Source organism: Podarcis pityusensis (genome assembly GCF_964106645.2).
Source record: "Podarcis pityusensis genome assembly, chromosome: 10".
Taxonomy (NCBI): Eukaryota; Metazoa; Chordata; class Lepidosauria; order Squamata; family Lacertidae; genus Podarcis; species Podarcis pityusensis.
Genome location: NC_138035.1, coordinates 62,043,249 through 62,166,237, shown reverse-complemented (window position 1 = coordinate 62,166,237; position 122,989 = coordinate 62,043,249). Strand labels below are relative to the sequence as shown.

At 42.8% G+C, this 122,989-nt stretch overlaps 4 protein-coding genes and 1 pseudogene across 9 annotated transcripts; 3 read left to right on the top strand and 2 right to left on the bottom strand.

The window, feature by feature from the left end:
- Window positions 1-18,595: 18,595 nt before the first annotated feature.
- Window positions 18,596-22,103, bottom strand: LOC308486118 (tetraspanin-7 pseudogene; annotated as a pseudogene). Its single transcript has one exon. The product of its transcript is annotated as a tetraspanin-7 pseudogene (transcript).
- Window positions 22,104-27,668: 5,565 nt separating this feature from the next.
- Window positions 27,669-60,734, top strand: TRABD (TraB domain containing). 2 transcript variants are annotated; one of them, XM_081023793.1, is made up of 10 exons: window positions 27,669-27,889; window positions 38,459-38,521; window positions 39,897-39,975; window positions 42,539-42,705; window positions 43,406-43,546; window positions 45,949-46,059; window positions 48,003-48,142; window positions 53,129-53,301; window positions 55,481-55,607; window positions 57,639-57,777. In XM_081023793.1, the coding sequence occupies exons 2-9, from the start codon at window positions 38,498-38,500 to the stop codon at window positions 55,594-55,596; spliced, it is 951 nt and encodes a 316-aa protein (XP_080879919.1). In that variant the 5' UTR covers window positions 27,669-27,889; window positions 38,459-38,497; the 3' UTR covers window positions 55,597-55,607; window positions 57,639-57,777. The 2 variants fall into 2 exon arrangements, with proteins under 2 accessions (XP_080879919.1, XP_080879918.1); XM_081023792.1 differs by having other exon boundaries at window positions 27,670-27,889; window positions 55,481-55,592; window positions 57,639-60,734.
- Window positions 60,735-64,174: 3,440 nt separating this feature from the next.
- SELENOO (selenoprotein O) lies at window positions 64,175-77,193 on the top strand. Its single transcript, XM_081023655.1, has 9 exons — window positions 64,175-64,762; window positions 67,490-67,693; window positions 68,347-68,527; window positions 68,888-69,018; window positions 69,728-70,008; window positions 70,197-70,347; window positions 74,333-74,518; window positions 74,937-75,093; window positions 75,384-77,193. Exons 1-9 carry the CDS (start codon window positions 64,218-64,220, stop codon window positions 75,570-75,572), a joined length of 2,025 nt encoding a protein of 674 aa, XP_080879781.1. The 5' UTR covers window positions 64,175-64,217; the 3' UTR covers window positions 75,573-77,193.
- A 39-nt stretch (window positions 77,194-77,232) lies between these two features.
- On the top strand, window positions 77,233-88,703 carry LOC308486677 (angiopoietin-related protein 5-like; the record flags this gene model as incomplete). Of its 3 annotated transcripts, XM_081023819.1 has the most annotated exons (8): window positions 77,233-77,467; window positions 80,421-80,503; window positions 81,525-81,549; window positions 83,406-83,497; window positions 84,383-84,515; window positions 85,260-85,445; window positions 87,248-87,472; window positions 88,544-88,703. In XM_081023819.1, the coding sequence occupies 8 exons, from the start codon at window positions 77,233-77,235 to the stop codon at window positions 88,576-88,578; spliced, it is 1,014 nt and encodes a 337-aa protein (XP_080879945.1). In that variant the 3' UTR covers window positions 88,579-88,703. The 3 variants fall into 3 exon arrangements, with proteins under 3 accessions (XP_080879945.1, XP_080879944.1, XP_080879946.1); XM_081023818.1 differs by lacking the exon at window positions 88,544-88,703 and having other exon boundaries at window positions 87,248-87,647; XM_081023820.1 differs by lacking the exon at window positions 88,544-88,703 and having other exon boundaries at window positions 77,296-78,032; window positions 87,248-87,647.
- A 21-nt stretch (window positions 88,704-88,724) lies between these two features.
- TUBGCP6 (tubulin gamma complex component 6) lies at window positions 88,725-122,205 on the bottom strand. Of its 2 annotated transcripts, none has more exons than XM_081023426.1 (26): window positions 121,958-122,205; window positions 119,705-120,539; window positions 118,732-118,895; window positions 117,214-117,424; window positions 116,255-116,428; window positions 113,730-113,851; window positions 111,479-111,548; window positions 110,888-110,997; window positions 109,759-109,850; window positions 107,156-107,295; window positions 105,565-105,714; window positions 104,432-104,513; window positions 104,246-104,334; window positions 103,990-104,105; window positions 102,609-102,747; window positions 102,385-102,498; window positions 99,538-100,777; window positions 98,562-98,617; window positions 97,745-97,937; window positions 96,306-96,474; window positions 94,809-94,950; window positions 94,324-94,518; window positions 93,979-94,111; window positions 92,306-92,519; window positions 90,706-90,905; window positions 88,725-89,184 (listed from the first exon to the last, which is right to left on the bottom strand). In XM_081023426.1, exons 2-26 carry the CDS (start codon window positions 120,449-120,451, stop codon window positions 89,093-89,095), a joined length of 5,154 nt encoding a protein of 1,717 aa, XP_080879552.1. In that variant the 5' UTR covers window positions 120,452-120,539; window positions 121,958-122,205; the 3' UTR covers window positions 88,725-89,092. The 2 variants fall into 2 exon arrangements, with proteins under 2 accessions (XP_080879552.1, XP_080879551.1); XM_081023425.1 differs by having other exon boundaries at window positions 119,705-120,536.
- Between the last annotated feature and the right edge of the window lie 784 nt (window positions 122,206-122,989).

The following is a 122,989-nucleotide window of genomic DNA, read 5'->3' as shown; positions in this document are numbered from 1 at the left end:
TCTGCCTGATCAGCATATAAATAAACATGTGTCATGGCTGTCTCATGTCTCAAATGTACACAACTCAGTTTAACTGTGGCATACGTTTTCAAGTTGGATGGAAGCGGGTGTGAATGAAAAAACACCATAAAGCAGTGTTTCTCAAGAAACTACAGGATACCTGTGGTTTGTGGCTCGCATCATGTAAACGGCATTTCTGTGCACTCTGGTTGTTCCGTTGTGCCAGAAGCAGTTTAGCTGTCTGTGGACAAATGTCGGCTCCCTTGGGCTTGCCGATCAGAAAGTTGGCGGTTCAAATCTGCACAACGGGGTGAGCTCCCGTTGCTTTGTCCCAGCTCCTGCCTACCCAGCAGTTCAAAATCACACCAGTGCAAGTAGATAAATAGGTACCACTGTGGCGAGAAGGTAAAGGGCATTCCCTTGCGTTCTGGTTTCTGTCATGGTGTCCCGTTGTGCCAGAAGTGGTTTAGTCCTGCTGGCCACATGACCCGGAAAGCTGTCTGTGGACAAACACCGGCTCCCTTGGCCTGAAAGCGAGATGAGCGCCGCAACCCCATAGTCACCTTTGACCGGATTTAACCGTCCAGGGGTCCTTTCCCTTTTTACCTTTTTTACCTACATCGTGTGTACTCCAAACACCAGTGTTGAAAGTGCATTGATGCCTGAGATTGCATGCGCAAGCCTGAGAACTTGGATTTTATGCGACTTGAGTAGCCCGTGGTCAGCAGTCAGCTTTGCGGCTATGGGAGGATTTGAACCTGAGCTCCAGCTCTCATGTTAAACCTTTAGCAAAATCTACTTGAAATTAAAAGAGGGTTTGTGATTCCTAGAACAGAGCAGCGCAAGGCAGGGCAGAAAAACTATGAAGGCATGTCCGTAAGCGTCAGGTACAAATGATCTGTAAGGCAAGAGAAGCGGGAAAGAAAGTAATGCAATAGCTTCATGAATGATGAACAACACGCCGGCTGGCTGTATTTTGCCAGTTCTGCAATCTTATAATTAAAAGTGCAGGGAAAGCAGCGTGACGGTAATAAAATTTAAGATAAGTTGCAAGCAAGGCAGTCGTCATCTGAAAATAAATAAATAGGCACGTTCGTCAGCAGAGCAGTTTGCATGATAAAATGAAGCTGCTGCTGTTAAGATTGATGAAAAAAATTGAAATATAAAATGAGGAGCAAGTGAAACATTGCAAAGAACAAGGGAAAGCAAAGCCCTTTTCCCAAGAGGGGAATTTGCTGGAAAGGTTTAGAGAAACAACGGTTTAAGGAAACAAAGACCAGTGTTTTACCTTCGCTGGTTTTAGCTATATGCGGGTGGCCACAGAGCCTAGGACTTGCCAATCAGAAGGTCGGCGGTTCGAATCCCCACGACGGGGTGAGCTCCCGTTGTTTGGTCCCAGCTCCTGCCCACCTAGCAGTTCAAAAGCACATCAAGTAGATAAATAGGTACCGCTCCGGCGGGAAGGTAAACTGCGTTTCTGTGCACTGCTCTGGTTTGCCAGAAGCAGCTTAGTCATGCTGGCCACATGACGTGGAAGCTGTCTGCGGACAAACGCCGACTCCCTTGGCCTATAGAGCGAAATGAGCGCGCAACCCCAGAGTCATCTGCGACTGGACCTAACATTTAGGGGTACCTTTACCTTTTTAAAAAGGAAAGGAAAGAAAGAGCATGATATGGTGGTCGTGTATTGTGGTGCTTAATGGGAAGTTACATTGTCTGATGGAAAAAGCACCTGCTCTTGTTGGGAGCACAGAAAAGCTGCAGGGTCTCTGATTTCCTTGAGTGGTGGAAGCCCAAGAATTATTCTGTAAGGGCCTTTCTGCACTTACCTTAAAGCGGTATAGTTACTGTATTTTTCCAGATTTTTTGCGCATGCTTCCACACAATGCCATCAACATTCCGTTGTTATTCCAGAATAACAAGCCTTTTCTTCAACCACACACACAAAAAACAGACATTTGTGAAAGACCCAGAATGGGCCTTTAGTAATTTATTTGGTGTGAAATGTAGCGCATCATCCTACTGTTCTGTGTGGAGGGTGTGAGGGTGGATGGGTGTCTCTGTCACACACCACTTCCTTCGGACCAATGAGAGTTTTCAGCGTGGGCTGGGCACTATTCTGAGAAATATTCTTCAGCCTTTATATTCTGGGGGCAGACCAGAGTGAAGGCTGCTCCACACCTGTCCACTTCCAAGCCCCGCCCACAGTTGGATTGGCCCAGGATTCAAATCTTCCAAGGGCAGGAAAGTCCGCCAATCAGAGTGGCCGGTCAGGGAATTCCCAGTTGATGGGCACCTGGCCCCAGCACTGCTCCCGGGAGATCCAAGCAGCCATTTTCAGTTTCGAATGGGCGCTATTCTGAGAAAACAGCAGAGAGCAATGGGAGTTCAAGGTGCAGAGGTGGATTTTAAGGCAGCAAAACCGGTTCTATCACACTGGGCGCTGAGCCTAGGGGGTGCCGCAGAATGGAAGACGAGAGGTGGTGGGTGCCAACTTTTGGGCTCTGAAATTTGAAAGACCAAAGTCCCACCTGCATGGCGGCACATGTCTCTCTTCTCATGACTCCTCTTCTAATCTTCTATACGCCCACAAGGTTAGAATTCTTTTTTAAAAACAAAAACGGTGAAAGATCTTATGTCTGCATGCTCTTAACTCCACTGTTTCCTGGCTGGAGGACCATGAAAGGTGCATAAGAGGATATTGATAAGAATGACCAGAAACTGTTTTTATACACAACAGCGGCGAGGTTACTGCTGCCCCAGGTGTGGAAACAGCAACAATTGCCTACAGTAGAAGAGTGGCAGGACAAGGTTATGGAGTACTCAGAAACAGCCAAATTAACTGCAAAAATTCGAGATCAGGGAGATGAAACATATCAAAACATATCAGAGTGAGCCAGTGTGGTGTAGTGGTTAAGAGCGGTAGTCTCATAATCTGGGGAACCGGGTTTGCGTCTCTGCTCCTCCACATGCAGCTGCTGGGTGACCTTGGGCTAGTCACACTTCTTTGAAGTCTCTCAGCCCCACTCACCTCACAGAGTGTTTGTTGTGGGGGAAGAAGGGAAAGGAGAATGTTAGCCGCTTTGAGACTCCTTAAAGGGAGTGAAAGGCGGGATATCAAATCCAAACTCTTCTTCTTCATCATCAAAAAGAATGGGGGAAATTTATGTTATACATAGAGAAGATGATGTGAAATAGGGAAACCAGCAGAAATGAAATAAACCTCATAACAGCAAAATACAAAGAAATTTATCAGACAATAATATCAAACTGAACTAAAAATGTATATTATGACCATTGTTGAACGGTATTTGTAAATGAATATAGACAGACAACAAGAACTGTACATATAGAAAGATTAATTTTTTTACAGACATTTCATGGACAAAAATTGAAGAACAATCATGTATAAAATGGATAAAGACAATGCGAAAAGTTAAAGACGACATAAAGAAGCCAGAAGAAGGAAGAAAGGAGGGAAGTCAGCTCAGGAGATCAAGAACAAATGTAAAATACAATGTAATATGTGTGTGTATAGTATGTAATTTAAAAAATCAATAAAGATCATCCGAAAGAAAGAAAGAAAGAAAGAAAGAAAGAAAGAAAGAAAGAGATGCGACCTTAGCCACAGACGTTTTCTTAATTTGGACACAACTCACCATTAGTGTGGAAGGGGAGAACCACACTCACTCTCCTATAACAGCAACATGACCAAAGGTGCGGACAGTCAGCTCCAAAATCACTCCCTGTGCATTTAAAGCAGTATCGTACCATCTGCCTATCAGCAGCTGCGTTTATATGGATTGGGGAAGACCCAATCTCCTTCCCCCTGTGCTCACTATATGGGACTCTGTCATTGGGAAAGGGCCAATTGCTTTCTAACAATTAGTTCTTCCTTTGTTGGTGTTCCTGCAGAGTAAAACAAACTTAATTGCTCGATGTGGTTGAAGATGATTTTATGTAATGGATTTAAATAGTTTCGAAACAGCTGGCTTCGGATAGTCAGATGTTAATATAGGTTTGACTTTATTTGTGGTTGTTGGGTTTTTTATATAAAAAAAACTGGTAAACATGGATTTCTTCTAGAAATAAACTGGAAGTGGGGGCAGGATTGGCTCCCTCTGTTTGTCAGCAAACATTTTTCATGCATGCATGGTTACTAGAATTAAGTATTCTTTTAAGATGAAGGCTCTGCGAGTGAATTAACTTCTGCTTCTACTCTGGACTCAGCTACACAGCTGCAAATGAAACATTTAAAATGTGTTGTGAAGTGCAATATGCAAATGTGACGGTAGATGGCGACAGCGAGCTATGCAAAATTCAATGTATTTTTCAAAACTTTTTCTAAAAGCATTTTCACAGCATTTTTTAATTTGTGTGTAGATTCCGCCTCTGTTAGCAAATCACCTAAAGGCTTCAGGTATAGCTGTACTCAAAAGTCTCAAAATCAGTTAACCCAAGATGGCATCTGGAAATTTTTATTTAAAAGGAAATAACTGTACATCAGCTAAATTGGACGTTTTTATTTTTATTTTGCTAAATAATGTACTTTATTTAACTAATATTTGCACTACAGGTCAACACATTTTGGTTACCTACTCTTCATTCTGATGTTCCTGTTACGGTGTCCAACATGGCCAGTGCAAGACTTTGCCATGGTTTTAAAAGCCTTCTAACAGCTAATTTCCGTCACTGTCCAACAGATCTCCCTCCCTTACCATTCCTGCTTTCCCTCCCTTGTGCTTCAACCACAATCCGGTTGTGGTGTGTTAACTGGGAAATTATAATTTTAGCATTTTCTGCAAACAACATCTGGAGGGCCGCTTAAATTCTTGTGCAGAAAGGAAGGAGGTCATTGTTGTTAGGCAGCAGAAAGTAATTCTGAGAGAGCGGGAATGAATTAAGCCTCCATTTAATTTACAGATCATTATTCAATATGTTGCCTGGCCTGACTTTACCTTCCAAGTTAGATATATGGACCTGAACGCTTGTCGGCATAGCAAGAAAGGCGACGCCGGGACTGTGAACTTTTGCAAGCATTGTGCTGGCAGAATCGACAGTTTGATAGACTGCCTTAGAAAGGTCATGAGGGAAACAGAGAACCTCCACTGGGAAACAAAGAGTTTATAGCTGTGTCTGTTTATTTGTCTGAATATCCATTAGCGAGTGGGGAGAGACTCTAAAGCAGGGGTAGGCAACCTAAGGCCCGGGGGCCGGATCCAGCCCAATCGCCTTCTCAATCCGGCCCGCAGACGGTCCGGGAATCAGTGTGTTTTTTACATGAGTAGAATGTGTCCTTTTATTTAAAATGCATCTCTGGGTTATTTGTGGGGCATAGGAATTCGTTCATATTTTTTTCCCAAAATATAGTCCGGCTCACCACATGGCTTGAGGGACGGTGGACAGGACCACGGCTGAAAAAGTTTGCTGACCCCTGCTCTAAAGGGTCTTTAATCTTAGCAGGCAAAAGTATCACAAGAGACTGTGGCTGGAAATGTATACCGGATTTAAATTCAAAGAGGATGGGAAACCCAAGCATGACATTTTAAGTCCTGAGGTGTGCCTAACTGGCGCAACACTTCTCATCTTCAAGTCGAAGAACCATCTGCACTGAGCAGAGTGGATAAAATCAATGATTAAAAATAATAATCCAAAAACTCAGATTTTTTTTATTTAAATCAGTTTTTTTTATATAAAAAAATTAAATTGGATTTTTTAAATAAAATGCTTTCGGAGGAAAAATCTTTCTAAAGATAGTTTTCTTTTTTTTAAAGTAATATTTATTGATAATTTCAAAATTACAAGAAAAATAAAAAATAGCAAACAACACTACAATACACAAAAAGAAAAAAGAAAAAGAAGACAATAAAAAAAGAGAAAGCACAAAATGTAAAAACCAATATAACAATACAGCAATAAAAAAAGAAAAAAGAAGAAAAAAGAGAAAAAAACCACAAATCCCAAATTGCATATCCATAATTTCCATTTGCTTGTTTCATTGAACTCCTCACACCTCCATTTTTGTATTCTAGTTTAGTAATTATTTCAGCAAATTCTTTCCATCTTTCTCAATTTTTGTTATAAAATTTGTCTTAACAATTTAACCTAATAATTAACTCAATAAATCCTTACCATCTTTCCCCATCTTCTATTATTCAGATTACCTTAATTTATTTAACCTTATCTTACCCCTAAGTGCCTTAAAGCTTAAATCTTAAATTTCAGATATACATAACTCCTAATATCATTTCTGCTAGAGTCGTATAGTTTCATTCCCACATTTTCCCTGATATTCATTAGCTGATTCTAAAATAAAAAAGTTTCCATTATAAATTCTCTTCCAATCATCATTCAGCATCTCTTCTTCCTGGTCTCGGGTCATGTCAGTCCTTATTGTCCTTATTGTCCATTCCATCTAGTCCATCAACCAGGAAGCCTTATGTCCGAGGCCCTTAAATCTCTTCCATGTCCCTTCTGCAATTCTTCTTCATCTTGTTTGTGTTTGCCCTTTTCCTTGTCTCTTGTTGGTCTCTGTCTTAGTTTTTTTCCTTTCTCATTGAGGAGTAGGTCTCTAGGGGATTCCAACCCAAAATTGTCTCCATCACCCTTCATCCAGCTCACCCATTCCCCACAGTCCCACTCCCCACAGTCCTAGATATAATCCAAAATGAGTTTAAAATCAAATTTCAGAGTCTCTCCAAAGCTAGAAGTCTCCTCATCTCCAGACTCCCCTTGGCCCACTCCAGCTTCAATCTTTAATAACAGTGGCTTATGCTCCTGTAGGGCCTCGGGTCTCTCCATTTGTACTATTTGAGGTGCAGCCACATCCTCCTCCATTGTCAACTGCACTTGCCCAGTCGGTACAGATTGATAGGTTGGTTCTTGGATGATTTCTGTATCTACAGTGGTGCCTCGCAAGACGAAATTAATCCGTTCCGCGAGTGTCTTCGTCTAGCGGTTTTTTCGTCTTGCGAAGCAACCCTATTAGCGGCTTAACGGATTAGCGCTATTAGCGGTTTAGCGGCTATTAAAGGCTTATCGGCTTAACGGATTAGCTGCTAAAAGGCTATTAAAGGCTTAGCGGCTTAGATAAAGGGGGGGGGAAAGCAAAAAAAAAATCTCAAGACTCGCAAGACATTTTCGTCTTGCGAAGCAAGCCCATAGGGAAATTCGTCCTGCGAAGCAACTCAAAAACGGAAAACCCTTTCGTCTAGCGGGTTTTCCATCTTGCGAGGCATTCGTCTTGCGGGGCACCACTGTATGTTATTAACCACAACAGTCAAATCCATTTTCTCATTCATCAAGTCCATCTTTTCATGCATCTGCTCCAGCAAAGCATTTGTCTTGCGTAGAGCGAGCAACCAGTCTTTATCCCAGCTCATCTTTATTCAAGGTCGGAAAAGTCTGTTCCCACAGTCTTAATCACACAGATGTTGGGCACAGGGGAAACAACAGGAACAACAGGAGAGAATAAGCAACGTTGTTCACAACCACACACAAAACACTTTAACCACTATAAATGGTGCAGCAGCCTGTCTATACGAAATCCCTTCGAACCAAATAAAATTTTAACAGGAAGAAATCCCCCTCAAACCATTTTACCAAATCCCCTCAAACCAACTACAATTTTAACAGGAAGAGAGAGGCTGGTGGTTTTGAACGCACAGAGCCGGCCAGCGATGGAGGAAGAGGAGCAAGTCAACAAAGGGTCAGTGTACGGGACGAAGACACGCAGCTAGCCACAAAATAAAGAGAATGCTCTCCCCCACACAATACTATGCAAACAGCAAAAGGAGAGGCTTGTGGTTTAAACGCCCAGAGCCGGCCAGCAGAGGGGGAGTGAAGACAATTTAACAACAGGGGGAGCAGACAAGCACGTGGAGAGCTGGGCTAATGGCTACAGTATCACAGAGCAGCAGAACACGTACGACAAACTGGAGTGGAAAATAACTATTTCTAGAAGTATGATCCTTAAAAGGATTCCCCCCCCCCCCAAAAAAAGGAACAAACGCAGCTGCTCTCAGTATAATTAACCAACACAAACCGCAGCCGTCCCCAAGATTATCCCCCAGCTCAAAAGACCCCAGCTGCCAGGCAGGAAACCGCGGGGGGGGGGCGGGGAGAATTTAGAGCCCTTGCCAAGCAGGGAAGACGCACTGGCAAGGAAGACAGGGAGAACACACAAAGGCAAGGAAAAGGAGACAGCAAGCCCAGTGACTTTCCAAAACTTACACACACACTCAGCACACACTCCACACTCCGCTCACACACAATGGCAAATCAAAGTTCGCTTTGCTAGCGCTGCTGCAGAAGAGCGCGGGGAAGAACACACACTCTCCGCTTGCACACAGTGGCGAAAACAAAGTCGAGGCAGAGAGAAACAAAAAAGAAATGATCGGCACAAGACAAAAAGGGGGGGGGTGTAGCGACTAAAGCCAGTACTCCGATAACAATGCAATAAGCTCACATGAAAGCTAGCCAGTAAGCTACACCAATACGCGACTCAGGCACGCTACCCCCAAACCCAACCCTCGCAAAATACTTCCCTGGCTCCTGCAGCTGAGACGATGGTCCTGTTGACTCGCGACGAGAGGACGGAGAAGAATGAGGCCGAGGAGAGGCTGGCACCGCCGCAAAAGGCTGCTGAACACGCCCCCTCGAAGGCACCTGGTTGGATGCCTGCCGAGGGGGCGTGGGCACCAGCCAGGTGAGAGGAGGAGGCAGGGGGCTAATGCCCCCTGCTAGGGGCGGTGCTCGGGCTCCCGCCCACAACCACTCCCCTCTCTTCCAGGGAGGAGAGTCTGTCTCAAATATGCTGCAACAACAATTTAGCAAGCTCCCTCTAGAGGAGGCAATCTACTTGTAGCCATTTTTTTTTTAAAGACAAAGGAAAGTTACTTTCATTTTTCAGATATTTCAAACGTTTTTCAGATATTTTGTTTCTTTAAGATGCGAAAGGCAACATTAGAATCAACTTGTTTCTCTTCATTAGCTATCTGTCAAAGTGTTACGTTCACCGTCAGTGAACCTCAGCAACAGTTTCTGTCTCTGACACCCCGTTCCCAGGTTAGAGACGATGGAAACTTATCCTTCTTCACTCCCTCTCCTGCTAGGGTTAAACAGAGTCCCCCCCCCCCTTTTCTCCTGCTTCCAAGGGGGGTTTCAGTGATTCTAAATGAAGGAAATTTAGTCCTTTTTTGACAGCTTCCCGGCTTTAGCTTGCAAAATTTTTGCTTTAGTCTATGTACAAAGAAACGGAAGGCGGACTTCCTGTTTACACCTTCCCGCTTCGTTACCAAATTAAAACAATTTCTTGATCCAATTTTCCATTTCTACTCACGGGTACTTGTTTTAAGTCCAATTGTCCACAGGAAAAAGTCAGCGCTCTCTGGCAATGGCTGTGCGGCTTCACTCCGTGAAAGTAGCAGTCAGTTCGTAGCACCGCGCTTCTCACCCCACTTCACTCCGGAGCCCCTGGATGGGATTCCCCGCGAGTAGGGGGGCGCTTCTGGTGCCCTGCCAAACCCCACGTTCCCAGGCTTCCTCCGCCTGGGATTTCTAGCGGGTCCCCACCTTCGCCGCGGCGGGAAGACCCAGTTTTCACGGAGCCCGTTCCTCCGGTCGGAGGAACTCCGCCATTCACCAATGGCGCTGACCCGGAAGTCTAAAGCTAGTTTTCTATTTAAGTGACATTATAGTCCAAAGGCTATTCATCAGGAAATAAGGATTTGTTTTAAGTTTTTCATGTGTGCTAAAGTTTTTTTGGTTTTTTTTAACCGTTTAACCACATCAGTTAACAAACATGCTATAATGTTACTGTTTTAGTTAAATAAATTGTTTAAACTGTTATTAAGGAAATGATTATTTTTCTCCTTCCAATAAAGTACAGCAGAAAAGTTGTCCAAATATAAAGAGTTAACTTATTAAACCTCACAATAATTTCATAATTATCTGTCTGTGTATTTCTAATAGTATAACCAAATCAGTAATTTTTGATATAACTGTAAATACTACTCTGAAAAATTTATTATTCCTAAAATGAAACCTTCATCTGGTTGTAAAGATTAAGATTATACCAGCAAGAATGAGTCTTTCTGTAAAAAAAATAAAAATGACTTAAATCAATTCTTACTCACTAGCGATTTAAATCAAGTCTTACTGACTAGTGATTTAAATCAATTTGATTTAAATCAAATCCACCCTGGCACTAAGGGACCGTCACATGCTACGAGGAAGCAAAAGGCGAAGAGGAATGATGTACAGGAAGAACAGGAAGATGCATTCTCCTTGGACTAATAGTGCCACTGTATTCTGCTCTGGTCAGACCTCACCTGGAGTACTGTGTCCAGTTCTGGGCACCACAGTTCAAGAAGGACACTGACAAACTGGAACGTGTCCAGAGGAGGGCAACCAAAATGGTCAAAGGCCTGGAAACGATGCCTTATGAGGAACGGCTAAGGGAGCTGGGCATGTTTAGCCTGGAGAAGAGGAGGTTAAGGGGTGATATGATAGCCATGTTCAAATATATAAAAGGATGTCACATAGAGGAGGGAGAAAGGTTGTTTTCTGCTGCTCCAGAGAAGCGGACACGGAGCAATGGATCCAAACTACAAGAAAGAAGATTCCACCTAAACATTAGGAAGAACTTCCTGACAGTATGAGCTGTTCGACAGTGGAATTTGCTGCCAAGGCGTGTGGTGGAGTCTCCTTCTTTGGAGGTCTTTAAGCAGAGGCTTGACAACCATATGTCAGGAGTGCTCTGATGGTGTTTCCTGCTTGGCAGGGGGTTGGACTCGATGGCCCTTGTGGTCTCTTCCAACTCTATGATTCTATGATTCTATGACTATTAGGTCCTGAACTGCCCAAGAAAGATGTAAAGGTATTTTTGTATGCCACAACTGCTGCACGAATTTTAATAGCTAAAAAATGGAAAACACAAGAATTACCAACTGTGGAAGAATGGCAGATGAAGATGATGGACTTTATGGAGCTGGCTGATCTCACTGGGAGAATCCGCGACCAGAAAGAAGAGGAATACCAAGAAAATTGGAAGAAATTTAAAGACTATTTGAATAAATATTGTAATATTAAAGAGTAGTAGTTACTTGAAAGTACTAAATAGGCCTAGGATTAAATTAGGATTTAAATAATTAAAGGAGACATAGAATGTTAAGAAAAGTTAAGAAATTTGATTGTAGTCGGAATATTTTTTATTTTTTTTTAATAATGATATTGGAAAACTGCTACATTTAGTTACAAGGAAATTCAGATGGAAGAGATTAGAAAAAGTCAAGCAATATGTTTATAAGGTGGAAGTTTAACTAATTAATTAACGTTTATTGTCTATGTGTATGTGGTTATATTTTTGGTTATTATTTGCCATATTTGTTTTAATTCTTTTTTCTTTTTCTTTTCTTTTTGTTTCATTGGTTTTATAGTATGTGTTGTATTTGTATGAAACTTAATAAATATTATTGGGGGGGGGGGGAGGGAAGAACAGGAAGATCCAGAACAAGTGGCAGGGAAGTTGGAACTCCCTGGGACTTGACACTGGGCCACTTCCATCTCAACGCTGCACTAAATGCCAACTGTGGCACTTGGGGCCGTCTGCAGTCAAAGCCACCCCTCATCCATATTCCTTGTTGTAGAGAAGTGGCTGAGGACAAAGGCAACATTTCTCCTCTTCTCAGTCCTCCTCACCCTATGACTGCTCTCCTGCTGTTCTGCTAGGTCCGCGGTCGGAAAGAAAACAAGGTTCAGTTCTGGCACGGATGAAATGCAATAAAATCCTGTGTAGATGGTCTTTCTCCCCATTAACATAAAAACATATTTATAGTAATACCAGCTGCAAAGTGGCAGAGAGGCTCTGAGGCGTTAGGAACATTTTACCATATGCTTTGGATGAAAATGTTTTCAGAATGTAGTAAAATAATTGGCAAGCATTTGTGTTGTATTCCTCCTATTTGCGTTCCTGCCTTTCTTTGCTGAAATGAAATGTTGTTGTATAAGGAATTGTTCGTATTCACGATGATGGCAGCAGCCAGGGAAAAAATCATACAGAAAAACTGGGGGTTTTGTACTTAGCTGTCAACGTTTCCCTTTTTTAAAGGGAAATTCCCTTATTCCAAATAGGATTCCTCGCAAGGAAAGGGAAAAGTTGACAGCTGTGGTTTCGTATCGAACGGGGCCAGCCCAAGACATTTTGGCGCCTGAGGCGAACCACAAAATGGCGCCCGCTCCACCAGGGAAAAAGCGGGGAAATAAAGATCTACATCACAAAGAAGCGGGGAATAAAGATCTACATTGGGAATAAAGGGACGGGAATCAAATGGACCTTTCCTGTCAGTTGAAGTGGGAATCTCAGGTTGTCTTGGGAAGGAAACAGGCCTGGTCTGAACCCCAGGGGACCCCAGAGGGTAGCCCTTGCCATTTACTTCCTAGGGGTACCAGGAGGCCAGCAGGGCTTCTTATTCGCTAAGACGCCACTGTAGAGGCGGCATTTGTGGGGGGCTGCTGAGGAGGCGGCAGATCTGGCCTCCAAGGGGTATGCCACAGTATACTTGCCGCAGTGGCAACAGTGGCAGATGGAAGAAGAAGAAGAGTTTGGATTTGATATCCCGCTTTATCACTACCCTAATGTGTCTCAAAGCGGCTCACAATCTCCTTTTCCCTTCCTCCCCCACAACAAACACTCTGTGAGGTGAGTGGGGCTGAGAGACTTCAGAGAAGTGTGACTAGCCCAAGGTCACCCAGCAGCTGCATGTGGAGGAGCGGGGAAGTGAACCCGGTTCACCAGATTACGAGTCCACCACTCCGAACCACTACACCACACTGGCTCTCACACTGGTACATTCTTTGGAGGCCAGATCTGTGCCCCTGTGGATCATGCCACCTGAAGGTCACCTTGCCTTGTGAGTCCCTGGTATCCAACAAAAAGGTACAAGGTAAAGGACCCCTGGATGGTTAAGTCCAGTCAAAGGTGACTCTAGGGTTGCTGCGCTCATCTCGCTTTCAGGCCGAGGGAGCCAGCGTTGGTCCACAGATACTTTTCCGGGTCAGAAAGTTTTCCACTTCTGACGCATGGAGGACCGTGACGAGTGCCAGAGCGCACGGAAACACTGTTTACCTTCCCACTGCAGTGGTACCTATTTATCTACTTGTGGTGGCGTGCTTTCAAACTGCTAGGTTGGCAGGAGCTGGGACAGAGCAACGGGAGCTCACCCCGTTGCGGTGATTCGAACCGCCAACCTTCCAATCAGCCCAAGCCCCAAAGTAGTCCCATTTGTGCAAGGCGTTCCTGTGTGCCTCCGTCTCCCAGAACTGCTCCAGACATTTGAGGTTCCTCTGGATGTATTATCTTATTTTCCTCTTTGTGGAAGCTCTAGGAGCCTAGAACCTTGGTGTTCACAGTAACTTTTGCCAAGCAATACAAAGTCAAGTAAACTGGACAGATGACATTTGTGATTTCAAAGCTTTATTGGCTCATATACCAGGAAGACTGTGGTGACAAACTTAGCATACAAAGTTTCAAAATGTGTAGATATTTACTAGTTATCAATAAGAAATATTGCAATAGATATCACCCAAGCAACAGTTATGTGTGTACTCCACAGTGAAACATGTGATTAGTGCACAGTTCTGTATAAAGTTGTGGATGAACGTACAAGGCTCACCAATGCAATGTCTGGGAAGAACAAAATATTTGTGGCTCATTTAGTCATTTATAAATAGGCAGTGGAACATGGCCCCTAGCATGTATTTTCCATGCACAAAGACATCTTCACATGTGCAACGTATTTCCTTGATGCAGCCATTTATTTATTTATTTTTTTAAGAATGTGCATTTGATTATTTGCTGCGTTTGAAGACAAAGTATCCAAAGACAGAGAGATAGAAATGTCAATGCAGTTTTCCTTTGAAAAGTAGTCATTCCAAAGTCCTATATACCATCACTTTGACTCATGCCTATGTTACATACATTTTAAATATAGATATATATATTTGTGATGTTGACAGTCAGAAGTTATATTTGAACTTTTGTTGCATAATCATATGTAATATAGATCCAAACCACAAAAAAATAACTCAGCTTCTTCAGGATAACTATGTATTTTACCGTATAATCTATAGTTGGCAATGCTGGCCTGGAGTAAATGAGAGATGTACATAGTCCAACAATTTTTAGAGGGCACTGGTTTGAGGAAGTCTGTTCCTTCAGAGAACACTTGGGTTTTTAAAATGTTGCAGCCTGTCTTGAGTGCTCGGGATAAAACAGGACACGAAATAAATTAAAATTAAAATACTGTATATAGATCTGCTTCTGTGTTCCTGTTGTACTCTGGGCTGCATTTTCCTCACCCTCTTTATCATACTTTGTAAATTAAAAAGTAAAAACATTATTATCTCAGTCATTTAAATCGTTACGATTTAAAAATAGTAATATTCCTCATATTCAACAGAGGTGCACTTAAATACATTCGTACATTACGGTCATAATGGCATTGCACGTTGTATCGGAATTTACAAATTGTCAGCTAATAGCTAGTTACCCTAAAACTATGAACGCAAACTAGTGATGTCTAGTTAACTAATAACCCTCTGATTAATGAGCAGAAGTACAGGATGGTTCTTTGCTCTCTGAATATTGCACCGTTTGGAAAATTACACTAGTCAGACACAGAATATCAGCTTTTCCAAGAAAATATTTCCAATTGACCACATCCTACAATTTTATAATATTTTAAGAAAAACAGTACCTCTAAGTAACGAAATATGCACCAATAAAAAGCCCCCTTCTCCTTTCCCCTAAATATCAAGGTCTTATTCAAATGTTATGTTTTCAGCTAGGATATTCACCCTGTGACTTTTTCTCTACAGATTACATGCTCCGCGATGCTGAGGACTTTCCCATGATCATCTCTGGAATGATCCCATAATCAGCTATGGAAAAGGAAAGACCAATCTTTGCAAATGGCTCCCTCCCGCACACAGGTTTATCTTTTGTGATTCAGCTACGGAGAATTTGTATACTTGAAGTCTTTGAGATGGCAGCCAAGAACGTCAAATTGGCTCCTAGAGAGCTTCCATGAGACAAATTACTATACAGTAATGGGTACTTCATCACAGGGAACATGGAGGACAGCAAAAGTGTTATTGGGCTCTGATGGGCTCAGAAGACATAATAGGGAACACTCTGAGAACAGAAAACTGACAGGAAGACAGATCTTTTTATTCTAGTACAGTAAGTGGACTTTTAAATCCTAAATTTGTCTATGGAAACTGTGATAATGTCTGCTCCTGTCCGGCGTGCTAATAGATAAAATATTAGACGTCACACAAGAAAGAATAGGGACAAATTATTTGCAAAGTGCTTACACATGTGAATTACATTTTGAAATAATGTACGGTATGTAAGAGCAATAGGAATTTGAAGAAGGAATAGTTGCTGCATTAGTGCTAATAATTCAATAATTTTTCAGGTTCAACTGGCGTATAGGGCTTGCTCAGGTCGTAATCCTGTGTGCACTTATCCGGAAATAAGTCCCATAAACTCCAAAGACAGCATGCATAGGACTGCATTGTCAGAAAAACATTTAAGTTATAACCTGAGATATAATTTAGGTAGAAAATGGGCATTTTATGGAGAGAAAGCAATTGAAATGACTTCTTTGGTCTATTTCTAGAGCAATGTGATTCCCCTACAAGCTCCTTAGCAAAGCATTATTTGGGAATGATGACATATCTCACGTATCATATTATAGAGTTGTATCTGACTATGTCATACTCAGAGTAAACCCAGTAAATAAAGTCAGCCATGACTAACTTTAAGCCCATTGATGTCAGTGAGTCTATTGGGTATGCCTTAGCCAGACACAACACATAATCATTTATATGTAGGGATTTATCATTTTTTTAAAAAGGGCGTTTAATCGTTCAGTCAGAACTGTCTCCGAAAATATTTCTTCTCCAGGGCAAGGTGAGGGTCCATTGCTATGAGTTTCATCGTACAGTTTCAAAGTGAAACTGGTGAAGTAGATACATCAATTTATTCAAATTTCCCGTAGATGCATCAGTTTATTGAAATGACAATTTATTTAATCGTCAGTTATCAAAACCGACAAATGGCATTATTCAAATTTCCCGTAGATGCATCAATTTATTCAAAGAACAGCTTACTCAGTTGTCAGTTATCAAAGCTGGCAATTGGCATTAGACAGTCTGAATTATTTTCCTGCTACTTTTAAATTGCCCCAGGGAACTGAAAGGCTACAGATCCCTATTCCTGATTGGACTTAGCACATTTCATTCCAGCAATGCACAAACTGCAGTATTCTGCGCACTACAATCCTGTACGTGCCTACTCAAAAAACCCTGGGACTTAGGCTGCATACATACCATACATTTGAAGTACATAGCTTTCCCCAAGGAATCCCGAGAACTGTAGTTTGCCCCTCGCTGAGCTACAATTCCCAGCACCCTTAACAATCTGCACTTAAGCATGTTGCCTGAACCTTTATCAAATGCCATTGGCTTGTGTGGCTTGGCTCCTTTGCACAACTGGATATCTTTTTTCCCTTTCCTAAAGCTCCCCCTTCAAGCTCAAGTCGATTAACCTCTTGTCCAGGGGTCCCCAAACTAAGGCCCGTGGGCTGGATAAGGCCCGAGGGACTCGTTTATCCGGCCCGCGATGACCCCCACCACCCGCTGCCGCCTCCCACTCTTACCGGCGCTGCATGGCTGCCCACTTCCGGGTCGGAGGAGCACCGGAAATAGCTTATGCACATGCACAAGTGTTATTTGCACATGTGCAAGCATTATTTCCGGTGCACATCCGGGTCATAGGAGGCCCGTGCACATGCGCACAAACTATTTCTGGTGCTCCTCTGACCCAGAAGTGCGCTGGAAATAGCGTGTGCGTACGCTTATGGGCATGCGCTCCTCCACCCTCCGGCCCACCGTGTGATTGGCGCTGGAGACACCGGCCCGAGGCGCGGTAAGTTTGCTGACCCCTGCTCTTTTCAATCCAAGAGTACTGGCTTGCTGAACAGGCAGAAAGGGTTTTGTTTTAGTTTACATGTGAAGAGTCTAAGACAGGGATGTCCAAAGTCTGTTTCAGGGGCCTAATCTGGGTGGCCGCCAGTCTGTTTAATCCGGCCCTTGTGGCAGTTTATTTCCTGGGGTAAAATTTTTCAATCTTAAAAAAAGCTCAACAACTTCAATTCTAAAAAAGGTTAACAACTTTGGTCAGCCCTCACGGCCCTTCACTTCATCAAATCTGGCCCTCTTTGAAAAAAGTTTGGACACCATTGGTCTAAGACCTGCCAAAGGGCTTTGACGCTTAAACCGTTTATCCAAGCATCCCATGGAAAACCTCTTCTCTGGTCCCCCAGGCTTATCAAATAGAAAGATGAGCATGCAGCTATTGACTCTCGTACACTATTTCAGCCAACAAAACTATAAATATGCTAATAGCACCACTTCTTTCTTCCAGCCTGCAGATTTTATATGATAGCTCATCTGATGGAAAAGTGGCTGCGTAATAGTAGATTAAATGATAAGATTAACGGGGGGGACATCCAAATCTCTCATGGTTAGAAATTCTGAAGTATCTTCTACGTAGCATTCCCATCTCCCAGCCAGCCAACTTTAAAAAATCTTGTTTTATGGATTTGATTTACAAAAAGTCACTCTTCATTTTTTCCAGATTAAAATCAACAGCATTTTTCTCATTGGGCTGAAATACAATTCAACTTAAAACAATGTTTTGTTACCATTGGATGATTATCAAGCACACCTATGGACAAAAATTGTTTTTAAAAAATCGGTATATCTGCAACTGTGCGTCATTCTGATGATGACTCTATGGTTTTCACTAGAACAACACAAAGATGCAGAACACTACAGGTGTGTGTGGAGGGGGCATCATATACAAAAACAACACAACACAAAGGTTTAGAAAGGTTTCCATTCAAGGCAAGTTTTCCTGGCTGCAGTTTGGAGAGAAACACAGCCCATTGGCCACCGGGATTGGCATGTATTTTGCCAGGAATTAACTTTTCTATCATATTAGGAATACACAAAGGGCCCTTTGAGATTATTTTCACCTTCTGAAAATTGGACTTGACTATTATTTTTCTAAGATAAGCCCCTTTCAGAAAACATCAACACCATTTTACATTGCAAAGAAATGCATCTCACCTCATCCGGTCTTGCATGATTAAATAACAGAGAGCTCAAAGTTCTGCCCTTTCCGCCTCTTCGTTCTCAAGAGTTTTCTTCCTTTCTGACCTTCAATTTTCCTTGGCCCTCCCAAAGGAAAGTAACAAAGGCCATTCTCCTGCTTTCTTCCCGTCAGTAACTGTTCAGATCTCTGTCTTCCCCTCAATGTTTGATCCATTCCCTCCCATTTTCCTTCCATGACTCAAAACACGGTGAAACTTTATGGCAAATGTCTTGGGACAAGGAAAATTTATGAGTTTGCTTTTCTTCCCACCATTGTATATAAAGAAGCACCAAAGCTGAGAGCAGATTTGTAGGTGGAGGGGATGATTGACACAAACACACATACACCCGCTGCTGTCAGTAAAGTGGGCAAAATAAAGTTGGGCAGAATGAAAGCAGTTGCTGCCATTCGTGTCTTCTGAAGGCATTGAAGGGGTTCAGTGTGGGTGGATGGAAAAATATATCAGGAACAAAATTAGGAATTGGTCCATCTTGCAGAAAAAGAGAGAGATGAAATGGGGAGATTTAGCCAGGTTTCCTGGCACAGTGTCACTGATGGTAGGTAGAAGGAGAATTAGGAAGGGGTTACAGGGGGAACCAAATGCAAAGATAATGAGGTGCCGTGCCAGAAAGATGGTTAATTTGTTTATGTATGCAACCACAGCAGCTAGGATCCTTTATGCTCAGAAATGGGAAAACAAAGAAGTTCCCACTAAAGAAGAATGGATAAGCAAAGTTAGGGACCACGTCGATCCAGCAAAGCTAACAGCTAAAATAAGAGAATTTAATGATGCTTGTCTTTTTTGAAGAATGGAAGCCCTTTTCGGATTATTTGAAGAAATATGAAAATATGAAGAATCCGTGAGCAGGATTAAGATGATGAGCAACAGAAAGAATTAGAGACTCGTGTTATGATTATAAAAAAAGGAGGGAGACAGGATGCAGCAAAGCAGGGGGTACAAGGAAAACATCATGGACAATGGGATGGGAAGTCAATAATATAGAAGTTGGGGTTTTTTAATGTACAGTCATACCTCATGTTACGTTTGCTTCATGATACATTTTTTCAGGTTGCGTCCCGCGGCGACCCGGAAGTACTGGAAAGGGTTACTTCCGGGTTTCACCGCTCGCGCATGCTCAGAAGTGCTAAATCGTACCGCGCACCTGCGCAGATACGGCGCTTCACAATCAGAGGTACCACTGTATTGGAATCGTATGTGGGATTTCTGGAAATTTAATCAAATAAATTGGGGGGGGAAGATCACTGAGGTGCCATGGCAATGCATGCAGAGAGTGTGGTTGGAGGGTTTGTGGTGGGGCTACAGTACCTTCCACAGTCTCAGTGCTGCGTCCGAGTGAGCTACGATCCATATTCAGTGTGGGATGGTGCCTCCGGGTGGCTGAGCATGGGGCGGGACCCGAGCAGCCAGCAGGCAAGCCAGGATGATGCCCACCACCTGCATGAGTGCCAGCCCAAGGGCCGCCGTGGCAATGTAGAACATGTTGCTGCTGACAAAATTGTAGACCTTGCTGTAGCACCCGTCGCGGTAAATTCCCCGGGCGCTGAAAGGGAGAGGGCTGTGCAGGCACCTTTTGCGTGCCTTGCAGCAGCTCGCGGGCACAGAGCCATTGGGTGGCTGTTGCTCCATAGACCACGGTGAGGAAAACCAGTCGCGGTAACTTTCCACCCCGCAGCAGTCGAGGGTGCGCTGGACAGAATCCAGAGCCTCGGCCTTCTCCTCGTCCTCTGCGTAGGAGCGTATGGCTTCGCGGAGGCCGTTCTGGAAGCCTTCGGCAATATCCTTGCGGTAGAACAAGCTGGAGAGGCCCGCCGCTAAGCCGGCGGCCAGCACCGCCAACTGAAAGCTCCCATAAGTGCGCAGCAGGCATCGGTGTTCGGTGGCGGCGCTGAAGCAGCCCAGGAAGCCCCACACGATGACAGCCGCGCCGGTCGCCAACAAAATGAAGGAGGTGTTTGGGTATTGGTTGGTGGAGAGCACCAAGTACGTGCCCAGGGAAATCTTGGCCCAAATGCCAAGGGTAACCATGGTGAGCCCCGCTGCCCAGAAGACAAAGCTGAAAGCCATGAGGAAAAGCTTGAGCACAGCCATGGTACCTTTCTGGCGACGGTTGATGAAATCTCCTAGGTGCTTATAACCGGTATGGAGGAAGGAAGTGGCACCTGGTCCTGCCGACTGATGCTCCTTGAAGCTGACTGATGCTCTGTGATGCCACCTTTAGATGATATTTCCTTGAAGTTTTGGTTAATCGCCTCCACCTTGCAAGCTGGGCAATGGTGAACACCTTCACTCGGGACCCCAAGTATGAAATGCTCTTGCCAGACGATGGAACTGGGATGGTGTTGTTTTGGGGTTTGGCAGCTCCACAACCAGTACTGGGATGGTGTTCTTTGGGGTTCAGCAGCTCCACAACCAGCGGACGTTGTTGCAGAGATCCTAGAGCAGCTCTCACAGAGAGAAATGTTCGGAAATCTCTGCCTCCTTCACCTGGTCAGAACTCAGGATTCCAGTCTCTTTCTCCCTATTCCGCAGAATGCAAAGAAGACTGCACAGCACAAACCAGTTGGACAGGCTCTCCGGTCAAATTGCTGTCCTGGTTGTAGTAAAAGCAGCTTTTGACACCCCAGAAGAGAGAAGGACTGCCTCCTGCCAGAACTGTCTCTCAATCACTCCAGACACTCCTGTCCTTGCCTCTCCAGTTGCACGCTCCGCCTTGGTATGTCAGCTGCTAATTTGTCCGTCATGGGCTCTGGTTCCCCAATTCACGCAAGCTTTTGTAGCTCAGAGATTGCTTTTCATTCAGCTGCCACAGAGGAAAATCAGCCTCAGCAACGGGGAGCTCGTTTTCCTGCAAAACGGGCAGGTAGCTCTTCAACTTTGATCCTTCCCCTCTCAAGAGATAACATATAAATGTTACACACCTCCTTTTTAGCCAAAGCTGAAGATCGCAAGATTTCCCGGTGCATCCCAACCGGTGGTGAAACACTCATGTTAACAGATTTCCCCATTCCTGAAAGGGGGAATGTTGCATCTTGCCATAGACTGTGCTGATAACTTTCAGACGTAGGTAAAGACTGTCAGAGTGAAATGTAAATAAAGAAGAAGGAAGAATATTGTACAGCTGTTTTGCTCCGTAATGTAAATTCCATGGAGCTACCGTATACTTACGGATACAGAACATCTGGTGACTCCTGTGCTGTATTATGGAGATGAATGAGAGTCTTGCAACCAGCCATTCCCAGAGTCTACACTATTTCACACATTAATCTAAGGGGGGGATAGGTACGTCAGAAAAATCAGGTTACTGCACTGAGATAACAAGGATCCCTGATCTAAGCACCCACCTTTCTTCGCCGCTCTGCCACCATTCATGCATAGCAAGTAGTACGGCTTTCCAGGAGGGTGAAATAAATAGACTGTTTAGCTTTCCCTTTGATAGATTTATGGCGTGGTGAGTACAGGGCTGTATAACAGATCTATCACTTGCTCTTTTCTTGGGAGTTGCAAGCTATAAAATGAAAGGGTTTTGCAGCTGCCAGGGCAAGATTAGTCCTGGACGCAAGATGTCGGCGTCCCAGATTGCATTCACCAAAACAGCAAATGTTTCCTGGTCACCATTTATGTATCAGCATACAGAGATGGGCACCGGAGAGTAGTTTTAAGAACCTTCACAAAAAAAGGAATCATTTATTTCATTCCACAGCTGTTATCCAATACCTGTTGAGTTTCCCTCCAGAAAATATACTCATGACTACGCAGTTGCCCTGGAGCTCAAGGAAAAAACATGATTTGCTTTTATTTGTTTCTTCAGAGAGGCTGCAAAAAAAGGAAAAGGGGGAAAAAAGCATGCTAATTGGAACATTAGGCCCAACAAAGAAAGAGCATATGAGACCACCACCTTGCTGAACCTCAGCAGGTCTGGGTCTGGTCAGTGCAGACCCTCCAAGTGTCCCTATTTTACGGGGACAGTCCCGGACTTACAGAAGCTGTCCCGGTTTCTGATTTGATCCTGTAATTTCCTGCTTTTCCTTAGAAAGGTAAAGGGACCCCTGACCATTAGGTCCAGTTGCGGATGACTCTGGGGTTGCAGCACTCATCTCGCTTTACTGGCCAAGGGAGCCGGCGTACAGCTTCCAGGTCATGTGGCCAGCATGACTAAGCCGCTTCCGGCAAACCAGAGCAGTGCACGGAAACGCCGTTTACCTTCCTGCTGGAGTGATACCTATTTATCTACTTGCACTTTGATGTGCTTTCGAACTGCTAGGTTGGCAGGAGCAGGGACCGAGCAACGGGAGCTCACCCCATTGCGGGGATTCAAACTGCCGACCTTCTGATCAGCAAGTCCTAGGCTCTGTGGTTTAACCCACAGCGCCACCCGTGTCTCTGCTTTTCCTTAGGAGGTCCCTATTTTCATCAGAGAAATATAGGAGGGTATGGAGTTATGTGGCCCCTGAGCCAAGGAGATTATTATTATTGAATAAAAGGTAAAGGGACCCCTGACCATTAGGTCCAGTTGCGGATGACTCTGGGGTTGCGGCGCTCATCTCGCTTTATTGGCCGAGGGAGCCGGCGTACAGCTTCCGGGTCATGTGGCCAGCATGACTAAGCCGCTTCTGGTGAACCAGAGCAGTGCATGGAAATAATAGATCCATCTATTATAGTAAAGGCAAAGGGACCCCTGACCATTAGGACCAGTTGTGGCCAACTCTGGGGTTGCGGCGCTCATCTATTATCCATCTATTATATCTGACCATAAATGTTACGTACTGAAGTCTTCACATGGCAACACTGCCATCATGGCATGGCTTTTCCCAAAAAGGAGAAGGCTCTTCTATCTTCATTTCAGTACAAAGTCCATGGGGCTAGCTCAGTGCTTTTTCCCTAATGTAGACTGCTCTGTGCTATTTGGCATCCCTATGTTCTATTTGCGTTTTTCTGATAATAAAACAACTCTCCGGTGCTCATGAAAACTACATCAGACCTTGTAATGCTTCCTGTGGAACACCACAGCTTGGAATACATTTTATTTGGGGGGTTAAAGCAACGATTACCTGTAAATCATTAAGCCACACACATTTCTTGCCTTCACTATGAATAGTACAAACTGCTGATCTCAAATACTGATTGCTGAGTTTTTTCCAGGGAGCTTTGAAAAAAGTACAGGTATTTCTTTTTCTTTTTTTAGTACTACCAGTGGTGCGATGGGGGGGGGGGATACAGATTATTGTACATTTAAAGACTGTTGGGGGAAAGGGCCACTGGATCTGATACTTGTTGGATTCCCCCTGGGAAATATTATAATATTCCAGTTAGCATGCAAATGGCACTCTATTATTACAGAAATGTGTGGTGCAGCAATCTGAGATGAACTGGATCTAATCCAAAACAAATTCTCCCACTTGGGAGTCCTATATAGTATACCAGACACATTGCTTAGAATTGAAGTAGGTGTTGCTTTCCTCAAAACACACTTTAATAAATCCATGATTCCATACTGGAGACAAACCATTATTTTTTTAGGCTTGCAGAATGGGGAAGGCTGGGCACAATGTTGTATTATCTACCTGCAGCGTACGTTGCTAAGGATGATATGGTTCTCTGGAGGCCTTGGTGAAGATAATAATGATATATGGAAGCATTTTAGGCTGCTAGCTCACAGGATTAAATGTATTCAGGTACGCTATGTCTGCGTATCACTAAAAAGGAGATGTAAGCTCCCTCTAGTGACTCATTTAAGATAAACCATTTGCCTCTCAAAGCCAGCCTGTAGTTTCAGCGTGCCTGTCTATGAAATGGAAATAAGTAAATATAGTTTCTGTTTGGGTTTTGTGTCTCTCCTGTGACGGGTTTTCCTGATACTGGATGCAAAATTTCAGGTTATTAAAGTTTTAAATGTAAAATCATAAGGACGTTAAAATGGTCTGCATCACACCTGGAAAGGAGAAAACAGATGTGCTGTTTCATCTATGGAAAAGCTGAAATTAATCCACTAAACAATTAGAGACTCTTTAATTGCATTTTGGGCAGCTAGGCCTCTCCGTGTGGCTACTAGCAGAACCCTGGGGAAAATCTCTTCCCCCTTATTTATTTTTCAAAGTATTTATAACCCGCACTTTCATAAAAATATAACAAGGCAGAATACAGCATGCAAAGTTTTGTATACTCCAAAAGCTCCCCAGTCTCCAACTGACTGTGATGCTATCCAGAAGATAGCATTAAAAAGAGTATGTCCTGCATTAACGGCCAACTGGAATTTCAAAAAAACGGACAATTTTGGCCTTGCTGGACTACACAGAAGCCTTAAAAGCTCAGCCCAGAATTGCGATATTTCAAAAGTAAAAATACCAATCTCTTCAGAACTTCATGGGCTTTAATATGATATGGCAGTGTGGTGTAGTGGTTAAGAGCGGTAGACTTGTAATCTGGTGAACCGCGTTCGCTTCCCCGCTCCTCCACATGCAGCTGCTGGGTGACCTTGGGCTAGTCACACTTCTCTGAAGTCTCTCAGCCCCACTCACCTCACAGAGTGTTTGTTGTGGGGGAGGAAGGGAAAGGAGAATGTTAGCCGCTTTGAGACTCCCTAGGGTAGTGATAAAACGGGATATCAAATCCAAACTCTATGAAATATGAGGGACTTACCTTAAAATTTAAAGTTACAATTTTTTACATTTTAAAAAGTGATTTAAAAAGTCAATATGATTGAAAATCCCCCCCCAAAAAAAGTATTGATCAGTTCATATTTCTAACAGCTTCCTGCAGAATTTCATCACATTCTTTTTTTTAAAAAAAGTATGTACATGTCTGCCTTATTGGGTGCTATTTAGGATAAATGGGTCTTCTTGGGAGTAAATCATGCCCTAGACAGCTTAGAGGACAGAGTTCTCCTGGATGAGTTAGGAGAGGCAGTATAGGTTCTGAACCAATGGATGTAGACCAATGAACTGAAGCCAAATCCAGATAAACGGAGGTTCTGTGGACAGTGAGTTTTCAAATCAGGAAATTGGTAGGACATTCTGTTCTCCATGGTATGGAAATCTTGATAAGAGCAGGTTTGTTGTTTGGAGGTACTGCTGGTGTCAACATTGTCAGTGGAGGCTCAGTGGGATGTGGGTGGCACCGTGGTCTAAACCACTGAGCCTCTTGGGCTTGCCAATCGGAAGGTCAGTGGTTCGAATCCCCACAACGGAGTGAGCTCCCGTTGCTCTGTCCCAGCTCCTGCCAACCTAGCAGTTTGGAAGCACGCCAGTGCAAGTAGATTAATAGGTACCACTGCGGTGGGAAGGTAAACGGTGTTTCAGTGCGCTCTGATTTCCGTCACGGTGTTTCCGTTGCACCAGAAGTGGTTTAGTCCTCCTGGCCACATGACCCGGAAAGCTGTCTGGGGACAAACGCCAGCTCCTTCGGCCTAAAAGTGAGATGAGTGCCGCACCCCATAGTTGCCTTTGACTGGACTTCACCATCCAGGGATCCTTTATCTTTTACCAACGTTGCCGATGAAGGCTCAGTGGTCAGTAGTTGTAGCTCATCAACTACAGCTGTTCCTGGATACTGCACCCACATTTTGGTAACTTCCAGATTGGACTATAGTAATGTACTCTACATGGGGCTACCCCTGAAAAGAGTTTGGAAATGACAACTGGTACAACAGCCTAGGTGTTAAGAAGAACTACAGGCTGATCTCCTGTAACATCAGTTTTTAAAGAATTGTACTAGTTGCCACTTGCCTTTCAAGTCCTATTCAAGGTGTTTCAGGTGACACAGAAAGCTCCAAATGATTTAGGGTCCAACTATTTGAAAGAATCTCCTTGTACTGTATCAACCTGAGCAAGTATTGAGATCAGCAAAGGACACCCTTCTTATAGTCTCAACACCAAGTGAGGTCCGGGGTGGAGTGTGAGAAGGGTCTTCTCTGTGGTGGCCCTACGCCTATGGAATGACTTCCCTCCTGAGGTTCATTGTGGACCAATGTTGCTGCCATTCTGACAGGTAGCCTTAAAAACCATACCTATTTAAAGGCTGAAGCCTTAAAACACAAACACCCCTCACCCTGCAACTTTCCCTCTCTTGCCATCTTGCTGCCTGATGACTGAAAGCCTCAATCCAACCTGTGCTTACTCAGGAGCAAGCTCTGCTGGAATTACAGGACGCAAAGGATCAGACTGGAACAGGTTTGTGGGGCACTGGGGGATTTTTGCAAATTTCTTCAGCGAGGGATGTTAAAAATATGTTTTTGGGTGTGAGGAATTCAAACCTGCTATTATTTTTAATGTTTAAAATTTAAAGTTTTTAAAGTTTTATTATGTTTTTGTATATTTTTGTATATGTTGGAAGCTGCCCAGAGGGGGCAACCCATTTAGATGGATGGGGTTACAAATAGTGGAATTATTCTTACTGCTATTAGTGACTGGACAACTTTTAGCTTTGTAAGTTTACGTTTGATCGAGAAGCACATAAACTGCTTTCGGAAAACCAATGGATTTTAATTTTACCTTCTGAAAATGTCAGAAAATGCTAAATAATAACAATAATAACTGCAAGTACTTGGCAATCATTTTTTAATGATTTCTATGCAGTCTTACACACATTTTACTTCCCAAGCAAAACTAAGTCCCATTAATTTAACCGAAGCACCTTTCAAGTGCCCAAGCCACGTGACAACTTTCCAGCACCCCTTGTTTTTGTTGCGATTCGGAAAGCTCTAGGGCAACTTTGCACAAACGGTTGTGGAAGCTCCCGGCTGAGTTTATAATCATCCTTACCCTGACTCCTCTACTTATATTTATTTATTTATTTATTTATTTATTTATTTGAAATCATTTTTATTTGATTTCACAAATATAAATTTATTTATTCATTCATTTTTTGAAATCATTTTTATTTGATTTTACAGATATAAATTTATAATAATCCAAATGCATAGCCGTACGTATGCCTCTGTATCTCGACACTCCTCCCCACCATCCCCTCCACGGGTCCTAGTGTCAACATTTACAACTGCGCATTATCCCATAATCTATATTTGGCATATTATCCATAGTGTTTGTTACGCCGCAAGTGAGATTAAAATCCTGCCAATGTTTTCATCTGTTTACAGTGGTCATTCTTTCCCCATTCTTTTTAAAAAGTTTTTGCCCTCTTGGTTCCTGTACTTATTTATTTGTTCGACAGGGGAAACAGAGGCACATCTATCTATCTATCTATCTATCTATCTATCTATCTATCTATCTAAAAAAGTACCCCTCCCCATTCAGCCCAAGACAGGCAAGGCACGTGCGCTTCCCGCTGCGCACTTTGGGAGATGTAGTCGCCTCTCCTTCCCTCCGCCCTTGGCCTCCTCGGGGCCGGGGGCAGGAAGCGAGGCCGAACTACAGCTCCCAGAATGCACCGCGGAAGTGTCTCCACCCCCCCACCCCACTCCCTCCCTCTCCGCCTTCCTCCCCTCCCTCTATGAATGACTAATACCAACATGTTGTCAGGCTAATGTGGCCGCGAGTACCTGGAGGGCTCGCCTCCCTTTCGGGTCTCCTTGGAGCGAGTTGGGGTGCTCTCCAAGCGCCGCCGCCGACGCCAAGCTCGGGCTGGTAGCTTCTTTCCCCCCCCCCACCGAAAGTACCCTGCACGGAGAGGGGGGGGGCTCGGCTTGCCAAGTAAGTCTGGGGGGCGAAGTGTGGGGTGAGGAGGGAGAGAGAGCTTTGGCGTTTCCTGCGCTGGGTGGGCGCGCGCAGGGAAGGAGACCCGGCTGCCTCGCCGCGCCTTGCGCGCCCAGGAGCGCGCGCCTCATTGTCGCTGTGCCACCGCGACACAAGTCCTGCTGCGAGGGGGGGTCAGGCGACAACAACAGCAGCGACAGCAACAGCAACAACATTCCTTCTCTTTTCCTCCCTTTCCCTTCTTCAAAATGGCCAGGAATCAAGAGGGGAAGGGTAGGAGTTTGCAAGAGGAACTCCTACTTCTTGGGAGTTTCCTAGCAAATGGGATTTTGTGTGTGTGTTTGCATTTTTCATTTTGGGGTGGGAGTTGGAAATGCTGTCCGTTTTTTAAACTTTTTTTTTCTTTTGCCCCACCCCACCCCCAGCTTAGCAAGTGTTGCCTCGTGAGGCTGTTTTGAAAGGTTGCAGATTCGCCCCAAAGGTTTAAGTTTTCGCTGGCTTGGAAAGCGCGCAAACTTTCCTGGGTGGGCCTGCTTTTTGGTGCGAGCGAAGGCAGAAGCTGTAACAATGCTGCTTTGAAAAGTATGTGTCATACTTGTGGCGAGAGCAGAGAAAATGCGGCCTCATCCGATGGATATGTGTCTTCAACCACCACTTCCCTTCCTCTGCCACCTCCGATTTTTTTATTTTATTTTTAAATTATTTTTCCAGGGACTTAGGAGGGTGGTTTGTCATGCCCGAGGAACTTAATTAACTGGGGACACAGTGTTTCTGGACTTTTATTTTAGAACAATGTGCATGGTTTGATTAGATCGCAGGTCGTCCTGTACTAACTATTCTTCTAGTGAGCAAAGCATATTTCTCGGCCACGTGTGTTACTTGGTGATGACGCTGCCTTGCAAATGCAGTTGATTTTGAACAAAAACCGGAGAGATTGTTTCAGCCACTTGGATTGAAAACGTCAATTTCCCTTCGTGTCATAACCAATGTTGTGTTACAGAGAACATCTGGCCTCATACAGGCAGTGTGGACAGCTTGTCTCGGAAATAAATTTATACTGGAATTGTGGAGTAGCCCCGCCATTGTCATGATACAGCCTTGACTCATCTAAAACTACCTGGTTTATTGGAGGAATAGAATGAGGAAATTTTGTGCGATCTCTTGGTGGGTTTTTTGTAAGAGCAAACATTGAGGCATTTACGATAGTAGTACAGTGGTACCTTGGTTCACAAACTTAATCTGTTCCGGAAGTCCGTTCTTAAACCAAAGCGTTCTTAAACCAAGGCGCGCTTTCCCATAGCAGCGGGGGACTTAATTTACACTCAACAGGAAGCGGAACATGTTCTGCTTCCAAGGCAAAGTTCACAAACCAAAACACCTACTTCCGGGTTTGCAGCGTTCTTAATCCAAGTTGTTCATAAACTAAGCTGTTCTTAAACCAAGCTACCACTGTATTATCTTAGCAGTAAGGTAACTCAGAATTGTTGCAGAAATTTAAGCAAAACTCAAAATGGCTCACTGGATCAGTCTTCCTGACATGTTTTGAACCCCAACTCCTACCAGCCCCAGCCAGCATGACCAATGGTCAGGGGTGATGGAAGTCCAAAACATCTGGAGGGCACCAGGTTGGGGAAGCCTATGTTGGATTGAAGGCAATTCCATGTGTTCTTAAGTTTTGACTTAGTTGTACTGTGTAATGCCTAAAAGCTTGCTTATACCTTGCAGTCAGCAAAAGTTGTTACCATATGGTTGGGTACAGAGTTTGGCTAACACTTCACTGTGTGAGGGGGTGGTCCCTGCTACTTTGAAAGAGGCAGTGGTACAACCACTTCTAAAGAAACCAGCTCTGGACCCTTTGAATCGGGACAACTATTGGCCAGTTATCAATACCCCGTTTGGGGAAGGCAGTGGAGAGGACCGTGGTGGGGCAGCTACAGGTGTTCTTGGAGGTCACAGATTATTTAGATCCATTCCAGGGTTCAGGCCTGTCCATGGAACTGAGTCACCCTTGGTCACCCTGATGGATGAGAGCAGGACAGAAGGAGTGCAACCTTGCTCCTGCTTCTTGACCTCTCGGCGGCGTTTGGTACCATTGACCATGGCATCCTCCTGGACCAGCTGAGGGCATTGTATTATAGTGGTTCCAATCCTACCTTCAGGACCGAGTCCAGAGAGTAGTGCTTTATCTTCAGTACTATTTAATATCTACATGAAACCGTCATTAGGAGTTTGAGGGCGAGGTGCTGTCAGTATACTGATGACACTCAGCTTGATTTCTCCATAACATCTGAATCGGGAGAGGCTGTACAATCGCTGGGCCATTGCCTGGACGCAGGGGGAAAATGGAGGAGAAAAACAAGCTGAGCTACAGTCCTGGCAAGAAGGAGGCACTGTGGGTGAGTAGCTGCTGTGTCTGAGAAATTGGTCCTTTGCCTACCCTGGATGGGGTTGCACTCCCCCTGAAGGAACAAGTTTGCAGTTTGGGAGGGGGGTTGCTTCTGTCACTGGAGGCTCAGGTAGCCTCAGTGGCTAGAAGTGCCTTTGACCAACTGTGACTGGTTCAACAGTAGCACATGCATTGGTTGCTTCAGGGCTGGATTACTGCAATGCACTCTGCATGGGGCATCCCTCGCGCTTGATGCGGAAGCTGCAGTTATTGCAGAATGCTGCTGCGCAATTGCTGATAGGAGGGAGTCAGCATTTAACACATGTGGTCAGAGTTTGCACTGGTTGCGAATTTCTTCCTGGGCCAAGTTCAAGGTGTTATTGTCAGTATATAAGGCCTTAACAATTTGGGACCAGTTTACCTACAAGTTTGCCTTACCCTACGCATGCCAGTCTCTTTAAGATTTGCAGAACTTGCGCTACTGCACGTGCCACATAATACCCACCCCACATTTGTAAGAACTTGATCGTTTAGTGTGGACTACAACTGACTGGGGCTGATGGGAGTTGTAGTCCAAAACATTTGGAGAGTGCCGGGTTGGCAAAGGCTTCAGGGTGCTTTCAGGTGACCATGCCAACTGTAGTGAAACTGACCTAGATGTCAGCTTTGGTGTGCTAAATAGTCTAGAAGAGGGTTTCACAAACTTGGGTCTCCAGCTGTTTTTAGACTACAACTCCCATCATCCCTAGCTAGTGGTCAGGGATGATGGGAACTGTAGTCCAAATTTGGGGGAACCCTGTTCTAGAAGCCGCTCTTTATCGCCTCACCCAAAGGCAAGGTGCAGGTCAGCCCAGTTTAGGAGACGGTTGAGCTTGCAAAAATTCAGCCTCCCAACATATGTAGCTTCTGAATAGTCAGTTGGGTTAGTCTGCCAGCTGAGACCTGGCAAGCTGTTGTGTTGAAACACGCCCAGCTGTTCCACCCCCCGGAGAATACTCAATGCCTCAAGTTCCAAGGAGCCAACATAAAGTTATTGGGTGAAAGGCATCTAAAGCGAATGTTTAAAATTCTTAAGGGTTGTGAAAAGTGTAAATTCTATTTTGTTCATTTTCCTAACCTTCCAGGAAGTGGTATTAGGCTCTGTGTGACATGCAGGCCACATGGAGGTCACTCATGATATACTGCAGTGAATTATCCGGGCCTTTTAACTAACATGTTGCATATGAGCAGGTAAAGTACATGTACAGTGGTACCTCTGGATGTGAACGGAATCCGTCCCGGGGGGCCCCGTTTGCATCCTGAGTAGAACGTAACACGCGACTGCGCGGGGCGCGTTTTGCCACTTCCGCGCATATGTGTGATGTCATTTTGAGCATATGTGCGAGCGGCGAAACCCGGAAGTAACGCACTCAGTTACTTCCGGGTCGCCGCGGAGCGCAACCTGAAAATGCTTAACCTGAAGCTACTTCAACCCGAGGTATGACTGTACTCTATAATACTCAAGGCAGATGCATGAGGAAACACACCTTTATCTGCTTCTAGCACACACTGTACTCCAATGTCCTCAAGATGAGATAAATGCCAATATTCTCCTTGCACCATCATGCAGAACGCCAGATGTTTATCTGATGTGTGCGCTACAAATTAGCAGAGCAATTCAAAGCCTGGCAGGGCATGAAGGATTGGTATATCCACATCCCTAGCCCCATTGCTTGTTCCTTCAACTGCTATAGTGCTCAGGCCTTACGCCATCAAATAATGACAGTACACCATGTTCCATTTCAGGGCTTCCAAGTTCCTGCCAGCAATATTTCCACTCCCCTGCACTTTTGGTGGGTAGAACGGGGGAGCTTTGCACCAGCAGAGTGGTGGTACCATCAGACAGCTGTGGTGGAACTGTTCTGGACTGGGCCTTCCAATCCTCCCCCCCTGCGTGGTGGATTAGTGGCATGTATTTTATCCTTAAGTAGCTTTTGCTTCTCCTCCCCTTAAATATGACCTTGGTCTACTTTAGCAGGTTTCACAAGGACTGGAAAGCACATAAAATGATAATCTTGAGCTGGGAAGACAAGCTGGTTTGATGGGAGACGACCTCATCAGGATGATCGTTCCACTGTCTTAATTATGTCTTGGCTTGCATTAGTGAACGTCAAGTATTTTGAAGAACTTCCATTGGTTCAAAACCAGTGTGACTGGTCTGACGATGAAATCTCATTTCTTGCTCTGGTTGATTTAATGCGTAAGGGAAAAAAATTATTTAGGAACCGAATATTCATTCTCAACAAAGTTGGAAAAGTACTTTTACTATTATCTATCCAATAGGTTCTGTATTAAGATAAAAGAGAGCATACACTGGTATTTCTCAGAAAACAGCAAGACAAATGTGTAATCAGTTGCCCTAGCCTGGTCGATCCCAGGGTTGCAATTTTTGTATAAGAGCAAAAAAATCAAGTTTCAGGGTTGGGTGGCAAGGCAGATTTAAAAATTTGTTTGCTGTAGAGATTTCTTTTATCTGTTATATTCAACCAGTTGATGTTGAATGTCATTGAAACCTAAATGTAGCACAGTCTGCCATGGGTTTTAATAGTGGTAAGAGAGAGTGGATCCCTTTTCTGAAGTTATACTCAGGTGTAAGACCAAGATCAGTGTGTGAATGGAAAGCAGGCAATACAAACTTCAAGTCTCCCTGGTGTTGTGCATGTTGTCTAGCACTCCTAGTGTCCATAGGTTTAGTGTGCAAAGGTGTTTGTACAACTGTACATACAAAGGCAGCTGTCTTGCAGATATTCATGCAGAGGCAGAGTGTGTGTTGATCTCACACATCAGTTGTTGGCATCCATCCCATCTCCAGTTGGTTACAACAATGTGCTGGTTGCACCAAGGTTCGATCCCTATAAGAAACAGCTGCATATTCGTGCATTGCAAGGTGTTAGACTAGATGATCCCTTCCAGTTCTATAATTCTATAATCTCATGGAAGAGCGCTGCTTCGGGGACAAACAGCTGGAGAGTTACAGCGCTTGCTGTGGCTGTAGAGATTGATATGGAAGAGACAAGTTTTGTTGCAGCTGGGGCAGAAGAGGCGTCTGGTTTTGCTTTGCCAGATGCACCATGGCGTTTCTTCTCTTTGCTCTCCTCCCAGCAGCCATTCCTCCTCTCCTTACTGCTGTGGATACACACACGTCACTTTAACTTCAGAATAGGGCGTAAGGAGAACCCAAAGCACATGGTCTGTAAAGAAGTGTTGCCTACAAAATATTAGGCATGGAACTGCACGAAGGACATACCGTATTTATTGCTCTATAAGACTCACTTTTTCCCTCCTAAAAAGTAAGGGGAAGTGTGTGTGCGTCTTATGGGGCAAATGCAGACTGCGCAGCTATCCCAGAAGCCAGAACAGCAAGAGGGATTGCTGCTTTCACTGCGCAGCAATCCCTCTTGCTGTTCTGGCTTCTGAGATTCAGAATATTTTTTTCTTGTTTTCCTCCTCCGAAAACTAGGTGCGTCTTGTGGTCTGGTGCATCTTATAGAGCAAAAAATACAGTAATTTATTTCAGAACAACTATAAACAGTGGTGCTTCAGGTTACATACGCTTCAGGTTACATACGCTTCAGGTTACAGACTCCGCTAACCCAGATAGTGCTTCAGGTTAAGAACTTTGCTTCAGGATGAGAACAAAAATCGTGCTCCGGCGGTGCGGCAGCAGCAGGAGGCCCCATTAGCTAAAGTGGTGCTTCAGGTTAAGAACAGTTTCAGGTTAAGTACGGACCTCCGAAACGAATTAAGTACTTAACCTGAGGTACCACTGTACCTGTATAATGATTTCGTTGCTTTCATTTGCTGTGTGTGTGTGTGTGTGTGTTGTTTTTTTTTACTGTCCTCCTGCAAAGTGCTGCGGCCAGAAATTGCCTACCCTTCCTCACCTTTTATCCCCTCTACAAGCGAACCAGTGTGGCGTAATGGTTAGAGGGTTGGGCTAGGACCTCGAAGAGCTGGGTTCGAATCCGCACTTAGCCATGAAGCTCATTGAATGTGGCTCCATCATTCCCATCAACATGGTGTGATGTTTCAGTGCAATTCCTAATCTTGTTTGGTCCATTTCCAGCAAAGGAAGGGCGAAGCTGCAGTTGTTCTGCTTCCGAGAAGCTTCCTCTGATTCACCCAGTACTCACCACCCCCTTGGCCAGATACCCCTCTGATGTAGCTCATTGCGGCAGTTCTTATCTTCATTATCTGTCTAGATCTAGATGATCCTGATGTGTGCGTCTGCAAGAGACTGGTGCAGCAGGTGCTGCTATGCAAAGCCATAAGACCAAGGACCAAACTACACATTGCATTAAATACACAGTTTTCCTTTCCATTGTTTGCACTTAAGATAGCATCCTTCTGCATGGGAGTAGTAGTCGTAAGTGCTGACTACTGAAAGCTTCTGAGAATATCCCTGCCGTTCAGGAAAACTGAACCAAAACTTCGATTTTCTGCCTTTGCCACGGCTGAAAAATCCATTAAAATTATGGGCACTAGATGTAGTTGACAAAGCAAAGTACAGTGGTGCCTCGCAAGACGAAAAGAATCCGTTCCGCGAGTCTCTTCGTCTTGCGGTTTTTTCGTCTTGCGAAGCAAGCCCATTAGCGGTTTAGCGGATTAGCGCTATTAGCGGCTTAGCGGATCAGCTGTTAAGCGGCTTAGTGGCTTAGCAGATAAGCTGATAAGCGGCTTAGCGGCTTGGGAAAAAGGGGGGGAGAGGAAAAAACCCCCGCAGGAACTCGCAAGACATTTTCGTCTTGCGAAGCAAGCCCATAGGAAATTCGTTTTGCGAAGCACCTCCAAAACAGAAAACCCTTTCATCTAGCGGGTTTTCCGTCTTGCGAGGCATTCGTCTTGCGGGGCACCACTGTATCTTCCTTGTGTACAAGTCTTAACTTCTATAATTAGGGTAAAGTGTTGCCTTCTTAGAAGACATATCCCCTCACACATCACTCCCAAAAGTAAGTAGCATTAAAAATGAGCCATTGTGAACATGGGGAACAGAATTAGTGATTTTTAGGACAGCGGTTCCCAACCTTTTTGGTATGATGATGAACAAGTCCGCATTTACCTGGTGTGGTGACCCATTGATTTGTTGTCACATAAATTTTGGACCTTAGGTTAGAATCGTAGAGTTGCAAGGGACTTCAAGGGTCTCCTAATCCAGCTGCCTGCAGTGCACGGATCCTGCCCACAGCTGTTCCCGGGTAGACTTGGACCAGGTCTTCAGCAGCTGTTGGTTTCATGCATTTGAACTGCATGTTTGGCTGTTTTATAACCATTATCTGAGGCATCCTAAGCAGAGATGTATGTAATGCCCTGGTTTATGCGGAATTCATTGAAATATTAATGTTAGTTATACAAGTTATTCAGAGGGTGGCATTCAACTAGTGCAGTTTGGGACCAGTGCAGACAGATTTCCCTCTTCTGCCCTCCCACTTCCCCAAATCTCCTCTGGAGGGGGAACCCAGAACTGACTGAGAGGAGTGCCAAGCCTGCCCTTCCCAGCTGAGAGAGCCCCAACCCCACTCCTGCTTGCACGAGAGTAGGAGTGGGATCAGGGCTGCGGCCTTGCATGGCTACTGTCCAGCTGCCTTCCTCTGGGAGGGTATCTTATGCCTTTCCTCCCAGTGGAAGGCAGGCAAGTGGTGTAGGGACTCTTTGATGCTGCTGCTGGCCCAGCGCTCTCCAGCAGCCCCTCTCCACAAGGTGTGGATGGGGTGATCTTTGCACCCCACGCCTTGCAGACTTCGCTTGGGAGGGTGGGCTGCGTCCTTCCTCCTGGGGTGAACGAGGAAAGAGACCTGCACAGGTGAAGGCAGTCAAACACACAGAGCCTGACAGGTTCTGTGCGCTTGGCTATTGCCGCTTGGTCCATCTTTGGGGAGTGGGGGCCAAGCGGACAAGGTAGATCGCCCACCCCGAAGGCAGAGGCAGCCTGGCCAAGAAGCCCTGAGGCCCCTGCTGGTTGCACACAAGCGGCAGGGGCCTCAGGGCTCACTCAGCTGGGGACAGGAGCCTTTCCGCCCTCCAACTGAGCAACAGGCTGGGACCAGCTGTATTGGCCGCAGCCCAAGAGGCACTATGGTGAAGGCACCTCAACTGCCTTCAGCAGTTTCACCTGGCTAGGGCCAGTGCAGCTTTTTTCAACATCTCAGCTTATTGCCAAGCGACAATGTTTGGCTGACGAAACACCGCCATGTTGAAAGCCCAACATCGCCCAGCCCTAAAGTGTATGGTTGCACAAGCCATGTAAGTTATAACAAACCCACGAGTATTTTTCTTTTCATGTTAAAGGCCATTATGGCACATATCCATGGGATGGCTGAGCTTACGTATTGCAGGGTATGTCAAACGTAGTCTCGTTATTGATAACATAGCCTGCTTTTCTGTTTCACCTTCATAGCAGTCACTGCTGAAAAACCTGTCTTGCAAAGTTACGCACTGCCCAAATGATCGCAACACAGATACGGCTTCGTTGGCAAGCTCAGGATATTCAGTGGTAACGGGAAACCAAAATTTGGATAACCTTGCTTTTGAAAAATTTGCCTGTGAGGGCCCTACCACATGGCAGTTCAATGAGTTGCTCTTTTTGCGCAAAGACAACTTTGCGACGTTGGCTGCAAGCGGGTTTTGTGCTTGTTCAAAGTTCTCTAGTAATGCAAAGACTTCAAATCACCCTGGGCTTAACTGCTGGTCACAGATTGCCACAAGGTGCTCATACGAGGTGCTTTGAGTGACTGTTACAGCTCACCCCTGATGAGCGAGTGTGTGTGCAAAAAGAAGGGGTTAAAAATGGGTGTGCCGTTGTACTGTAAGCTAAAGTACATGTGCAGTACTTGGACGAACTTTTGCCTGCTGCCTACTATGTCAGAGAACTAGGAGTAGAACTGCATAGACAAGACAGGTAGTAATATAACTCTTCTTGCTCCAATCCAAGAATACTACACATTCTAGGAATGACACATGTGCCACAAGCTTACCATTAAGGCTGGGTGATAGCTAGTTTTCAACATCGTGATATACCACCAGCTAAGCATTGTGATATACTGATATATCACGATACCTGAAATAAGAATGGAGCTATATAGAGGCATTGGCTAGCTTCATGGTTTTTGCATAACACACCCACCCACCCACCATGTTTGCAATATATTGCAAGGTTAAAAATTATGAAACTGATATAATGAATTGAAAAAAATGTTTAAATTGACATTTGTAAAAAAACCTAGAAGCATTTTTGTTAGGGATTATAGGACAAGACCTGCCATGAAAAATAAAGAACTTCTTTATGTATGCTACAACGGTGGCTAGAATCTTGATAGCACAAGGATGGAAGAATGAGGAAATCCCAACGAAAGAGCAGTGGCAAGAAAAATTGATGAGTTAAGCAGAACTGGCCAAATTAACATATAAACTGTGTGAAAAGGACACCTGTGACTTCAAGGAAGAATAGGAACTTTTTACAAACTATCTAAAAAGACAGCAAAATGAACTGGACTCTTTGGCAGGTTTTGAATAAACATTCACAAATTTATTAGTTGAACATATGATAGATAAAGCAAGGACATGTACTGTACAGTTTTGTAACATGCAGAAAACAATCAGGGAGGGGAACTAAGGGAAGTCCTTTGTGTAGGGAGAGGGAGGGTTGAGGGGGGAATAATGTAATTGATTATGAGGATTGACAAATTGTTATGTTGAAATTGGTTAATAAAAATATGTTCTAAAAAAATTATGAAACTGATATCACAATATGGACTTCAAACCGGTTTTGGATGATGTATCGATATATCTCCCAGCCCTACATACCACCCAGTCTGCTGGTGAAAGTTTTGGCTTTAAAGAAGTTGTTCTGATGCGCCTTTTATATCTATTTTAAAAACCAACAACTTTGAACTCTTGACAACTTTCGGAAAGCTTGCTGGGTTAGTCAGGCTTCCGTATATATTTATCTTTCCACCTTTTTGAATGAATCAAAAATAGCCAGGTTGGCAACAGAGACAATCGATACGTCGCGTATTCAATAACAACATTTGTGCAAATCTATACTGCCAAACACTAGCCAATCGTTAAATCTTTTTAAATGCATACTTCGCACCTTGCTGATTATTACCCCTGAACTTCTCTACCCCTCTTTTAATGTTTTGCAGGTCTGATCTGGCTGGTGGAATTTAGAGAACATTCTCGCGATGGAGGGAGAACAGCAGCAGGAGGTAAATTTTGGGAACAGCAACATCCTGTGTGGAGAGCGGAAAACGCTTCACTGGGCATTTTGGTTGAACAAAATTTCTGAGAGGCTGCTGTGCTTGAGCTGCGGAAGCAGAAAACCAAAGCACCCTGAGATCTTTAGAGAGAGAAGCATGAGTTACTGTGGCATGTATTACTTGTAAGCAGGAACTAACCCAATAAGAAGTTTAACGTATTGTGTTGCTCTGCAGCCTTCTGCCTTATCCAGGGTAGAAAGGGCAAACCTATGTCCCTGCAGATGTTAAATTCCAGCTCCCACCAGCCTCAGCCAGCATGGCCAACGGTCAGGGATGATGGGAGCCAGTCCTTCTTTTGGAGATAGATAAACGGCGCTGGTTCTCATATCACTATAAAATAACCCCTAGTGCATAGCCGTCAAGCGTCCCTTATTTGGCGGGACAGTCCCTTATCCCAGCGCCATGTCCCGCTGCTGTCCCTTATTGATGATATCCCTTAAATAACCTACTGAAGGTAATAGGGCCCTTTCTATGGCCAGCTGTCCTTTGTCAACAACAAATTGTTGCTGTTTTTTTGTGTTGAATATATGCTATATGGTAATTTATGGACCTAATAGGTATCTAAAGCCATTTGCATGCAACAAAATATGTATTTTATCAAAGTAATTGTTGATCCCTTATTTTGGCTGCTGATCTCTTATTTTCGAGGCTGCTGGTCCCTTATTTTCAAATCTGTAAGTTCACAGGCTCCCATTTCTGCCTTATGTAATTTGTGAATCTATGGGTGTGTTGCATTATGGGGAATTTTATTTATTTATTTTTATTTAAAAACCCAACATGTCTCATGACTACTTTGTATCTGAAGGCAGCCCTGTTTAGGGAAGTTTCTAATGTTTGCTGTTTTATCATGGTATTAATATTTTGTTGGGAAACCCAGTCTGATGGGGTATAAATAATAAAATTATTATTGTTATTATTATTATTATTATTATTATTATTAACACCACTAATACACCCCAATGAGCAAATGTGTGCACTCACCCATTGTCTTCTATGGAGAAAGCAGTATGGGTTTATTTTATGCCAGCAAGATAGCAGAGCTAGTGTGCTTGTTTTGCTGAGCCCTCACACAAACCCTACAGATGTATTTTGAGCTGTTAGTGACTTGAAATCACAGCCACATCATTCTAGCACAGATCTCCACAAAGTGAAGTAATTGTGCTACAAGATGCAAAACAAACTTGCCTTGTAGCCCAGACTGTGTTTTAAGTTTATCAGCTTCTAGCATTTGTTAGAATTGTCGATTTATCCCTGCACAGAACATGCTTTATTCAAGCTCTTCTTTCCACTCGCACAATTCACCCCTTTTCTTAATCCAACACAGATGGCTGCAGAACCAGCACCTTCACCTGAGGCACAAGGAGATGGGCCGAAAGAAGCTGCGGGCATTGCGTCAAATATTTGTATGTAATAGTTGTGGATAGCAAAACCATTTTGCCTCCCACGTCTTGCCTTGGTTTAAAGCAGTTAATGGCTAGAGTTTGGGATGGGGGAGGGTTAAGTCTGGTCTACCTATGCAGTGGCAGAGCTTGGTAGAATGGACTGTACCACTTTAGAATGGACTGCACCATTCCAGTATGTGGAGTGATGATAGTCGTGTTTTGAGCGCTTGTCTCTAGAGGACCAGGGGCAACCAGGAAAGTGGACAGCTGGGACCTTTTCCCTTGATGTTTTTGTTTTTACTTGTCAGGGAGGCATTCAGAAATGAACCTTCAGTGGTACAGTCCAGGCTGCCATCTTGTTGTAATGCATGTGAGGGCGAGATCCTAAGGCACATAGGAAAACTTAACTAGCATGGGCACAAGGTCTAAGCCTGAAATCCTAAACACACTTTCTAGGTAGTAAAAAAGGTAAAGGACCCCTGGGCGGTTAAGTCCAGTCAAAGGCGACTATGGGGTTGCAGCGTTCATCTCGCTTTCAGGCCAAGGGAGCTGGTGCTTGTCCACAGACAGCTTTCCAGGTCATGTGGCCAGCATGACTTCTGACACAATGGGACACTGTGACGGAAACCAAAGCGTACGGAAACGCCATTTACCTTTTTGCCGCAGTGGTACCTATTTATCTACTTGCACTGGCATGCTTTCGGACTGCTAGGTTGGCAGGAGCTGGGACAGAGCAATGGGAGCTCACCCCGTTGCAGGGATTCAAACCGCCAACCTTCTGATTGGCAAGCCCAAGAGGCTCAGTGGTTTAGACCACAGCACCAGCTGCATAAGCCCCATTGAGAACCCTGGAAATTGCTTTGGAGAAAGCATGCATAGGATTGTGCTTTAAGTTAATGAGGAGGTGGGGGAATGTGGGCACCACATCTTTGGGGTATTATCGCCAGCAATGTGTCTGGACCCTGTTTTAATTAGATGACTAGCTGAAATATTTTTGCCCTGCCTTTCGATACAGAATTTCACGGTGTACTTAAAACAGTTGAGCAGAGTTCTGTAAAGCAGTATTTTCAGCACCAATGGAATCATCAAGCTGCTTATGGAGAACCCAGTATGCTGGGAAGAGAATTACTCTCTTGATGGGATGTTGCTGATTCTGGGCACTTAGGTACCAAGGATGCTAACCGCCTGATTTGAGGCCAGCCAGCATTTCTGAGCTAAACTTATTTCACAGGGTTGTTGTGAGGACAAAATAGGTCTTTGGAGGGAAGGCAGTTATAAATTAATGTGATAAAACAGCTACAGTTGATCCATATATTTATTTCAGACATTTGTGTTCTGCCTTTTAGGGCCGTACAGTCCTCTGAAGGCAGTTTACATTCCCCTACCCCCCCAAAAATAAAAGTATAATGCCATATTTATAATAGCATTAATGTTATCCTGTGTAGAGATCTTGTAAGAAAACAGACTGTTCCTAAAACAAAGGTTAATGCTGTATAACACATGAATTATAAACTGTCGGCACCAAAGCAGGAAGTATTTTGTGAAAAAATTGCCTCTGCAAAGTTCACCTCCACCCCCTATACCATCCCCAGTTTGATCATGGAGAACAGGCTGAGAATTATCTTGACAATGCCCTCCTATTCAGAGTCAAGGAAGCAAGCCTCGCAGTCCCTCTGGTATGGCTTGGCGACTTCATGCAGCCAGATCTGATTAGCACTGTGACGGTATTGCTTCTATGAGAAGCTCCTGCTCTGTTTTTGTTTTTAATTGGCACCAGCTCTGGATTGGGGCCAGGCAGGGGGGAACATTGCTGCAAACATGAAGTGAGCAGGGCACAAAAAGGGCAAGGAAGGTGGTGGTTTGGGGATATTTTTCAAACACACACACACACACACACTTATCCTGAAACCCTCCCATTTGTCACCAGAATGTTTATGGTCAAAACTTTGACCTGGCCCCATTTAAACATTGTACAGTCATACTTTGGTTCTCGAACGCCTTGTGACTTGAACGTTTTGGCTCCATTTAAACATTATACAGTCGTACCTTGGTACCTTGGTTCTCAAATGCCTTGTGACTCGAACATTTTGGCTCCATTTAAACATTATACAGTCGTACTTTGGTTCTCAAACACCTTGTGACTTGAACGTTTTGGCTCCATTTAAACATCATACAGTCGTACCTTGGTTCTCGAACGCCTTGTGACTCAGATGTTTTGGCTCCATTTAAACATTATACAGTTGTACCTTGGTTCTCAAACGCCTTGTGACTCGGACGTTTTGGCTCCCGAATGCCGCAAACCCGGAAGTGAGCGTTCCGGTTTGCGAACGTTTTTTTGGAAGCCAAACGTCCGACTGCTGCTTCCACAGCTTCCAATTGAGTACGGGAAGCTCCTGCAGCCCATCAAAAGCCGCGCCTTGGTTTTCAAATGTTTTTGGAAGTCAGACAGGGTTCTGGAACGGATCTCGTTGGAGAACCCAAGGTACGACTGTGGTCGATTCATATCCTTTTCATAGGTATTGCGGCAAAGTGGGAGATGAATACGCAAACTAAACATGAATTTGTTTATTCAAATTATATGCAGCTGATGCAGATGCTTTAAAAATACTTTTGGAGATGAAGATGAAGAGAAGAAAGCAAAAGCCCAGCCTCCCAAGCACCGTGACGGAACTTTCCACTGAGGAGGGCTCCAAAGTATATGTTGTTGGCACTGCTCACTTCAGTGATAGCAGCAAAAGAGATGTAGTGAAGGTAAATCTTTTTTTAAGAAAATAATTGGGGCCTTAAAAGCTTTCCCCCCACCCCTCTTGGGGCCGGAAGTTCACCTTTGAAACCTTGACTATTTTTGTAACACGGAAAAGGATTACATTTTGGGTTGGGAATGTAGCTGCGGTCGTGGATAACTTTATATAGAACCAATTTGTGCAGAGGTTCTATCATGTATACTGTAGTCTTCTCCCATATTATTCATCCTGATTATAAACCTGTGAGGAGATAATCTTATCATCCATGTTTCAAACAAAGCTGCAGAGGCCAGGAGTTGGATAGAATTTATGCAGAGGTGGAGAAATTTTGGGGAACGAGGAGGTCAGTTTCCTGTTTTCTCTGCAGAGAGCTGATATGGGTAATTTGGCAGGAGGAGGGCACTGAAAAATCTCTTGAATTTGTTTGTTTTTACTGTTTGGCAATATTCTTTCTTTTTCCTGAAATATTTTGAAGTCCTTGAGCTGGTAACAGCAAAATACAAAAATGTGTAATTAATAAATAAACACATTCTTTCCTGAGAGTTTTTCTCTTTTTAGATGAGAAACCTTATATTCTCCTCATAAATGAAAAACAATTTTATTTAAAAAATAGTTTGTGGACTGGGACTCTGCTACTATATGCTTGGGAGATTGCTCCCAGGAAAACATCAGTACTGCAAGCATGCAACTGAATCCGTATTTTTCAGACAATACAAGAAGTACAGCCTGACGTGGTCGTGGTTGAGCTGTGCCAATACAGAGTTTCTATGTTAAAAATGGATGAAAAGACATTGCTAAAGGAAGCCAAAGAAATCAATCTGGAGAAACTTCAGCAAGCTATAAAACAGGTAGGAGTTCTTCAGTGACAAAATCATCTGTCCGTTTGTATGCAAAATTAAAATACTGCTTTCCTAACTTTAATCTGGCGCAGTCAAGGCTTGTATGAACATGCAGTTAATTGCACAGCCAATCCCATTCAGGGCTTTGTTCTATATAGGGAGTGTTAAAAAAGCAGGAGTATGCAGGGACTAGGTTTTCAGTGGAGCAGAGCTCTACTGTACGTTTATGTAAAACCAAATAACAGGATTAAAGTCCAGTAAGATACCCATGCAAAAATTCCATGCAGGTAAACAGCTAGAGGGGGAGGCTAAAGGAGGATGGTGCAACAAAATATGGTCCTTTGCAACAGCAGAAAATCTTCTCTTAATCAAAAGTCAAATAAAGAGACTCTCCCCTGTGGCAAGAAATGGCTAGACTTTTATTTGTTTTATACATTCTGAAAGCAAGACTCTAGTCCAGCACGGTACACTGGTATCTGGAACTTCTTGCTGCCTCTTCAATAAGCTTTTCCAAGATGTAAAAATACATCCCTGAACTGCCACTAATTTCCTGTAGAGGATATGCAAGTGATAATATCACAATTGCCATTCTAGTTAGTCAGTTTATATATTCTGTTGCTTTATTTCAGATAATCTCTGTTTCTATTAGAAAATTTGTTTATTTATGTCTAATTTTGCTGCAGGATAACACTTTTCTTTTTAAAATGTCATAACATTAAAAAAACAGTTATTATTTATTTCATTTCTATACTGCTTTAAATTTTTAAGAAAAATCTCACAGCATATTAAAACATCAATAAAGCAATTCAGAATCAAGCATTTCTGAAGAAAGTCAAACATAGAGTATACAGTCAAAGCAACATAATTAACAGAAAACTAAAATGTTATTTTAAAGATTTCAAAATAAAACATTACAAAGGAGGTCAACTTAGAAATAAAAAAAACACATTTAGGTGACTAATTTAGTGAATGCTTTAGTTTGTAAAGGGTGCTGAGAGTTCTTGGGAGACACAGAGCTGCAATTCACAGAGTGGTTAACAATCAGTCCCTCTTCCCAGGGAACTCTGCGTACAACTGAGAGACATTTAGATGGCCAAAGCAAGCCATCGCGTTCTGTTTTTAGCAAAGGGTTATGGCTTATGTACAGTAGTTTTCAGAAATCAGATGGATTTGGACAGTCAGGAAAGCTGTAAAATTACAACTGATGTGTGTTGCACATCTTCGACACGATGAAGTTTCCTCAGTGCCCTTGGCAAGCAAGACTTCACCTTGCAAATGTTTCTAACTGTCCCGGGAACGTCCATTGCTTGAGAGCAGATCTGTTGGCATTTGGAAAGCTGTCCGCCTAACAGAAAACTACTGCCTAAGTTGGAGCGAGGAGAATGGTTAGCCATTGACTTGTGACTCGGCACGAAAGCAACAGTTTCTCCTTCCTGGATCATTTTTCACAGCATTGCGACATAAACTCTGCCACACAAAAGGAAGGAACACAGGAGCTTCTAGTTTTTCTCTAGGGGTGAGCTAGAATTGTTTTCCAGCATATTTCTCAGTGTGAACCTAAAAGATACGGTACTTTGTCCAATGCTTTTATCCAATACAGTCACCTGCTTAATATTCAAAAACACCCTTCACACTCCTTGTGTAAAGGTAGATAATAGATATCTGGCAAAAAGGTCATCTGTAAATATCAAACTGAAACCAAATGTACATTTTTGGCAACTAAGTAAGTAGGTTGGTACTTGTGAGGGAAGGCTGTTTAGTTGCAGGAGTAACAGGAGCTAATTGGTGACATGAGATTTTCCTGCGTCTATATACTTCCTCGACTAGCTGAGTTGACAGGTTTAAAAATAATTTTTAAAACCCTCAACTCTGAAACTATTACGTACATGCTTTAAGTATTTTCTACACTTTCAGTGTAAAGCTTTGTTTGTACTGTGTGTGCGTGCTTCTAAATTGTGCAAATGTTGCAATCCCCCCCCCCTTTTTATGCAATAGGTAAATAAGTCTATGCCAATCTGTTTTAATTGCAAACCTATGCAAGGAATTACCCTTGCTATTTGCATACTTAAGTCACTTTCTTCTCTCGGGCAGAGGTGGGTGGGTAGAAATAATAATTATTACGCCACCAGACAGGTTAATTTAGTGCTATTTTCTACTCTGTTCCTCCACAAGGAAACAAATTAGCAGATGTCTAAAAGGCTTCTTAGCAACGATGCTGTATATATATACATGTTGAAATAAGGGGGTTTGTGTTCAGCAATAATGTGTTCAGCTCCCAGAGGCGGACTTGGTGTTTTACTCCTTCGCCAGCTGTGTTTCATCACAGCTCTTAATGGCACCGTGCATCTTGTCTTTTCTAGTAATCTGTAAAAGGTTAACTCGTTCTTTTTTAATGGTTCTTCTTATGATAGAATGGAGTCATGTCTGGGTTGATGCAAATGCTGCTACTGAAAGTCTCTGCACATATCACAGAACAGCTGGGAATGGCTCCCGGAGGAGAGTTCAGGGAGGCTTTCAAAGAGGTGAGACTTTTCTTTCTTCCTTCTTTTAAGTGTGTGATTTTGTGTGCAATTTCACCCCTGAGCTAAAAACGCTGAGTGAATTGTGGGAGGCTGGCAACGGCAGAAACCGGTGTGGGTTTCACTTGGGCCAAATTCTTTGTGCTGTATTCTGTCTCTTAAAAACAAATCAAAATCTGGAAAATAATAATAATTACCGGTTCAAAGAACATCTGGTTTTTAATATCTGGGCCTCCCATCTACCGTTTTCAGTCTGATTGTCTAACGCTGGCAAAACATAATGAAAGCTGTAATATGAATGGTATCCTTTGCGGCTGCCGAGGGAACTTTAAACATATCAGAAAATTGAGTGTGTGATTCATTTTGTCCCATGTCTCGGCTGCTAGGCTAATAGATTTTTGGGTAGCAATTAAGCCAGATACATCTCTCTTTAAGAACAAAAACAAAAAAAAGGTGGGAGTGGGAGAAAGTTTGTGTTTTCATAAGGGGAAAACTGGGGGAGGAATTCAACATTGCACTATTTTGATTGTTTCAATCCCCCCTCTCCTCTTCCTATGATGCTGTTCTGAACCTCCAAATTTGGGGGGTGCCATGGGGGGTGGGAAGGGAAGGAACCCCCCTTAAACTAACAGCTACCCTTCCTCTGGCTTCCATCCTGGAGCCTTTAAATATTTTCAAGTTGGGTGAGCATCTGTGAACAATTCTGTTGTACGTAACAAATTTTGTCTGATTCCCCCTGTCAATAATCGCGCAAATCATCTCATAAATTTGAATTTATTTTTCTTGAGAGAGGTGTTAGAACTATTACCATAATCCTTGGCCAATATTAAAGCATTTTTTTCTCACTGCATATTAAAACATTTTTCTCAATGGGTATTGCAGTTGATAATTTTGTTTGTTGGCTCATCTTTATGGATTTATGATCTGTATTGTTTATTGGTACTGCTTCTGCGGGTTTGTCATGGCCTTTAGCTAGAACAATAAACTTATATCCGATCAGCTTTGGTAATTTGTAATTATTCAGTATAGCTGTAAATGCTGCCATGATAAGTTTCAACCCGTAACCACTTATTTATTATTTCTACCACACTTTTTGATGTAAAATGCTGTTAATGACAGTTAGCAATGAAATACATAGCAAAATGGGGACCAGTCAATAAAGTATAAGCAGTAATTAGTGTAAATGATAAGTAACGAGCAAAGAATCATCAAATTAGAGAAGATGAAAATTAGACAACAGCTGTCGACTAGTTAGACAAGTTGAGTGGTATTCAACTAAGTTTTACCCAGGGTAGAACCATTGAAATCCATTAGTTCGTTAATTTCGGTTCAAACTTAGTAAGATACCACTCACTACGATTAAAATGCAAAACAAGACAAATCCACTCAGTAATCTGAACATCTCTTAAGATACAACGGTTTTACCTGCCAACATCAACAAAGTTTGGGTGCAGCCACTGAGAAGGCCCTGTCTTGAATTCTTGCCCAAACGCTCATCTTCCATTGGCAGGACAAGATCTCAGCTGGGATTGCAGAGGAAAGGTAGTCTCCTTGAGGTAGCCTGCCCCCAAGCCTTCTAGGCTATAACCAGCACTTTGAATTGTGCCCAGAAATGGACAGTGAAACTGTTGCATCTCAGAGAGGTCTGAAGACTTTGCTACTGCTACTCGTGTCCCTTTTTCCCCCTGCTTTCAACAATTTCTCTAAGAGAAACCAAACCATTTCTGAAAACCAGCTTAATAGCCTGATGTAAGCTATGAAACCCTGAAAGAACCTTTCTGCAAGAAGCCTGCATTGACCGATAGCTAAACTGAAAATGATATTATTATTATTATTATTATTATTATTATTATTATTATTATTTTATTTACACACCCTGTGTAGTGCCTTAGCCTCCTGTTGTATGTAATGCTGACTAATCACTAATGTGCATATTCATCTTGCAGGCTAGTAAAGTACCTTTCTGCAAATTTCATCTTGGGGACAGGCCAATCCCGGTGACCTTCAAGAGGGCCATTGCTGCACTTTCTTTCTGGCAAAAGGTCAAGCTTGCTTGGGGCCTCTGCTTCCTTTCTGACCCAATCAGGTAGGAATGAGTGTGGCAACTCGTGGTTGGGTGCTCAGACTTGAGGCAGCCCTGGGGTATATCTTCTGATGGCGCTGGCAAATATTTCTGGTGCCAGTAACAACAAAAGAAAGGGCAACTGTTGGAACAGGAGACTAGAGGCTCTCTGGGTATTGTTGGGATTGCAGCTCCTGTCAACACCAAACTCCCCGTCCAACCCCTTTACACCCAACTGTAGGGACGCAGGTGACGCTGTGGTCTAAATCACTGAGCCTCTTGGGCTTGCCAATTGGAAGGTTGGCGGTTCGAATCCCTGCGACAGGGTGAGCTCCCTTTGCTCTGTCCCAGCTCCTGCCAACCTAGCAGTTTGAAAGCATGCCAGGGCAAGTAGATAAATATTTACCGCTGTGTCGGGAAGGTAAACGGCATTTCCGTACGCTCTGGCACTCATCACGGTGTTCCGTTGTGCCAGAAGCAGTTTAGCCATGCTGGCCACATGACCCGGAAAGCTGTCTTTGGACAAACGCTGGCTCCCTTGGCCTGAAAGCGAGATGAGTGCCGTAACCCCATAGTCGCCTTTGACTGGACTTAACCATCTAGGGGTCCTTTACCTTTTTACCTTTTACTTTTAGACCCAACTGGTCACTGTGCCCTTCAGGTGAGGGTTGCCTGCACATACCTTATTTGGAGGTCTGCAGGCTTTTCCCATGGGATTCAATTACAGTGGTACCTCGGTTACAAACACCTCGGGTTACAAACGCTTCAGGTTACAGACTCCGCTAACCCGGAAGTAGTACCTCAGGTTAAGAACTTTACCTCAGGATGAGAACAGAAATCACTCGGCGGCAGAGGGAGGCCCCATTAGCTAAAGTGGTACCTCAGGTTAAGAACGGTTTCAGGTTAAGAACGGACCTTCGGAACGAATTAAGTTCATAACCAGAGGTACCACTGTATATGCAATTTCGCCGACGCGTGGAGTGCCTTGGAATGTAACACACACCACATAAATGGGGATGCCTGTTTAAAGACGCCTCATAAAAGGACAAGATCCTACAAGCTGCTCTTTATTTAAGTGCTCTTAAGATATGCCAAATAGCCCTTAGGGTCAGTGAGTGTTCGGTGCCCTCTGTAAAACATGTGTTTTACTCGCACGTCGAACAATTGTGTGGTGGATAGGGGTGCACTTTGAGCCCCGCCCCTGATTCTTTCCTGTAATCATTGTTCTGTTGTCTGTAAGAAGTTCACGTGTAAAGGGGCAATGTGATCAGGATGCCTGGTTGTGTGGATGCCCCAATTTCACAGCGCTCACACATGTGACTGAGCTATAGCTACGGGGTCGGGGGGTGTACTAGTTGGGATTTTTGTCCCAGGTGAAGTTTCCAGAGGGGTGCCATTGAGACTCCCAGCCTGTGTGTGTGTGTGTACGCAAACACATGTGGGGAGTGAATTAAAGCCTAGTTTTGACCCAGGTGAATTAAAGCCTAGTTTTGCCCCTGCGTATGAGCAAGAGTTCATATGTTGAGTTGTCTTTACAGCTAGCTGTACACAATGCACAGTCCTAAACGGCCTCAGTCCAATATACCTGATGGAGCGTGTCCACCTCCATCGTTCTTCCCGGACACTTAGGTCCAGCGCCGAGGGCCTTCTGGCAGTTCCCTCGCTGCGAGAAGTCAAGTTACAGGGAACCAGGCAGAGGGCCTTCTCGGTAGTGGCACCCGCCCTGTGGAACGCCCTCCCACCAGTTGTCAAAGAGAAAAATAACTACCAAACTTTTAGAAGACATCTAAAGGCAGCCCTGTTTAGGGAAGCTTTTAATGTTTAATAGGTTATTGTATTTTAGTGTTTTGTTGGAAGCCGCCCAGAGTGGCTGGGGGGACCCAGCCAGATGGGTGGGGTATAAATAATAAAAAATTATTATTATTATTATTATTATTGGAAGTGAACGCAATTGGTGGGGCTGAAAGCACAGGCCCACTCCCCAGTCATCATGCCGTCGCCCTACGAGGGAGTAGCATGTAACTAGGGCTTTGTTTACGCTGTGTTGGTAGTCAGCGAATTATTTTATACATTCATACATGGCTATAGAGCTTTTTCTAGTTCAAGTGCTTCTATCGTGGCAGTTTTCAGGTTATTTTTATCCATCACAGCAACAGCAGTGAGATGTTCCTTTACCATAAGCAGTTCTTTGCATGTTTACATTTCGGTGTGATGTAGATGCTTCAGTGTCTCGCAGCGCTATTTTTCTGCTGCCGTGTATGGAAAATTGCATTATATGCAGCAGTAGGTTTCTACCATTTGCAACCGCCGTACGCCCAAGAGGATCTCGTTGTCTGCAATAGAATGAGCAATGTGTTTGGTAAGAAGGGCTGTTTGAGAAATATCAGGCACTACAGAGCTGTGAAAAAAAGAAAAGACTGAGAGAGAAAAGGAGCTGTAGTCGCGTTGCATATTTAAACTGCGTGTATTAGCATCATTTATATGCAAGAACATTGCAAGGGTTCTGTAGCTCAGTATAAGACAACTTCATATGTCTTGCAGGTACCAGAATACATCAGGTGCACAAAATGGAAGAGAGAATCCTGGGATGGGTTTTCCTCCCACTAGGAAGGACTGTGCAAATTAAGTGGCTTTTACCTCAGTGCTGGGGGTTGACCCCCCCCCCCAGTTCCTTCTCGCCTAGCTTCCCTCCTGCACAAATGGGGGCTGCCTTTGGTTTATGCTAGGAAAGCCCTTCAGTTCTTAAGTTGTGGCCTGCAGGGAGATTGACGGAGAGAATGCACTATTTCCACAATACAGGCAGCAACCGTTTTAGCTGTGTCCAGTTGACACGCGATCGCTGGTGCATGGGTCCTTTTGCACCCAGAAGAGGGCGTAATAGGGCTGTGCATGTTTATACACACCCCGCCAACATGGGGGGGGGATGGAGCCCCCACAAGAAATTGCCTCCGCTTGTAATATAGTTGCGCTGCTTTTCCTCCCCTACATTTGAAGGCAATTGCGTACCTGTTTCAGGCTGTGGCTGGAGCAAACAAGGTAGCTTTGTGTCCTTCAGAAACGTTGCATTTAGAGAAAATAAACACATCCAAAAAGAGACTGCAGTCCGAAAGATATTCCATAAGGGCTTACCAGGAGCCTAATAAGAACAGAAGGAGTTGGAATACTCCCCAAGTGGGAGATACCGTAGCTGCTTCTGGAACTGCGTAGCTGTAAATTACTAACACAAGTCGTATTGTTTTACATCTACTAGGCAGGGAAGGCCAGGGTTGGTCAACTTGTGGCCCATTATTGTACGTTTTGACCTTCGTATACAGTTTACAAGTGGTGCTTCACTTTAAGATACTTTGCATGGACAGTTAGTAGTCAGAAATACAGATGGAGTTTGTGTCTTAACAGTTGGCCAGTTGAGAGCAATGGGTAGTGGGTGGGAATAAACAATACTGCAGTTCTTTTATCTCTCAGTGGAAAGTAAACCTCACTGAACTCATTGGGACTTACGTCCGAGTAGAAATGCATAGGGTTGCATTGCAAAATATGTTGTTTAGGTAAGCTAACCCAAAACTTGCAGTAAACTGTTAATGCTGAATACAAGAAGAGACTGCTTACATAATAAATAATCCTGACCACCACTAGGTTCGCCTGATTCTGCTCTGAACCTCAGAGCACATATTTAAGAATATTTAAGAATATTTAAAATAGGGGGCATGGTTGCCTTTCTATCCGCTATGTGGGTAGCCCGAGTAATAATGTTACAGCTGCGTACCTTTGGATCTTATCCAAAAATATAAAACATTCAAAATAGCAAGATCTTGCAGAAAATATTTCCCCTGTCTTGAACACAGAAAATGCATCATGGTGAGAATTTTGCTCGAAGAAGTGCAGAACAGAAGTTCTGTCTCTGGGTGTTTTATACACTTAGGGTCAATTCACACATTCATGTTCATCGCCTAAGGGTGCAAGTGTCTGTCTCATTTCTGGCTGCAGATTTAATTATTATTTATTGTACTGGTTACCCCACCCACTCCACCAGAATTTTCCAGGATTGGGTTACTCCTAGGAAAAGTGAATACAACAAAACAGATAAAAAAAACCCACACGCCACAATACTATACAATATGGATCAAATAAACCAGATGGGGTTTTTTTGGTGGGGGGTGACTAACAGTAATCAAACTGGGAATATGCTTAGAAGCTGTCCCCTAGTACTAAGTTGGACTAAGCTGATGCTGGAACAATTATTATCAAGCGAAGTCTAATTGACAAGCTAAAAGGTGCATTTTGTGCTCCTGCTGTTGTGTTTCGGCAGCATCAAGGCAGAAGCGCAACACAGTTATAACATCAGAACAAGGCTGAAGCTCTCTCTCTCTCTCTCCCCCCAAGGAATTAACATGTTATAATTAGAATGAGGTTTATATGCTTTTACACATCCATACCTCCCACTCACTACTTGAGTGTGAAAGGGGTAACAACCAGTTTGATTTTCCTTTCCACTGCACTTGCAGCGCAGATGCCTGACAATTTGTTTTTGTTTGTTTTTTTAAGAAATGAAAATTGATTCCTTGGGAAGAAAGAGTTCTGTGCCAAATTCTAAACTGAATTTTTTATGCAGTGCTTTTTAATTGTGTGTGTGTTGCTGCTGCTGCTGCTGCTGCTGCTGTATCTCCTTGTGAGCTGTCTTTCAGCAAGGCTTGCAATAAACCCAGGAAATCCAACTTGCTGAAACGCTAGTAGCTATACCAGACTGTACCCTTACCTTCTACATTAGTAGCTAGCCTGTTGAGACAGGCAGTAATAACAGGTTACACTTTCGGCTTCTTCTGTAAGAAATAGTAAGTTGAAAGAGGGAAGAAATCCCTCCTTGTGCTTGCCTTTATCCATCCGGATTTCTTAAAAAACAATTTTTGGCATTATTGAGGCTCGAAGGGCATCGGTTTGGTTTATTCTTCTTTCTCCTTTTGCTTTCGTTCATCACTGAGAGCATAATGTAGACGTTGAAACTGTTTGTTTCAGTAAAGATGATGTGGAGAAGTGTAAACAAAAGGATCTGCTGGAGCAAATGATGGCCGAGATGATTGGCGAGTTTCCTGATCTTCATCGGACAATCGTCTCAGAAAGAGATATTTACTTGACTTACATGTTGAAGCAAGCTGCAAAGCGAACAGAACTACCTCGTGCATCCGAAGGTAAGTTAACATTTATGACTAAGAATTGCACTCCTCCAGCGGTGTGGTTCTTCAACTATGCTGCCTCTCAGGAAATCTAGACACATATTTGTAGATTAATGTGCAACATAGGGATTAGTTCTGTTAGCCAACTAGCCAAGAGAGTGTTGCCACTGCCTGCTTGCTAAGTTTCTTCCTCACTGAGGTAGCAAATGGTCTACAGTGGTACCTCGGGTTACATACGCTTCAGGTTACAGACTCCGCTAACCCAGAAATAGTACCTCAGGTTAAGAACTTTGCTTCAGGATGAGAACAGAAATCGTGGGGTGGCGGCGGGAGGCCCCATTAGCTAAAGTGGTGCTTCAGGTTAAGAACAATTTCAGGTTAAGAACGGACCTCCGGAACGAATTATGTACGTAACCAGAGGTACCACTGTAATTGGCTGTGAAGATTTGAGGGAATTTTCCTCTGTATGCTTCATTTCCCTGCTATGTTCAAGGCTTGAACTAAGACAAAAGCTCCCTGTTCCTTTCCCCTCAAATTATGCACTGTTTTGTTCAGTTTCCTGAGCCAAGACTTTTCTCTCTGAACTCTGTCTTCATAATTTAAGTGACTTTGCCAACATAGCAAGACATGTGAATTGGCCCAATATTGCAGCCCATCTGCAAAATGGGAATTAAAAGTATTCTGATTTGCAGGATTATTGAAATGAGAGAGGTGACACTATCCATTTAGGAATTCTATGTACCTTTTATAAAGGGGTCATATGTTTTTAGATAATGTTCCTGTTAGAAGAACTGGCCAAATTAGTATTCAGCTTTTTTCAGATCCAAGCCCAAACATGGCATATGGGGACCCACTTCTGAATTTTGTACCACGTGTTTGTATTATGATAGGGCTACTGTGGGACCTGTCAGTCAGAAGTGGGTTCCGACTTACCAGCTAATTGATGCATTAAACCAGGCATAGCCAAACTTGGCCCTCCAGATGTTTTGGGACTACAACTCCCATCATCCCTAGCTAACAGGACCAGTGGTCAGGGATGATGGGAATTGTAGTCCCAAAACATCTGGGGGGCCAAGTTTGGCCATGCTTGCATTAAATTAATAATCAAACCACCATTGGCAGTCACTTGTTGATTAGATAGTTGTTTTTACCTTGCAAGTGAGGGAGATGAAGAAATAACCCCTAGTTATGAGAACAACAGATTTTTATTTTCAAATGATTCCATTGAACTCTCAGGGAACCTCGCAACTTATCCTAAAGCAATATTATAATGTGGAAGAGCAGAGTGTGTTCTATGCATACAGAGCCTCTTGAGGTTAATTCTCAGCACCTCCAGTTAGGGCTGGGAATTATCCTTTTCAGGGAAGTCTCTGTTGGTGTAGGCCAGGATGGGAATTCTATGGCCTGCCAGATATTGTTGGACCACAACTCCCATTCCCTATAGCAATTGGGAGTGCCAGCTGGGACTGATAGAAGCTGAAATCCAATAACATCTGGAGGGCAATATGTTCCCCATCCCTGGTGTAGACAAAAATGCTGTATGGACCAATGGTCTGACTCTGTATAAGGCAGCTTCCTGTTTTTTTTTTTTTTAAACTAACTTAGGCATTCAATAAACTGGGGTTTTCTCTCTCTTAATTCCTGAAGTAACTTCTTGAATAGCAAGTCACCTGGCAGGTTTCATTTTTAACCATTCTGGAATTGTAGGAATATGTTGAGTTATTTTATTTTATTCATTGTGTAGCAATAATACATTCAAGCACTCTCTCAATTTGCTTATCCTCTGTAAATGCTTAGGTTATGTTTTTACACAGGCTTTAACAGCCTGCTGTGGTTTGGTTTGTAGTTCACTGTACCTTGGATCCCAAACGCCTTGCGAGTCAAAGGTTTTGGCTCCCGAATGCCGCAAACCCAGAAGTGAGTGTTCCAGTTTGCGAACATTCTTTGGAACCCAAACGTCTGACGCGGCTTCCAATTGGCTGCAGGAGCTTCCTGCAGCCATACCTTGGTTTCCGAACATTTTGGAAGTCGAACGGACTTCCGGAATGGATTCCGTTTGACTTCCGAGGTACCACTGTATCCCTTTGTTTCTGTTTGAGAGCTGTGGCTGAAGAGAATCCGAAAAATAGTGGTAGTAAATATAATAAACACATTGAACATGAACTTTTTGTTTATGTTTCTTCTGCTGTCTCAGCTGAACCCCGAAGATGCGTCCCGTCCATTGTAGTTGGGGTGGTTGGAATGGGTCACGTGCCTGGGATTGAAAAGAACTGGAATACAGACTTGAACATCCAGGAAATAATGAGGTAATTCTCTCTCTGGTAGGTTTGGACATTTTCCTTATATGTTATGATATCTGCAGTTAGCCTGGGGGCAGGAGGTAAATAAAAGACAGTGAATAGGTATAGTGGCAGACTGCTAATGACACTAAAGGTGGAACAGGATGAACTCCCAGAGATTTGGGCAATTCTAAAATGTCCTTGGTTAGGCAGGAAGTATCTTCTGAGAAATGAGTATTTGGGAGAAAGCTTGTTGTGCAGTTTTCCCTACAGAACAAATGACTGAAAACAAAGATTAAGTAGCTATGCATTTTGGGTTTCTGTTTTATCTACGCAGGACCGAGGCCTGAGATACAGATTGTTTCCTGTGATCTAAAGGTTGAGATTTGATGCTCTGTATAAATAAAATGGGGAAAGAGAGCACCCAATTTTTTTTAAGGGTCTCTGGGGTGAATATTTCAATGAAAATAATTAAAAGTGCATCATAAAAATTAATGTTCCTGTTACAGAACTATAAACCTGGAAACTACCACAAGTAGATATAATGGTGGCATTCAGACATTATGCTGAGTCACCATTGAGAGTAATGGGAAGAAGCCAAACAAACCGCAAGCTGTAACCAAGATTACATCTTGACTTGTCACTTGTGGTTCATTTGGGGGAGACGAACAACAAGACTCAGTTCATATGTAACCATAAGCCAAACCACGGATTAGCTACCAGTAGCACAGCAGGAGCAAAGCAGAGAAGTTTTTACTCTATGCACCAGCCTGCTTGCCCATTCATACTTAACCATCGTTTGGCTTGGAGTTGCATGTGAACGAGGCCATTTTGGCGTCGAATAAAGGCTTCCATTTCCGTTTTTCCTTAAACGCAGTTTGTCATATTATCGGAACCCCTAAATTGTAGCTTAACATTAGCCATGCTTTGTTTGAAACAAACCAACTTCAAGTCATGAATTATGTTGTAAGAACATAATAAAGGTAAAGGGCAACGGAAACGCCTTCCCGCTGGAGCGGTACCTATTTATCTACTTGCACTTTGACATGCTTTCGAACTGCTAGGTTGGCAGGAGCAGGGACCAAGCAACGGGAGCTCACCCCGTTGTGGGGATTCGAACCGTCAACCTTCTGATTGGCAAGTCCTAGGCTCTATGGTTTAACCCACAGCGCCACCCGTGTCCCATAAGAACATAATAAGATCAGCCAAAACACTTCCCTCGCCCAGCATCCTGTATTTCACTGTGGCCAACCAGGTGCCTCTAGGAAGCTCACAATCTGAATGTAAGTTCAATATCATACTCTTGCTCCTATTAATAAGTTGGGAATTAAGAGTTTGAATGGAAAGCTAAACTGTGGTTAATGGAAAGCAGAAGTGAAAGCTTTCGAACCCCCAACCTGCGTCAGCTGCCACACCTAAGAATGATGGGGTGGAATGCAAAGCCTGAAGTTATCTGCAGCTCATTCTCATCATGCTAAATACAGTTTTGACATGGCATGTGAATGTAGCCAATAAATGCCCATTTAGATGAAGGTAGCTGTGCAAGAAAAATCCATCTGTGATTTCCTCTCCAAGATGCATGAATCAATTAATTTTACGGAATCGTTTTTATATATTTGAAGACTCATTGTAAAATGAAAAGAATTTCAAAAATCAAATCCATAATAGTATAAATAAATCGTAAGATGTATGTAACAAATACTGCTGATATGGAGTGTTAGCTCATGGCCTGATCCATGAAAGATTATTTTCATTTAAAGCAATTGATAATGTTTGAACTGTATCGTGTATGCTGCTACCCAAAAGATAAGTGGTCAGAATAGGGCAAAATGGCCCTGTTCTGGTGGTGGTGGTGGTGGTGGTGTGTGTGTGTGTGTGTGTAAGCTCATTAGCTATTACATTGGCAAAATTAAACAATACACACATATTGCTGCATGATGCATACTAGATTCCCACCCAAGTAATAAAGGTAACGGCAGACATTTTAGTGTTATAGGCAAGTAGTGTTAAGTATTAAGTATTTGAACATAGGTGGATGGTAAGTCTCTCCTCCCCCCCTTCTCCTTTTTCCAGTGTGCCGCCTCCATCAACCTCAAGTAAAATCCTCAAGTTTGCTCTAAAGGCCACAGTATTTGGACTAGTGGGCTACGGCTGCTATAGGATGGGACAAAGGACAGTTCGGTTTATTCTCTCCATGCCCGTTGCACAGAACTATCTTCAGAAACTGGCAGATGTCAAGCCTCAGCACTGAATTGGAAGAAGATCCTGCAAGTAGCTGGGGCAAGATCTAACATACGTAAAACTAGGTTGGAAAGGAGTGACTTGTCAAATTTAACCAAATTCTGTCCAGAGGTCTCATTTGATGCTGAGCTGGAGCATAACCAGTGGATCAGTACTAAACGCCACACCAGCTGCGACCTAAGCATTTGCCCACAACCCTGGTGAAATGGGGAGCATAAAATGACATGCCAGTATAGGGTACCTAAAGTATGTACACATATATATCATACTATTATGTGTATATAGTGCATTTATAAAGATGGTGATATAATGGATCAACAACATAGAATCTAATATCCTTGGACACAATTCACTGGAAACTTCCGTTATGCAAGCACCTTTGAAACGAATGAGACTGTACAAAGATGCAGCTGTTCATTTAACTGAAGCTGGCACAGGAGAACTTGCTGGTGCATTGTGTCCCATGATCTGTTTTCTCCCCCAGAGGAACAGAACAAACCATAGGCTAGTTGTGTTCCTATTAGAAAGCACAGTGGCCCATTAAGTATGTGTGCGTTCGGTACAGGTAAATAAATACCAGGCTATCCTTCCTGGTGCCAAGCACCTATAAGATGACTTAGAAGGACCTCTTATTACTGGAAAACTTTTATACTTAGTGGCTTTTTTAAAAAGAAGACAAACTGCTAAAAGCTTTTGAAATATCAGAAACGTGCTGGCTGCTATCGATGAAACCTCTACATATCTTTTACAAGCCTTACTTTTTTTAAAAGAAAAAGTTGCCTTCAGCATTGTATCCCGCCAAAATGGATCACTTTAAAACCCCAACTCTTATTAATGGAAAGCTCACAAGTTCCATTCAAGACTCCTTATGTTTGGTTAGCCCAACCTGACACCCTCAAGATGTCTTTAAATTCAGAATCATCTGGGGAAAGTTGGGGAAGGACATGCAAGATCGTGCTTTGTCGTTTGGGGGCTTTCCCAAGGTTTTCTCTGTCTCAAATGAAACATTGCAATATGTCTGCTTTTCTCTCTCTCCTTAAGTTGTTGTTGGGTAACTTCCTATGTTTACAGGGCACACAGTTCCTCCTAGGTTAGATTAATGTCACTGATAATTAGTAAACCAAATCCTTGTCAGGATAAATTTCAGTACTGCAAAATTATTGAGACACTTATCCCTCCTACTAATGACGTTTCACTTCTCCTTTTGGGGGAAAACAAATCTGGAACTGTTGTGTATGTCGTATTTACCCTCCCTCGGATGCCATGTAAGCTATTTATCACAATTCCAGTGGAATGTAATAAAATGCTGATTTAAAAGAAAAAATCAGTGGAATGTTGTTTTAACAGATTTCAATCAGTATTTTTTGAAACTGCCTAGGTTTTGTTTGTGTAGCTTTTATGCGTCCTTTTCAACAATTCTACTTTTTTAACATGCACATTTTTTTAAAGAAACATTTTGTCATGTACGTTTTGTAGACATTTATATGCCCTTAAGATTGCCTTGGAGTGCATATTGCTTGTTGCCATCTCAACAGAATATTAATCGTAAAAATGCGGTTGTTAATCTATCCCGTGGAAAGCCTTTTGCCTTTTATGCAATTGTCCATTGGCTGGAGTAAAGACAATTTCTGACTTTAGTCTTCCCTGCTCCCTCTTCTTTAGAGAAGGTGGCATTTGAGGAGCAGAAACTAAACGCTGACATAGTCCACAACCTGACTGCATATTTAGCAAAGCAAACGTTTCCAGATTAATACCGTTACAGCCTGTCTTTCAAAATGCTCTTTTGCAAGTTTCCATTAACTGGACATAATGCAGCACAGATAAGTGCACTTAGGTCCAGTTGCGGGCAAGGGGAGATAAACAGGAAATATGCACAATTAGCTGGGTAATGATTGTGCCTGGGTTTAGTTCTTGGTTCTTACCAAAAGGAGGCTATAGTCTTCTTCTTCTTTGGTATTTTTGCTGATGATATGATGCTGGTGGGGAATTCTACATCTTTTGATGGGACTTATGATGGATTCCAAAGTTTTATTTAACTAAATTCAAGTGATAGATTTACAGGGCCTAACAGATTGTATACCCCAACATCAATGAAAACAAATATCCCTAAATGAAATTTGATGCTGCTTTTTCTGTTTTTGCATCATGTATTGCAATTATATCTTGCAAAAAAATTAAAATGGTGGTGCTTGCCTGTTAATAGCACTTGAGACAATTTGCTCTGGAACTGCAACAGTTAAGTATATTGATACAATTAATTGGTTTGAGTTGGGATACTCTTCCACACACCCTCCATAGGCAAACCTCTTGGAATACCTTATACGGAAGAAAATGGAAATTTGTTAAATGATGGGAGGAAGGTGCACAGGTTGATTTTTACAGGTACAGCTCAACACAAGATGCAAGAGAGAAAGGTTTGTGTCATTGGTCTTTGCCACTTATACTGCTTTCCTGACAACTGTTTGGAAGAAAAAGGGAGTGAGCTGGAAAGTACCATGTTATAAGCAACTTTTCAACAATTGGAATGATTATTTTCATTTTGATGGTTTCTCCTTTACCTTTTAAAAGGTTTCCAATGATTTTTTTTGTTAGTTATCATACCTCTTGGGAATATGTTAGATAATCAGCTGAATGAGCTATTAAATTACCTTTTACATCTTACCAAATATGTTGGCTCTCTTTATTGTGTTCCTCCAGTCCCATTTTGTAGGTTAACTGTATTATGTTTACTTTAAAGTATTCATACTCAGGTAAATTTCACAAAAGTTACAAAAAACAAGATGAATGGCAAGAGTCAGCCTTAAGCTTGAATGGACTAATGTTAAACGATGGACTTGAGGCATGCTGTATTCTATGTATTTCCATATGCCAAAAAGAGAGAAATAGAATAAAAGGTCTACCCATCAGCTAGCATTTCATATTTACCAATTCAGTGTGTGTGTGTGTGTGTGTGTGTGTGTGTGTTCTTTCAAGAGTGTATGAAATGAGAATATGCTATTCCATGTCCCAAAGACATCTGCACAATGCAGCTGAATGGGGCTACCAGTATTTGATATATATTGAATGCCTCTTAGTGCGTGACCTAACTGAAATTGCCTGATTTAAATATGCCCCATGGATGCTGAATAAAGATGATTCATAGAATTTTTTTTACTTCCTGAAAAATGCAAAACCAACTTGTAATAAAAAGTGAATTATCAAGTCCCTTGTTTTTTACTGTGGTGATACAGCATATTCTATAAGCCTATTTCAAACATAGCTCTAGTGTAATGCAGGGGTTGCCAACTTTTTTGGGCTAGTGGGCACATTTTGAATTTTGAGAGTGCTGAGCGTGCCCATCACAAAATAGCTGCGCTGTGGGGTGGGGTATAACAAAAGTTAGAGAGGCACCTGCCTGCAGCAACCTTACACTGAACCATGAGAAGTCAGTGGTGTGCTGCTGCTGAAGATCACAATATTGATTTTACAGACACCGAGATGCTGTTGCCGTCCAATAGCAAAAGGAGGCATTCATCATGTACGAAGTGGCCACATCATACTCATTTCACAGAAATTGCACAGAAGGATCTTGCGCTTTGCACCATAATTCTCTTTCTAGGAAGGCTAGGAAGATGATTTTAAAAAATGAAAATTTGGAGTCTGGGACACCTGCCCAGAGACACCAGTGAGAGCCTTTGTAGATAACGGGTAACCAACTCCTAGGTTAATGCTATCAGACTAGAGGAAAACAAACCCTTCACTTTCTTAGGGTTAGCCTTAACCAGTATGGCATCCTAGGCAAAAGATTGAAAATGTTCTTCTTCTGCATTGGCACCTGAAGTTTTACAGTCTTGTCAACATTGTTCCCAAGTAAATGTGGGAACTGGTTTTGTTTAGATGCATCCAGTTATTGACACAGCTGCCCATCTTCCTTTATACAAGTTGGGTTTAGGTCAGGTATAGGCAAACTTGGCCCTCCAGATGTTTTGGGACTACAACTCCCATCATTGCTTGCTAACAGGACCAGTGGTCAGGATGATGGGAGTTGTAGTCCCAAAACATCTGGAGTTTGCCTATGCCTGGTTTAGGTTCATAACTTTTTTCCCCCAAAAAATTTTTATTGGTTTTTACAATATTATAGACAAGCACACAAAATAAACAAACATAACAAACATAACCTTATTAAAAATAACAGGTATTAACTTTGTAGAGTGACTTCCTCGTTTCCCCTTGGTTGAATTTCATTGCATGTCCTTATAACGGTTTTCCAAATCCCAATTTTTATAAAATTTAACTTAAACATTAACATCTTTAAATCTTCTCCTTATAGTATTAAACATATTATTTTATCACTTAACATAAATACAACCTATTTATAAATATAAATATAGCCCATTAAATATCTGGAAACTATTTCCGGCTAGTTTAACTTAACAAATTTAGCTAAATAATCATTAAATTTATTCCATTCTTCCTGATATTCCTCCTCCTCCTGGTCGCGGACTCTTCCGGTTAGGTCGGCTAGCTCCAAAAAATCCATCATCTTCATCTGCCATTCTTCTACTGTTGGTAGTTTTTGCGTTTTCCACTTTTTAGCTAACAAAATACGAGCCGCAGTTGTGGCATTTAACATCTTTCTTGGGCAGGTTTAGGTTCATAACTTTTGGGAGGCAAGACTTACACTGATTTCAGGCAACTACAGTACTGTAAACAAAAGAAATATGCATATTTGAAGTCTGTCCTTGTGTTGAAATTGGTGTGAGATTAACTTGAGTAAACATGGGCTTCTGTGGACATTCCCTCCATCATTCATGACATGACAGTTGCCCAACCCAAATTCTGGTTTTATAAAAATGGAAGGTCTTACTGTAGCTGTGACCAGGCTGATGTCCCCTTAATCTAGCAAAGTATCACCAAATCTAGTTAAGATTTCATATTTTAATTCGGGTCCTGCCTCATGTGAAAGAGAAGTAAATCCCTTTCAGTTTGAAGGGGTTTACTACCAAGTAAGTGGGAGCCCAACTGCAGCATTAAGTGTGTTGGTGGTTTTTAAGCATTAAAACAAAAGGTATGAAAAGGCAATGCTACTGAAAGGTGTATTCTGTGCCATGTTTTTTACTGGGGGGGGGGGGGTTGAAAATCATAAACTGCACTCTCCCACATTTAAGCTGCTGGAACGTGTGCAGAGGAGGGCAACAAAGGTGATTGAGGGTCTGGAAACCAAGCCTTATGAAGAACAGTTGAAGGAGCTGGGTATGTTTAGCCTGGAAAAGAGGAGATATGATAGCCATCTTCAAATATCTCTAGGGCTGTCCCATGGAAGAGGGGAACAAGCTTGTTTTCTCCTGCTCTGGAGGGTAGGACTAGCCAATGGCTTCAAGAAAGGAGATTCAGACTAAATATCAGGAAGAAATAAAAAAATTCCTTCCTGTAGCACCTTAAAGACCAACTAAGTTAGTTCTTGGTATAAGCTTTCGTGTGCATGCACACTTCTTCAGATACACTTTTCAGTGTATCTGAAGAAGTGTGCATGCACACGAAAGCTTATACCAAGAACTAACTTAGTTGGTCTTTAAGGTGCTACAGGAAGGAATTTTTTTATTTCGACTATGGCAGACCAACACGGCTACCCATCTGTATCAGGAAGAACTTTCTGATGGTAAGAACTCTTCTTCAACAGTGGAATGGGAGGTTGTGGACTCTCCTTCCTCGGAGGTTTTTAAGCAGAAGTTGGACGGCCATCTGTCATGGATGTCTGTAGCTGACCTCCTTTGTAATGTTTTATTTTGAAATCTTTTAAGGTAATATTTTAGTTTTTTGTTATGTTGCTTTGACTGTATACTCTATATTTGACTGTTGCTTTGACTGTATATTCTGTATTTGACTTTCTTCAGATTGTTTTATTGATTTAATATGCTGTAAACCGCTTTGAGGTTTTTCTTAAAAATATAAAGTGGTATAGAAATTTAAATAAATAAACAAATGCTTCAGCTGAGATATCTGCATTGCAGTGGGTTTGGACTACATGACCCTAGGGGTCCCTCCCAATTCTATGAAATTTAAATTTGCAGGGACTGGCAGACCTATCATAAGCCACACGATATTATGGGTCGATATTAGCAGAGTGATTCCCCCCGCACCCTTATAAATACTTCTGTTCAAATAACGGTTCCCACGGTGCTGAGGCAGCTGCGCCTGCGCAACGGCGTCACTCCCAAGCGGAGGCGAAAGGCGGTTAATAGCTCTCCCCCTCGTCCCATTGGCCAGTTCCTTGGAGCCCCGTCTCTGATTGGTGGAAATCAGGAGGCTCGCGCCCAGGGGCGAGCTGGGATAGGCTAGAGAGAGGGTGGGCGGTTATAGGTGGGACTCGGAAGGCGGTTATGGGCGGGACCGACGTGGCGAACGGTGGCCGAGAAGGCCGGAGAAAAGCGAATGGCAACGGCGCTGCTGCGTAGTAACAGTCGGCGCCTCAGCCGTTTGTTGCCGGTGCCTGTTTCTCGCCCTTTCGGCAGTATGGAGGCCGCTGCTGCTGCTTCTTCTCCCTCAGGCCCGGCCGCCGAGGCTGGTCTGTGGCTGGGGGCGCTTCGCTTCGACAACCGGGCGCTGCGGGCCCTGCCTCTGGACCCGAGCGAGGAGAACGTGCCGCGGCCCGTGTCGGGCGCCTGCTTCTCGCGGGTGCGGCCTACCCCGGTGCGCGGGCCTCGCCTGGTAGCCGCGTCCGCGCCGGCGCTGGAGCTGCTGGGCCTGAGGGAGCCTCGCGCGGCCGACGAGGAAGCCGAGGCGGCGCTCTACTTCAGCGGGAACCGGCTGCCTCCCGGCGCGGAGCCCGCCGCCCATTGCTACTGCGGCCACCAGTTCGGCAGCTTCGCCGGGCAGCTGGGCGACGGCGCGGCCGTCTACCTGGGCGAGGTGCTGAACCTGCGCGGAGAGCGCTGGGAGATCCAGCTCAAGGGAGCCGGCCTCACCCCTTTCTCCCGGTAAACCGCGAAGGCGCACGCCCAGCGACACACGCGTTGTTTTCGGGAGAGGGGAGTGGCAGAGACCGGCTCCCTTCTCTTAATCCAGGAAGGGCCGGATTTACGTAAACGCTAAACAAGCTATAGTTTAGGGCCCCCGCTCTCTTGCCCCCCCCCCCAATTTAAAAGTATTTCACTATTAATATACTTCTTCAAAATTGTATTTCAGTTCAACAATTACTTTGATAAAAGACATACAGTGGTACGCTTCAGGTTACATACGCTTCAGGTTACAGCCTCCGCTAACCCAGAAATAGTGCTTCAGGTTAAGAACTTTGCTTCAGGATGAGAACAGAAATCGCATGATGGCGGCGCGGCAGCAGCAGGAGGCCCCATTAGCTAAAGTGGTCCTTCAGGTTAAGAACAATTTCAGGTTAAGAACAATTTCAGGTTAAGAACAGACCTCCGGAACGAATTAAGTCCTTAATCCGTGGTACCACTGTATATGGTTATGTGCAAATGGCTTTAGATACCTGGTAAAGGTAAAGGGACTCCTGACCATTAGGTCCAGTTGTGACCGACTCTGGGGTTGCGGCGCTCATCTCGCTTTATTGGCCGAGGGAGCCGGCGTACAGCTTTCGGGTCATGTGGCCAGCATGACTAAGCCGCTTCTGAACTGTGCTTTTGAACTGCTAGGTTGGCAGGAGCAGGGACCGAGCAACAGGGACCCCGTCGCAGGGATTTGAACTGCCAACCTTCTGATCGGCGAGTCCTAGGCTCTGTGGTTTAACCCACAGCGCCACCCGCATCCCTTTAGATACCTGTTAGGTTATAGCATATATTCAACACAAAAAACCAGCGATAGTTTGTTGTTGACAAAGGACAGCTGGACATATAAAGGGCCCCAGTACCTTCAGTAGCCAACCTAGCAGTTCGAAAGCACGTTAAAGTGCAAGTAGACAAATAGGTACCGCTCTGGCAGGAAGGTAAACGGCGTTTCCGTGTGCTGCTCTGGTTCGCCTGAAGCGGCTTAGTCATGCTGGCCACATGACCCGGAAGCTGTACGCCGGCTCCCTCGGCCAATAAAGCGAGATGAGCGCCGCAACCCTAGAGTCGGTCACGACTGGACCTAATGGTCAGGGTCCCTTTACCTTTACCTTCAGTAGCTTAGGGCCTCATCAAACCTAAATCCGGCCCTAAGAAGGCCATAGCGCACCATACAGTCTGCAGGTCTTTGTATTGGGCAGTGTGATTAAAAAATACAAAAAACCCAGTTTGGTTTAGTTGGGCTTACTCTTGAGTCAATGTGTATTGGGTCGGGCCTGTTAATGTCCTTGGACATGGGTGGAGGTGGGGGCAGCCCCCCCCCCAACAAGTAAATAAATAGAAATATTCTAGTTCGGAACTGTCCAGGCTACTCATGGAAGCCAGAGATTAAAAGTGCTGGTTCCAGAATTTTGTGCAACTAAAATAAAATGATAAATAAATAAAACTACTCAAAAGTAAAAAATGTAGAAAGGTTTTTTTCTGAGCACTTGGGGTCAAAAGAAAGTAATTTAAAAGAAACTTCTTGTCAAGAAATTTCATTCCAGATCTGCATGACAAAGCCAGACGGGATGATGGCAGGTGGGTGCCCTGCCCCACCTAACATAAATGCTGGCTACCTGCCGCTCCTAACGTAAATCCTGCCTATGCCCATGTCACTGGCTCATGCAGCCTTTCATTTTCTCCCTTCCTTGACAACTTGAATCAAGGTACAGATTCATATCTCGTCTTTATTAAAATCACACAATTGTCGGAGTAGGAAGAGACCCCGAGGATCATCTAGTCCACCCCCCTGCAATGCAGGAATCTTTTGCACAACGTGACCTTGAGATTAAGATTCTCATGCTCTACTAACTGAGCTATTAGCTAGCTATTGTCAAGGATGCAGAGCATACCATGAATAACAAAGTATGAGCAGAATTCATGCCTCAGCCCCAGTTGCTAAAGGCTGGGTCATGTATATCCACTTGGTGCTGCATCATTTAGTGGCCTGCAGAAGAACATATGAAAAGTTTCCCCTAAACAAAGTACAGTTAGTCCGCAACATACACACATTTAACTTGTACCCATTCAGCTTTATGTTCATTGGAAAAAAATTGTTTAAAAAAGTGGGGCAGAGTTTTGCGTGGAAAGACTGGCAATCTCTCATGCCATTGCACCCAATGTGTTTTGGCTATACACTCTGTGATTTTGGCTTTAGGTGTGATCCCCTGAGGACTTACTTGAGCTGTCATAAAACACCTATATTGAGATGATAACATATTTATTATGTGCAGACACACTAAGGCAGGGTTTCCCAAACTTGGATCTCCAACTGTTTGGGGACTACAATTCCCTTCATCCCTGACCACTGGTTAGGGATGATGGGAGTTGTAGTCCAAAAACAGCTGGAGACCAGGTTTGGGAAACCCTGCACTAAGGCTATAATCTTATACACACTTCACTGAGAATAAGTAATTGGGACTTTTGAGTAGACATGTCTAGAATTGAGCTATAAAGTGAGCAGAAATAGTTTACTCCCTGCTTCATTTTTTACTACAGAGCAAGTATACTTCTTTGTTCTGAAATAAAATGCTGTTTAAAGGCCTAATTCTTGATACTGAATGAATTTGACCATTCTCATCTGTAAATTATGCTTTTAAAATATTTTTTAATATTATTTTTAAAAAAACTTATTCTAGTTTCTTATTAATTTAATTTCAGACAAGCAGATGGTCGTAAAGTTCTGCGATCAAGCATAAGAGAATTCCTGTGCAGCGAAGCAATGTTTCACCTAGGAATACCTACAACCAGAGCTGGAACATGCGTAACATCTGATTCAGAAGTTATTCGGGACATTTTTTACGATGGGAATCCAAAAAAAGAAAGGTGCACAATTGTCCTGAGAATAGCACCCACGTTTATTAGGTAAGTATCCTGCTTTGGGTTTTATATTAAAACAGGTATTATATACAGTTTGGATGTGTTCTAGATAAACTGTCTGTAATATAGACATTTCAGGTACCTGTGATTTTTGCCTACTAAAATTGTAAATATTGATTGCTAATATTTGGTTCTGAAGACTAAAATATTGGCCTTCAGCAAGTGATTAGACACCCAATACTGAGTTGCAATTGCAGCCCTAGTTATTATGTAAAAAAAAATTAAGAAGTAGTTCTCCAAATGCTTGTTTGGGGCAGAGGTGAGCTTCATATCTCATAAAATTGTAGAAATAAATTGGAAGGGATCCCAAGTCTAGTCCAGCCCCCTGCAATGGCAATTCCATCCTTGAAACACAATTCAGTCACTTGTCTCTAATAGCCAAGAAAGCTATGAGGTTTCAAAATACTTATAAAGCACATCTTTCAGAATTGGGGCTTACTAATTAAATATTCCGTTTCTCTAGTAAAACTATACCATAGCATTTCCTGTTGCTGCAGTACATGGAACTAAATGGCATTTTTTTTACTTTTTGTTACTTTAAAATATATATAAACAAACTATACGGGGGGGGGGACCCTCAATGAAATATATTTATATCCTGGTGATATAGCTCAATAATTGACAATCCTTTTATTTAGGTTTGGATCATTTGAAATTTTTAAAGCTACTGATGAATATACAGGACGTAAAGGTCCCAGTGTTGATAGAAATGATATTCGAATACAAATGCTTGATTATGTAATCAGCACTTTCTACCCAGAGATTCTACAAGCACACTCAGAGAATAATGTCCAGAGGAATGCTGCTTTCTTTCGGGAGGTAATAATTAATTCTTACTATTTTTATAAAAAATATGTTTGCATTCCACTCCTTGGAATGCTAATTTTTTCCAAATTATATGGTCTGCAGTGGGCTGATTTTTCACCCTTTGATACTCATTGACATCCTATTAACATAGACAAGACAATTTTCATTCACATAGGGTTGGCAAATATTAGTCTTTTATTCTCCATAGGAACCCTTAAGGATCTGTGGAGAATGGCATACATGGATGGAAAATGTTCAACACACATTTGCAACTGTCTGTTTTTAAAATATTACTTTATTTAATATGCAGTGTGTATGCAAGCATAAAGTTCATAGATGAAAAGAGACTGAAAATCAGGTTGTGTTTTTAAGGTAACAAGGCGGACAGCAAGGATGGTTGCCGAATGGCAGTGTGTTGGATTTTGTCATGGTGTGCTCAATACGGATAACATGAGTATTGTTGGACTTACAATTGACTATGGACCCTTTGGATTTATGGACAGGTCAGTGTATTTCAATAACTTCAAAACATAGATATGTTATAGTGACTGGATCAAATGGCACCAGGATCTCTTTTTATTGCTTTCATTTTTGAAAAATTATTTCTAGTGAACTGTGGAAGAAATTTAAATGTATGGTAATATGTTTTCAGATGAACTGGCAAAACCCTTGTACTCACTCATACTTGTTAGTGTTAATGGAATTAATCCAGGATAATTTTGCTGTATATTGCAGCAACAGTGTGATCACCCTTGTTAGATCTATAGCTGTTGAAGGTTTATATTGGCTACCTTGTAGTTTATCCCTGTTCAGTAATTTACTAAGTAATTTGAGTAAGATTAAATTAGGGAAGAGGGAAACAAAGTATTTGTTTGACATGGTGATACACAATAATTCTTAAAGATGTAGAGTTGTATCCAATTGGTGTGCACTGACAAAAGGCTGTTTGATTTAGCAGAGCTTCCCGCCAGCAAAATGGGGATTGAGGTTCTTTTCAGAAATTGCCTGTCCCCCTGAGGCTTCCCACAACCCCCTCTCTCCCCCCAAAAAACTGCTCTAGCGGGTTGAGGGGGAACCCTTTAGGAAATGCTGTGAAAGACTACAAGGGGGGGAGGAAGCAGTCAGCATTGTATTTGTACATTATCTAGTTACTGCAATATTACTATTCATTCATATAAACTAAATATTAAACCAAATACTACTGTTTTGCAGATACGATCCTGAACATATTTGCAATGGTTCTGATAACGCAGGGCGCTATGCTTATAATAAGCAACCAGAGATTTGTAAGTGGAACCTAGGCAAGCTTGCTGAAGCCTTAGTCCCAGAACTTCCATTGGAAATCAGTTTACCCATCCTGGAAGAAGAATATGAAGCAGAATTTGAGAGGCATTATTTGCAAACAATGAGAAAAAAGCTAGGATTAATTCAGCTCCGGTTGGATGATGATAGTAAATTGGTTTCTGATTTATTGGAAACTATGCGGGTCACAGGTTAGTGTGCATTGTATATTAAAATTTAAAATAACAAAGTATAATTCATGTGATGTTCCGCATAAAATAATTCAAATCATCTACATTAATACTCTGAAATTAAAGACATAATGCCAATACATGATAAAACAGTTTGAACTGAATTATATAAACAGCTGAATAAAATTCCCATTACATCTGTTTCGTAGGTGCAGATTTTACAAATACTTTCCGCTTGCTGAGCTCTTTCCCAGCAGATTCTGATCCTTTAAAACTGGAAGAGTTCTTAGATAAGATTTCAAAGGAGTGTGCATCCTTAGAAGAACTGAAAGTTGCATACAAGCCTCAAATGGACCCCAGGTATACTGAGCTGTGATATTGTGCAAAGTTCCTGTGTGTTTTAGGATTAGAGGAAATAATAGATTGGCAGGTTATATGTTTGACAGATTGCATGTGGACAGTAACAGATATTTATTTTTTATTTTCTGCAAGTTTCTAGTTCCAGATTAATGTGCTAGTTCTAATCTGGAAAACTGGAGATTTGTATTTTAACTTCTGGATACATTTCTTAGTTAAGTGACAGACATGCTTTTAATATGTTTTGGGTATGTTTAGTTCTATGCCATAGTGTACTTCATTCTAAAAACTAAAAAACAACAGGATGAAAGAATGCTTTTGAGAATCAGACTGCAGCCAATTAAATGCTGGAAATTGATTGTATTTGTTGGGTATCATCCTATTATATTACATTTGAGATCTAGAAATACAGCACTGATGTGTAGCTGCAATATTTGGATCTAAAATGGCCACTAATTTAGCTTTTGTCATGTTCCTGTTTTCGTTTTCTTTTTTAATGAATATTTCCATAACATTAAATAATAGTATAAAATACAGCAATACAATACCAAGCACTCATGTAGTTCCTGTCAATCTGTTGCATATTTCATTGTTTATTTTCCTGTTTTCAGACACAGGCAACTTTTTACATTTGGAGTTTAAGGGAAACGGTTTCTCTTTCCCTGCTCTCATGATGGTTTTTGCTCATGGTCCTTCTGTCAAGAACTAACATAAATAATGGTTGCTTTAGTAATATGCACATATGGAAGTTTATGTGGCATGCAAAACATTCCATGTATAATTAGATTTTTAAAAACTTACTTTACAAACAGAATATAGGAATCTATCAATAATGTTTAGTACACACAATGTTTAGTACACACAATCCGCCTGAACAAAGCTGTTCATGACATTGTTACTATGAAACAATTTAGCAGTAGCAAGTTTGTGCTAGGAGACAGATCTATTGAGACAAAATCTCTGAAGTCCATGTTGTTAATAACCAAGGGATGTGTTCCCTCCTGATTATGGTGCACTCACAATGTTTCTGGGCTGGGTTTTCAATGTTCATCCAACATTATCCAGATTGCACATGAATCCTATACTTTGTTATAAAATACAGTGGTACCTCGAGTTAAGTACTTCATTCGTTCCGGAGGTCCGTTCTTAACCTGAAACTGTTCTTAACCTGAAGCACCACTTTAGCTAATGGGGCCTCCTGCTGCCGCCGCGCCGCCAGAGCCCAATTTCTGTTCTTATCCTGAAGCAAAGTTCTTAACCTGAAGCACTATTTCTGGGTTAGCGGAGTCTGTAACCTGAAGCGTATGTAACCTGAAGCATATGTAACCCGAGGTACCACTGTACTATTGTTTGATGCATGATTTCTCAAGCCAGCTTCACACCAGTTGGAGTCTTGAAGCCTTTCCTAATTCATATACAGGCAAGGTATTTCACTGTTTTCTACAAACGATATCATAACATTGGTATTATGAGGAGTTCCAATAGTGCAGGGGTGCCCAAACTTTTTTCAAAGAGGGCCAGATTTGATGAAGTGAATATGTGTGAGGGCCAGCCAAAATTGTTGAGCTTTTCTTAGGATTTAGGATTTCCCCCCAGGACATATAGTGCCACGGGGGCCAGATTAAATTGACCAGCGGCCCATATTAGGCCCCTGAGACAGACTTTGGAAATGCCTGCAGTAGTGCATGGTGATTTACTGATTACATAGTGGAGGGCAATTCTGGTGTTGCATTTCCATGAGTTTCTCCGATTTTTTTTCCGAATGGGCTGACGCAACATAGAGAAGCCACCAATTCCTAAACAATTAAGACAAAGTTGTAATCTGACAAAACCTGCTTTATTAGCTGCATTTTTTAATGTCTTTATATTTTGCCAGTAATGAGAGAGATGTTTTGCACCACTCTTCAGAAAAGTGAAGAATTTTTCATTTTTTTCATTCATTATATTTGTATACCGCTTTTCTACCCCCCTCCCAAAAAAATGGTGATCAAAGCAGCTTCCAACATAGAAACAGGGATGCATTTCAAACAAACACTGCAAATACAATTTCATAAAAACATAGCAAAACATGGCAACAATTTCATCAGAATATAGCAAAACGAAAACATAATAACATACAAAAATAACACATTTCAGTACTATATATATAAAACACAAGATTATATAAACAACATAACAGCAGCATCCAGTAGCAAAAATAACAAGGGAGCTTCACAGTTTCACCATAGTCCTAGAAACCCCCTCACATGATGTTGCTCTCCTGCAGCAGCTCTCCTCCTCCTTCCAAGGCCAAAGGGTAGGGTAGCTGGAAACAGCCTTCCCATGAAGCACTCCAGTGGCACTCTGCACATGTTGTTGTTCAGTCTGATATTTATGCCATCTAGCAAGTCTCCAAAGGTTGCTACTGCTTCATTGTTGCTTCTGAGTTGCATTGTATTGGTGCCTGTCCACCTTTAATTAAGGTTGCGTTAGTGCCAAGTAGAAATAAGGGACAATCAACATTTCAAGTTGGTGTGTCTGGTAATAGGCTTTGTGTCTTGAATTCTGTTCATTTTTACTAGGACAATGGTGTGTTGCATCACTGAGTTCCATCTGTTACCCAGTTAAGAATGTTACTGTCCTTTTAACTGCAGACAATGATCTGAATGTCAAGGCATTGTTCGCCATTGTGTCACAGAACCCGATGCTATCGTTGTTCGTTCTTTTTGCAAAGCCTTGTTTTGACAAAGACATTTAATGGTTGTTGTCTTAAAATCTTAGTACGCAGAAGTGAGTTCAGAACAACTAACGCAACTAAAAGTTTATTTCCATTTGTCCTGCGGAGTAGCTGGAGTGAAATCGGAGACTCTTTGCTGTAGGTCCCACCTTCTCATAGTTAGTTGTGGTGATGCCAGTGAGACTTGCTGTTTTGCCAACAGCATTTCAACCATATTTGACTGTCAGGATCCAATTTACACTGAGACTTCTTGACTAGAAAATTACCCTTTCTGATGTCCTCTTTAATTTCATCCAGTACCTGGCAAATGTCACAGGTGTATGGTTCTCCAGCATGAAAAGTAATATGATAAAATAATAAGTAATAATAAATGATGCATAAGTAATATGATAAAAAGAAGGGTGACATTGCTTGGAAAGAATCGAGACATTAAGTTCCTCCTTGTGCTTGTTCATATATGCCCACCATAACAGAAAAATTAAAAAGACATTGTCCATTATGAAAGAATGTATTGTCCTTTAAGTCTGGATCACTAGCTAGATATGAGATTAAACTGTTCACATCACCACATGCAACTATTTTAGCCTTTAATCTGTGTTGTTTTTTTAAATTTAAAAATGCCGTAAAATGACTACACACAAATTCAATACAGCAGACAATACAGCACAAAGCAATACATAGTGTAACTTTTAGTCTTTAATCATCAAGTTAAATGAAGTTCCACAACTGGAACATTACTGTCAACATATTTTGGAATGTGTACTTGTTCACCCTCACACCTCCGGCATACCATTTGCCTAATACTTATTATTAAATTTGCACTACAGTGAGAACCATATAAACTAGCCATCAAAAATAGCATTGAGCTGAAAGTTAAAGGATAATATGTGGGGGAGTTCACGTTTTAAAAAACATTTTCTGTTGCTTTCTATTACTTAGCTTTTAATTGATTTCCAGCATTATTCTCTTTGTTGACTGCTTTACTGTTTCATTCTTAGTGGAAACATGCTGCCCTTGTGCATGTTTAGCGATTTCAGGCAGTAAAGACAGAAATTCACCCTGGCATTCAGCAGAGTTGCGCAGCTGAAATGTATGACAAAACATGTCTGCTAATTTTTTTCCAAAATTCCCCTTAGAAGTCAAATATTTTGTCTGTACCCTTATAATTCATAATTTAAGGAATTGTATGTTTTTTAAGAATAACTTAACACACAACTCACAGTAACTGATTTCTGATAGTCTTCCATTTCCCCCCCTTCCCCTTTTTTCTAGACAGCTTTCAATGATGCTGATGTTAGCCCAGTCTAACCCACAACTTTTTGCCTTAATTGGGACAAAATCTAACATAAATAAAGAACTGGAACGCATAGAGCAATTTTCTAAGCTACAGCAGTTATCAGCATCTGAACTGGTTAGTAGAAATAAAGGACACTGGAAAGATTGGCTTCAGAACTACAGGTGAGACTAATGGTTATGTACCAAATATATTTCTATTTCTGTATATTTCTATATGCTATTAATACATATGTGCATAAATGTTTGTGGTAAAGGATTTGGCTATGAGTGCATGGAAGCACCCTAAGGGTTTCATATTGCAGCATTTGTTATCAGTATATATTCCAAATAAGATCTTTAAAATTGTCTTCTTGAAATGAATTGTTTGTATTGGCTGTGTAGCATACAATGCTCAAATAAGTTTTCAGGATGAACTCTCAGCATTGTGCTCTGGATGTCCTATCCGAGTGCCTTTTTAGACCTGTCCTCTTAAATGATTCTTTGTTGTATGTTCCTGAGTCTCAGGATTGTGACAGAAGCAGTGTGTTTGTTAGTTTGTTTAAAACTCACCCATTATGCGAAGCTTTCTGTGTCCTTTCAGAGTTCGGCTAGAAAAAGAAATGGAGCAATTTGGCAATTCTGATAACTGGAATGCTGAGCATGTGAAAATTATGAACTCAAATAACCCAAAATACATATTGAGAAATTACATTGCTCAAAATGCTATAGAAGCAGCAGAAAGTGGAGACTTCATGGAGGTAAGCAGTATTGCTAAATCAGGCATCCCCAAACTCGGCCCTCCAGATGTTTTTTGGGACTACAACTCCCATCATCCCTAGCTAACAGGACCAGTGGTCAGGGATGATGGGAATTGTGGTCCCAAAACATATGGAGGGCCGAGTGTGGGGATGCCTGAGCTAAACGTTGCAAAATAAAGAGAGGTATTCACCAGATATGGAATCCCCAAACTTTGGCTTTCCCCTGGGGACAAAAATAATAAAAATACAGTTGAGGTTTGGTGGTAATAATTGTACTCCTCCTTTTCCAGGTAAGGAAAGTTTTGAGGCTCCTAGAAAAGCCATATGAAGACGACTTGGAATGCTACAATGAGGCAACTGAGGATCCTGAAGTAGAAGAAGTTGGGGCTGCCGCTGCTGAGTGCAGTTCAGCATCCAGGAGAAGAGTTCCCTATAGCAGTAAACCTCCACTCTGGGCTTCAGAGCTCTGTGTTACATGATCTTCTTAACTGCCTTGTTTGTATTTTCCACAAAGGGATAGTGATCTTCCCGGGTGGAGAGTGCAGCAAGGTGTATAGAAGTGCTATTAAGTCTCAAACAGATGGGTCGGATGTCTTCACAGTCTCACTTGAGCCATATTCATTTTACTACTTGCGACCATCACAACTGTCCACGCACACTGTTGAAAGACAGACCAAAGTTTTATTCATCGCAAAGTGCAGTTATATTTTTTCCGCGCTGATCTGTGAACATCCAAGTGAAATCTGTGTTTGTGAAGACAAAAATAGCAATCCAGATGCTGGAATTATTTTTGTCTGAAAATGAACTAATAGTACTTGCTGGCAATATATTTGTAACGTTTTTTATTATTATGCAGGGATATCTCTCAATGGGGAGTGGGTATAAGCTTATCAGTGCTTATTCTAAGCTATGTTTCATTTAATAGCGTAGTTCATTTATTGTGAACCTTTGTGCTTAAATCAGGTTTTTAGAGAAATTATTTTTGGGTCATTGGGAAAAGATGATGGTGTATATGTAAAAAAATGGAATGAAGAAGAAAACTAGTTTCAGTGTAAATGATTTACATATAGTGGCTTGATTTCAGTTAGGGTCATAACCATACTAAAGCATATGGTTCAAGACTCTATTCTGGGTCTGTGCGTTCAGCACCAATTGTTGGAATAGTGGGGCAACAACTCCCCTCTGCCTCCTGTTCAGCATTGGCAGTAGAGAGCATGAGTCAACAGGTTAATTTCTGCCAAAATGTATAATGTATAAATTGCTTTGTATTTGAACAATGCCTTCAAATGATGTATGCTTTCACTCTTGCATTTCAGATAACCTATTTATTTCCTATGTAAACAACTTTGCTACCTCATGGAAAGTCTTCCATTCTCGCGCATTTTGCCTTTTGTGCAATTGAGTTATATTTTAACTTTAGCTTATTTCAGCTTCAGCGAAACAGCTGCATGAAAACATGGCTGTTCTTCAGAGGTGTGTTAAAAGAGGTGTTGCTCCAATACATCCTGATGGCTGTGACTGTAGTCCTAAGGACTGTTCTTTATAGTCAGTATCCCTTTAAAATCATAGGAATGTACTGGAGTGTCAACGCACCTCTGAGATATTGTGATCTTTCTGCCTTATAATGTAAACGTAGACTGGCAGTTGGAAAATAAAAATATGTTGATGTGAGTTATTGACAAATGGCAGGCACAGGAAATTTTGCAAACAACTGCTATACTTTTCTTGCTTTTAATTTAGAGTTCTGTACACACGAATGAATAGGGCTATTATTAATTGGTCTTGCTGTTAGCAGATCTTAACTGTGGCTTCTGAGGGTCTTATGTAGAGTTTTAAATTAAAAAAAACAGTGCTCAGGTCACCTGTTGTGAATGGAATACCTATTGCCCACAATCAAAATTACTTACTTTTTATGCAGTTTTAGCAATAAAAACATGCCACGTGAATGTTTTTATGATACTTTTAAGTATTGCACTCTATACCTTTTGAAGGATGTTGTGGACATTTACTCATTCTGCAAATAATATCAAAAATCTGAAATTTATTACCCTGAGCTGTGTTCATTGAAAATAAATTATTTTAACCATGCTTATATTAAAAGTTTGTACCGTGTTATTTTTAGACTAAGAAATCCAAGAAATGATTAAAATGTTCACTACTCACAGTCATGATATTTCTGAAAAATCCAATGCTGAAGTTTCTGGATCTTTGTTAATTACTTATTTACTGTATTTCACCCCACTTTTCAGAGGATTGTCTCCCAAAAAAGGCTTGTGTCGTTTTTTTAGAGAGAGAAAGATAGGCACTGACAATCAGGCTCACAATGACATGCAGGAAAAAGAGAGAAGATGGGAAGAGAGCATTTCTATAGGTGGTGAGTTATGAATGGGTGTTTATATGCAGTTGGGGTCAGGCTGATCTTCCCTTGTTGGCATTTTTGCCAGCATAGCAGTTGGCTCTTTTCTTTTCCCCAATGGAGGCCCTTTCCCCTTTGCTTCTGCAGTCCCAGATGCAATGAAATACAACTGGACATCAGCATTAAAATATCAGTAATTATTTACACATTTGTACCTTTGCCTTGCAACAAATGGTCCCGCCCCATTATTCATAAAGAGACATTTATCAGAAATGGCACATAAGTAGAAACTTAGTATTTTCCAATTAGCCATATTTCCTTTCGTTCTAGCCATATATTGCCATAAATACATTGTATATGAAGAACAGTCATTGCATTTTGGGTCTCATTTGCACACATCTGTACCATATCTAGGAGCTGCTTGTCTCAGAAAGAGATCTATTGTCATCTACTGGGGGAAATAACAACAGAGATTTGTGGAACTACCTGGAAGACTGTTTGGATCCAGATTTAGGCACTGAGTAGACCCACTGAAACCAATGGGATTGAAGTTAGTTGTAACTATTCGGCTCTATTAATTCCAGTACGTTTACTCTAAGCTTGACTAAGTTTGGGTCCAAGTTTAATGATTTACTTAAGGCATTTGTTTTTGTACAGATATGTTGCTAGGCTAAACTGGCAGGTCTATACAGATGCTTTGGGAGAGAGGTAGAGGTTGTAAACAATGAGATTAGCGGAAACCAGAAAAAGTACAGCCTGTGACAATTACATTAAGTGTAATTGTCACAGTCTGTACTTTTTGTGCTTACCTGTAACCTCACTTTTTGTGTTTGCCTTTAACCTCACTATAACCTCAATTCCTTCTCCGCTCCTCCCCCTGCTGCCCACCCAGCCAATTTATCTGCTAATTTAGGATAATGCATCTGCTGAAGTGGGCTCTGGTCCACAAAAGCTTATGCCATAATGCATTTGTTAGTCTTTAAGTTGCCGTTAGACATTCTGTTGGGTTTGTAGCAGCAAAGTAACACAGCCTTCCCCTTCTGGAAATCCTACTGGAAAGGTGATCAAGTGTGCTTGGGTGTGGACCTGAGACAAAGGTTTCACTAACAAGGTTGTGTGTGGGGTTTTTTTTTGGGGGGGGGGGTTGTTCAAAAATCTTGTTCTGCTAATGTGAATCTGGAGGGATTTTATGCATAGTGGAGAGTATTTGCTGTCTGTCGTTTTTCCTGTTTAATAGCCATTCTTAGTCTTAGCATTGGGGAGAAGGAACTTCATAGCACCATCCTGTACATACCTACTCTGAAGTAAGTCCCATTGTGTTCAGTCTAGTTTACTTCCAGGTAAGTGGGAAGTGGATTACATGTTTGCAGAGAAATACATAGGATCTGGTCTCTTATTTCCTCCTCTCCCCGTTTAGTTCTTGACGCAGTGTAACTCGCATTGTCTGTGCCAAATCGGTGACCAGACAGGCATACACAGACACTCATCACACCAGCAAATTTATAACTGTAAAATGTTATAAGAGCAGTCATGACTGTTATTTGCCTCTGTTGTTGGATGATCCATGACCAGTCTTACATTTCAGAGACAAAATGAGGTTAACGCTTCTGTATGATCCTAGATTTGCTAGTTGCAGCATCCCTCTGATTCTTTTTATAAACATGTAATTCTGGTAATTAATGGAGATGTCCTGCCCCTCTTTATTCACTTGCCATTAATGTCCCCTAATGACTCTCCTTCTGTTTCCTTGACAGAATTCTTCCTTGTGGATATAGTATTGTGAATCTGGGGTTTTTACCATAGGGCTAATTTAAATGTGATGTGGGAGTTTGTGAGCAGCATTTACCACATTTAAAATGTACCATCAGGCCCTGGACTGCCCTCTATACTCACTGTTGAATTCACCTGAACTGGAAGGATTGTAAGAGAACTTCCTGTTCTACCTGAGCTTTGCTTGAGCAGCAAGGTCTCTGGCTTGCTCCTTAACCCCACTTCCAGGTTGATCCTCTGCCTCTGACTTCAGTCTAAGCTTGATCCTTGACTCTTGCCACCTAGCTTCCCCTACAATTATGACTTCTCCTTGGTCCTGACTGGCTTGCTGGCCTCATGGCTCCTGGTTCCTAGCTGCTGGCTCGCCTTAGACCCACCTGGCACTGTTGTTGTTGTTTAGTCGTTTAGTCGTGTCCGACTCTTCGTGACCCCATGGACCAGAGCACGCCAGGCACTCCTGTCTTCCACTGCCTCCCACAGTTTGGTCAAACTCATGCTGGTAGCTTTGAGAACACTGTCCAACCATCTCGTCCTCTGTCGTCCCCTTCTCCTTGTGCCCTCCATCTTTCCCAACATCAGGGTCTTTTCCAGGGATTCTTCTCTTCTCATGAGGTGGCCAAAATATTGGAGTCTCAGCTTCAGGATCTGTCCTTCCAGTGAGCACTCGGGGCTGATTTCCTTCAGAATAGAGGTTTGATCTTCTTGCAGTCCATGGGACTCTCAAGAGTCTCCTCCAGCACCATAATTCAAAAGCATCAATTCTTCAGCGATCAGCCTTCTTTATGGTCCAGCTCTCACTGGACCAGCCTGGACTCTCACTGGACCAGCTCTCTATCCTGGCACTAGGAAGGCGAAATTAGAGCTCCCCCCAATGTTGTCCCCGTCCCCCAGATTAAAACTGTGTATGTTTGCCATAAGGAGCAAGACATTCAGGTACCCGTATTTTGATAACCAAGTTTCCTCCGACAACTGTCAACCCTGTTCTTAGGGAACTGCCATAGTAAATTAGCCAAAAGCTACCACAGAGATATCAGCATTTTCAAAAGGGGTCCATGGCTTGGCTTTTGAAAAACAAGGGGCCTGCAGTAGTTAGCTAACTGGGAACCACAAGTATGTGCTGTAGTGATTCTATGGTTTCTAAAATATAAGCTGAACTTTGCTATGGAAAGCAATAGCTATACTGTATTATTATTTATTTCAGTTACGAGAATGAACCTGTGTTTCCAGATCAAGAGCATTGCAGGGTTTTTATTAATTCTGGATTTTCAGCAAGCCGGGACAAAGGTAGTAAACAAATACATTGTCACTTTTGTTGAAGCCCAAGGGCAGGGAATTTTTTGTCCATTTGAGGGTCACGTTGTGGGGGACCTTCTGGGACTGGAGCCAGATGCAAAAGCAGGTAGAGCAAAGGATGTGGCTCTTCGCCAGGTAAGCAGGAGGCATTACCATGGTTCAGGGACACATTCCAGCAAGGTGGAGGCACTTGAGGAGGGTGTGGAACAGGCCTGGGGAAGGGGGTGGTCTGGGAAGAGGGGATGTGTCTTAGGGAGGGTGAGATAGAGTGGGATAGAGAGGCCTGGAGGACCACAGCTGATCCCCGATCCAGAGATTCCCCACCCCAGGTTGAAGCAGAAAAACCAAATATTGACGCTTTACTTCTTTGACTGGGCCTCCCTTTTACTGTCTGGCTGCGATGCCTCTGGCAGTATGGAAACAGCAGAGAATGGATCAGAGGAAATGTGGCAGAAGGAGTTTATTCTGAATGCCAGTCTTCGATAAAGAAGACTGCCTCACAAGTTACCTAACTGGAGTGGAAATAACTTCTTTTCATCTGGAAATACCCCTTTAAAAACTCAGTTTGCCGGCTGTCCTCCAGGTGAAACTGCTAGAGCAACAATCCCTAGCCTGATCCCCTCCAGCTGTTGAACTACAGCTTCCTGGCCATTGGCTGTGCTGCTGAAAATTTGAGTCCAACATCACCTGGAGGGCCACAGATTGGGGAAGGCTGAGCTGAGAGAGAGAGAGAGAGAGAGGAAGAGGAAGGAGAGCAGTCCTGTGGCAAAAAGGTGCAAGGGAGTTGCAGATTTCCACCTTTTTGCAAAATGAAAGACAGCACTGGTGTAAGGTCTGCTTATCTCAAATATAAACTTTTGTACAGCAGTCGGGGGGGTTGGAGGGGGAGATGTTTTTGCATGAAGACACAGGAATGGTTTTTAACTTTGTACATAAGTAAAATTAGAAAATTCCGTTTTTACAACAGTAGTGTTTCCAGCGGTCTAATATAAACATAATTTGATCTCTGCAGGCACAACCACGACGGGCAGTTCAAGGTAGGTGTTTTGTTGTTGTTGTTGTTCATATTTTAATGATCATTAACCTTATTTTCATACAATGTGGGGGCACATCCCTGTTTGATAAAGTGTGTGACTGGGGCCTTGATTCACAATAGCTAATAATAATAATAAATTTATTATTTATACCCCAGCCACTCTGGGTGGCTTCCAATCGAGTGTTAAAAACAATACAGCATTAAATATCAAAAACTTCCCTAAACAGGGCTGCCTTCAGATGTCTTATAAAAGAAACTGAATGGAGAGTCATATAATTGTTTGTAGAGTTGGGAAGGGACCCCAGGGGTCATCTAGCCTAACCCCTGCAATGCAGAGCCTCTTTATTTCCTGTAACCAGTTTTAAGAGGAAGCTAAGTGGTGAAAACACAGGAGACTTTGGTTATTGCGAAAAACAGGGCAAGACGTGATATAGTGGGGGGCAGGATTGTTTGTTTTTTAATTAAGTCTTATATAGTGTTTTGGTGGTTTTGATGGCCTTTGCAAGCATTGGCTGCTAGAGATCTTATTCCTTGATGTACACTTCAGTCAGAAAAGCGGCTGATAGCAGAGGTAATAAGGAAGGAAAAGAGCTGGAGAATGATTTCTTACTCTTCTCTCCATGTACTGCTGCAGATGAGTCACATTTCATTAACAGCACTTAATGGAAGCTATTCCTATGTGCTGCATCACTCTGAAATTAAGTGCCGCTGTTTGATCCTTCAAGGACCAGGGAGGAAATTCACACAGGCTGTGTCAGGGTCTAAGACAAAATATGGCCAATTCACAAAATTCCTGGTTCAGATTTTTGCTTAAGTATCGTCAGCCTTAAGAAAACAAGATGGATCGTTTGGGCCTGTGATCTTATCCGAGCTAGATACAGTTACAGCTGAAAAACTAGGAGCAAGAGGAGGCTACGAAACTGGTCTCTCACACTTTAAATCTTATTTGGGTGTTCACTGGAAAACCCATGGAGGAAGAATTGGGCCCACACATGCTATCTCAGCCTCCAGTGTCTCCATCTCTGCCAGCTTCATCCCTAAACTTTGCATCTTTAACAGGAAGGTCTGGCAGGAGATTCTGCACACATTGGCTGAATATATTTCTAACTAAGAAACCTACACTATCGGGGAAGAGTTTTTGGAAGTTCAGTTGAATGCATGAATTCCCAAGTTTCTGAAACAAATCATGCTTGGCTCATAATATCCCAGAATATACCAGAATAGGTAATTATATATTTGGATGCAATTAGTAATTACTTTTTGCCATTTGCTTCACCCCACTTCCCTCAAGCACAGCTAGGGATGGGGAAGGATTTATCTTCAGTTCACATATAAAGATGAACCACAATTTCGAAAACAACAGAGGAACTGAGACACATCCAGCCTTTGAAAATTGCACTCCATTAGTTTTGCAGTGCCTAGTAATTTGTGCAAAAATGCATACACTAAGGTTCAGTGTGCATAAAAGCATGTATTAAATGGATTGACTAAAATGTATGTATTAGGCAAAACAGCATATCAGTGTGCATACTGGGAGAAATTAACACTTAAACGCTGGTGCATTTTCAAAAGGATTTTTTAAAAAGAAATTTTGTTAGTTGATATAGAAATGTAGAGAACTGAACTCAAGATGGGAAGAAACCCCGAGAAACTGAAACTGACAGATTTATATATCCCTAAGCCTAGCCACCCACTTCCCTTGACTCTCATCAGGTACTACTGAACTTTGCCCTTATTCCATCAGGTTCCGCCTTATTACCAGCCGGCTTCTGCCATTAATTCCAGGGCTCCATTTTGCTGTTCACTCATTCTGAGCCGCAGGAGTCTCATCAACCTTGCTCATTCTTTCCATTACAGGACCTGATTGCACAGCAATATTTGCTGCCAATGCATCTCTCCCCAGCGGAGTTTACAGGATCAAACCAAAGCATTTTCATAAGTCTTTTGAGGTAAGGTATGGTTCTACAATTACATTCTGAGCCGCAGGTTCCATTTATGATGAAGTGTTATTGAGAGCACCCGTTTTTACAAACGCCTTGTCTTCTGAACACTTGCATGATCTGGAGGTCTGGACCTGTATACTGATGGCACACAGCTCTACCTCTTACTTCCATAATCTGATCCCGGAGAGGCATTGGAAACTTGAACTAATGTCTGGAACTGGTATTGGCAGGGGGGAAGGAGAACTTAATTCAGTCAATTGAGAGAACTGGCAGGTGATGTACAACCTGCCTCCAAACTTCCTCTGAAAGGTCAAGTGTGCAGCTTAGGTGTACATCTGGAACCACCATTGTCCTTGAATATTCAAGTTGTGCTTGTGGCCATATTTTATAAGTTTCATCTGGTTTGCCAGGTCTGGCCATACCTGGTGAAGGCAATTCTGACTCGTACCCTAATTGCATCCAAGTTGGTTACAATGTTCTTTCCATAGGGGTGTCTTTAAAGACATTTTGGAAACTCCAGTTGGTTCAAAATACAGTCATAAGATTGTTGGTTAGTGCAGCATGGCTGAATCATATTACACTGAACCAACACCAGGTTCACTGGTTACCTATTGGTTTCTGGCTTCAGATTCTGGCTGATACTAACCTGAAAAGTCCTAAACAGCCTCAGGTTACCTTAAGGCCTGCCTTTGTACATACAGGTGAGCCCTAGACTCCTGTTGTCTCTGGTCAGACTTTGCAGGAGTTTTGATGGGCGAGTGCCAGGATGGTGGTGCCACAGCTCATGCACTCCTAAGGAAAGCCATCTGGCTGCCTTTGCCCACTTTTGATAGTCAATTGTGTTTAGGATCCTGTAATTCAGATCAGTTACCTACCAACGTAAATTTCTAGGTATTCTGTGAAAAGAGATATGATGGTGGATGGACTATTATCCAGCGACGCGATGGACAAGGGGTGTATGGTGGACCGGAGAACTTTCGGAGATGGATGTCTGAATACGAAAAAGGATTTGGCCATGTTGAATGTAAGTAAATTATTCCCCTCAACTAAAATCTTTTGATCTGTGGACTTACTTTTAGACGTCACAATATGTGCACAAATGGATCTTATTGATTGACTTCAACAACCAACCTACATGTGCAGCATTTCTCAAAGGTCTCAGGCAGAGGTCTTTTGCCCCATCCCATTTTGCCACCTAATTATTTTCAAGAGGTGGCAAGGATTGAACCTGGGACCTTCCACATTCAAAAGCCTCCTTTCCCATGTACACACAAGCAGAAAATAAATGTAAAGGTACACCTGACCGTTAGGTCCAGTCGTGGACGACTCTGGGGTTGTAGCACTCATCTCGCTTTACAGGCTGAGCGAGCTGGCATTTATCTGCAGACAGTTTTTCTGGTCATGTGGCCAGCATGACTAAGCCGCTACTGGCGAACCAGAGCAGCGCACAGAAATGCCCTTACCTTCCCGCCAGAGCGGTACCTATTTATCTACTTGCACTTTGATGTGCTTTCGAACTGCTAGGTTGGCAGGAGCTGGGACTGAACAACGGGAGCTCACCCCGTTGCGGGGATTTGAACTGCCGACCTTCCAATAGAAAAGCCCTAGGCTCTGTGGTTTAGACCACAGCGCCACCCACGTCCCTAAGTAAAAAGTAGGAAGCTGAAAACTGTTGTGGCTCTCAAAACTGCAGGTGTTTATTTCCTTGCATTCAAGATGATGTACAGTTGGCGATGGATACATGAAAACACAACTTTATATTTTCCAGTTGAACATTGGCTAGGGCTTGTCTACATTCATGCTCTGACCCACCAGAGAGACAAAAAATGCGAGCTCCGAGTGGACATGAGAAACTGTGAAGGAAAGAAAGGCTATGCTGTATACAAGACCTTCGAAATTGGCAACGAAGATGAAAAATACCGCCTTTCTTTGGGACAATACAGAGGGAATGTGGGTAAGAGATTCAGTGATGATGTGTGCAATGACTCCCATGTTTACCAGTTTAGCATCTCTCAAAATCGGGTCCAGAACCAAGTAAGCTGGAAAACAAAGACATTATTGGTAGGTTGCACCCCTGGAATAAAATTCTGATTTTACTGAAGCAGCTTCAGGCAGGATTAACCTTCCAGAGCCATTGTAGCCACTTAGAGGCACTCTGGCCTGGTAGCAATGCATTCATGGTTTTAAATAAATACAGCTGCCTTTAGATAGGTGTGTAGTGGCTGGATATAAGCATAATTTTAGCAATAAGTCGAAAGAGGTATCGGTACATTTTGCAATTGAAAATAATTTTAATACAAAGGAAAGGGGAAATGTACACGCAACTCATATATGGTCCTTACCCAACTGCACTTTCAAAATTGATTTTGATCCAAGGGATGCCTCTTCTAATGGGAGAGGTAATTTTTGCTGATTCTCCCTTCCCCTAGCACCCCCTAGAAAAACAGCTTACATGATCTGGGGAACCCCCTCCCCAGGACACAGTGGAAAATGGAGGGTCTGCAGGGCAAAAAGGGAAATCGCTCTGAAAATCATCTTCTGGATCAAAATACTTAAATGAGTGCAATGGTCCCAGTTGGGTTCTATCTGTTCATAGATTTTATATTTGGTAAAAAATAAGAATTATACAATTATTTTAAAGGGGAGAGAACAAAGAGTGTGGGTATACAGTATTGTGAAGGTGACTGTTCCAGTTGCTTCCATTTAGATGCTACACAGGTTCTGGCAGTTTAAGGGACACCTTACCACTTCTACGCCTTCAGTTCATGTGCGGGAAGCTTTTGGTCCTTTAAATGTTGCTTCCCTATATCTCTCATCAACCTTTAATAACGATGCTTGCTTGACCTAATGAGCCTTGTAGTTCAGTAACTTCTGAAGGACTGAAGGCTCCCCATACTTGCTTCAGCCCATACTACTCTTGTTGCTTTTCTTCAGATAACCAAACAATACAAATTTAGGGCTGCGTTGGGACGCGGGTGGCGCTGTGGGTTAAACCACAGAGCCTAGGACTTGCCAATCAGAAAGTCGGCGGTTCGAATCCCCGCAACGGGGTGAGCTCCCGTTGTTCGGTCCCTGCTCCTGCCAACCTAGCAGTTCGAAAGCACGTCAAAGTGCAAGTAGATAAATAGGTATCGCTCCAGTGGGAAGGTAAACGGCATTTCCATGCACTGCTCTGGTTCGCCAGAAGCGGCTTAGTCATGCTGGCCACATGACCCGGAAGCTGTACACCGGCTCCCTCGGCCAATAAAGTGAGATGAGTGTCGCAACCCCAGAGTCGGTCACGACTGGACCTAATGGTCAGGGGTCCCTTTACCTTTACCTTGAAGCAAACACCTGGTAATTTGATTCATACTATATTTTGCAAGGGCATTTTAGTTACCATAAGGCAGTTTCAGAGCCAAGTGGAGAATGCCAGCTGCTCTAGACTGACACCTCCTAATCACAGCGTGGTTAAGATTGTAAAAAGGTGTGTTAAATCACCAAGGAGTTCAATACAATTTGTAAAAGCTTCAAGAACAGCCTGCTGTTCTTTTAAAAATGTATTTGTTTTGGTGTGTTGTCATGTTGACATCCCCAGGGTTATGGCAGTTAGAATTTGATTTTACCAAAAATATAAAAGCAGAAGTACTGTGGACAACGCTTGATGTAAAACAAATTATACCAGTAAGCCAATAAGAATTTGCCTCTCTTTGCCCCAAATGCCCTGATGCAGGCAATTAATGAGACTAAAATTTAGGGGTTTTTTTCTTGGTTTAGGAGATGCATTCAGAGGGCGTGAACCCTCTGAGAATCAAGATGGCAATTTCTTCAGTGCGGTTGATAGTGACAATGATGACTGTGGCCCGTGTTTTGTGGACGATGAGGCATTTGACAGCTGCGCTGGCGAGCTCTACGGTTCTGGGTGGTGGTTCAGTAACTGCGGCATGGCGGATCTCAACGGGATGTGGCATCCCAAAGACAGCTGTAGAGGTTGGGTATCTGGTGTGTACTGGAAAACATGGCGTAATATTGATTCACTGCTATTTAGTGAACTCAAGATAAAATGTACTTAGCTGTAGCAATGTCAGACTCTCCAGCCTGAGATGGCTTGCGAGTTCGTTTCCCTTTCTGCAGCAGTTTTAGTACTAAACCATCCCTGTGTTACTATGAATGTCAACCGCTTAGTTGCAAATCACTGTGTATGCAACATATAATCAAGTAGCAAGTCTGACTGATCTAAGAAATGAAGTTTCTGCAATTGATTGTCGAAGTCTTTCTAGTTTTTCAGTAGACGTAGTCCCCCCTTCCCCTCCCTTTTTGCCAAAACCATTTCAGTAATAAGGAACATATATTTTAGTGTAGTCATAATCCTAGATATACTTCTACTGTCCCCTGTAGAACAAATTAGCTAGGAACACACCCATATTTCCATCAAACCCCAATGCAAAGAGAGGATGAAAAAGAGGGAAGTAAAATTAAAGACTTTGCTTAGTAACAGGCAAGACAGTAGAGATGTGTCACCTGTGCCTTAGCAGTGCAACAGCTCCCCACCAGTTAATTTCTCTCTTTGATTATTCCCCAAATAGTTGCACCAAATTTCAGAGTTTATGGAATTTCCCCTCCTGGCAAAAACCAGCCGTTTTCTGTGCTGCTCGGATGAACATCTCGCTCCCCCACCATTTTCTTCCTGGGCAAAAGAATTGCACACAAGAACCAAGCTAGTTTTTTGTGTGTTTTGTAAGTGGGTAGGGGTGTTTATTACTGTTGCTTGATATCTGCTCAGCTTTGTATGCTTTGCCCAGCTGAATGGAGGCCGCAAAAACCTTACCCTACTGTCCTAGAGAGGATAAAAGTGTGCTGTTACCAAAGCTAGAATTTAGAATTTGGGTTTTACAACTATATGGGCTGGAGGAATTTAGGAGACAATGTCATTAACTCTGATTGCTGTTGTTAATGCAATGATTAGTGTATTCCATTAAACCATGAATTGGTTTATGCAATGCAATTTATATCACATTCCTTTGTTGCTTTATTTCCTTCAATTTTCAGAATATGCCATTTGCTTTTTTTCAGATTTCATAAGGCCGTTAAGCTTTGTACACCAATAAACCGATTGATTCATTCCAGTTATAACCTTGAGTCTGTGGCCATCACTAGCTGTGCTTTACTTCCTGTTCCACTGGGTTGCTGCTCTTATTCTCAATCTGCTTTCTGAGCGTGATGTTAGTAATACACACTGCTGACGACCAAGTGGTAGGTTTCTGCTTTGCTTTTTATTTCTTACACATTTACATGAGAAGATTTCACAATGCTACTAGGAAAAATATACACATTAACAAATTTACACTAATGCACATATTGCTGTATCGGCAACTTGGCAGCATGCTTTGCAGCACAGAGGAGAATAAAAACTTCTACCATGCTAAGCAGGGCGGAATGACGTTATCTTCCTAGTTATGATGATATTTTCCATGGATCCCGTTCTATCCTTCAATTGTCTTTGATAAACATGCTTTTTCTTTACAGAAGCATCTTGACACTGGCAGCTTTCAGTGTGCCAGGTAATGAAAACACGTAGCTGAGTCTTTTCTATCACTGGTTTGCGATGTATTTTAAGAAAGCTCAGTTGTCTTTGTAGTAGTTATTAAAGTTGATTCGCAACAGGAAATCTTCCAGGTGAGGCTGGTACCCCCTGTTTACAAGCTTAGTTACTACTGTAAGAAGAGAAAATAAAACACTTGTTTAATATGGCAAGAGATAAACAGATCGGTCAGCCTCAAATCTCTGTCCCTCTGATATTCCTCTCTCAACAGTGTGCTCAAGCTCAATGATATTTGTCCTAGCAGAGGTTTCATTTCAATTGAGCCTATTCGTTTTTACAGGTTCCAACCAAGAACACTTTAGGCATCTGCTCTCTCTTTTATCATAAATATTATTTCACTTGCCCATGCTAACAAACTCAATTAAGCACAGTACTCTACAGATTTCGCTTACAACTGCTGCAAGGTCTGTTGAGCACACCAGATTCTGAGCAAACATACGTAGGACTGAAAGCAGAACGCCAAGTGGAAGGACTATAGCAGAGCACATCCTCTACATGCCAACAGGCCAAGGTTCAATCTCTGGCATCCAGGAAGCTAGCGATGTTAAAGATCTGTGTCTGCAATTCTGGACAGTACTGCCAGCCAGAGGAGACAAATACTGGGCAAGATGGACAAGTAGCCTGACCCCAATGTAAGGTAACCTATGTTATCTTCTATAGGTGCAGCTCTTCCTGTTGAAGATCATGCAAGCTTTACACAATGGCCTGCTTCAGACATGACATTGATCCTGCTGGTCAGAGCTGACAGGAATTGCAGTCAAACAACATCTGAAGCATATTGGGTTGGGGAGGGCTGGTTTAAAATAATGGGAACACAGTCACGACTAGGACTGGGCGTGAAATATCACCAGTTAACCATCACAATATAGTGATGTATCACGATGTCTGAAATACCACTGGAAAAGGCTGAGAAAGTGGCTGGGCTGTGGAGGGAGAAGCGACCAGGAGAAAGGGAAGGAAGCTGCCCACTTGCTTGGGCAAAGGAGCTCCTGCCCACTCCCCACCTCCCTCTGCAGCCCAGCCCCAGCAGAGGAAACATGAGAAGTTGTTCCTTTTGCACGTTTGTCTTTGCCAGTGCAAGTGCCTCTCTCCTCCTGGGCCCACCCTGCTTGCTTGGGCAAAGGCAAGCATGCAGGCAGGTAATTTAAGCTGGCAAGACATTGCAGCTTGCCAGCCGCCAGCACAGCGCAGGAATGTGCTGTGCTGGTGGTAGCCAGGGAGCCGCAATGTATTGGCAGCTCAGAAAGTGTGAAACCAGTATTTTGATCTGAACTTCACACTGGTTTCAGATGATGAACTGAAATATCACCCGGCTCATGTCCTGTTGCCCCATCCCTAGACCTTGAAAACTCAGAAAAGCAGAAGAAAGCTTTTCCTGAGTCTCTGCACTAAGCAAACTTGCCAAGAAACACTAAGACTTCCCAGCTGTCCTGTGCAGAGGATGTTTTTATTTCCAAACTGAGTATAAACACATCTTTGCAATACCCCAAAATTGGGGAAACTGTGCCCCTCCACCAGAAGTTGCTAGACTACAACTTCCATCATCCCTTACCATCGGCCATGCTATCAGAGGCTGATGGGGAGTTTAGGGACAGCCCCCAGGTTCCCATCCTTGCAACAACAGAAGTCTTACCGTTGAATAAGAAATGGGAGTAGTACTTGAAGGTGTTATAAGACTGCTGCATTAAGCCAAAGTTGGGATGAACAGCCATTTGTTTGCTGGTATCGAAACTCCACGACTGAGAGATTAACTGGCTACGGAACTTTAAAATGAGGCTGAAGATGCTGTGAATAATGTTCATTACAGGGGCTGCCTTTTCAGTCAACAATCCTCTGTCAAAAGAAAAGAGATGGTTTTGATATTAAGTTAGCAAGCAGCAATACTTTTCATCTGCAGCAATGTTTAGGAGCATCTTAAAAAACATGCCTGCTGAGGTTTGATTGCAGATGCAATTTTTGAATCGTTTTGGATAGGAAAGACAACATGCCAGTTATATAGTGAATTTGTGTCCTTTGTATCTTCTTACCTTTCAGTACTAGGATATAGCTATCCTAAATAACATTTTGATGGACTAGATGCAGCCAGGTACTATATAGCATTTACTAAGGCTTAGCTTGTTTCAGACTGCTACTGTAAGTCAGAGATGCATTTGCCCAGGGGGTGGGCCTGGCCTATATATCGCCTACGACCGGTATTAGGGGAAGATTGCGATGACAGATTCACTCAGTAGTGTATCGCTGGTGAAACTGCTGCCTCCTGAGTCCCTCTGCTTCCAGCACCCAGTGCATTGAGGGAAAAACAAGTGGCAGCTGGGTGCTGGGACTCATGAGCAATGGACGTTTCCCCAGCGATATACTGTTGAGTGAAACCGCAATCGCAGTCTGCCCTGATACCGCTGCAGAGGGAGAAACAAGCTGCAATACAGCTTGTTCTTCCCTCTGCTTCAACAAGCCCCCTGTCACTCTGGCTCACAGTTATCGCCCAGCCCTGCTAATTGGGGGTGTGGCATTCCATCCACAGCAAATGCACAAAGACACGCACAGACACCCTCCATAAATGATCCATGCAGACCAGCTGTGGGTGTGGGTATCTTCTTCCTATTATTATTATTATTAATAATAATAATACCCAGCCCATCTGGCTGGGCTTCCCCAGCCACTCTGGGTGGCTTCCAACAAAATATTAAAATACAGTAGTCTATTAAACATTAAAAGCTTCCCTATCACCCTCTCCTCAAACGATTAGTCTGATAATTGGGGAGGGACAATATGCATCCATACCAAGGGGCTGGGCTTAGAGGTTTAGGTCTTTCTGCTCTCCTCTGTGCTGTAATTTCCCTGCTTTGGCCCTCGGAGACATTTCTGTCTCCATCTTCCTGCTCCTTCCCACTTCACTTTTCCCTTCCTCAGTCCATAAGCTGGGTGAAGTGAGAGGCATTGTGCAGTCTGTGAGAGAATTGGTCTGGTTCTCTTTCTCAGATGTTGCAAATATGTTGAAAGCAAAGTGCAACTCTCCTTAGCCCTTTGCCCAAGTTCCCATATTTGCAATGCCTAAGTGGTGGGGCCTACTAGTTCCTCTCGCTGTCTACATCACAGTGGCAGCAGAACTGGTGACAGAAGCCTATAAAAGAAAAGACACGCCCACCCAACTGTCTAGTTACAGGAGAATTGTCCATCTCTACATGCAGACAAGGGAAGGCAAATTGAAACGCTATGTTAAAGAATCGTCTTACCGGAAGATGGCTTTGTTGAGGTAGTCAGCATGCGTTCTGTAGATTTCCTCCAAGTTCCCCACAGAAGACAGTTTATTTCCAAATTCACACCACGTCACGTGCAGGATTTGGTTGGCAATGTAGCCTTGAATAACTTTCACAAAGTGCTGCATTTCGTGCTTATAAAGCTGGAGCTGTCGAAATTGAACTGAGTTGGATGCATGCTTTACCAGAGCTGAAAAACCAAAACGACAAGGATGGCTCGTAGCGCCTGAAAAAGGACCGCCACTCTTGGCCAGCATGCCAAAGCAGAAGCAGCCAAGGTGCAAAGCGGGCACAGTTTTTACTAACAAATTTTGTGAAGAGCCACAAAAATATGTTGGGATCACAGTAGCAGGTGGCCTATGGGGGCAGTCAGTAAATGTTTTAAGTTACTTTGGGGGGGGGGGAGAATCTAAACTCTTCTTAAAATAGAAAAATCTCTGAGGCGTCTTGCAAGGGCACAAAACACTTAGCATGGCATCACAGCAGGTGACCCACAGGAGCTGTCAGATTTTTTAGCATGGAGGTCATAGTATGTAGCCCACAGATTCACCATCCTGGTTTAATACGACTAGGACAGAGGTTTTCAATCATTTCTGAGTCCACGTCTCCCTTGACCAACTGCATTCTTTCTGTGGCAACCCTGTGGGGCTTAGGAGCCCAGTTACGTCACCCCTTGCCTGCAGAGCCAGCTGCCTCTCACCCTTTTTCGAACACCCTCCCTTATGGAGTATTCCCTCAGCCTCCTCACCCCTCGGAAGTCCTCTGGGCAGCTGCAGCCCCAGACCTGTGAGTCTCTTCCCCCCCGCCCGCCCCAAAGGACCCCCTGGCCAGCCCCAGAGGTAATATTTGCCTGGCGAGCTCGTAGCCAGGGCCACTGCAACAAACAGCTGTAGAAACCTTTGGGAGGCAGAGATGTGAGGAGGGACAGAGGCCAGTGTTGCCCGCGGCACCCCTGACTATCATTCAAGGCACCCCAGGGTGCCACGGCACACTGGTTGAAAACCACTGTACTAGGAGACCTGATGAGAAATCAAATAGATCTTCCTTGAAACAGGCTTTCATAAACTCACCCTCAATCAATATATCCATTTGTCTTTTTGTGCTTGGTTATGTTTTTCCTCTCTACTGTTTCAAATATGGTATAGTGCAATACCTACAATGTACTAGGTGAAGCCGGAGTTATTTTTTCTTGCTATTGTATTAATATTTCACAGAACAAACTGGAATACCACCCTTGGAAGACAATTGGCCTTTCTTTTACTCCATTTGGATGAGAATCCAAAACCTCTTCTGTTGTGTCAAAGCAAACCGCTTTCACCTTCAGTTATATGGGTTTGCTGCTGAATAATCAAACTCTCATGGAATATACTGTATTTACTCAAGTCTAATGCACCATCGAATCTAATGCGCACCTTAATTTTCAGAATCTTGAAACCAAATAAAGTATTTGATGGCGAATGTGAATGTGCCATCGAATCTAATGCACACCTCAATTTTTACAACGTAATTGGGCCAAAAAAGGTGAGCATTAGATTCGAGTAAATAATGGTAGAAATAGGAAACACAGAGACTTTAAATTTAACTCACATCTGAATCTTCTGAACAGGTTAGCTTTCAAGCTAAATAAAAGCAGTCAGATTTTATCTTACCAGTTCGCTTTAAGTGGAACCAGACATCCTTAAGAGTCCACACCATATGCTTCAATTGCAGCAGGAAGGAGAAAATCTTGTTATATTTATTCATGCAGTTCTCAGTAATGACGATGTTCATGGGCCAGTCAACCTATAAAAAAACAAAAAAACCTATTATGACTGCATGCCTCCCGAGGCGTCAGAATATTCCGCTGCCTGTTTAAGATTAGGATTACGTCACAGTTAGCAGAACAGAATGCATTTCTAAGTAGCATCAGAGAACAAGCAGGGTCAATTAACTGCAACGCATATAGGGGAATTTTAAAATCCGGCTCACTTCTCAACTCTTGTGTGTCTTCTCACCTTATAGCGTAGTTCTAAGCAGTTTAGGGCATCGGGCGCATTGGGCTTGAACATCTCTGGAAGGTACTTCAGTGCAAATGAGAGATTGGAAGCCAAGTGAGTGTCCCCATGGAGACTATATTGCAGAGCCTTATTTAAAATGGAATTGAGGACTAGTGGGTTCAAAAGTTCGCCAGGTGTCTGTCCTGATCCAAGCTGAAATTAGAAAACACATTAGATACTGAGAATTTATTTGTCAGAATAACCTTTCCAAAGTAGATAATGGGATTTTTCTAAATGTTCCTACAAACACAGTTCAAGCCAGAAAGTCCCTTCTATTTAAAATGTCCAAGAAAGGTTGTTCAGGTTGTGATCATTGAAACTACTGCCAAATGCTACACAATCCCTATATTTAGTAGCATATACGCATATAATATGATTTCCCCACATGCCGGCAACTAGATATATAGTCAAGAATCAGGCGTTTAAGGAAAAGCCTTTGCTACCTTTTCAAAAAGTAGATCGCTGAGTGACTGAGCAAACTCTCCATCTTCCATCAACAAAAAATGCCTTAGTGCTCCAAAATGCTTCTCAATATTTAGTTCCACAAAATAGTAGTCAACAATGGCTTTGTTCACAAGTGAAACACTGGGAACAAATGAAAACAAACACCAGTTACTTTTTTAAAAAAAGCACATAAAAAGGTAAAACAGCATTTTAGCTTTATGGATAGGGTAAATTAAAAATGGCCAACGTTTTGATCCCTTACCCACAATCAAAATTATAGGCTCCCTCCAAGTAATCTACTTCTATTGGGCCGGTACCTTTTGGCAATCACTTGCAAAAAACACAGGATGCAGCAAGGATGTCAAGAAAATGCCCTTTGAAAGAAATCCCAGTTGCCCATTGTCACCTCTGTTCATTACACTTGCATGTAATTCTTTCTGCACTGTTCAAAATCTGTAACAGCTGCTATGTTCTAACTAGAAGCTTTACGGTTTCTCATTCTAGAGCAGAACACCAAACCTTCACTATTAGGCCCCGTTCAATACTTCACTGGTGGTAGGTAGTGTTTGCACTGTGCATGGGGAGGAAGTGTGCAGAACCAAGCAGAGGCCGTCAAGGCTCTGAAATGGACAAGAGAAGTTTAAACCTCTACCACCTAGCGCTTTGACGCAGATGGAAATTGCTCCCTTCCCTGCTCCATCAAGTGAATGATCTGCATCCCCATTAAGGCACAAGGCTAGGCTAGGCAGAGAAGTTCAGAACTTTTTGTCCAGTGTCCTGAAGGGCATGGAAATTCCGATGAGGAAGAAAGGGAGCACAAGACTCCCTATCCAGTCCAGCACCTTACATTCAGACTGCTCTGTCCCTTCTTGGCTCTGCGTGCTTTTCACCACACGCTCTGAAATCTGACTTTATTTGCCACATTAATTTTTTTTTTAATGGGACCAATCCATACTGAGCTCTCCCACTTGAAGAGCCATCAGTTTCAATGAAGGAAGCAAATCTCTATTCAGGTTCTTTGTGTGTATGACCCTGATTCTCCACTGAAAGAAATAGGATTATACATGGGGATCTTCATAATGGATGAATGGCAGCATCGAGTTTGTAGTTTTTACTGTGTCTGTGCGTGTCTGTGGAGTTTTGGTGAAGGGTCCATGAAGACCTCAGGCTGAAAAACATCCCCCCCCCCCATTCTGAAGTGAATGGACAGTGGATAAGAACTCTGAGGCACATCCATCCTGGAAAGGAAGAAATTTGCAGTTTAAAGATCTGCTAAAGAATGCCGTCCAATAATAGATATCTGAACTATATACTGCTGAATCAGTTCACATTTCTTGTTGCAACAGTCACTGAATTGCTTACCTTACTAACCAAATAAAAGGAAAGAAGGTCAATGTATGTACTGGTGTGTTTCCCCATTAAGGAAAGAATATGACCAGCAATGCAAGCTATATTATTACTACAATGTTGACCGATCACTTCTAAATTTTACTTACTGAGAAACCAAAGGGGCAGTGATTGACCGTTTCATCAGTACTGGGAGTGATAAGAGCTCGCTCAGTTGTACAGCTGTTTCGTCTGTTGCTGACTGCGCTGATGGGTCCACAGGGAAGGTGTAGGATCTTGGTATCACATGATGCAGAAGATGGGAAACTGGAAGTTCTGCTGTGTTAGAGCATAGGTAAAAACAATGATTACTGTTTCTAAAGCACTTTCAAAACAAAATGCTATACAGCAAATAAAAATTAGAGGCACCCATTTCGGATTAGAGGCAACCATTTCGGCCAGTGAGCCCATTTCAAATTTCAAGGAAGTGTGGGTGGCAGTCACGGAGGGGGGGAGACACAGCAAAATACAAAAATAGTGTGTGGTAACAGCTGCTCCACGTTTCCCAAGATAACCTCATGCTTGGAAGTCACCCATGTCCTTCTGGTCGAACAATACTAATCTCCCTGGCGCACAACAATGCTGCTGTTGTTTAATAACAGGGAGCATTCCTTCCTCCATTGCAAGATAAAATACACAAGTTGGCCACACTTTCTCTCGCACACAGCACACTCACTTCACATATGCACAGCCACATATACATCTCTCTCACCACACATAGCTACGTACATACCTCCCCGCACTTCTTCACACACAGGGCCACACATACATCTCCCCCCTGCTCTGCCCAAATATATCTGTCTCAAACACACTGTACACATTCAGAAGAGCCTCTCAATTGGCGAAGGAAGTGCCTGTCATTAAAAGAAATTCCAAAACTGTGAACAAAAATATATTTAAATGATGTTCCAAAAGAAAAGTCAGAGGGGCGTTTTAATATCCAGAGGCAGGGCATTTCAGAGGTAATTAATAATGAGAAAAGGGTACAAATGAATGCAATTTAGAGTTTAACCAAATGAGGTCTACAGAATCCTGCACAAACGTGTGCCGCTACACTGCTGCAGTCTGGTACTTATTTGTACCTGTGAGAATCCGCGAAGGATTGACACAATCTCTGTGTGCCTTAATGATACCAAGTGTGCAAAGTCAGCATGATGGCACAATAAAAAAACCTTTCTGTCTAGAATAACAGGTATAGGACAGCATATAAATTCAATTAATAAATAATGATAATGATGATGTTACCCATACCATGTGTGAGCAGCTTTTATCTGAGTGACTTGGATAAAGTTGAAATGTCCCCACAGCACAGGTGGGGGCCCGCTGTGTGAATCCCCATCATGGAATTGACATCCTCAAGAGACCCCAACCTACGTGGCTGGATCATTTAAATGTGACCCAAGTTGATTGCGGGAAAAAGACTCGCCAGAAACGTTTTTAGTGAATGACGCTCTAGACTACAAAATTCCACAAGCACTACTCTCCTTGAGGGGTAACAGGATATATGTGGTTCCATTCTCTTAATGCACCTCATGTTAGGAGTACTCACACATCAAATCGTAGCTGTCCTGGTATTTTTCAAGGCAATACTGATCAGATAAGGCTTTCACATAATCTTCCTCTTTCTTCCACTTGGCAATAGCGGTGCTTACGCCTTCTGAACTTTCAGATGTGCTGACTTCAGAGAGAGAAATCTGCTGAGTCATAAGAACCAATTCGGTCGATTTTTCAGGTTCCTCTACCTGATGAAAAAAAGTGGAATGGACATTGGAGAAAAGGAGGCTCATTTTTGATCCAGAAGGCTTTGCACTCTTGCTTAAGTACACTTATCGTTGCATCTTGGGTTTTCCTGAACCTTCAAGATTCTTGTCATTTAAGCAGACCTCCATAGTGTTGTTGCTTGTAATACGTATGTTAAAGGATATATGAGAAAATGGGCTAGAGTTATCCTCATCTTAATTTTTTAGTGAATGACGCTCAGCTTAATTTTTTCTCTCTGCCCTTTTCACTTTGATTTTAGCTAAGCGATCTGTCAAGTCGGTATCAGAATTTTTGCAAATTCCTAAAGTCAGAGGGCCCTGGGAGAATAAAACAGGGTCCAGATAAGGAATTCAGAGGGCACTTAGCTAATCAGCAAGTAAAGACAATAATACTTTCTGGTAATATTTTCTGTTTAGGATATAAATGAGTGAAGATAGGGAATAACATTGGGGAGAATTAAAGTAATTCATATTTGGGAGAATTAAAATAATTCAAAGGAACATCGTGCCCACTACTTCAGTAATTTTACTTGAGCGTCACAATGAGATTCATCTACTTAAGATTAGGGGGCTAGTAATTTGAAACTTAAGTTGCTGTTTCCTCACCTGTACATCCTGAGAAGGCGCTGTGGAGAGATCTTTGGCATCATCCATTATGATTGCTATATTAACCAAAAAAGAGGGGACTTGTTACTGGAAGAAACTGAGAAACATGACAAATATTGTCTAGCCTTAATGAATATAAAGGCAGTGTGAAATGTATAGAGCCTCACAAGAAACACAAGCATTTCAAATACATGATTTAGTCTCCCACTCATGTTACCCAGCACCAATATAGTAATAATAAAAAACTATCAGGCTTTTCTTCTGTTTCATAATAGAATTTTGTCTGTTAATGGCAATGGTCTCTTGCATTTATGTGGATCTAGGTTTCCTTTGTAGAGAAAGCAGTATTTAGGAAACATGCACAGTTAATTCATTTCTGTTTTAAGTGCCCATTAAAATATAGTTAAAATAAAATAAAGTTAAAATAAAGTTTTTATTCAGTACAGTCATAACTTGGTTGTCGAACTCCTTGTGACTCAACCACTTTGGCTTCCAAACGCCGTAATCCCGGAAGTGAGATTCCAGCATTTAATGCTGTATTGTTTTTAACACTCTACTGGAAGCCGCTCAGAGTGGCTGGGGAAACTCAGCCAGGTGGGCGGAGTATAAATAATAAATTATTATTATTATTAAGTGAGTGTTCTGGTTTGCAAATTTTTTGGAACCCAAACATCCGACGCGGCTTCCAATCGAGTACAGGAAGCTCCTGCAGCCAATCGGAAGCTGTGCCTTGGTTTTCAAACATTTTCGGATATCGAACAAACTTCAGGAACGGATTCAGTTTGAAAACCAAGGCAGGCCTATAACCTGACCACAAACCCACTAAGGCCCAGATGTAAGCCCATTGACTTCCACTGTAGACAAAGAATCCTAATTGGTTCGTCTCGGCCTGAATAGACTTCTATTTTAGGGCTCTTAATAATGGAGGGGAGGGGATAAAGTCTACCAAGTAATTCGTTCACTGATTGCCACTCACCCCCCTGTTCTTCTAGGCTTCTTTGTGGCTTTTCATCCAGGTTATCGCTCAGCACACAACCAGAAGGCATTGACTCTTGTCCTGTATCATGCTCTTTGATTGTAGGGAATTCTCCATTATACAGGAATGTCTGAACTGTAGAGTCAGATGCAGGGCCAGAGACGGCTTTAAGATGAGGTATGGGATCGCTGAAAGTTGAAGGAGTCCATTCTCCTATTCGAATACTCGACTGCGAGGCATGGCCAAAGAGACTCCATCGAGGCACGGAAACCTCCGAATCAGAAACCATGTCTCCAATTTTAATGTGCGACTGAGAGGCGTGCCCGTGAATATTCCAGCGAGGTCGCGAGGACACAACATCAGACGTATTTTCCCCAACTCTGATATTAGCGTCCGACGCGTGGCCATGGATGTTCCAGCGAGGTCTAGCCGGCTCTATATTTGACACATACTCACCAATCTTAATATTGGCATCCGAAGCATGGCCGTGGATATTCCACCTTGGCCTTGATGGCTCGAACTCCGAGGCATATTCTCCAACCTGAATATGAGCGGCAGAGACATGCCCATGGATATTCCAGTGTGGGCGGCTAGGTTCGACCTCGGAAGCATACTGTCCAATTTTGATGTGTGAATCCGAGGAGTGGCCATGAGGGTTTGAATGCGGATGGGAGAGTTCGGCGTCAGGTACGTATTCCCCAATTTTAATATTTGCATCAGACGCATGGCCGTGAATGTTCCAGCGAGGTACCCTGTCCTCAACATCAAAGACGTTTTCTCCAGCTGCAACATGGCTGTGCGAGACTGAAGGCCTGAGAACAGTATTAAAGTCATACCCGTCGTATTCGGAGACTTGGGTACCGATTTCCCCTTCTGCCGCACCTTTCAGTGCAGAACTGTTTTCATCTATCTGACTGTGCAAGGAAAGATCTGAACTGATATTCTGCAGGGCTTCATCCAACAAGTTGGTCTCTTGGGCACTGGGGACAACAAATGTTTCTTCCTGAGGCTTTGGTAAAAAATCTTCAAAATCCAGACCAAGTTCAGATACACTCTTTGGCAGAGTAGCTGCTTGCTCCGTATGGAGTACCTGAGATGCAGTTTCTGTTTCTTCGGACTCTGAATAATCATTAGACTGTATATTTGTTGCCTGCAGTAAGCCTGGGGATATCACTAGTTGAGATTCTGGGTCTCTGCCGATGTCCACACCATCAGGACACTCGGGCTCTGCAGAAGTTAACTGAAATGGAAAAAAGAAAGAAAACTAATTACTAGAACAGATATGCAACTCACTTATACAGCTGGGATATCTTCACCTTCATTATTTCATCCATAGTTTCTGAAACTACCTTTTAATAGCTTTATATCACTGTTTATTTTTTAAGCAGTTTAGGGTTATTATCATCTTCACCGAGCTTTTCAAATGCTCCAGTAGCTACTTCAATCACTATGGAAACAGTTGATATTTGCTTGCATAACCAGCTGTATTGTTCGGATATCGGGTGAAAACAAAGACCTCTGTCTGAAACGCTGGTTTCTACATTTTTTTAAATTGCACAATCCATAACCCAACAGTGTAACACTTGCTCAAGAAAAAGAAGATAAGCATGGAGAACAAATGGCAGGCTATTCTGTACCTACTATTCACACTAACATGCAATATGGTCCTCAAAGCTCCCAATTTAAAACCAGAATAACAGGCCACTTTATAAACTCCCCTCCTTACAGGTATGACGGCAGTTCTACTGGGCTATAAAACAGGCACCCCCAAACTCAGCCCTCCAGATGTTTTGGGACTACAGTTCCCATCATCCCTTACCACTGGCCCTGTTAGCTAGAGATGATGGGAGTTGTAGTCCCAAAACATCTGGAGGGCCGAGTTTGGCGATGCCTGCTCTAAAATGTGGGTCTTACTGTGCACACTGTGACATGCAATCTTACAAAGCACAGATCACAAAAAAGGAGGAAAGCAAAAAGAAAGGGAAGTTCTGGGGTGCCCAGAAATGACTAAATGGTGATCTAAACATCAATAAATCTGACACATATAGTACAAAATGCCAGAAGAACAGGGGGTGGTGAACCAGCAGTTCGAGGTGTTGCTGGACTACAACTCCCATCATCCCTCACCACTGGCTATGCAGGATGTTGCTGATGGGAACTGGAGTCCAACAACATCTGGAGGGTCACATTACCCACTTTTACTATAAAATACAATGTTTTACTCAGCCAAATCTTAAAGGAACAACTCTACCTTTTACTCTAACCCAAAAAATTTGTACCCTTGAATGGATCTACAAAGGATATATGCAGACAACAGTCCCATATAGCTGGAGTTGAAAGGAAACAGGATTAAAGCTTGAGGAATAAACCTCAAAGAGTACGGGAGATAAAATAACTCTTTACCGAAAGACCCAGAAATAGTGCAAAAAAAGTTACAGACTTAAAAAACTGTTTTTGAGATAAATAATACAGCAGATGTCTCAAAAATGTTAATAATGGAATACAAGTAAAACCATTTTATGGGAGCAATTTATATCGGCCTGTCTGAACAAAGAAAGAATTAAGAAAAGCATATATGAAAGAAATAGAGGAGTTAGAAAAGAAACATTAAAAAAGAAAACAAGATTAAAAGATGACTTTAAAAAAATATATTAAAAAATGGTAACAAATACAGAGAAGATAGCTGAAGAGTTTATTACATAATATATTACTTTATTTAAATAATAAAACCTGAAAAAATGGGATACTTATGAATGAATGGATGAATGGGAAAGTAGTCCTTGCCACAGGTGAATCAAGAAGATGATGGTGTTTATGGAACAGGAGTTTTCTTAAAGGAACACCAACCTGAATGCTGGAATCACTGACTGGCACAACTGCGGCGGAAGTCTGCTGACACCACCCTTCCCCAATGTCTGCTTTCCTCCTATACTTTCCACCTGGAAGTTTCTCAAGCATGTCCTACACATCAAATGGAAAAGATCAAAGATTTATACATACCAATGTATACATAAATAACCACTGTCAATGTGCTTTCTAAAAAAAAGCAACAGCAGCAGCATTTAAGCTACCTCGGTACGCTTTTGATCTTCCATCAAAAATTTGAGACGGGCCGTTTCCAATTTGTGCCTCTGAATTTTCCATAGGGCTTTTCTCTCTCTACGGGCTGCCTCTTCGGAGAGTTTGCTATAGTGGTCAATCAGCTCTTGCCTAAGTGAAAAGAAAGGTAGAATAACTTCACCATGTAGTTTTACAGGATACATACCATGATAGAGCAGAGTACAACAGGAAGGCATTTAGATTACTTAGGCTACCATCCGGAGTAAAAATGTAGCTCACAAGCTCAAAATTTAGTGAGCTAGCAAGTAGGATAATTTATCAATGCATCATATAACATGTTGAAGTTCCTAAGCAACCAATGCTCACTGAAAAATAAATAATTCTAAACCTAATTATAAATTTTGGGGACGCAGGTGGCACTGTGGGTTAAACCACAGAACCTAGGATTGCCGATCAGAAGGTCGGTGGTTCGAATCCCCGCAACGGGGTGAGCTCCCGTTGCTCGGTCCCTGCTCCTGCCAACCTAGCAGTTCAAAAGCACATCAAAGTGCAAGTAGATAAATAGGTACCGCTCCAGCGGGAAGGTAAACAGCGTTTCCGTGTGCTGCTCTGGTTCTCCAGAAGTGGCTTAGTCATGCTGGCCACATGACCCAGAAGCTGTACGCCGGCTCCCTCGGCCAATAAAGCAAGATGAGCGCCGCAACCCCAGAGTCGGTCATGACTGGACCTAATGGTCAGGGGTCCCTTTACCTTTACCTTTAATTATAAATTAAACAGGTGAAAATTTGGGAGCTTTGTGTCTGTTGTGTTTTCAAATGATACATACACTGTGCTGTGCAGTCAGATATTTGTGCAAGCTTAATGCTCTTCTGTAACAGATCAAACACAAGAAAAGCACCTTAAAGCTGTATAGTTTTGGCTGTTCACTAAATACCAATGGCTATAACGTACTCAAAGTTATACCATTTTTCATTCAGAACTAGCAGCACACAGTTGAGTCAATAACAGGGCTGAGTTTAGACTAGCAGGGCGGCAGCTCTCAGCTGACTTCCACATTGCTGCTGCATATCGGGGTGAGGTTGGCATGGTGCAGGCACATGAGCAGAGCCGATAAAAGTGTATCCACACTTGCAACCACCATATTGTTCCAACTCTGATATGCAGCAGCTGGGCTGCCAAGACAAAACAACGTAAACATACACAGCAGCTAGGCTGGCAGAGCATAAGGGGAAGTTTGTAGCTTATTAGCAAAACCTTCTTCCATTCTGAAAGATGAGAAACTGGACTACCCATTTTCCAGCTTGGAAGCTATTTTTGTAAACATATACAACTGCTTGGTACAAAATTTTGAACTTGCAATTTTAACAGCCTTCCTTCCTTCCACACTTTTACCTTGCCCTTCTCTCCAATTCCTCTTCCAAAGCCTTCAGTCTTCTTTCCCTCTCTCTCAGTTCCCGAGCATAACTGAAATCATCATCAGTCTCCTCCTGTTTCAGAGCACGTCGGCGCTACATAAACATTTAAGAAAGCTTTAGAAACCACATTCCAAAAGCACACATTGTGCTCTGCATATTTTTATCCAAGCAAGTTCTAGATAAAGATTCTCTGTCTCTTAACGTTGCTAGCTGAAAACACACGTTGCAAATACCTCTTTATCTTTTTCAAATTGTTCTTTCAATTTCTGAAACTGCTCACGCTTCTTTGCATCCAGCACCATTTTCTCTGATATTTGTTGATCTGAAACAAAAATTTAAGATGCAGCAATGTTAAAAAGAAATAAAGAAAACAGTCGCTGTGAAAAACCAACTGGACTGCAAAGACACCTGTAACTTACCAGTAAAGGCTTTTAGAGCTTTGGTAGCTGTTTCTCGAGCGTGGAAAATTAGCTCCTGTTTTTCAATTTCCATGCGCAAGTCCTAGGAAGCAATTTCACAGGATTTAATGTGGTTTTCAAGCATAACTCGGGTCAATTCAACTTTATTAATAATCCACTAACCCTCAAACATTTGGATTTCATACAGTGGGGGGAAATAAACACAAAAATACAGAAAGGTCAATTTTCAGTAATATATATATACACACACATACACACACACACACACACACCAGCACAAGATTAAAAAAAACCAAACCCTAGCATCCATTATGTCAAAATTGCTTAGAAACCTTTATAGCTAGAACATAAATTACAACCAATTCATTTATCTGATGGTTCAGGACCCACTAAAGGCTCACAACCCAATCAATAGTGGAATGCAAAAGTATCATTTCTGCTATACAAACATATGATTAAAAATTGAGAAGCAGGTTCTCAAATGCATGTTTTGTTAATTGAAGGTTCTAGGTCATAAAAGACTGAAGACTACTGGTGTAAAAAGGCTGTACGCCACTCTGAGAAGGGTGTGATCAAAGAAGAAACCAGTCTGGTTCTGTCACCTCTATTAAAAAATACACAACTCTTTACCGACACACAGAGATATACAAGATTTGCATATGGAGTGCCATTAAGTCTTCCTTCCAAAAACAGCTGATGGGAGAACATTGAAGTGGATGAATATAAAGGCTTTCCTGTATTTGGGGACAAATCAAAAACCCAAAGCATGTATTCAGGTGTGCAATTTCATGAAGGAAGAACAAGTTATCAGGTAAACAACTTAAAGAAACTATCGTACCTATAAATGCGGGGTCTTAACTGAAACAATTACAGTATTGTAATTTGATGGGTAAAATAAAGCTTGGCTTTTCATTTGTCTGGGCCTAAGATCTGCTGCGCCAGTAGCACCCTAATGCCTATGCCAAGGCAGCATGCTTTCTCACTTGTCCCAGTGAAATTAATGACATTTTCGAACACACATGCGCAAGGACCACACTGTTGTTTTCGATGCACCATACAAAGGCAGAGTCCACGTTCTGGGCAATGGCACTTTCCTGATACAAAAAAAGATTTATTTGGTTGAGTCAGTTTACCTTTTCCTCCTTGCTGATGGTACTATAGCGTGCGATTCTTTCCATTCGGCCCACGTACACTGCACAATCTCTCTCAATCTCTCTCAATTCGTCGAGGGAGAAGATGACAGAAATCCGAGGAACGGGGATGTCGGACCAGCAGATGTAGTGCTGCAAAATAATAATAATAATATTGTTGTATTTTAATCTTGTTTTTAAGTTGTATTTCAATCAATTTGTTTTTATATTGGCTGTTAGCCGCCCTGAGCCCAGTCTTGGCTGGGTAGGGCGGGGTATAAATAAAATTAATTATTATTATTATCATTATTATTAAAGAGCAGCAGTAAACATCTGAAGAATGCAATCCAAGCTTTCATGCACTTTAGAACTGGAAACCTATTGGTAGGGTCTCGTTCAGTCTTAAGTCTGTTGTGGACTGGGGGTGGGAATCCGCATGACCTGGGCCTGGAACAAATGTGGGTCCCCCCCCCGCCTCCCTAAATGGCCCTCAGGGATCTCCCCAGGCCACACCCCTCCCTATCCAGGCTACACTCTCTCCTCTAGTTCTGCTGCCTGACCAGAGAGATGTACTGTATGTGTAGAAATGCATGTGCGGCTGGCCCTAGTCAAATATAAGAGTAACACCACTTGTTCCATGTGCCACTGACATGGGTTCCCTGGAAGGGATTGTGGCCTTTGGGCTTAAAAGAGTTATCTGCCCTTGTGACAGTATTTATTATATTATTCCATTAACTGCTGGGCTGTGGGACTATAGTGGCTGTTTCTGATGTTCTTTGTGGAACGTTTTGTCGTGAACACCTCCATGGGATATGCTTTGTCGTTTCTTTCGGATTGTTTCATTGTGAAAAGTTCATCCGGTTAGTTTAGATCAAACATAAGGCAGCCAATTATGAAGTGAGAATTTTAAACTTACGTTCCACGATAACGTGATACGGAAGACAAGCAACATATTCATGATATGACAGAGAGCAAGCACAGAATGATTTGTGGTAAAAAAAAATCAAATCATAATTAAGCCTATGAAGAGATGCTCTACTTGGAAGTCTGCATGAAAAATGAGGGGGAAGCAAAGAATTCAGCTTTTTATTTAAATTAGCTGTCATTTAGTCTTCAATTTAAGAAACATTCTAAACTTAAAGATTCCTGTATTTGGGGGCGTGTGTGTAATTGGCCTGTTGCTTTTATTTTGATTATATATATCGTGGTTTTTATGTTGATCTTTTCTGTGGACCGCCCTGAGACCTCCTGGTATAGCGTGGTATATAAATTCAATAAATAATAATAATAATAATAATAATAGCTTGATCTTGGTCAATAACAGAATAATCTCGGTAGAAAGGTCCTATAATACATTTGGGTGGGGCAGTGGCTTACAGTCTAGGAGCAAGGAATTTCTATGTATGAAATTAACCCAAAATATGGACATGCTGCATGAATGTCATAGTTAGGGAAGGTGTTCTCAGCCAATCCGAGAGACTGCAAGGGGAGTCATAGTCTCTTCAGCTAAAACTGACTTTCCAAGGGTATATGACTTCAAATGTACTTGAAAACAATGCTTACTCCATGATTTTCAAGAGCAAGGGGTACTTACCCTGGGACAACACAACTTTAGCAAGTTTATGGTTTTCCCACAAATGTAGACATCATTAGCAATATGTTTCAAAAACACAGGCACACAGTCTTCTACTTCCTTGGAAATTAAAACGTACCCATGGGTCCAGTAGTGTTTGTCTAGAGATCCAAAAGGACAGAGAGGTCAGAAAGTGAGGCATATAAAGAGTACTTTGGTGTATTAAGTTTATTAATTCAATAAAAGTGAAACTATTATCTATTTGTTGAACAGAACCCAATGATTTACTCTGCAATCACTCTATTTCATTTCAAGCAAAATCCACAACTTTATCCAGATGATGCACCTTGTGACTGGCATCAGGAATATGGTAACGCTAAGTGTCATTGATGTCTAGTGTCTTGTGATATTGTTAGCTGTATAACCTCTAGCTTGGTTTAAGAACAGCTTAGTTTATGAACAATTTGGATTCAGAATGCTGCAAACCCAGAAGTAGGTGTTTTGGTTTGTGAACTTTGCCTTGGAAGCAGAACATGTTCCACTTCCTGTTGAGTGTGTTCCATTTGTAAATTGAGTCCCCTGCTGCTATGGGAAAGTCTTTACTTTAATGCTTTACTTTAAGAACAGACTTCCAGAACAGATTAATTTCGTAAACCAAGGTACCACTGTATTTACTTAGCACTAGTTCTAAAAAGGTTTTCTTTGTTTCTCTTTGTTCTTAAGTACACAAGCCAAGTCCACAAAACAAGAGTGCATGTGGTGAAAAGGGAAATAGGCACAATATACATACGTGTTTTGAACAACACACACAGAAACAGCTAAATACCGTATTTTTCCCCTCCAAAAATGAAGGGGAAATGTGTGTGCGTTCTATGGGGCGAATGCAGGCTTCAGGAGAGCCCCACCGCCAGCCCCACAAACTCGGGGGACAGCGGGGAGGCAGAACACCACCATCCCGCTGTCCCCCGACTTGGTTAGAAGGCTGGTGGGGGGGAGAAGCTTGCTCCTCCCCGTCGCCAGCCCCGCAAACTCAGGGGACAGCGGGAGAGGCGCAGGGCGCCATCTCGCTGTCTCCCCACCTGGTTTGGAGGCTGGCGGAGGGCTTCCCCCTCCCCCAGCCCCGCAAGCTCCCAGAGCGATGCCAAAGCTGCACACATCTTCGGCATCGCTCTGGATCCCGTTCTGGGGGCTGGGGGAGGGGGAAGCTCTGCTTTCCCCGCTCCCAGCCCCGCAAGCTCCCAGAGCGATGCCGAAGCTGCTTGCAGCTTTGGCATTGCTCTGGGAGCTTGCGGGGCTGGAGGGGGAAAACCGAACTTCCCCCTCCCCCAGCCCCCAGAACGCTGCTTGCAGCTTTGGCATCGCTCTGGGAGCTTGCGGGGCTGGAGGGGGAAAACCGAGCTTCCCCCTCCCCCAGCCCCCAGAACACTGCTTGCAGCTTTGGCATCGCTCTGGGAACTTGCGGGGCTGGAGGGGGAAAACCGAGCTTCCCCCTCCCCCAGCCCCCAGAACGCTGCTTGCAGCTTTGGCATCGCTCTGGGAGCTTGCGGGGCTGGAGGGGGAAAACCGAGCTTCCCCCTCCCCCAGCCCCCAGAACGCTGCTTGCAGCTTTGGCATCGCTCTGGGAGCTTGCGGGGCTGGAGGGGGAAAACCGAGCTTCCCCCTCCCCCAGCCCCCAGAACGCTGCTTGCAGCTTTGGCATCGCTCTGGGAGCTTGCGGGGCTGGAGGGGGAAAACCGAGCTTCCCCCTCCCCCAGCCCCCAGCACGCTGCTTGCAGCTTTGGCATCGCTCTGGGAGCTTGCGGGGCTGGAGGGGGAAAACCGAGCTTCCCCCTCCCCCAGCCCCCAGCACGCTGCTTGCAGCTTTGGCATCGCTCTGGGAGCTTGCGGGGCTGGAGGGGGAAAACCGAGCTTCCCCCTCCCCCAGCCCCCAGAACGCTGCTTGCAGCTTTGGCATCGCTCTGGGAGCTTGCGGGGCTGGAGGGAGAAAACCGAGCTTCCCCCTCCCCCAGCCCCCAGAACGCTGCTTGCAGCTTTGGCATCGCTCTGGGAGCTTGCGGGGCTGGAGGGGGAAAACCGAGCTTCCCCCTCCCGAGTTTGTGGGGCTGGTGACAGGGAGGAGCAGGCTTCTCCCCCCCCCCCGCCAGCCTTCTAACCAAGTTGGGGGACAGCGGGATGGCAGCTCTGGGTCCCGTTCTGGGAGCTGGGGTCGGGGGAAGCTCGGGCTTCCCCCGCCCCCGCCTGGGGGGGAATAATTCCCCCCCTTTATTCCCCCCCCCAAATCTAGGTGCGTCCTATGGGGCGGTGCGCCCTATAGGGTGAAAAATACGGTACACAAAGAAAAGAAAACAAACATGGTGTTACGTGTAAAAGAAAGTTAATGCCATCTCCCAGGGAAACGGTAATGGAATAAATCAACCATAACTTTTCCAGTTGTCCGGCATAGGCCCTTACGTCACTAGCCAGAGGAGAAAGCAAGGGAGCCACAGTGATCATGCCTGGATTCAAGGAAGGCAGGAAGTGAGCTAGAGCATCACTGGAGATGCCAGCTTCCAAAGCTTTCATTCCTGCCATTCCCTGCTAGCCAAAGGGTAATTTCAAAAGAAAGCAATTCATTTGTAACATACCTCTAAAGCCAAGATAATCCTCATTCACCTGAATCATGAATTCACCATACACGTCTCTGAATACACCGCTATAAACCCAATCGTGTATAAACCTAAAGGCAAAAGGTTGAATGTTGAAAAAGGTGTTTTATAAAAAGGTAAAGGACCCCTGACAGTTAAGTCCAGTCGCGAACGACTCTGGGGTTGCAGTGCTCATCTTGCTTTATGGATTGAGGGAGCCGATGTTTGTCAGCAGACAGTTTTTCCGGTCATGTGGCCAGCAAGACTAAGATGCTTCTGGTGAAAACAGAGCAGCACACAGAAACGCCGTTTACCTTCCCACTACTTTGACATGCTTTCGAACTGCTAGGTGGGCAGGAGCTGGGACAGAGCTGGGGGAGCTCACCCCATCGTGGGGATTCGAACCACCAACCTTCCGATCGGCAAGCTGTCGGCTCAGTGGTTTAGACCACAGCACCACCCGCATCCCTGTATTTTATAAACACCCTCTTAAATAAGGGTATGCTGTCCAAACAGAAAACAGATCTGATAAAAATACTACCACTAAAATAACTATTCAGGTTAGATAGCAACTGTAAAGACCTATGGCTCAGGTTCAAAACAGCCCCCAAAGAAGATACCTGAATGCTATAACTGCTCAGTTTTTCACTAGTACTGAAAGAGATAGATTAACTATCATGTCAAGCAGAGTCTCATATTAATTGGGATTTCTGCTTTGATACTTGAGGTTTCCAGAAGGGTCTCTCAGTGTCTTGATCGTTGTATAAGCATTTAAATAATAGTAATATGCCACTCTGAAATACACAGAGAATTATTTTAATGTGCAGAAAGAAAAAACTTTAAAAAGTCCCAGAACATATTTCAGTAAGCATAGACCATTTTAAGATTTTTTGCTACAATCCTATACCCACTGACCAAGGAGTAAGGTCAACTGAAATCAATAGGACCTGAGAATATGCAAATAGGAGTGAATTGCTAGCTTTATTTCAGTACACTAAAATAGGGCTACCGCCATTCAGAAATTCCAGCTCCTTTGAAGAACTCACAGGAACGCCATCTATAGGAAATGCATTAGATCATCTTTGTAACAGCAGTTCCACAGTGCACAATTTTAAACTGAAATACTTACCGTGTATATGGTTCACAGCTTGTTTTTAGTAGGGAGAGAAGAACTGGGTAATGTTCATTGCTGCAGTTATTAAGAGCTTCTTGGTATAGATAGGAAAGTAGTTTCACACCCTGAAATAAATGCATAAGCCACTCATTGAATGGAAAACAATAAACACGTATAGGTACTTCTGATGATGCTTAGCTTCACTGGATAGTTTTACTGCATTGGCAGGACTCAGCTGGAAGTGCTGGTTTGGCTGGAAAAATCCTTAAAGCCTTTTGCTGACTTTTGGAGATACCTTTTTATTAATGCTGAATGAAAGCAGAAATGTGCTCCTCCTAACTATATTTCTTTTAAAACCAATACATTCCAACACGTCTATACAATCTGACATGGTTTTTTTTAAAATACTGATGAGCAGACACATTACAAGCTGATTCAGTGGTGGAAATCACTTTTCTTAGAAATGGAAGCATACAGAATGGAAACAGCACCCAAAGCGTTCTGAGATTGCTTGCTTACGTTTGAATCACACCTAGTCGTTTCATGCTTAAAAATGCACACCACTCGGTTGGCTGCGACTGCAAAGAGAAGCGGAATCATACTCACTGTTGGAAATGAAGCAGCGGCAGCAGTTCCCTGCGCAGTCACTCCTATGCCGCAGAGTTCAGCTATATACCTTCACAAAACACAACAGCAGCAAATTACACTTGTGTGGTACCTTTAAGAGCACGGGGTGGGAGGAAGACCTGTGGGCCCCCAGATTACAATTTCCATCACTCCTGGCTATTGGCCAGGCTGGCTGGAGCTGATAGAAGGTGGAATCTAAGACCCAGAGAGCCACAGCTTCCTGTTTAAGAGCGTAAGAACCAGTTTACTGGACCTTCCAGGCTCAAATTCTGTCTCCCCCAGTGGATAACTAAATGCTTCTGCGAAGTTCAGTATTTTGGCCCCTGCAGCTGGTGCTGAGATGTATAACAAGGTAAAAAGATAAAGGACCCCTAGATGGTTAAGTCCTGTCATAGGCAACTATGGGGTTGTGGCGCTCATCTCGCATTCAGGCCGAGGGAGCCGGCGTTTGTCCACAGACAGCTTTCCGGGTCATGTGGCCAGCATGACTAAACCACTTCTGGCACAACGAAACACCGTGACAGAAACCAGAGTGTACAGAAACGGCATTTACCTTCCTACCACAGTGGTACCTATTTATCTACTTGCGATGGCATGATTTTGAAGTGCTAGGCTAGCAGGAGCTGGGACAGAGCAACGGGAGCTCACTCCATCGCAGGGATTCAAACCGCAGATCTTCTGATTGGCAAGCCCAAGAGGCTCAGTGGTTTAGACCACAGCGCCACCCACGTCCCTACAGATGTATAGCAACTCTGTCGGTGAAGGTTCCATTTAGCTATCAAGCCTAACAGCTGCCAATAGACCTACATACTTTTGCCTAATCCCTTTTTTTAAAAAGCTACGTAAGCAAGTAGGCAACACCATGTCAACACTAATGCTTACCGCACCATCCAAACTGTTCTTAAAAATGTCTTCAATTTCAGCCACACTGTCTAATTAACGGCCTTGTTTTCAACTCCATCAACTGATTGTTCCAGTTTGCAAATGTTCTTTGGAACCTGAACGTCTGTGGCGGCTTCCGATTGGCTGCAGGGGCATCCTGCAGCCAATCGGTAGCTGCACCTTGGTTACCAAACGTTTTGGAAGTTGAACGGACTTCCGGAATGGATTCCGTTTGACTTCCAAGGTATGACTGTATATATATATACTCCAAACTTGGGAAGCTGTTATGGCTACACTACAGCAACTTTATTGCTATTCGAAAGTTACAATACAGTTACAATGCAATACATTTTCTATCAAAATCTCAGCTTTTCAACACGTGTCAATTTGCCTAGTAAAATACACTTCTGGAACAGTATCCAGCTCCCCACATATATATGCAGTACCAGGAAATAAAGAAATAATCCAAGTTAAATGGCAAAAACAGCCCAAAAAAGTGTGAAAACTGGGGGGGGGGGGTGAAAAGAGCAGGGAAATCAGCCAGCAATCCCATGAGCCTTTGCACCAACCACTGAGGCCTGTGGAGAGTTGGTATTTGAGAAAGGAGGCAATGAGGAAGACTGAGAACCACCAGTGCTGCCATTCATGCCAATCTGGTATGTCCTACTTACTGGTTATCAAGGGTTTAGAGAGTGTTTATAGGCTTTCCCCCCACTATATGCAATTTCACATATACAAGGGGTACCCGGGAACGAAAGCCCCATGTAAGTGGAGAGTTGCCTGTACAGAAGCTGGAAACCCTGGTTCTAGTGCAAATAATACAGGTTACTGAGGAAGGGAATAATATATATAAAGTGGTAGGGCATCTGCCTCGCATGCGAAAGGTCGTAGGTTCAATTCCCATCATCTCCAGGTAGAAAGAGGAAATCTTCTGCCTGAAACCCTAGTGAGCAACTGCCAATCAGTGCAGACAATACTAAGCTGAGATGGACCAATGGCATGACTCGGTATAAGTAAGTTTCCTACGCCCCTATGGTTACTTAAAATGTCTCACCTATGAACCCACCGTCTAAATTAACTGACTGAAAATATTATGCTACAACTATGCTGCATAAGCAGACGGTATAACAGTGAAGGAGACGGAGAACTGAGCATCAGATTACAGACGATAGGAGAAGCAGAACAATGCTAGCTAATCTAGTCTGAAACTGCTTTACCAATGAGGACTAAACTACAGCAATGCTATCAGCAGTTTAAAGGGCACGTCTCTTGATTCCTTTGTGGTTTGGATCAAGCATGGAAGATGTCAAGGCTTCCTTTCCGTTAACTTTTAATGCCATGGTATTACCTTAGCTGGCGTCCTAGTTTCCTGAAGAGGAAGCTGATGGTTAGAAGCGTCAGAGTGGAAGGAGTCGACAAAACACACGCTCGGTAGTACTGCAGGTATTTTCTCAGCCCGCTTGTAAATGCCTGACAGGAGAGAAGTGAAAAGAAGATCTGCTATGAAAATTGTTTGCGCACGGCATACATTCAGTGTATGCCTTATAGGAAAGTGGCAACTGGGTGTACTATTCTTGTTGAGCCTCCTTCAGATGCTTAGGATCTGTGCAAGCCCAATTTATACCCTATGAGCAGACACTTGTTTTTAACTTTTTTTTCTAACTTTTTTTTCATAGAATCATAGAATCATAGAGTTGGAAGAGACCACAAGGGCCATTGAGTCCAACCCCCTGCCAAGCAGGAAACACCATCAGAGCACTCCTGACATATGGTTGTCAAGCCTCTGCTTAAAGACCTCCAAAGAAGGAGACTCCACCACACTCCGTGGCAGCAACTTCCACTGTTGAACAGCTCTTACTGTCAGGAAGTTCTTCCTAATGTTTAGGTGGAATCTTCTTTCTTGTAGTTTGGATCCATTGCTCCGTGTCCGCTTCTCTGGAGCAGCAGAAAACCACCTTTCTCCCTCCTCTATGTGACATTTTTCACTTGCATTGTATGGCTTTTATCTTTTTAATGCTGTAAACCGCTTTGATATTTTTTATGATTTTGTGGTAAATAAATATTTATATATTTATATAAATAAACCAAGCTTTATGAGCTGGGTATGTTTAGCCTGCAAAAGAGGAGATAAGACACTTTTGGCAAGACTTGACTTCCATTCTTTTCCTTTATAGGTGAGACAGAATATGCTTTCATTCCACCCACAACACAAGAATCTCTGTGTAGAGAATACTTGAATTGACAATGCACAAATAAACATACAGCTTGTGTACTGCATATGAAACTTAATAAGAATGTACCACTGGACAAGTTACTGTAGTTATATGTTGTTCTTGTATTTACATGGTTTAACTGATTCTTAGTTTTTCTTTGATCTCACATCATTCTTGATACTACTACTGAAATTAGTCAAATGCTGCAACAAAGTTTTAACTTCTGTAATTGTTTTTCAAATATATTTTAAAGACTTCCCATTTTGAAACAAATACCTGTTTTGGTTTATTCTTTATTTTTTTAGACAAGTTATCCAACTCTGTATATTCAGTCAATTTTTAGATCCAATCTTGCATAGATGGAAGTTTGTCAGATTTCCAATTTGCAGCAATTAAAAATTCTTGCTGCAACCGTAGCATATAAAAAGGTATCCCTTTTTTGGGGGGTGGGGTTATATCCAAATCTGTAATCCCCAGAAGGTAGGCCTCTGGTTTTCTATTAAAGGAGATTTTTAGCATTTTTTTGCAATTCTAAATGGATTCCCTCCCAAAACACATTAATTTTCTTTCATTGCCACCACTTATGGTAAAGAGTGCCTGGTTTTTCTCCACAACTCCAGCAATCGCCTCGGACACTTTTGTACATCTTTGTTGGAGGTTTCTGTAGCCACAGCAGGTGCTGTAATTCTCCAGCAGTTTGACTTCACCTCTGGAGGTGGTGAATTGTCTCTTGAGACAGACAGATGCCAACAACTGTCCACAAAACAACCTAGACTGATTGCCCGCACTGCTTGAATAAACATTACATTCTCATTACTTGTTCCTGTAGCCCCCTTTCATCAACTTCCCTCCCCGACAACTGGGTCCCAAACTTCCGCAATCCACTTTGGGAAATCTAACTAGATCTAACTAGTAATTCTTATCCACAACCCACCCACCTAATGACTAAGCCCCAAGGCACGCCACATTTATTTCCTTCCTCTATCGTCACAAAGACTCGATGTAGTAAACCACTGTTGCTCCCAGTGGGTTGAAAGAGGATTTCAACAACTCCCGGACCCAATTTCAACTCCAAATCCATTGCACCAAACTGGCTTCTAGGCAGTTGTATAACAACTCATTTTGTTCAGAGGAGAGACTATACCTCTCCCCACTTCCAGTCATAAAGCAGGCATGTCCAAAGTCCGTTTCGGCGGCACAATCCGGCCCGCAGGTCGGTTTAATCCGGCCGCTGTGGCAGTTTAATTTTTGGGGTAAAATTCTAAAAAAACACCTACTTCAACCCTAAAAAAACAATTTCAATCCTAAAAAATGGTTAACAACTTTGGTCAGCCCTCACGGCCCTTCACTTCATCAAATCTGGCACTCTTCGGAAAAAGTTTGGACACTACTAAAAGAGTTTGGGTACTCTCCAGAGATCCCTGTATTCTACTGATAGAAAGGGGTGCTCTGTTCTTCTCCCCCCCCTTGCTTCTCCCAAAACTCTGCTCAGGAGTGTTGGGGACCCTACAGTACAGCTTGGGAGGTGAAGCTGTAGGATCCGAGCTGCTTTCATGAACAAGAGGGTGCAACTGGATCTAACCAATAGACATTAGATAAAGTCACAAATATAGCAGGACATCAAGATAGACTAGTGATAGCAAAACTGCCAGCATGCTACCTGAAAAACAAGTCCTTTTCTGTACGAAGAGTCCAAAACTGGTTGGACAGAGAAGCGGCTCAGTCGTGTGTAATAAGTTCCATATTCAGCAACTTCTGACAGGAGACTGCTCATGCTTTCAGGTGATGTTCCAGATACATGTAGACCCTGCTTGGCCACAAACAGCACGGCTGCCTACAGGGTTGTAAAAAACAGGAAGGCATCAATAAAAATGTACAGCACACAAAGTAGTTACAAAATTGATACACAAGTCCTCATCATCATAAGTTAGAGCTACTAAATAGGTGCACTGTTTGTCTTTAAAAAAAATTTTTTGGGGGGGAACCTACTATGCAAAAAACCACTAAGTGATCATTAATAGCTTATCAGCAGATTCAATATTATGGCATTAGGTAGAAAAATAAATATACACACATGGAAAATTATAAAGAAAATTAAATCCATAAAAATTCACATGGAAGCCCTTATTTTCTAGGGAACAGTTCCCAAAACATTCCTTTCTGTACAATGCAAATTGCATTTTATTGCCAGATCTACCATGCCTGGATTGTGTTCTTGGGTCCATACTGGCAATTAATGTCAGTCTCTTCTTAATCTAGATTTACTGTTATTATTATATAGGTATTAGTTTTACTGCATATTTTGTACTATAAACCAGTTTGTGATTTGTATGTGTATGTTTTTTTAATGAATACTCTTATGATGGATACAACCCGTATTAGTTTTTTCTGTCTACTTAGTAACTCTTCATAAGCATACGGGTATATAAATGATACTTGCAGAGCATCTTAAGTCTTGTTTTCATATGCTTTGCAAAATTCAGTAACATGCATCCTCTTTGTGAAATGATGAATGTTACTATAATATTATTTCTGCTGACATAAAACACAAGTGTGCATGCTGGGTCTTAAAAGCGAAGGTTAGAGCTCCTCAGCAGCTATTTACATACTTCTGTATACCTGATTAAATGAGAATGAAGTAGATACCACCCCAATAAGGACATTCAAAACATCTTTAACAAGTTCTGATTCTTTTATTAAAACACGTTGTGGAAGCTGAAGTTTGGTACTGCTGAAAAACTGCAATTCCCCTTCTCGAAGTCTGCAAAATTTGTCAAAGGCTTCTCTGCCAGCTTCAGAAAGGTACGGCTCCTCTTTTTTCCCAGGAGGACTGTGTTTGGGGGGGAAAACAAATAACAATCAAATGTATAAAGTGCCACTCTGAAAAACTTAGGCCTGTAGAAGAGAGATATTCTGAATGGCTTTCATTGAACCCACCATAAAGCCTAGGATTTTCATGGCCTCTATCAATTCAGATGTTACAGCAAAAAATGCTCATGCAATTCTAGGCTGCATCAACGGAAGTCCAGATCTACTCTATTCTGCCTTGGCCAGACACCACCTGGGGTCCTGTGCAGCAAAATTTAAGAAGGATGTCAACAAGTCAGTGTGCAGAGGAAGGTGACCAAGATGATAAAAGGTCTGGAAACCAAGCCTAAGAGAATCGGTTGATGGAGTTGGGCACATTTAGCCTGCGTAACAGGAGACTGAGAGGAGATATGAGAGCCATCTCTAAATATATGAAGGGCCGTTACACGGAAGATGGAACAAGTTTGTTTACTGCTGCTCGGTGGGTTGGAGAGACCCAAACCAATGGATTCAAAAGACAAGAAAGGATAATCATTAGGAAGAGTTTTCTGATGGGAAGAGCTGTTTGACAGTGAAACAGTCTCCCTCGAATGGTGGTGGACTCTACATCCTTAAAGGTTTTTAAGCAGAGGTTGGACAGCTATCTCTCAGGGTTTCTTTAGCTGTGATTGCTGCACTGCAGGGGGTTGGACTAGATAACCCTCAGGGTCCCTTCCAACTCTACCGTTGTAAGATGATCTCCTTGAAGTCACAAGGAGCAAAGGAAAGCCTGGGATCCAAAGGTTCACTGCAGCTGATTTTCATAATGGTAGACCATGGTTCAGAATTACATGCAAAGTCTCCCAATTGTTAGGATCTAAGCAGATCCATGGGAATGCCTAGAGCACACTGGGGGTTTGCCAGATTCCCCTCAGTTAATAGTACAATGGATGCCACTCTAGAGATTCCCCATCTGCCAGGCTCCGTAACTTTTTGGACGATACAACAGGAAGGCCTGAGAAGCTTATGTGGGTATGGCCTTTTGGATCCCAGTTTCCATTCAGCTGCCATTCTCAAGTCCCAGTTTTATTGGGAACGTTAGAGGGGTGGTATTCAACTAAGTTTTAATCAGAAAAGACAGAGTGAAATTAATGTACAAGTTAGGTCTATTCATTTTAATAGGTCTACACTGAGTAAAAACTTAGTTGAATACCACCCTAGGCCTTGAGTTTTGCTATTTCAAAAATAATTTTGGAAACTTGTTTCAAATTCATTGACAAATATTGACTTGATACTAATCATTCCAACAAAAACAGTCCAACATTCTGAATCTTAAAGACAAATACGCACCATCCAATCCTCTCCCAACATCTCCGCTTACTAGGTCCATAGGTGAGCACTGCTTCCCAGAGATCAATATCTGGTGTGACGCTGGGTTCTGACTGAGAGTCAGGGGTGAGATTGGATGCAGACTGGAATCCCTCATCTTCTGAAGGATCTATACTTTGGGGGACCTATAAAAACATGTACACAGTTGATTATCTTTCAGCACAGTGATTTTCCATAATTGTGACCAAAACAGTTAACTTCTTTGCCTGCCAGGGGTGCGACTGGATGCAGACTGGAATCCCTCATCTTCTGAAGGAACTAAAGGGCATAGCAAGAAACAATACTGACCATAAACGTGGGTTCAAATCCTTGTTTAGCCATACAATAAGACGTGGTTCCCCTGCCCCCTCTTTAAAATGAGAACGCTAATGAGCTATCTTACAAAGCTGTTGCAATATACAGATTGTGATCAGATCAGGATACATCATTTGGTAGGATTCAGGAGAGAAATACATGAAGCATTTCCTTCAAACAAAAATACTGCCTTCTCCCTCCCCCTGCTCCTTAAATTTCAAAAGTTTTTTACAATGGTGTATACTGTTATATACAAGGTGTTGGAGGAAAAGCAAGTGAAAAAGACAACAAAAGCCCTGCTGCACATATAAATCTGACACACAAGATGGTGGCTACAGATTGCACCCCTTTGGATTTCAAAAATAGTGTGACATGTGGAAACTACTATTTGCAAAGGAGCTGAATGGGTCAGAATGCTGCAAGTGCTCTCAGATGCACAAGCAAGAGAGAAAGGGAAACACCAGGTAGACAACAGAAGGAAGACACGAGGAAATTATTAAAAAAGAATTTTGCTCACGAGCGTCTAACTGAAAACAACAGCATTGATGAAGAAGATGCCCAATTTATTACAACTTGCATGCTCTAACAAATATCTATGCTAAATATAAATAAAATAAGGGTCACTGAAAATGTTCCATACCTTGATTGCAAGTCCAGACAAATCTGCGCTGTCAGGCACTGGTGGAAAATCCAACTTGATATCCATGTCGTATGTACGACTGTGAATAAGAGCCCCAAAGAGCGAGACACGGGTTTCTCTCTCAAACTTGTCACCGACCGAGCAGCTTTGTGAAAATAACTCCACAGTAGGAAGACCTGTGCCAGGTGCTGCCTCCATGATCTGCAGTGCCTTTTGAACTGTATCACTAAACTGATGTTCCTCATTTGCAATTAAAGCCTGCATATCGGCTTCAAACACACTAACATCATAATAATCGTAACCTTGGTATTTTACATTTCTTCCAACATATTTGTTGTTTGCAAAGTAGTCTTTCTTGGGTGGTAAGCACTGAGGTGGTCCAGTTCCTGCAAGCTGAACCAGAAGATCCAGAACAGAAGTAATTTCAGTAAATGGTAAACAAGTAGACCTTTCCAAATCATCTACAAGCTCCTCCAGCCGGTCAGCTTCCTTCCCCATTCCAGCAACTCTCAAGTTGAAAGATAGCATTAGAATTCTGTTTTTCACTGGAAGTCTAGAAACATTTGACTGTGCCTTTTGGGTCTCATCCACGAAAAGGGTAGAAAACAAAGCATTATAAGCAATTTTCTTGAGGCTTTTACTGGATCCTTTTTTGCTGTTCTTTTCCCTGCCCAAATGGACCTTCTTTGACAAACCTGCTATGTGGGCCTCACACAAATCACCAAACAGCTTTGTAATACTCTCCATGGCAGCAGCAGCAGTTAACTGGATATCCTCTTGAAGTCAAGATCGTGTATAACCAGTACTAAGAATCTGCTGGGGATCCATTACGCTGCTTGGAAAAGCAAAAGGAGAATAATTAATGATCTTCTCCCTGCTGAAATAAAGTTTCAATTACTTTATTAATGCAACATCCTTACGAACTGTGCATTAAAGGTCTAGATCAGTGGTTCCCAATTAGCTAAGTACTGTGGGACCCCTGTTCTTCAAAAATCAAGCCATGGACCCTCTACATTTCAAAATTTCGGTATCTCTATGATTTTTTAAATATTCGAATGGAGCCACGAACCCCCAACAACCATACCTTTATCTATACCCCCGATAACCATACCTACATTTATACGGGCACCTATGGAGATAATCCATTTCAAAAGCAACAGTACCCAAATGAATTGTCATGAAAGAAATGGGTGGGGGAGAGGTTTGTTCTCCTCGCTCATGGTACCATATTATTATTAATTTCATTTCTCTACTGCTTTATATTTTTAAGAAAAACCTCAAAGTGGTTTACAGCACTTTAAAACATCAATAAAAACAATCAAGAATTAAACATTATTGAAGAAAGTAAAAAATACAGCAATACCTAACACGGCGGATTGGCAAATCCTAATGGTAGAATACCTGCAGCTAGCAAAGGACAGGAAAGATAAGAGGCCAAACAAAACAAATAGTCTATAAGGATTGGAGAATTTTTAAAGAATACTTTAAAAATCACGGTATAAAAGGAAACTCCTTGGCAGAATTAGACTGAACCTTGCATTGTATAAATATAAGCTTGTAGGGAAGTTAACAGAAGCTATACAAGAAATATGTAACTGTGCGATATAAGATAATCAACAGATAAAGTACAGCGAGACTAATTGGAAGTAATTTCTTGTTTTACAAGTTTTACAATCATTCACATCATTGGGAGTACAAATAATGTTAGCTATAAGAATTGTGTTGTTTCATATATTGCTATTGTCTGTTTGTCAATTTATAGTTTGTTTATTTGATTGTATGTTTGTTTGTTGGTTGGTTGGTTTGCTTTCCTGGCATAAATGTATCTATTTTAAAGCAATAAATACTGTGTATATATATATATATATATATATATTTTAAAAAGTCAAATATAAAGTATAGTCAAAGCAACACAGGGGCTCCTTGTGTGTCCCCCCCCCCCCGAAAAAAGCTGCCTCATTTTGGTCTCCATCCTTCATATTACCAAAGTGAGCCTCTGCCCCCCCCCCAAACAGACCCTACTTTTTTTTAAAAAAAGGGACAGTTAATGGGGCTTAAAAGGAGCCAGGGCTCACTAGGATATAACACCAGGGCTCCAATTCAGCCTGTGCTGAGTGCCAACCCAGCACCACCCTGAGAGGCCCCCATACCACCTAGAACGAAGAAGGCGGGAAGAGCTTCTAGGGTGGCCCTCCATAACGCCTGGCGCACAACTCCCCCCCCCATCACGGTTTCCATGGCAACGCCCCATACCAAACAGGCCTCCCGTCGCTCCGGGGTGTTTCACGGAGACGCGAACCGCCCGCCCGCCCAGTATTTGCCTCTCTTCAGCCCATCCCCGCTGAAGGGCGGCGCGAAAAACGGGCGCCCCGCGGAGCTCGGCGAGCCCTCAGCGCTGCCGCCGCCGCCGCCGTCGTCGTCGTGATGGGAAAACGCGCTCCTCTGCGAGTCGCGGCCTTGTGACATCACAGGGGAGCGACGAAGGCGGGAATGCGGGGTTTTTAGAACGCTGAGGCCTCGCCGCCAGAGGGGAAAGGAAAGGGGGCGGGGCTAAGCAAGAGCCCGAGCGCGGATTCCTCCCTGGAAACGCAGCGGCGGCCGGGGGGGGGGGGGGGTTGTTGTGGTTGTCGGCGTGTGGAGAAGACGCAGTGCGCATGCTCAGGACGGGACATGGCCAGACCACGGGAAGTAACTTCCAGGGCTGCTGGAGCTAAAAGAGGCGCACGCCCTAAGCAAATGCCCAGAAAGCATTAAACTCCTTTCCTACGGTAGCCCTTTCTAGCACGCAGGAAAGGTGTCATCAGGGTCTCCCAAATTTGGGTCGCCAGCTGTTGTTGGACTACAACTCCCATCATCCCTAGCTAGCAGGACCAGTAGTCAAGGATGATGGGAACTGTAGTCCCAAAATAGCTGGAAGGCAGATACAGTACGGTACATTATAATTCAATGGCAGGGGAAAAATGCACTATGCTCCTAATGCACTATGCTCCTAATGCACTATGCTCCTAATGAAAATCAGGTGGATTTTTTTTGATAAAGTGTTTAACGAAATGGAGGATATTCAAAAGGAGATTTCAATATGGTATTAGATAAACGATTGGATAAGTCAAATCCTACGTAGTAACATTCCAGGATTAGCTAAAATTATGAAAAGGAAAGATGAAAGATGTTTGAAGAGTGATGAGGGGAGGAGAGAAGAATTTTTTGTTCTCACCAGTGCATAAGACCTACTCAAGGATCGATTACATCTTTGTTTCAAAAAACTTAGTATCTAAAATAACAAAT

Excerpts from the sequence above, each read along its gene's own strand:
- TRABD (XM_081023792.1), top strand. The coding sequence starts at position 38,498 with ATGGAGGGAGAACAGCAGCAGGAG. Across the intron at positions 38,522-39,896 it reads AGGGAGAACAGCAGCAGGAG|ATGGCTGCAGAACCAGCACC; the intron begins GTAAATTTTGGG and ends AATCCAACACAG. Across the intron at positions 43,547-45,948 it reads TTCAGCAAGCTATAAAACAG|AATGGAGTCATGTCTGGGTT; the intron begins GTAGGAGTTCTT and ends TTCTTATGATAG.
- SELENOO (XM_081023655.1), top strand. The coding sequence starts at position 64,218 with ATGGCAACGGCGCTGCTGCGTAGTAACAGTCGGCGCCTCAGCCGTTTG. Across the intron at positions 70,009-70,196 it reads GGAAACTATGCGGGTCACAG|GTGCAGATTTTACAAATACT; the intron begins GTTAGTGTGCAT and ends TCTGTTTCGTAG. Across the intron at positions 75,094-75,383 it reads AAAGTGGAGACTTCATGGAG|GTAAGGAAAGTTTTGAGGCT; the intron begins GTAAGCAGTATT and ends CTCCTTTTCCAG.
- TUBGCP6 (XM_081023426.1), bottom strand. The coding sequence starts at position 120,451 with ATGGAGAGTATTACAAAGCTGTTTGGTGATTTGTGTGAGGCCCACATA. Across the intron at positions 104,335-104,431 it reads AGCTCTAAAAGCCTTTACTG|ATCAACAAATATCAGAGAAA; the intron begins GTAAGTTACAGG and ends TTTTTGTTTCAG. Across the intron at positions 94,519-94,808 it reads GCGATCTACTTTTTGAAAAG|CTTGGATCAGGACAGACACC; the intron begins GTAGCAAAGGCT and ends TTCTAATTTCAG.